The sequence below is a fragment of the Oncorhynchus kisutch genome, unplaced genomic scaffold (assembly GCF_002021735.2).
Source record: "Oncorhynchus kisutch isolate 150728-3 unplaced genomic scaffold, Okis_V2 scaffold3703, whole genome shotgun sequence".
NCBI lineage: Eukaryota > Metazoa > Chordata > Actinopteri > Salmoniformes > Salmonidae > Oncorhynchus > Oncorhynchus kisutch.
The window spans coordinates 226,467-370,645 of record NW_022265648.1 but is presented as its reverse complement, the minus strand read 5'-3'; the positions used below and the strand labels follow the sequence as shown (position 1 = coordinate 370,645).

The 144,179-nt window shown below is 48.4% G+C and overlaps 3 protein-coding genes across 4 annotated transcripts; 2 read left to right on the top strand and 1 right to left on the bottom strand.

Annotated features, from left to right (window-relative positions):
• Nucleotides 1-3,585: 3,585 nt before the first annotated feature.
• On the bottom strand, nt 3,586-28,086 carry LOC116371811 (N-acetylglucosamine-6-sulfatase). 2 transcript variants are annotated; one of them, XM_031820826.1, is made up of 12 exons: nt 27,762-28,086; nt 26,839-26,898; nt 25,222-25,428; nt 17,864-17,929; nt 14,877-14,975; nt 14,488-14,655; nt 10,003-10,085; nt 9,404-9,522; nt 8,203-8,408; nt 7,490-7,711; nt 7,111-7,271; nt 3,586-6,446 (listed from the first exon to the last, which is right to left on the bottom strand). In XM_031820826.1, exons 1-12 carry the CDS (start codon nt 27,921-27,923, stop codon nt 6,377-6,379), a joined length of 1,623 nt encoding a protein of 540 aa, XP_031676686.1. In that variant the 5' UTR covers nt 27,924-28,086; the 3' UTR covers nt 3,586-6,376. The 2 variants fall into 2 exon arrangements, with proteins under 2 accessions (XP_031676686.1, XP_031676687.1); XM_031820827.1 differs by having other exon boundaries at nt 7,490-7,708; nt 27,762-28,084.
• Nucleotides 28,087-32,615: 4,529 nt separating this feature from the next.
• On the top strand, nt 32,616-55,314 carry LOC109885916 (TBC1 domain family member 30-like). Its single transcript, XM_031820832.1, has 4 exons — nt 32,616-33,628; nt 45,571-45,712; nt 46,249-46,494; nt 55,257-55,314. Exons 1-4 carry the CDS (start codon nt 33,112-33,114, stop codon nt 55,312-55,314), a joined length of 963 nt encoding a protein of 320 aa, XP_031676692.1. The 5' UTR covers nt 32,616-33,111.
• LOC109885915 (TBC1 domain family member 30-like) lies at nt 53,663-110,527 on the top strand. Its single transcript, XM_031820831.1, has 13 exons — nt 53,663-55,580; nt 56,974-57,035; nt 57,132-57,197; nt 61,278-61,403; nt 62,151-62,336; nt 63,671-63,839; nt 64,315-64,483; nt 73,077-73,182; nt 90,126-90,229; nt 91,531-91,670; nt 97,046-97,249; nt 106,527-107,851; nt 109,073-110,527. The coding sequence occupies exons 1-13, from the start codon at nt 55,421-55,423 to the stop codon at nt 109,961-109,963; spliced, it is 3,708 nt and encodes a 1,235-aa protein (XP_031676691.1). The 5' UTR covers nt 53,663-55,420; the 3' UTR covers nt 109,964-110,527.
• Nucleotides 110,528-144,179: the final 33,652 nt, after the last annotated feature.

The window sequence follows — 144,179 nt, the reverse complement described above, 5'->3', positions numbered from 1 at the left end:
TTTTAAGTGGGAGAACTTGCACGATTGGTGGCTGACTAAATACTTTTTTGCCCCACTGTATGTGCACAAATAATATAAAGGGCATCAGTGTCTTAACAGCAGGATTTGCCAAGGCAGGATACTCTGAGCGCAGCCCAATCCAGAAATCTGGCAGTGGCTTCTGATTAAATTACATTTTCACAGAACCGCTTGTTGCAATTTCGATGAGGCTCTCTTGTTCAGATATCGGTAAGTGGACTGGAGGCAGGGCATGAAAAGGGATAACGTATCCAGTTGTGTCATCTGTTTCAGGAAATTACCTGGGTAATTGTGCACCCAACTCACTCAGGTGCTTCACTATATCACATTTGACATTGTCCATAAGCTGGAGTTCATTTGCACACAAAAAATCATGCAATGATAGAAAGACCTGTGTGTTGTCCTTGTTAATCCAGACAGAGAAGAGCTCCAACTTCTTAATCATAGCCTCAATTTTGTCCCGCACATTGAGTATAGTTGCGGAGAGTCCCTGTAATCCTAGATTCAGATCATTCAGGTGAGAAAAAACGTCACCCAGCCAGTCGTGTGAGAAACTCATCATCAAGCGATCAGAATGAATGGTCAATCAAGAAAACTTTAAGCTCGTCTCTCAATTTACCAGGAGCTGTGCCAGGCCCTCCACGTCTGTTGACTCATCCAGCTGTAACAGACATATACCAGGAGCTGAGCCAGGCCTGTTGACTCATCCAGCTGTAACAGACATATACCAGGAGCTGAGCCACGTCTGTTGACTCATCCAGCTGTAACAGACATATACCAGGAGCTGTGCCAGGCCTGTTGACTCATCCAGCTGTAACAGACATATACCAGGAGCTGAGCCAGGCCCTCCACGTCTGTTGACTCATCCAGCTGTAACAGACATATACCAGGAGCTGAGCCACGTCTGTTGACTCATCCAGCTGTAACAGACATATACCAGGAGCTGAGCCACGTCTGTTGACTCATCCAGCTGTAACAGACATATACCAGGAGCTGTGCCAGGCCTGTTGACTCATCCAGCTGTAACAGACATATACCAGGAGCTGAGCCAGGCCCTCCACGTCTGTTGACTCATCCAGCTGTAACAGACATATACCAGGAGCTGAGCCACGTCTGTTGACTCATCCAGCTGTAATAGACATATACCAGGAGCTGAGCCACGTCTGTTGACTCATCCAGCTGTACCAGACATATACCAGGAGCTGTCCCAGGCCTGTTGACTCATCCAGCTGTAACAGACATATACCAGGAGCTGAGCCAGGCCTGTTGACTCATCCAGCTGTAACAGACATATACCAGGAGCTGAGCCAGGCCCTCCACGTCTGTTGACTCATCCAGCTGTACCAGACATATACCAGGAGCTGTCCCAGGTCTGTTGACTCATCCAGCTGTAACAGACATATACCAGGAGCTGAGCCAGGCCTGTTGACTCATCCAGCTGTAACAGACATATACCAGGAGCTGAGCCAGGTGTCTGTTGACTCATCCAGCTGTAACAGACATATACCAGGAGCTGAGCCAGGTGTCTGTTGACTCATCCAGCTGTAACAGACATATACCAGGAGCTGAGCCAGGCCTGTTGACTCATCCAGCTGTAACAGACATATACCAGGAGCTGTGCCAGGCCTGTTGACTCATCCAGCTGTAACAGACATATACCAGGAGCTGAGCCAGGCCTGTTGACTCATCCAGCTGTAACAGACATATACCAGGAGCTGTGCCAGGCCTGTTGACTCATCCAGCTGTAACAGACATATACCAGGAGCTGAGCCAGGCCTGTTGACTCATCCAGCTGTAACAGACATATACCAGGAGCTGTGCCAGGCCCTCCACGTCTGTTGACTCATCCAGCTGTAACAGACATATACCAGGAGCTGAGCCACATCTGTTGACTCAACCAGCTGTAACAGACATATACCAGGAGCTGTGCCAGGCCCTCCACGTCTGTTGACTCATCCAGCTGTAACAGACATATACCAGGAGCTGTGCCAGGCCTGTTGACTCATCCAGCTGTAACAGACATATACCAGGAGCTGTGCCAGGCCCACCACGTCTGTTGACTCATCCAGCTGTAACAGACATATACCAGGAGCTGAGCCAGGCCTGTTGACTCATCCAGCTGTAACAGACATATACCAGGAGCTGAGCCAGGCCTGTTGACTCATCCAGCTGTAACAGACATATACCAGGAGCTGTGCCAGGCCTGTTGACTCATCCAGCTGTAACAGACATATACCAGGAGCTGTGCCAGGACCTGTTGACTCATCCAGCTGTAACAGACATATACCAGGAGCTGTGCCAGGCCTGTTGACTCATCCAGCTGTAACAGACATATACCAGGAGCTGTGCCAGGCCTGTTGACTCATCCAGCTGTAACAGACATATACCAGGAGCTGTGCCAGGCCTGTTGACTCATCCAGCTGTAACAGACATATACCAGGAGCTGTGCCAGGCCTGTTGACTCATCCAGCTGTAACAGACATATACCAGGAGCTGAGCCAGGCCTGTTGACTCATCCAGCTGTAACAGACATATACCAGGAGCTGAGCCAGGCCTGTTGACTCATCCAGCTGTAACAGACATATACCAGGAGCTGTGCCAGGCCTGTTGACTCATCCAGCTGTAACAGACATATACCAGGAGCTGAGCCACGTCTGTTGACTCATCCAGCTGTAATGCATATACCAGGAGCTGTGCCAGGTGTCTGTTGACTCATCCAGCTGTAACGCATATAATTCACTGGCTGTTGTGTGAAGCAGTAATTGTTTCAAAACATCTCCTGCCATGTCACTGATGCGTCGGGAAACAGTGTTTGATGGAGCCATTGTCTGTATAGTTTTTTGGGGCCTTTTCCCCCAGCATTGTCCCAGCCAACAGGAAGAATGAAGTCCTCCACAATAGTATGGGACTTGCCTATCCCACCCACTCGGTAGCTCACCATATAAAACGCTTCTAGCTCCTTCTTATTAATGGTATATGTTGCTTTTATACATGTCTTACTACTCAAAAGTCTTTATTTTCACTCAAAAAACTCCTGTGGATTATTTTTCAAATTGACATGTTTTGTTTCTAAATGTCTTTGCAAGAGAGAAGGTTTCCTGTGAGAGAGTAACGGTTAACGTGATTGGATGAGCAACGGTTAACGTGATTGGATGAGCAACGGTTAACGTGATTGGATGTTAATTATTTGACTAGGATACCTGTATGTGACTTTGTTATTACACTGAACACTAGATGATAATTGTATTTTTGGCAGTGAAACGAGGCTGATCAGGCGAGAGAAAAAAAACATTGGAAAATATAAACGGACCGTTTGAAAATGTGAATCACATTTTTACTTGGCGTACCCCCGACAGCACCCCGTACCCCAGTTTGGGAAAACCTGGACGAATCAACCTTGATCTGGCAGTGTTCCTGTTTGAGGTAAGTTAGTGCTGTGCTGGAACAAACCCCTGCACCCCTTCTCTAGGACCAGGGTTAGTGACCACTGGGGTAACATGTTGTACTACGACTGTGGTCAGATCTCTGTTTTCCAACAGTACATTTTAAACACCACGAACCAGGAAGTGATTTCAGAATACCGTTAGTTTATTGGACAAAACAGCCAGAAATGGAAAAACCGCATAACTAAGAACTACTATCGAGAAGAAAATAAATGTGCAAAACCATGGAAAGACATTGACAGATTGGAAAGCGGATCAGAGGCTGGCCAATGGATCAGAGGCTGGCCAATGGATACGGTTGAATTATATGATTGGCAGGTTCGCTGTGTGTGATTAGTCTGACTGTGTAGAGACAATCCAAACAGGTTTTAATGGAAATTAAAGTGGACATTTATTTCTGTAACGTAACTAAATGCACCCTGTAGATAGATATCCATAAGATCAGTTATAATCAACAAGAAACCCTCTGGAATTACAAACACAAAGTTGATGCTGGTTGATGTGCTGCCATGGCAACACATCAGAAGATGTTCAGTTAAAGGCCCTCAGTCTCCCTGACCCCTCCACTGTTTCTGGCCGTACCACCAGACTCCCCCTCCGCTGTTACTGGCCGTACCACTAGACTCCCCCTCCACTGTTACTGTCCGTACCACTAGACTCCCCCTCCGCTGTTACTGTCCGTACCACTAGACTCCCCCTCCACTGTTTCTGTCCGTACCACTAGACTCCCCCTCCACTGTTACTGTCCGTACCACTAGACTCCCCCTCCGCTGTTACTGTCCGTACCACTAGACTCCCCCTCCACTGTTTCTGGCCGTACCACTAGACTCCCCCTCCACTGTTACTGTCCGTACCACTAGACTCCCCCTCCACTGTTACTGTCCGTACCACTAGACTCCCCCTCCACTGTTACTGTCCGTACCACTAGACTCCCCCTCCACTGTTACTGTCCGTACCACTAGACTCCCCCTCCACTGTTTCTGGCCGTACCACTAGACTCCCCCTCCACTGTTTCTGCCCGTACCACTAGACTGATACAGTGATCTCCAACAGTATTGAGACAGAGACCCATTTTGGTTGTTTTGGCTCTGTACTCCAGCACTGTGGATTGGAAATGAGACAGTGACTGAGGTTAAAGTGCAGACTGTCAGATTTAATTTGAGGGTATTTTCATCCATATTGGGTGAACCGTTTAGAAATTACAGCCCTTTTTGACCATAGTCCCCCTATTTTAAGGGACCAACAGTATTGGGACAAATTCACTGGTGTATTAAAGTGGTAAAACACATTGTCCCAGATTCTTAGAACACGATGACGACATCCAGCTGTGACTCTATAAACGTGGATGTCCCAGATTCTTAGAACACGATGACGACATCCAGCTGGGACTCTATAAACGTGGATGTCCCAGATTCTTAGAACACGATGACGACATCCAGCTGGGACTCTAGAAACGTGGATGTCCCAGATTCCTAGAACACGATGACGACCTCCAGCTGGGACTCTATAAACATGGATGCATTGGCTGTTTGTTTTGGTTGTAGATCAGATCATTTTGTGCCCAATACAAATAATGGTCATTTGGAGTCACTTTTACCTTTTTAAATAAGAATAGAACATGTTTCTGAACACTTCTACATTAAAAGTGGATTAATTCAGGATTATCCGTAACCATGGTAGCATCTACATTAATGTAGAAGCGTTCAGAAACATATTCTATTCTTATATACAATAAAAGTGACTCCAAAAGGACCTGTTTCTAGTCCTACTGGGAGAAAGAGGAACAACCAGAATGGTTTCTAGTCCTACTGGGAGAAAGAGGAACAACCAGAATGGTTTCTAGTCCTACTGAGAGAAAGAGGAACAACCAGAATGGTTTCTAGTCCTACTGGGAGAAAGAGGAACAACCAGAATGGTTTCTAGTCCTACTGGGAGAAAGAGGAACAACCAGAATGGTTTCTAGTCCTACTGGGAGAAAGAGGAACAACCAAAATGGTTTCTAGTCCTACTGGGAGAAAGAAGAACAACAGGAATGGTTTCTAGTCCTACTGGGAGAAAGAGGAACAACCAAAATGGTTTCTAGTCCTACTGGGAGAAAGATGAACAACCAAAATGGTTTCTAGTCCTACTGGGAGAAAGAGGAACAACCAAAATGGTTTCTAGTCCTACTGGGAGAAAGAGGAACAACCAAAATGGTTTCTAGTCCTACTGGGAGAAAGAAGAACAACAGGAATGGTTTCTAGTCCTACTGAGAGAAAGAGGAACAAAAGGAATGGTTTCTAGTCCTACTGGGAGAAAGAAGAACAAAAGGAATGGTTTCTAGTCCTACTGGGAGAAAGAAGAACAACAGGAATGGTTTCTAGTCCTACTGGGGGAAAGAGGAACAACAGGAATGGTTTCTAGTCCTACTGGGAGAAAGAAGAACAACAGGAATGGTTTCCAGTCCTACTGGGGGAAAGAGGAACAACAGGAATGGTTTCTAGTCCTACTGAGAGAAAGAGGAACAACAGGAATGGTTTCTAGTCCTACTGAGAGAAAGAGGAACAACAGGAATGGTTTCTAGTCCTACTGAGAGAAAGAGGAACAACAGGTATGGTTTCTAGTCCTACTGTAGCAGGTCAAGACTTGTTCATTATTTGAAAAACAGCTGATTTGAGGTAATTGATTTTCCTCACGTAATTAACAAACACAACATGTAAAATTAAAATCAGTCAAACAGCGTCTTAAAATATCCAATCAATGGGTGATACTGTGTCCAAACACAGGGTAGATGGGGGGTGTTGTGTACAGACTGTTAAAAGTGCTGTGGAGTTTACAGAAGGTCCCCCTCCAACCCCTACAGGGCTGAGGTCTCAGACACTAGGGAACAGCAGCACGGGCTCAGACAGCCCTCCTCTCCTCCTGCTCTTCTCATTTCAGGCCCGTCTCAGCCTGTTGCGCCGGTGGCTCCTGTTACTGAACATCAGGTGAGGGTCAAACGTATATCTGCAGAGAGAAGAACAGAGGGGTGGGTTAGAGCTAGGTGGTCTGTAGAGAGGAGAGGGGTGGGGTAGAGCTGGGTGGTCTGTAGAGAGGAGAGGGTTAGAGCTGGGTGGTCTGTAGAGAGGAGAGGGGTGGGTTAGAGCTAGGTGGTCTGTAGAGAGGAGAGGGGTGGGTTAGAGCTGGGTGGTCTGTAGAGAGGAGAGGGGTGGGTTAGAGCTGGGTGGTCTGGGGAGAGGAGAGGGTTAGAGCTGGGTGGTCTGGGGAGAGGAGAGGGGTGGGGTAGAGCTGGGTGGTCTGGGGAGAGGAGAGGGTTAGAGCTGGGTGGTCTGGTGAGAGGAGAGGGTTAGAGCTGGGTGGTCTGGGGAGAGGAGAGGGTTAGAGCTGGGTGGTCTGGGGAGAGGAGAGGGGTGGGTTAGAGCTAGGTGGTCTGTGGAGAGGAGAGGGGTGGGTTAGAGCTGGGTGGTCTGGGGAGAGGAGAGGGTTAGAGCTGGGTGGTCTGGGGAGAGGAGAGGGTTAGAGCTGGGTGGTCTGGGGAGAGGAGAGGGGTGGGGTGGGTTAGAGCTAGGTGGTCTGTAGAGAGGAGAGGGGTGGGTTAGAGCTAGGTGGTCTGTAGAGAGGAGAGGGGGGGGGGGTAGAGCTGGGTGGTTGGTCAGTGTACCGTGCATACCGTGTATCGTAGACCCCAGGGGTCCTACAGGACTGTCCAGAACAGGACTGGAGCATCATCAGTCTGTGGTTCATCTTCTCCAGGACTTCCTGGTCGATGGTCTTAGCCAGGTTAATGAGCTGGTAGGGGTCAACTGTAATGTTATATACCTCTACAAACACCTGGGGAACACAGAGAGAGAGTTAGTTATTACTAATGACCTGGTAGGGGTCTACTGTAATGTTATACACCTGGGGAACACAGAGAGAGAGTTAGTTATTACTAATGACCTGGTAGGGGTCTACTGTAATGTTATACACCTGGGGAACACAGAGAGAGATATTAGCTGGTGAGACATGTCTACACATCCCTAGTGACTAAACAGTTCTCTCCCTTTTACCTCGTTGTCATCAAACTCGCAGTACTGGAGGTTGGCAGAGGGGGCGACGGTACGAACGCAGGCATACGTGTTGTTGAAGGAGTCCTCACACACACAGTCAGGGAAACATACGGAGACCCCAGGACCCAGCAGGGGGCAGGCGGGATCAGACACATTAGACCCCTCCCCTTCATACTCCACCAGGAAGTCTGTTCTCCACGTAGTGCTGTTCACAGATCCCTCCTGACACAGAGAATACACACACCAGTTAAACACAGATCCCTCCTGACACAGAGAATACACACAACTGCCACCATGTCTGGGCTGCGTTGCGCTAGGCTACATTGTGCTAGGCTACATTGTGCTAGGCTACATTGTGCTAGGCTACTGGGCTGCGTTGCGCTAGGCTACATTGTGCTAGGCTACATTGTGCTAGGCTACTAGGCTGCGTTGTGCTAGGCTACTAGGCTGCGTTGTGCTAGGCTGCGTTGTGCTAGGCTGCGTTGTGCTAGGCTGCGTTGTGCTAGGCTGCGTTGTGCTAGGCTGCGTTGTGCTAGGCTGCGTTGTGCTAGGCTGCGTTGTGCTAGGCTGCGTTGTGCTAGGCTACTAGGCTGCGTTGACGTTGTACTAGGTGTGATATATAGTATAGTGGGTTCTGTATGGGTTCTCACCAGTACAGACAGGTAGGACATGACTTTGTACTAGGTGTTATATATAGTATAGTGGGTTCTCACCAGTACAGACAGGAAGGACATGCCGTCCATGGCAGTCTTGCTGACGTTGTAACCGGCCATGTCCAGGATGGTAGGACCCAGGTCAACGTTCTGGACCGCCAGCCCGGTGGTCTGGTTAGGCTTGATGTTGGGCCCTCGGATCAGCAGAGGAACTCTTATATCAGACTCATACAGCTGCCTCTTATCCAAGGGGAGAGAGAACTGACCTGGGGGGGTGGGGGGAGGAGAGGGGAGGGGGGGGGGGGGTCAGCAGAGTGGTATCCAGGGGGAGAGAGAACTGACCTGGGGGGGTGGGAGGAGGAGGAGAGGGGGGGGGGGGGGTCAGCAGAGTGGTATCCAGGGGGGAGAGAGAGAACTGACCTGGGGGGGTGGGGGGAGGAGAGGGGAGGGGGGGGGGTCAGCAGAGTGGTATCCAGGGGGAGAGAGAACTGACCTGGGGGGGTGGGAGGAGGAGGAGAGGGGGGGGGGGGTCAGCAGAGTGGTATCCAGGGGGAGAGAGAGAACTGACCTGGGGGGGTGGGGGGAGGAGAGGGGAGGGGGGGGGGGGTCAGCAGAGTGGTATCCAGGGGGAGAGAGAGAACTGACCTGGGGGGGTGGGGGGAGGAGAGGGGGGGGGGGGTCAGCAGAGTGGTATCCAGGGGGAGAGAGAACTGACCTGGGGGGTGGGAGGAGGAGAGGGGGGGGGGGGGGGGGTCAGCAGAGTGGTATCCAGGGGGAGAGAGAGAACTGACCTGGGGGGGTGGGGGGAGGAGAGGGGGGGGGGGGGTCAGCAGAGTGGTATCCAGGGGGAGAGAGAACTGACCTGGGGGTGGGAGGAGGAGAGGGGGGGGGGGGGGTCAGCAGAGTGGTATCTATCCTCTTAGGAGGGGTGGAGCTTTACTTTTCTGAAGGCAGTGTGTGTGTTGTTTACCTGAATCAAGTGTGTTGTGTACCTGTGTCAGGTGTGTTGTGTACCTGTGTCAGGTGTGTTGTGTATCTGTGTCAGGTGTGTTGTGTTTTTTAAATATATTTTACCTTTATTTAACTAGGCAAGTCAGTTAAGAACAAATTCTTATTTTCAATGACGGCCTAGGAAGAGTGGGTTAACTGCCTTGTTCAGGGGCAGAACGACAGATTTGTACCTTGTCAGCTCGGGGGTTTGAACTTGCAACCTTCTGGTTACTAGTCCAACGCTCTAACCACTAGGCTACCTGCCGTGTACCTGTGTGGTATCCGTTGTCTGAGGTAAAGATGATGTAAGTGTTGTCCAGTTCCCCTCTGACCTCTAACCTCTTCACCACCTTCTCCACCAAGTCATCCACTGACAGCAGAGTACGCCACCTAGTGGGGTGGAGGGCAAACATTACTCAAAGGATAGGGGGATACATTATAACTCATAAAGGATACATTATAACTCAAAGGATAGGGGGGGGATACATTATAACTCATAAAGGATACATTATAACTCATAAAGGATAGGGGGGGATACATTATAACTCATAAAGGATACATTATAACTCATAAAGGATAGGGGGGGATACATTATAACTCATAAAGGATAGGGGGGATACATTATAACTCATAAAGGATACATTATAACTCATAAAGGATAGGGGGGGATACATTATAACTCATAAAGGATAGGGGGGATACATTATAACTCATAAAGGATAGGGGGGGATACATTATAACTCATAAAGGATAGGGGGGGATACATTATAACTCATAAAGGATAGGGGGGGGGATACATTATAACTCATAAAGGATAGGGGGGCATTGTGAGAGAAGATGGGAGGAGAGAGAAGAGGAGGTACTACTAACCGTTTCCTGTAGGCCTCGTCCAGCAACTCGATAGAGGAGTTGGTCATGGGAGTCTTGGCCTGTCTGATCAGCCAGTGCTTGTCCTGGAGGTCATTATGGGACAGACAGAGCACTAATTAACTGGTAGGTCTCTGCGGTGTGTTGAGAGGTCAGACGTGGCCATCAGACAGTGGGAAAGGAGAGGGGATACCTAGTCTGAAAGCACTGAAATGTGTCTTCAGCATTTAACCCAACCCCTGAGGTGCGGGGGACTGCCTTAATCCACGTCAACGACATCAGCTCCCGTAAAGCATTACTGTTAGGGGTAACTGCCTTGCTCAAGAGAAGAACGTCTCGGGGGTTCGAACCAGAAACCTTTCGGGTTACTGGCCCTACGCTAGGCTACACGTCACCCCTAAAAACGGTAGAGAGGACGAAGAGACGTTCCCCCCTAAAACGGTAGAGATATGGTATGGGTGGTGTGGTATGATTGGTGTGGTGTGGTGTGGTTGGTGTGGTATGGTATGGTATGGTTGCTGTGGTGTGGTGTGGTTGGTGTGGTTGTTGTGGTGTGGTTGTTGTGGTATGGTTTGGTTGTTGTGGTATGGTATGGTGTGGTTGGTGTGTGGTATGGTTGGTGTGGTATGGTTGGTGTGGTGTGGGTGGTGTGGTTTGGTTGTTGTGGTGTGGTATGGTTGTGTGGTATGTGTGGTGTGGTATAGGTGGTGTGGGATGATTGGTGTGGTGTGGTTGGTGTGGTATGGTGTGGTTGCTGTGGTGTGGTTGCTGTGGTATGGTTGGGGTGGGTGTGGTATGGTTGGTGTGGTATGGTATGGTATGGTTGCTGTGGTGTGGTGTGGTTGGTGTGGTTGTTGTGGTGTGGTTGTTGTGGTGTGGTATGGTTGTTGTGGTATGGTTTGGTTGTTGTGGTATGGTATGGTGTGGTTGGTGTGTGGTATGGTTGGTGTGGTGTGGGTGGTGTTGTTTGGTTGTTGTGGTGTGGTATGGTTGTGTGGTATGTGTGGTATGGTATGGTGTGGTTGTTGTGGTATGGTTGGTGTGGTGTGGTTGTTGTGGTATGGTTGGTGTGGTGTGGTTGTTGTGGTATGGTTGGTGTGTGGTATGGTTGGTGTGTGGTGTGGTATGGTGTGGTTGTTGTGTAGTGGTTGTTGTGGTGTGGTATGGTTGGTGTGGTGTGGTGTGGTTGTTGTGGTATGGTATGGTTGGTGTGGTGTGGTTGTTGTGGTATGGTGTGGTTGTTGTGGTATGGTATGGTTGGTGTGGTGTGGTATGGTTGTTGTGGTATGGTATGGTTGGTGTGGTGTGGTTGTTGTGGTATGGTTGTGGTGTGGTATGGTTGTGGTGTGGTATGGTTGTGGTGTGGTATGGTTGTTGTGGTATGGTTGTTGTGGTATGGTATGGTTGGTGGGGTATGGTATGGTTGGTGTGGTGTGGTTGGTGTATGGTATGGTTGGTGTGGTGTGGTTGGTGTATGGTATGGTTGGTGTGGTGTGGTTGGTGTATGGTATGGTTGGTGTGGTGTATGGTATGGTTGGTGTGGTGTGGTGTGGTTGGTGTATGTATGGTTGGTGTGGTTGTTGTGGTGTGGTATGGTTGGTGTGTGGTGTGGTAGGGTTGGTGTGGTATGGTTGGTATGGTTGTTGTGGTATGGTTGTTGTGGTATGGTTGGTGTGGTATGGTATGGTTGGTGTGGTATGGTTGTTGTGGTGTGGTATGGTATGGTTGGTGTGGCATGGTTGTTGTGGTGTGGTATGGTATGGTTGGTGTGGCATGGTTGTTGTGGTGTGGTATGGTTGTTGTGGTGTGGTGTGGTATGGTTGGTGTGGTGTGGTTGTTGTGGTATGGTTGGTGTGGTTGTTGTGGTGTGGTATGGTTATGGTTGTTTGTGGTGTGGTATGGTATGGTTGTTGTGGTATGGTTGGTGTGGTATGGTTGGTATGGTGTGGTTGTTGTGGTATGGTTGGTGTGGTTGTTGTGGTGTGGTATGGTATGGTTGTTGTGGTGTGGTTGGTGTGGTGTGGTGGGGTATGGTTGGTGTGGTGTGGTTGGTGTATGGTATGGTTGGTGTGGTTGTGGTTGGTGTATGGTATGGTTGGTGTAGTGTATGGTATGGTTGGTGTGGTGTGTGTGGTGGTGGTGTATGTATGGTTGGTATGGTTGTTGTGGTATGGTTGTTGTGGTATGGTATGGTTGGTGGGGTATGGTTGGTGTGGTGTGGTTGGTGTATGGTATGGTTGGTGTGGTGTGGTGTGGTATGGTTGTTGTGGTATGGTATGGTTGGTGTGGTGTGGTTGTTGTGGTATGGTTGTGGTATGGTATGGTTGTGGTGTGGTATGGTTGTTGTGGTATGGTTGTGGTATGGTATGGTTGTGGTGTGGTATGGTTGTGGTGTGGTATGGTTGTGGTGTGGTATGGTTGTTGTGGTATGGTATGGTTGGTGGGGTATGGTATGGTTGGTGGGGTATGGTTGGTGTGGTGTGGTTGGTGTATGGTATGGTTGGTGTATGGTATGGTTGGTGTGGTGTATGGTATGTGTGGTGTGGTTGGTGTATGTATGGTTGGTGTGGTTGTTGTGGTGTGGTATGGTTGGTGTGTGGTGTGGTAGGGTTGGTGTGGTATGGTTGGTATGGTTGTTGTGGTATGGTTGTTGTGGTATGGTTGGTGTGGTGTGGTTGGTGTGGTATGGTATGGTTGTTGTGGTATGGTATGGTTGGTGTGGCATGGTTGTTGTGGTGTGGTATGGTTGTTGTGGTGTGGTATGGTTGGTGTGGTGTGGTTGTTGTGGTGTGGTATGGTATGGTTGTTGTGGTGTGGTATGGTATGGTTGTTGTGGTATGGTTGGTGTGGTATGGTTGGTATGGTGTGGTTGTTGTGGTATGGTTGGTGTGGTATGGTATGGTTGGTGTGGTATGGTTGGTGTGGTGTGGTTGGTGTGGTGGTTGTTGTGGTGTGGTGTGGTATGGTTGGTGTGGTTGTTGTGGTATGGTTGGTGTGGTGTGGTTGTTGTGGTATGGTTGGTGTGGTGTGGTTGTTGTGGTATGGTTGGTGTGGTATGGTTGGTGTGGTTGTTGTGGTATGGTTGGTGTGGTTGTGGTTGTTGTGGTATGGTGTGGTTGTTGTGGTATGGTGTGGTTGTTGTGGTGTGGTGTGGTTGGTGTGGTGTGGTTGTTGTGGTATGGTATGGTTGTTGTGGTGTGGTATGGTTGTTGTGGTATGGTTGTTGTGGTGTGGTATGGTTGTGTTGTGTTGTGGTATGGTTGTTTTGGTATGGTTGTTGTGGTGTGGTATGGTTGTTGTGGTATGGTTGTTGTGGTGTGGTATGGTTGTTTTGGTATGGTTGTTGTGGTGTGGTATGGTTGTTTTGGTATGGTTGTTGTGGTGTGGTATGGTTGTTTTGGTATGGTTGTTGTGGTGTGGTGTGGTTGGAATGGGTGGTATGGTGTGGTGTGGTTGGTATGAGTGGTATGGTGTGGTGTGGTTGGTGTGGTGTGGTATGGTGTGGTATGGTTGGTATGGTATGGGGTGGTTGGTTATGGTTGGTGTGGTGTGGTATGGTGTGGTATGGTTGGTGTAGTTGTGGTATGGTAGGGTTGTTGTAGTATGGTTGGTGTGGTGTGGTATGGTGTGGTATGGTGTGGTATGGTTGGTGTTGTATGGTTGTTGTGGTATGGTTGTTGTGGTGTGGTAGGGTTGTTGTGGTATGGTATGGTTGTTGTGGTATGGTATGGTTGTTGTGGTATGGTTGGTATGGTATGGTGTGGTTGTTGTGGTATGGTTGGTATGGTATGGTGTGGTGTGGTTGGTGTAGTATGGTTGGTGTAGTATGGTTGGTGTGGTTGTGGTATGGTATGGTGTTGTATGGTTGGTTGGTGTGGTTGTGGTGTGGTGTGGTGTGGTATGGTTGTGGTATGGTTGGTGTGGTATGGTTGGTATGGTGTGGTTGGAATGGTATGGTATGGTTGGTGTGGTTGGTGTGGTGTGGTATGGTGTGGTTGGTATGGTATTTAATTTTTTAAATTTTACCTTTATTTAACCAGGCAAGTCAGTTAAGAACAAATTCTTATTTTCAATGACGGCCTAGGAACAGTGGGTTAACTGCCTGTTCAGGGGCAGAGCGACAGATTTGTACCTTGTCAGCTCGGGGGTTTGAACTCGCAACCTTCCGGTTACTGGTTGGTGTGGTGCGGTATGGTTGGTATGGTGTGGTTGGTGTGGTATGGTGTGGTATAGTGTAGTTGGTATGGTGTGGTGTGGTATGGTATGGTTAGTGTGGTGTGGTATGGTTAGTGTGGTGTGGTTGGTGTGGTATGGTGTGGTTGTTGTGATATGGTTGTTGTGGTATGTTGTGGTATGGTGTGGTATGGTTGGTGTGGTATGGTTGGTATGGTAGGTGTGGTGTGGTGTGTATGGTTGTTGTGGTATGGTATGTATGGTGTGGTATGGTGTGGTATAGTTGCTGTGGTTGTTTCCATGTTTAGAGCCTACCTTCCCATGGACGTTGAAGTTGGGGTCTCGAGGGGCCTTGAGGTCCTTGAAGCGGTCCTGGTACTGCGGGGCGGGGGTCCAGGGGGCGTGGGGGGCGGGGGTCGAAACCATCATGAAGAACGGACGGTAGTTAGACTTATACTGGAGGAAGTCTAGAGACATGTTGGTCTGGAGAGGACAGAGACAGAGGTAGTTAGACTGGAGGAAGTCTGGAGAGGACAGAGACCGAGGTAGTTAGACTGGAGGAAGTCTAGAGAGGACAGAGACAGAGGTAGTTAGACTGGTGTTGATCCCAGACTGATGCTGTAGTGATCAGACCAGGAGTTAGTGGACAGAGATAGAGGTGGTTAGGTGTGTCCTTCAGTAGGACTACTAGCAGATCTTCTTACCAGTACGTCTGTCAGGTAGTCTTCACTGTAGTTCCCTCCATGCTTCTTAGGCTTCCCATTCACAGACAGTGTGTAGTTGTAGTACCGAGAGTTCCTCTCCTGAATAGAACACAGACAGTGTAGTACCTAGAGTTCCTCTCCTGAATAGAACACAGACAGTGTAGTACCTAGAGTTCCTCTCCTGAATAGAACACAGACAGTGTAGTACCGAGAGTTCCTCTCCTGAATAGAACACAGACAGTGTAGTACCGAGAGTTCCTCTCCTGAATAGAACACAGACAGTGTAGTACCGAGAGTTCCTCTCCTGAATAGAACACAGACAGTGTAGTACCTAGAGTTCCTCTCCTGAATAGAACACAGACAGTGTAGTACCTAGAGTTCCTCTCCTGAATAGAACACAGACAGTGTAGTACCGAGAGTTCCTCTCCTGAATAGAACACAGACAGTGTAGTACCGAGAGTTCCTCTCCTGAATAGAACAGACAGTGTAGTACCTAGAGTTCCTCTCCGGAATAGAACACAGACAGTGTGTAGTTGTAGTACCGAGAGTTCCTCTCCTGAATAGAACACAGACAGTGTAGTACCTAGAGTTCCTCTCCTGAATAGAACACAGACAGTGTAGTACCGAGAGTTCCTCTCCTGAATAGAACACAGACAGTGTAGTACCTAGAGTTCCTCTCCTGAATAGAACACAGACAGTGTAGTACCTAGAGTTCCTCTCCTGAATAGAACACAGACAGTGTAGTACCGAGAGTTCCTCTCCTGAATAGAACAGACAGTGTAGTACCTAGAGTACCTCTCCTGAATAGAACACAGACAGTGTGTAGTTGTAGTACCTAGAGTTCCTCTCCTGAATAGAACACAGACAGTGTGTAGTTGTAGTACCGAGAGTTCCTCTCCTGAATAGAACACAGACAGTGTAGTACCGAGAGTTCCTCTCCTGAATAGAACACAGACAGTGTGTAGTTGTAGTACCGAGAGTTCCTCTCCTGAATAGAACACAGACAGTGTAGTACCGAGAGTTCCTCTCCTGAATAGAACACAGACAGTGTGTAGTTGTAGTACCGAGAGTTCCTCTCCTGAATAGAACACAGACAGTGTAGTACCGAGAGTTCCTCTCCTGAATAGAACAGACAGTGTAGTACCTAGAGTTCCTCTCCTGAATAGAACACAGACAGTGTAGTACCTAGAGTTCCTCTCCTGAATAGAACACAGACAGTGTGTAGTTGTAGTACCGAGAGTTCCTCTCCTGAATAGAACACAGACAGTGTGTAGTTGTAGTACCGAGAGTTCCTCTCCTGAATAGAACACAGACAGTGTAGTACCTAGAGTTCCTCTCCTGAATAGAACACAGACAGTGTAGTACCGAGAGTTCCTCTCCTGAATAGAACACAGACAGTGTAGTACCGAGAGTTCCTCTCCTGAATAGAACACAGACAGTGTAGTACCTAGAGTTCCTCTCCTGAATAGAACACAGACAGTGTAGTACCTAGAGTTCCTCTCCTGAATAGAACACAGACAGTGTGTAGTTGTAGTACCGAGAGTTCCTCTCCTGAATAGAACACAGACAGTGTAGTACCTAGAGTTCCTCTCCTGAATAGAACACAGACAGTGTAGTACCTAGAGTTCCTCTCCTGAATAGAACACAGACAGTGTAGTACCTAGAGTTCCTCTCCTGAATAGAACACAGACAGTGTAGTACCTAGAGTTCCTCTCCTGAATAGAACACAGACAGTGTAGTACCTAGAGTTCCTCTCCTGAATAGAACACAGACAGTGTAGTACCTAGAGTTCCTCTCCTGAATAGAACACAGACAGTGTAGTACCTAGAGTTCCTCTCCTGAATAGAACACAGACAGTGTAGTACCGAGAGTTCCTCTCCTGAATAGAACACAGACAGTGTAGTACCTAGAGTTCCTCTCCTGAATAGAACACAGACAGTGTAGTACCTAGAGTTCCTCTCCTGAATAGAACACAGACAGTGTGTAGTTGTAGTACCGAGAGTTCCTCTCCTGAATAGAACACAGACAGTGTAGTACCTAGAGTTCCTCTCCTGAATAGAACACAGACAGTGTAGTACCTAGAGTTCCTCTCCTGAATAGAACACAGACAGTGTATCTATGTCACTACAGTATTTAAATATTAAATGAATAAGTGAAGGAGAAAGTTGACCGTCGTATCTAGATTCAGTAGACTACAGAGGAGATAGTTGTCTGTCGTGTTTCTAGATTCAGTAGACTAGAGGTGATAAAGTTGTCTGTCGTGTTTCTAGATTCAGTAGACCAGAGGAGATAAAGTTGACCGTCGTATCTAGATTCAGTAGACTACAGAGGAGATAGTTGTCTGTCGTGTTTCTAGATTCAGTAGACTACAGAGGAGATAGTTGTCTGTCGTGTTTCTAGATTCAGTAGACTAGAGGTGATAAAGTTGTCTGTCGTGTTTCTAGATTCAGTAGACTAAGAGGAGATAGTTGTCTGTCGTGTTTCTAGATTCAGTAGACTAAGAGGAGATAGTTGTCTGTCGTGTTTCTAGATTCAGTAGACTAAGAGGAGATAGTTGTCTGTCGTGTTTCTAGATTCAGTAGACTACAGAGGTGATAAAGTTGTCTGTCGTGTTTCTAGATTCAGTAGACTACAGAGGAGATAAAGTTGTCTGTCGTGTTTCTGCCGGAACACTCAACTTTCTCCTGATCCTGACTTTTAGTGACCTCTAACCCCAGTTACCCTTGCAGATATAGTAAACAAGGTATGCCAACAATCTTTGATTGATGTGATTTTCCTTCCCAGAGGAAAAACTAGGCCAGAGCAAGCAGCAGACACAGCACCGTTGATTAATGATTGAGTCAGGAATACTGGCAGAAATACGTCTCTGGGGGTCAAAGTGGACCATTAGATTAGACTCACTAGACTGCTGAGGTGACATGTTGTTCTCACCAGAGTCTAGACTGATGTTGTGACGTTAGTAATATAGTGTATAAATGTAGTCTCACCAGTCCGACCCAGTAGTCCCATCCCAGAGGAACGTGCTCCACTCCTCCTGCATCTGGGTTCCCATACTGAAACAGAGACAGTTTTCATACTGAGACAAAGGCAGTTTCCATACTGAGACAGAGGCAGTTTCCATACTAAACCACATGTATAGCCAGTTTCCATACTGAATCACAGAGACAGTTTCCATACTGAGACAGGGACAGTTTCCATACTAAACCACATGTATAGCCAGTTTCCATACTAAACCACATGTATAGCCAGTTTCCATACTAAACCACATGTATAGCCAGTTTCCATACTAAACCACATGTATAGCCAGTTTCCATACTAAACCACATGTATAGCCAGTTTCCATACTAAACCACATGTATAGCCAGTTTCCATACTGAAAGAGTCAGAGAGCCAGAACGAGAGTCAGTTTCCATACTGAATCACAGAGTCAGAACGAGAGTCAGTTTCCATACTGAAAGAGTCAGAGAGACAGAACGAGAGTCAGTTCAGAGATTCAGAGCCAGACAGGGTGACCTCCTCTACATAGATGCATAGTGTGTGACTCAGTAGTTAGGAACAGACTCAGTGGTAAGGGTTAGGGTTAGAGGGTAAGGGTTAGGGTTAGGAACAGACTCAGTGGTTAGGGACATAGGAACAGACAGGGAGTTAGGAACAGACAGGGAGTTAGGAACAGACAGGGAGTTAGGTGACTAGGAACAGACAGGGAGTTAGGTGACTAGGAACAGACAGGGAGTTAGGTGACTAGGAACAGACAGGGAGTTAGGTGACTAGGAACAGACAGGGAGTTAGGTGACTAGGAACAGACAGGGAGTTAGGTGACTAGGAACAGACAGGGAGTTAGGTGACTAGGAACAGACAGGGAGTTAGGTGACTAGGAACAGACAGGGAGTTAGGTGACTAGGAACAGACAGGGAGTTAGGTGACTAGGAACAGACAGGGAGTTAGGTGACTAGGAACAGACAGGGAGTTAGGTGACTAGGAACAGACAGGGAGTTAGGTGACTAGGAACAGACAGGGAGTTAGGTGACTAGGAACAGACAGAGTTAGGTGACTAGGAACAGACAGAGTTAGGTGACTAGGAACAGACAGAGTTAGGTGACTAGGAACAGACAGAGTTAGGTGACTAGGAACAGACAGAGTTAGGTGACTAGGAACAGACAGGGAGTTAGGTGACTAGGAACAGACAGGGAGTTAGGTGACTAGGAACAGACAGGGAGTTAGGTGACTAGGAACAGACAGGGAGTTAGGTGACTAGGAACAGACAGGGAGTTAGGTGACTAGGAACAGACAGGGAGTTAGGTGACTAGGAACAGACAGGGAGTTAGGTGACTAGGAACAGACAGGGAGTTAGGTGACTAGGAACAGACAGGGAGTTAGGTGACTAGGAACAGACAGGGAGTTAGGTGACTAGGAACAGACAGGGAGTTAGGTGACTAGGAACAGACAGGGAGTTAGGTGACTAGGAACAGACAGAGTTAGGTGACTAGGAACAGACAGAGTTAGGTGACTAGGAACAGACAGAGTTAGGTGACTAGGAACAGACAGAGTTAGGTGACTAGGAACAGACAGAGTTAGGTGACTAGGAACAGACAGGGAGTTAGGTGACTAGGAACAGACAGGGAGTTAGGTGACTAGGAACAGACAGGGAGTTAGGTGACTAGGAACAGACAGGGAGTTAGGTGACTAGGAACAGACAGGGAGTTAGGTGACTAGGAACAGACAGGGAGTTAGGTGACTAGGAACAGACAGGGAGTTAGGTGACTAGGAACAGACAGGGAGTTAGGTGACTAGGAACAGACAGGGAGTTAGGTGACTAGGAACAGACAGGGAGTTAGGTGACTAGGAACAGACAGGGAGTTAGGTGACTAGGAACAGACAGGGAGTTAGGTGACTAGGAACAGACAGGGAGTTAGGTGACTAGGAACAGACAGGGAGTTAGGTGACTAGGAACAGACAGAGTTAGGTGACTAGGAACAGACAGAGTTAGGTGACTAGGAACAGACAGAGTTAGGTGACTAGGAACAGACAGAGTTAGGTGACTAGGAACAGACAGAGTTAGGTGACTAGGAACAGACAGAGTTAGGTGACTAGGAACAGACAGAGTTAGGTGACTAGGAACAGACAGAGTTAGGTGACTAGGAACAGACAGAGTTAGGTGACTAGGAACAGACAGAGTTAGGTGACTAGGAACAGACAGAGTTAGGTGACTAGGAACATATCAGCATCCTTCTACTGTTACCTACATGTTGATGATGCTCTCTAGTGTAACCTACATACATGACAGGACATGATGATGCTCTCTAGTGTAACCTACATACATGACAGGACATGATGATGCTCTCTAGTGTAACCTACATACATGACAGGACATGATGATGCTCTCTAGTGTAACCTACATACATGACAGGACATGATGATGCTGTCTACTGTAACCTACATACATGACAGGACATGATGATGCTCTCTAGTGTAACCTACATACATGACAGGACATGATGATGCTCTCTAGTGTAACCTACATACATGACAGGACATGATGATGCTCTCTAGTGTAACCTACATACATGACAGGACATGATGATGCTCTCTAGTGTAACCTACATACATGACAGGACATGATGATGCTCTCTAGTGTAACCTACATACATGACAGGACATGATGATGCTCTCTAGTGTAACCTACATACATGACAGGACATGATGATGCTGTCTACTGTAACCTACATACATGACAGGACATGATGATGCTCTCTAGTGTAACCTACATACATGACAGGACATGATGATGCTCTCTAGTGTAACCTACATACATGACAGGACATGATGATGCTCTCTAGTGTAACCTACATACATGACAGGACATGATGATGCTCTCTAGTGTAACCTACATACATGACAGGACATGATGATGCTCTCTAGTGTAACCTACATACATGACAGGACATGATGATGCTGTCTACTGTAACCTACATACATACATGACAGGACATGATGATGCTCTCTAGTGTAACCTACATACATGACAGGACATGATGATGCTCTCTAGTGTAACTTACATACATGACAGGACATGATGATGCCGTCTAGTGTAACCTACATACATGACAGGACATGATGATGCTCTCTAGTGTAACTTACATACATGACATGATGATGCTCTCTAGTGTAACCTACATACATGACAGGACATGATGATGCTCTCTAGTGTAACCTACATACATGACAGGACATGATGATGCTGTCTACTGTAACCTACATACATACATGACAGGACATGATGATGCTCTCTAGTGTAACCTACATACATGACAGGACATGATGATGCTCTCTAGTGTAACTTACATACATGACAGGACATGATGATGCTCTCTAGTGTAACTTACATACATGACATGATGATGCCGTCTAGTGTAACCTACATACATGACAGGACATGATGATGCTCTCTAGTGTAACTTACATACATGACATGATGATGCTCTCTAGTGTAACCTACATACATGACATGATGATGCTCTCTAGTGTAACCTACATACAGGACATGATGATGCTCTCTAGTGTAACCTACATACAGGACATGATGATGCTCTCTAGTGTAACCTACATACATGACAGGAGATGTGAAGATGCTGTGTGTGGTATGGTTGTGGCATACTGTAACCTACATACATGACAGGAGATGTGAAGATGCTGTGTGTGGTATGGTTGTGGCATACTGTCATATTGCTGAAGACTTGTCCAAAGTAAATGCTGTTTTGAATTGAATAACCTGGTTGAGGTGTTTCCCAGTGGTAGGGTTAGTGGTAGAGTTAGATAGGTGAGGTATATTTACCTGGTTGAGGTGCTTCCCAGTGTAGAAGGTCTGGTAACCAGCGTAGGGTTAGTGGTAGAGTTAGATAGGTGAGGTATATTTACCTGGTTGAGGTGCTTCCCAGTGTAGAAGGTCTGGTAACCAGCGTAGGGTTAGTGGTAGAGTTAGGTGGTAGAGTTAGGTAGGTGAGGTATATTTACCTGGTTGAGGTGCTTCCCAGTGTAGAAGGTCTGGTAACCAGCGTAGAGTTAGTGGTAGAGTTAGGTGGTAGAGTTAGATAGGTGAGGTATATTTACCTGGTTGAGGTGCTTCCCAGTGTAGAAGGTCTGGTAACCAGCGTAGGGTTAGTGGTAGAGTTAGATAGGTGAGGTATATTTACCTGGTTGAGGTGCTTCCCAGTGTAGAAGGTCTGGTAACCAGCGTAGGGTTAGTGGTAGAGTTAGGTAGGTGAGGTATATTTACCTGGTTGAGGTGCTTCCCAGTGTAGAAGGTCTGGTAACCAGCGTAGGGTTAGTGGTAGAGTTAGATAGGTGAGGTATATTTACCTGGTTGAGGTGCTTCCCAGTGTAGAAGGTCTGGTAACCAGCGTAGGGTTAGTGGTAGAGTTAGGTGGTAGAGTTAGATAGGTGAGGTATATTTACCTGGTTGAGGTGCTTCCCAGTGTAGAAGGTCTGGTAACCAGCGTAGGGTTGGTGGTAGAGTTAGATAGGTGAGGTATATTTACCTGGTTGAGGTGCTTCCCAGTGTAGAAGGTCTGGTAACCAGCGTAGGGTTGGTGGTAGAGTTAGATAGGTGAGGTATATTTACCTGGTTGAGGTGCTTCCCAGTGTAGAAGGTCTGGTAACCAGCGTAGGGTTAGTGGTAGAGTTAGATAGGTGAGGTATATTTACCTGGTTGAGGTGCTTCCCAGTGTAGAAGGTCTGGTAACCAGCGTAGGGTTAGTGGTAGAGTTAGATAGGTGAGGTATATTTACCTGGTTGAGGTGCTTCCCAGTGTAGAAGGTCTGGTAACCAGCGTAGGGTTAGTGGTAGAGTTAGTGGTAGAGTTAGTAGTAGAGTTAGTAGTAGAGTTAGGTGGTAGAGTTGGGTGGTAGAGTTGGGTGGTAGAGTTAGATAGGTGAGGTATATTTACCTGGTTGAGGTGCTTCCCAGTGTAGAAGTTCTGGTAACCAGCGTAGGGTTAGTGGTAGAGTTGGGTGAGGTATATTTACCTGGTTGAGGTGCTTCCCAGTGTAGAAGGTCTGGTAACCAGCGTAGGGTTAGTGGTAGAGTTAGGTGGTAGAGTTAGTGGTAGAGTTAGGTGGTAGAGTTAGGTGGTAGAGTTAGATAGGTGAGGTATATTTACCTGGTTGAGGTGCTTCCCAGTGTAGAAGGTCTGGTAACCAGCGTAGGGTTAGTGGTAGAGTTAGGTGGTAGAGTTAGATAGGTGAGGTATATTTACCTGGTTGAGGTGCTTCCCAGTGTAGAAGGTCTGGTAACCAGCGTAGGGTTAGTGGTAGAGTTGGGTGAGGTATATTTACCTGGTTGAGGTGCTTCCCAGTGTAGAAGGTCTGGTAACCAGCGTAGGGTTAGTGGTAGAGTTAGGTGGTAGAGTTAGTGGTAGAGTTAGTGGTAGAGTTAGTGGTAGAGTTAGGTGGTAGAGTTAGGTGGTAGAGTTAGGTGGTAGAGTTAGATAGGTGAGGTATATTTACCTGGTTGAGGTGTTTCCCAGTGTAGAAGGTCTGGTAACCAGCGTAGGGTTAGTGGTAGAGTTAGGTGGTAGAGTTAGATAGGTGAGGTATATTTACCTGGTTGAGGTGCTTCCCAGTGTAGAAGGTCTGGTAACCAGCGTAGGGTTAGTGGTAGAGTTAGGTAGGTGAGGTATATTTACCTGGTTGAGGTGCTTCCCAGTGTAGAAGGTCTGGTAACCAGCGTAGGGTTAGTGGTAGAGTTAGGTGGTAGAGTTAGGTGGTAGAGTTAGATAGGTGAGGTATATTTACCTGGTTGAGGTGCTTCCCAGTGTAGAAGGTCTGGTAACCAGCGTAGGGTTAGTGGTAGAGTTAGGTGGTAGAGTTAGGTGGTAGAGTTAGGTGGTAGAGTTGGGTGGTAGAGTTGGGTGGTAGAGTTAGGTGGTAGAGTTAGGTGGTAGAGTTAGATAGGTGAGGTATATTTACCTGGTTGAGGTGCTTCCCAGTGTAGAAGGTCTGGTAACCAGCGTAGGGTTAGTGGTAGAGTTAGGTGGTAGAGTTAGGTGGTAGAGTTGGGTGGTAGAGTTGGGTGGTAGAGTTGGGTGGTAGAGTTGGGTGGTAGAGTTGGGTGGTAGAGTTGGGTGGTAGAGTTAGTGGTAGAGTTAGTGGTAGAGTTAGTGGTAGAGTTAGGTGGTAGAGTTGGTGAGGTATATTTACCTGGTTGAGGTGCTTCCCAGTGTAGAAGGTCTGGTAACCAGCGTAGAGTTAGGTGGTAGAGTTAGGTGGTAGAGTTAGGTGGTAGAGTTAGGTGGTAGAGTTAGGTGGTAGAGTTAGGTGGTAGAGTTAGGTGGTAGAGTTAGGTGGTAGAGTTAGGTGGTAGAGTTAGGTGGTAGAGTTAGGTGGTAGAGTTAGGTGGTAGAGTTAGGTGGTAGAGTTAGGTGGTAGAGTTAGGTGGTAGAGTTAGGTGGTAGAGTTGGGTGGTAGAGTTGGGTGGTAGAGTTGGGTGGTAGAGTTAGTGGTAGAGTTAGGTGGTAGAGTTAGATAGGTGAGGTATATTTACCTGGTTGAGGTGCTTCCCAGTGTAGAAGGTCTGGTAACCAGCGTAGAGTTAGGTGGTAGAGTTAGGTGGTAGAGTTGGGTGGTAGAGTTGGGTGGTAGAGTTGGGTGGTAGAGTTGGGTGGTAGAGTTGGGTGGTAGAGTTGGGTGGTAGAGTTGGGTGGTAGAGTTAGGTGGTAGAGTTAGATAGGTGAGGTATATTTACCTGGTTGAGGTGCTTCCCAGCAAAGAAGGTCTGGTAACCAGCGTAGAGTTAGGTGGTAGAGTTGGGTGGTAGAGTTGGGTGAGGTATATTTACCTGGTTCAGGTACTTCCCAGCAAAGAAGGTCTGGTAACCAGCGTAGGGTTAGTGGTAGAGTTAGGTGGTAGAGTTAGTGGTAGAGTTAGTGGTAGAGTTAGTGGTAGAGTTGGGTGGTAGAGTTGGGTGGTAGAGTTGGGTGGTAGAGTTGGGTGGTAGGTGAGGTATATTTACCTGGTTGAGGTGCTTCCCAGCAAAGAAGGTCTGGTAACCAGCGTAGAGTTAGGTGGTAGAGTTGGGTGGTAGAGTTGGGTGGTAGAGTTGGGTGAGGTATATTTACCTGGTTCAGGTACTTCCCAGCAAAGAAGGTCTGGTAACCAGCGTAGGGTTAGTGGTAGAGTTGGGTGGTAGAGTTGGTGAGGTATATTTACCTGGTTGAGGTACTTCCCAGCGAAGAAGGTCTGGTAACCAGCGTAGGGTTAGTGGTAGAGTTAGGTGGTAGAGTTGGGTGGTAGAGTTGGGTGGTAGAGTTGGGTGGTAGAGTTGGGTGGTAGAGATGGTGAGGTATATTTACCTGGTTCAGGTACTTCCCAGCGAAGAAGGTCTGGTAACCCGCGTAGGCCTGTAGTAGAGCAGGAAAGGTCTTGGGCTCCTGAGTCTTCTGCCAGGCCGTGCTGCTGCAGTTCCCCTCCAGAGTGTTGTTGATCACATGGTGGTTATGAGGATACTTTCCTGTTAGGATGCTGGCTCTGCTGGGACAGCACAGTGGGCTGGCTACAAACTGGGGTAAACACAACAACATACTCCCATCAGCATGTCTCCTGGTGCAGTGCAACTACACTCATTCATCTCCCGTCCTGCCCCTGAAACCCTCATCATGCATTCATCTCCTTCCAGAAGGAACCTGCAGGTAAGCATTTGGTTGTACGATGAACAGGATACTCACAGCGTTGGAGACCAACCCTAACCCCTAACAGGATACTCACAGCGTTGGAGACCAACCCTAACCCCTAACTCTGAACAGCATACTCACAGCGTTGGAGACCAACCCTAACCCCTAACAGGATACTCACAGCGTTGGAGACCAACCCCTAACAGGATACTCACAGCGCTGGAGACCAACCCTAACCCCTAACAGGATACTCACAGCGTTGGAGACCAACCCTAACCCCTAACCCTGAACAGGATACTCACAGCGTTGGAGACCAACCCTAACCCCTAACCCTGAACAGGATACTCACAGCGTTGGAGACCAACCCTAACCCCTAACAGGATACTCACAGCGTTGGAGACCAACCCTAACCCCTAACAGGATTCTCACAGCGTTGGAGACCAACCCTAACCCCTAACCCTGAACAGGATACTCACAGCGTTGGAGACCAACCCTAACCCCTAACCCCTAACAGGATACTCACAGCGTTGGAGACCAACCCTAACCCCGAACAGGATACTCACAGCGTTGGAGACCAACCCTAACCCCTAACAGGATACTCACAGCGTTGGAGACCAACCCTAACCCCTAACCCCTAACAGGATACTCACAGCGTTGGAGACCAACCCTAACCCCTAACAGGATACTCACAGCGTTGGAGACCAACCCTAACCCCTAACAGGATACTCACAGCGTTGGAGACCAACCCTAACCCCTAACCCTGAACAGGATACTCACAGCGTTGGAGACCAACCCTAACCCCTAACCCTGAACAGGATACTCACAGCGTTGGAGACCAACCCTAACCCCTAACAGGATACTCACAGCGTTGGAGACCAACCCTAACCCCTAACAGGATACTCACAGCGTTGGAGACCAACCCTAACCCCTAACCCTGAACAGGATACTCACAGCGTTGGAGACCAACCCTAACCCCTAACCCTGAACAGGATACTCACAGCGTTGGAGACCAACCCTAACCCCTAACCCTGAACAGGATACTCACAGCGTTGGAGACCAACCCTAACCCCTAACCCCTAACAGGATACTCACAGCGTTGGAGACCAACCCTAACCCCGAACAGGATACTCACAGCGTTGGAGACCAACCCTAACCCCTAACAGGATACTCACAGCGTTGGAGACCAACCCTAACCCCTAACCCCTAACAGGATACTCACAGCGTTGGAGACCAACCCTAACCCCTAACAGGATACTCACAGCGTTGGAGACCAACCCTAACCCTGAACAGGATACTCACAGCGTTGGTAAAGGTGATCCCTGCTTCACCAATCAGTTTCTTGGTCTTGTTCAGTGGGGTCTGAAGAAACACAAAGCGGGTTTTAGAATGTCCCATCCTGAAACCTCAGCTCACAGACACACCTGTTCCGGTAACTTATTTCACACTGATCTGTCATCAACATCTGGCGGTCCTAAACTTTACAATAATAACATCTGAAAAATGTACCTGGATTACAGCATCAAACAGTATCATAAGACTCTCCTGGCCAGACTTCTAGTATACCTACTGAGCATACTGAACTAGTTCAGACTGGCTGCCAAAGACCTGGACTGTGAGAGCAGGGCCCTGCTAAACAATAAGGTGAGAATAGAACCTACTGAAAACATGTCTGCCTTGGGATTTAGGCTAGTTTAGAGAGGAGGAACTGATCACGGGTTTATGAAGGGCCCAGTCCATCAGCTTTAGCTATTGCTGTAGTCGTGTGTATCAAGACTCTCAGAAGTAGGATTGCTGATCAGGGATCAGGTTCCCCCCGTCCATGTAATATTATCCATTATGGAAGGACATCTAAACTGATCAGGGATCAGCAGGACTCCTGACATTTGACACATCCAGTCATGATATGGATTGTTCTGTAGGCTGGTGAGATCGGGGACATGATTAGGCTAGGCAGGCTTGAGGGGGTAGATAACCTAGCAGGTCATGATCAACTTTTGCAAAACAACACACCCTCAACATAGCTGGGCTATATGTGATGGTTATCTATTTATCTAACTCCGCAGCCTAACCGTTAACTAAAAGGTAAACACTGCGCGCATCAGCCCATAGCAGTTCCAACCTAACGTTAGTTCTTCAAACACACCACCAATATATTAAACTAATGTTGTAAACTGATTTACCATGCCCCCAATATATTAAACTAATGTTGTAAACTGATTTACCATGCCCCCAATAACGACGTCCAGATCATCGGTGAGGATCAAAACAACGTTGGGTCTGTGATACCACTTGGCAACGACACAGCAGCGGTTATTCAACAGCAAGGTGACGCAGATTAAGAGACAATTCAATAACGTTGGCAGATTTAACCGAATCGAGCTCATGTTTCACTGTGAAATTAAAGACGGTGTCTTCTCGCTGCGACTCCTAAATTGATAAAAGCGTGAAACTTAGTTAGGAAAATGCTCCTGTGAGGGGGGTTAGAATGACTCCGTTGTAAAGTACGCACGAATAAGTAAGAGCTTTCGGGTCACGGATTTGTATACACCTTCAGAATAAGAGTCAAATCAAGCGTTATTTATACAGCACATTTCAGACAGAATGCAACGCAGTGGAGTACCATAGTATGAGTCATATTACCCATAAAACCTAGTGGTCAAACAAGGAAATAGTTCCAGTCATTTTTCCATCATTCATTTTTCCCATAAGAGATTTTTAGAAACACGTAAAATAATGTCTGTTTTGATAACAGTGTAAATCTCCAGGACAAGGTGACTTGCGGATGTCGCAGGGTTAAATGCTAAACACGTTTCGGTTGAGTGCATTCAGTTGTTCAACTGGCTAGGTATCCTCTTCCCCTTTCCCTTCTAATTAGCTAGATCATCATATCGATGGTTAGAAAAGCCTTTTACACATTTAAATCAACATTTCGAACAGGATGCTTGACAAAAACTGCTGGGGTTTCAAACAACAATTAACTATGTAAACTATTACAGCCCAGGCTTCAACCATATCTGTCTAAATCAGGGTTGAATATTTTCCCGGTATTTTACAAATGTTCCATCCTGAGAATAAATCACTTTTCTCGCTGGTTAACCCTGTCTTTCCGCCAAAACCGAACACTCAGACATCATTACAGATAGCCAGGGACACACCTCATCACTCAGACATCATTACAGATAGATAGCCAGGGACACACCTCATCACTCAGACATCATTACAGATAGCCAGGGACACACCTCATCACTCAGACATCATTATAGATAGCCAGGGACACACCTCATCACTCAGACATCATTACAGATAGCCAGGGACACACCTCATCACTCAGACATCATTACAGATAGCCAGGGACACACCTCATCACTCAGACAGCATTACAGATAGCCAGGGACACACCTCATCACTCAGACATCATTACAGATAGCCAGGGGCAGTAGGGACGACCAGGGATGTTCTGTTTAGTGAGTCCACCAGATCAGAGGCAGTAGAGACGACCAGGGATGTTCTGTTTAGTGAGTCCACCAGATCAGAGGCAGTAGAGACGACCAGGGATGTTCTGTTTAGTGAGTCCACCAGATCAGAGGCAGTAGAGACGACCAGGGATGTTCTGTTTAGTGAGTCCACCAGATCAGAGGCAGTAGGGACGACCAGGGATATTCTGTTTGGTGAGTCCACCAGATCAGAGGCAGTAGAGACGACCAGGGATGTTCTCTTGATAAGTGTAAAGTAAATAGTAAAGTACAGTACTTAAGTAGTACTTTACACCACTGGTTGGTCTGATGGGAGTCCATGATGTCATTGGGCTCCTCCGTTACTTGACGAACAATAGAGGAGCAATAGAGAACAAAAGCCCCCCCTCCCCCCCCCTCCCCCTCCCTGACACTTGTGCTTGACTGGACTTACCTGGACCACCTTATGAGATGTGCCTTTTAAGTAGAGGAGCAATAGAGAACAAAAGCCCCCCCTCCCCCCCCCTCCCCCTCCCTGACACTTGTGCTTGACGGGACTTACCTGGACCACCTTATGAGATGTGCCTTTTAAGTAGAGGAGCAATAGAGAACAAAAGCCCCCCCTCCCCCTCCCTCCCCCTCCCTGACACTTGTGCTTGACGGGACTTACCTGGACCACCTTATGAGATGTGCCTGTTAAGTAAACCAGGTGTTAAATTAGGTAGAAGGAAGACTGAAGTGCCAATGCTATTGTTAATACTGTCAATGCTCTTGTCAATATGGTAAATGCTATAATATTATTTGTGCTATTAAGGCTATTATCTATTTTCCTTTTTTTTATATTGGTTAACACAATTCTAAGTCTGGTAACATTTCCTAATAAAATGTACCACATTTCGACCATTTGTATTATTTTTTACAATCGTCAGTTCGAGACTATTATTTTGAAGGATAATGGTTAATTTGCTGCACAGTGGTCATGTGCTGCCTGACAACAGAAGCCCCGGTCAGCTGATCTACCATGTGCACCCGCACGACTTGGGGTATGACGTCAATATGAGGAAAACGTTCAATTGAACATGTCAATACAATAAAAATAAACAACAAAAAATAAACATGTCAATATAGTCGGCAGGTTTCATTATCATGTTCCTTCGTTTTTCTCCACACAGATATTATATATGGAATAATCGGGACATATTGTTTAAAAATACTTCTTTGTTTTTAGAATATTGGTTCTGAAATAATATCCTATTGGTGCCAACTGGTAAATGCAGAGGCTCTTTTACTCAGTTATAAGGAATTCTTATCCCTTTACAAGGTCCCTGTAACACCTAAAGATGTTCCCATAGTTTTAGACGCCATTCCCTCAGGTGTTGCTTTATGATTCAGGAACGTGACCCTCAGAGCCTACCTTCTATTGACCTTCTATTGACCTTCTATTGCCCTTCTATTGACCTTCTATTGACTTTCTATTGACCTTCCGTTGACCCTGTTGACTCATCAGTAGGAAAGATTTGTTTTTATTTCGGTCCATTCAACAACAATAGAGCTATAGGAACCTTGTTTCAACAGGATGTTGTATCTATACCTCATGTCATGTTGGTCCATTCAACAACAATAGAGCTATAGGAACCTTGTTTCAACAGGATGTTGTATCTATACCTCATGTCATGTTGGTCCATTCAACAACAATAGAGCTATAGGAACCTTGTTTCAACAGGATGTTGTATCTATACCTCATGTCATGTTGGTCCATTCAACAACAATAGAGCTATAGGAACCTTGTTTCAACAGGATGTTGATTCTATGTCTCATGTCATGTTGGTCCATTCAACAACAATAGAGCTATAGGAACCTTGTTTCAACAGGATGTTGATTCTATGTCATGCCCTATTGGTCCATTCAACAACAATAGAGCTATAGGAACCTTGTTTCAACAGGATGTTGTATCTATACCTCATGTCATGTTGGTCCATTCAACAACAATAGAGCTATAGGAACCTTGTTTCAACAGGATGTTGATTCTATGTCATTCCCTATTGGAACGGTTTTATTGATAATATCTGTTGGGGAAAAGTTTGGATGTTGCTCCACACATACCTACTTATTCACAACATGAAGGAAGTTTCTTTTTAAATTATTTATAAATATTATCCTGCCAACCACTATATGAAGAAGTTTAGGAAAAGCATCAATTCAAGTTGTACCTTTTGTAATGACCACCCAGAAACAGTGTTGCATTGTGTTCATGTAAGGGATCTGGGGCAAGACATCAGTAGATTTATAATTGAACACATGTATGCAGATTTTACACTATTATGGAGAGATGTAGTGCTTGGACTCTTTACCTATGATATAAATAATTTGAAACAATTTTATGTAATTCATTTCATCAATTATTTTGGCAAAATTTCATATTCACAAATGTAAATTTACAAACATCGCATTTACTTACCTTACAAAAATAAATTGAACTATATTCTAAGACAATGGAATACTCTGTTATATGCTAAATGTGTTTATTTCCCTTAAGGGCCTTGTGTAATGTGATATTGTACCCACTAGCCCCGCCCCCAGCCCCGCCCATAGCCCCGCCCATAGCCCCGCCCCCAGTCCCGCCCCCAGTCCCGCCCCTAGACTATGTCCTTTATATATTCTTTATATATACTCGTGTTCCCCCATGTACTTTTTGCATTTAAAAAACATGTTAATGCAAAAATAAATGTTTCATTGGAACTTGTTGATAGGTCTATTTTATAACCTACATTGAGGTATTCCTATAAAATGGACTTTATTTGGACTGCATAGTTCAATATTTTTGTGTCACAAACCACGTTTCCATCTACCTTTTTTTATGCGAGTAAAGTCATACCATATTAAAAAATAACATAATGACAGCTGTGATGAAAACAGGAAGTTTCGGTACAATTGTATACATGTTGACAGATAATTTGTTCGTTCAACATGGTGGAATCGTTTTGTGATGGTAAAATATATTATGTGAGAAATGGCGGTGGAAACGCCTTTATGTTAACATATTGATATAATAACCGTCATACTGTATCAAAGTAAACTTGGAGCGACGCGATGACATGTTGTCTCCCACGACATCATCTCCCACTACGACTCGGGAAACGGTGCGGTTTATCAGGTTACAGGTGAAATGAATTATATGATCAACTTCACCGGGTAGTGAAAGTCATGGTGATGAGCTTGATGCTCTTTTCCGACACATATACTGGGTCTCATTCTGGTGACATGATGATCAATGCTTCACTGCCGATTGACAAATACAAATATTCTCGCTATTGTCCATAACAATCTCATCATGTAGACTAGCCTACCCGCACTGGTGAGGGAAAACGCATCATTTCATAATCCAGAATGTTGAATATTCACATGAAAATCTATCTTCAATTGGATGAAAACATAGCTATAGTAACGGAAATATACAGTTTAAACTGTTGTTTATATCACAGGGCTACAAACGAGGGAGAAAACAGCTTGATATTGTCTTACTGCCATATTTATTACTTCATTGTAACATGAGGACTAGGCTTTAAGAATCCTCTAAATCCTCATCAATAGACGGTTATTATCTGCGCTGTAATTCTACATTGTCACCGTACACCGCTCTGCTGAGATGACCGGTCAGTTCGGCTCCTCTCTGAGTGGTCAGGGGGTGTTGATGTGGAGGAGCGCCGCAGCACTGGGGAACTGTAGCGGTTGCGGCTGAATCAAGTTGGTCAGTGCTTTTCGAAACCCTTGGGACGTCCCTAACCTTAACCCCCTACCTAACCATTTAACCATCAAATTCAATGGGAGGCACGTCCCAAAGATATCGGATAGCATGGACAGAAGATGTTTCCAGTGGGCTGGACTACTCACCCCGGAGGGGCGGCAGATTGCGAACTTTCAGGAAGGAAACTAGTCGCTCCCGGTCACAGCCCTGCCTCCTGAGTAGTGGAATGGAATGCACCCGGAACTCACTTCCTCTTGAAGACGAGTGTTGAATTAAGAAAGTAGTTGCACCTGTTCCCATGAAACGTTCATGTTTGGAGAGATGGCAACTTGACAAGCACAAGAATAACAGTAGCGAACGGGACAGCGTGTTGTAATGTCGTCCCAGGCTGAGAACGTGGCGGAACTTTTAGAAATAGACATATGTGACGGCGACATCTGCTCGGAGGGGGAGAGCGGAGTGTTCATCAACTCAGGTACAGGTGCGTCATTCTTAGACGGCTTCTCGGCGTTTCAGCAGTGGACCGGACCTAGATCTCGTTCCTCTTCAGGCCACAACAACACAGACTTTGTCTCAAAGAGACCGAGAGAAACATCATCCCCGAGTCTGTATCCCCAGAACGGCCTGGGGTCTGGAGCCGGTGATCGTGTGACCCTTGGCGACCTCCAGGGTCAGGATCTCCGAGCCCCCCGCTCCTCCATAGTGGACTGTCTGTTGGTGGAGCTCTATGACACCTACAGCAGCGCTCGGCTCAGTGTTGACAGCCCGGATAGCAGTACCGAGGCGTCCAGCTCTGAGCTGTTCTGCCGCAGTAATACTGGATCCAGCTTCCTCCAGGAACTACAGGAGAAACACACCAGGAGACACCAGATCATCTACCTGTCTCAGAAAGGTGAGAGAGTTTTATTCTATTTGTATACCTTTTTTTATTTAACGAGGAAAGTCAGTTAATAACAAATTCATATTTACAATGACGGCCTCCCGGGGAACGGTGGGTTAACTGGTCTAGGAACGGTGGGTTAACTGGTCTAGGAACGGTGGGTTAACTGGTCTAGGAACGGTGGGTTAACTGGTCTAGGAACGGTGGGTTAACTGGTCTAGGAACGGTGGGTTTACTGGTTTAGGAACGGTGGGTTAACTGGTCTAGGAACGGTGGGTTAACTGGTTTAGGAACGGTGGGTTAACTGGTTTAGGAACGGTGGGTTAACTGGTTTAGGAACGGTGGGTTAACTGGTCTAGGAACGGTGGGTTAACTGGTCTAGGAACGGTGGGTTAACTGGTCTAGGAACGGTGGGTTAACTGGTCTAGGAACGGTGGGTTAACTGGTCTAGGAACGGTGGGTTAACTGGTCTAGGAACGGTGGGTTAACTAGTTTAGGAACGGTGGGTTAACTGGTCTAGGAACGGTGGGTTAACTGGTTTAGGAACGGTGGGTTAACTGGTTTAGGAACGGTGGGTTAACTGGTTTAGGAACGGTGGGTTAACTGGTCTAGGAACGGTGGGTTAACTGGTTTAGGAACGGTGGGTTAACTGGTTTAGGAACGGTGGGTTAACTGGTTTAGGAACGGTGGGTTAACTGGTTTAGGAACGGTGGGTTAACTGGTCTAGGAACGGTGGGTTAACTGGTCTAGGAACGGTGGGTTAACTGGTCTAGGAACGGTGGGTTTACTGGTCTAGGAACGGTGGGTTAACTAACTGGTCTAGGAACGGTGGGTTAACTGGTCTAGGAACGGTGGGTTAACTGGTCTAGGAACGGTGGGTTTACTGGTTTAGGAACGGTGGGTTAACTGGTCTAGGAACGGTGGGTTAACTGGTCTAGGAACGGTGGGTTAACTGGTCTAGGAACGGTGGGTTAACTGGTCTAGGAACGGTGGGTTAACTGGTCTAGGAACGGTGGGTTACTGGTTTAGGAACGGTGGGTTAACTGGTCTAGGAACGGTGGGTTAACTGGTTTAGGAACGGTGGGTTAACTGGTTTAGGAACGGTGGGTTAACTGGTTTAGGAACGGTGGGTTAACTGGTCTAGGAACGGTGGGTTAACTGGTCTAGGAACGGTGGGTTAACTGGTCTAGGAACGGTGGGTTAACTGGTCTAGGAACGGTGGGTTAACTGGTCTAGGAACGGTGGGTTAACTGGTCTAGGAACGGTGGGTTAACTAGTTTAGGAACGGTGGGTTAACTGGTCTAGGAACGGTGGGTTAACTGGTTTAGGAACGGTGGGGTTAACTGGTTTAGGAACGGTGGGTTAACTGGTTTAGGAACGGTGGGTTAACTGGTCTAGGAACGGTGGGTTTACTGGTTTAGGAACGGTGGGTTAACTGGTCTAGGAACGGTGGGTTAACTGGTTTAGGAACGGTGGGTTAACTGGTTTAGGAACGGTGGGTTAACTGGTTTAGGAACGGTGGGTTAACTGGTCTAGGAACGGTGGGTTAACTGGTCTAGGAACGGTGGGTTTACTGGTCTAGGAACGGTGGGTTAACTAACTGGTCTAGGAACGGTGGGTTAACTGGTCTAGGAACGGTGGGTTAACTGGTCTAGGAACGGTGGGTTTACTGGTTTAGGAACGGTGGGTTAACTGGTCTAGGAACGGTGGGTTAACTGGTCTAGGAACGGTGGGTTAACTGGTCTAGGAACGGTGGGTTAACTGGTCTAGGAACGGTGGGTTAACTGGTCTAGGAACGGTGGGTTAACTGGTCTAGGAACGGTGGGTTAACTGGTTTAGGAACGGTGGGTTAACTGGTCTAGGAACAGTGGGTTAACTAACTGGTCTAGGAACGGTGGGTTAACTGGTCTAGGAACGGTGGGTTAACTAACTGGTCTAGGAACGGTGGGTTTACTGGTCTAGGAACGGTGGGTTAACTAACTGGTCTAGGAACGGTGGGTTAACTGGTCTAGGAACGGTGGGTTTACTGGTCTAGGAACGGTGGGTTAACTGGTCTAGGAACGGTGGGTTAACTGGTCTAGGAACGGTGGGTTTACTTGTTTAGGAACGGTGGGTTAACTGGTTTAGGAACGGTGGGTTAACTGGTCTAGGAACGGTGGGTTAACTGGTTTAGGAACGGTGGGTTAACTGGTCTAGGAACGGTGGGTTAACTGGTTTAGGAACGGTGGGTTAACTGGTCTAGGAACAGTGGGTTTACTGGTTTAGGAACGGTGGGTTAACTGGTCTAGGAACGGTGGGTTAACTGGTCTAGGAACGGTGGGTTAACTGGTCTAGGAACGGTGGGTTTACTGGTTTAGGAACGGTGGGTTAACTGGTCTAGGAACGGTGGGTTTACTGGTTTAGGAACGGTGGGTTAACTGGTCTAGGAACAGTGGGTTAACTGGTCTAGGAACGGTGGGTTAACTGCCTTGTTCTGGGGCAGAACGACAGATTTATACCTTGTCAGTGTGGGGATTTTATCGAGCAACCTTTCGGTTACTGACCCAATGTTATAACCACTACCTGCTGCACTATATATATTCGCTCTAGCCACCAGCTCTAGGATACAGTGTGTGTGATGTTATAACCACTACCTGCTGCACTATATATATTCGCTCTAGCCACCAGCTCTAGGATACAGTGTGTGTGATGTTATAACCACTACCTGCTGCACTATATATATTCGCTCTAGCCACCAGCTCTAGGATACAGTGTGTGTGATGTTATAACCACTACCTGCTGCACTATATATATTCGCTCTAGCCACCAGCTCTAGGATACAGTGTGGGGGGGGGGGGGGGGTCCAGCTCTAGGATACAGTGGGGGGGGGGGGGGGGGGGGTCCAGCTCTAGGATACAGTGGAGGGGGGGGGGGGGGGTCCAGCTCTAGGATACAGTGGAGGGGGGGGGGGGGGGGTCCAGCTCTAGGATACAGTGGAGGGGGGGGGGGGGGGGGTCCAGCTCTAGGATACAGTGGGGGGAGTCCAGCTCTAGGGTACAGGGGACGGGGGAGTCCAGCTCTAGGGTCCAGCTCTAGGATACAGTGGGGGGGGGGGGGGGGTCCAGCTCTAGGATACAGTGGGGGGGTCCAGCTCTAGGATACAGTGGGGGGGGGGGGGGGGTCCAGCTCTAGGATACAGTGGAGGGGGGGGGGGTCCAGCTCTAGGATACAGTGGAGGGGGGGGGGGTCCAGCTCTAGGATACAGTGGAGGGGGGGGGGGGTCCAGCTCTAGGATACAGTGGGGGGGTCCAGCTCTAGGGTACAGTGGAGGGGGGGGGTCCAGCTCTAGGATACAGTGGAGGGGGGGGGGGTCCAGCTCTAGGATACAGTGGAGGGGGGGGGGTCCAGCTCTAGGGTACAGTGGAGGGGGGGGGGTCCAGCTCTAGGATACAGTGGGGGGGTCCAGCTCTAGGGTACAGTGGGGGGGTCCAGCTCTAGGATACAGTGGGGGGGTCCAGCTCTAGGATACAGTGGGGGGGTCCAGCTCTAGGATACAGTGTGTGGGGGGGGGGGGGTCCAGCTCTAGGATACAGTGTGTGGGGGGGGGGGGGGGTCCAGCTCTAGGATACAGTGGGGGGGTCCAGCTCTAGGATACAGTGGGGGAGTCCAGCTCTAGGATACAGTGGGGGGGTCCAGCTCTAGGATACAGTGGGGGGGTCCAGCTCTAGGATACAGTGGGGGGGGTCCAGCTCTAGGATACAGTGGGGGGGTCCAGCTCTAGGATACAGTGGGGGGGTCCAGCTCTAGGATACAGTGGGGGGGTCCAGCTCTAGGATACAGTGGGGGGGTCCAGCTCTAGGATACAGTGGGGGGGTCCAGCTCTAGGATACAGTGGGGGGGTCCAGCTCTAGGATACAGTGGGGGGGTCCAGCTCTAGGGTACAGTGGGGGGGTCCAGCTCTAGGATACAGTGGGGGGGTCCAGCTCTAGGATACAGTGTGTGGGGGGGGGGTCCAGCTCTAGGATACAGTGTGTGGGGGGGGGGGGGTCCAGCTCTAGGATACAGTGTGTGGGGGGGGGGGGGGTCCAGCTCTAGGATACAGTGGGGGGGTCCAGCTCTAGGATACAGTGGGGGGGGTCCAGCTCTAGGATACAGTGTGTGGGGGGGGGGGGGTCCAGCTCTAGGATACAGTGTGTGTGGGGGGGGGGGTCCAGCTCTAGGATACAGTGTGTGGGGGGGGGGGTCCAGCTCTAGGATACAGTGTGTGGGGGGGGGGGGTCCAGCTCTAGGATACAGTGGGGGGGGGGGGGGGTCCAGCTCTAGGATACAGTGGGGGGGTCCAGCTCTAGGATACAGTGGGGGGGTCCAGCTCTAGGATACAGTGGGGGGGTCCAGCTCTAGGATACAGTGGGGGGGGGGGGGGGGTCCAGCTCTAGGATACAGTGGGGGGGTCCAGCTCTAGGATACAGTGGGGGGGTCCAGCTCTAGGGTACAGTGGAGGGGGGAGTCCAGCTCTAGGATACAGTGGGGGGTCCAGCTCTAGGGTACAGTGTGTGGGGGGGGGGGGGTCCAGCTCTAGGATACAGTGGGGGGGTCCAGCTCTAGGATACAGTGGGGGGGTCCAGCTCTAGGATACAGTGTGTGGGGGGGGGGGGGTCCAGCTCTAGGATACAGTGGGGGGGTCCAGCTCTAGGATACAGTGGGGGGGTCCAGCTCTAGGATACAGTGGGGGGGTCCAGCTCTAGGGTACAGTGGAGGGGGGAGTCCAGCTCTAGGATACAGTGGGGGGGTCCAGCTCTAGGGTACAGTGTGTGGGGGGGGGGGGGTCCAGCTCTAGGATACAGTGGGGGGGTCCAGCTCTAGGATACAGTGGGGGGGTCCAGCTCTAGGATACAGTGTGTGGGGGGGGGGGGGTCCAGCTCTAGGATACAGTGGGGGGGTCCAGCTCTAGGATACAGTGGGGGGTCCAGCTCTAGGGTACAGTGGAGGGGGGAGTCCAGCTCTAGGATACAGTGGGGGGGTCCAGCTCTAGGATACAGTGTGTGTCGGGGGGGGGGGGGTCCAGCTCTAGGATACAGTGTGTGGGGGGGGGGGGGGGGTCCAGCTCTAGGATACAGTGTGTGGGGGGGGGGGGGGGGGGGTCCAGCTCTAGGATACAGTGGGGGGGTCCAGCTCTAGGATACAGTGGGGGGGTCCAGCTCTAGGGTACAGTGGAGGGGGGAGTCCAGCTCTAGGATACAGTGGGGGGGTCCAGCTCTAGGATACAGTGTGTGTGGGGGGGGGGGGGGGTCCAGCTCTAGGATACAGTGTGTGGGGGGGGGGGGGGGGTCCAGCTCTAGGATACAGTGTGTGGGGGGGGGGGGGGGTCCAGCTCTAGGATACAGTGGGGGGGTCCAGCTCTAGGATACAGTGGGGGGGTCCAGCTCTAGGATACAGTGTGTGGGGGGGGGGGGGGGGTCCAGCTCTAGGATACAGTGGGGGGGGGGAGTCCAGCTCTAGGGTACAGGGGAGGGGGGAGTCCAGCTCTAGGGTACAGTGGAGGGGGGAGTCCAGCTCTAGGGTACAGTGGAGGGGGGAGTCCAGCTCTAGGGTACAGTGGAGGGGGAGTCCAGCTCTAGGGTACAGGGGAGGGGGGAGTCCAGCTCTAGGGTACAGTGGAGGGGGAAGTCCAGCTCTAGGGTACAGTGGAGGGGGAAGTCCAGCTCTAGGGTACAGTGGAGGGGGAGTCCAGCTCTAGGGTACAGTGGAGGGGGAGTCCAGCTCTAGGGTACAGTGGAGGGGGAGTCCAGCTCTAGGGTACAGGGAGGGGGGAGTCCAGCTCTAGGGTACAGTGGAGGGGGAGTCCAGCTCTAGGGTACAGTGGAGGGGGGAGTCCAGCTCTAGGGTACAGGGGAGGGGGGAGTCCAGCTCTAGGGTACAGGGGAGGGGGGAGTCCAGCTCTAGGGTACAGGGGAGGGGGGAGTCCAGCTCTAGGGTACAGTGGAGGGGGAAGTCCAGCTCTAGGATACAGTGGAGGGGGAAGTCAAGCTCTAGGGTACAGTGGAGGGGGGAGTCCAGCTCTAGGGTACAGTGGAGGGGGGAGTCCAGCTCTAGGGTACAGTGGAGGGGGAGTCCAGCTCTAGGGTACAGTGGAGGGGGGAGTCCAGCTCTAGGGTACAGTGGAGGGGGGAGTCCAGCTCTAGGGTACAGTGGAGGGGGGAGTCCAGCTCTAGGGTACAGGGGAGGGGGGAGTCCAGCTCTAGGGTACAGTGGAGGGGGAAGTCCAGCTCTAGGGTACAGTGGAGGGGGAAGTCCAGCTCTAGGGTACAGTGGAGGGGGAGTCCAGCTCTAGGGTACAGTGGAGGGGGAGTCCAGCTCTAGGGTACAGTGGAGGGGGAGTCCAGCTCTAGGGTACAGGGGAGGGGGGAGTCCAGCTCTAGGGTACAGTGGAGGGGGGAGTCCAGCTCTAGGGTACAGTGGAGGGGGGAGTCCAGCTCTAGGGTACAGGGGAGGGGGGAGTCCAGCTCTAGGGTACAGGGGAGGGGGAGTCCAGCTCTAGGGTACAGGGGAGGGGGGAGTCCAGCTCTAGGGTACAGTGGAGGGGGAAGTCCAGCTCTAGGATACAGTGGAGGGGGGAGTCCAGCTCTAGGGTACAGTGGAGGGGGGAGTCCAGCTCTAGGGTACAGTGGAGGGGGGAGTCCAGCTCTAGGGTACAGTGGAGGGGGGAGTCCAGCTCTAGGGTACAGTGGAGGGGGGAGTCCAGCTCTAGGGTACAGTGGAGGGGGGAGTCCAGCTCTAGGGTACAGTGGAGGGGGGAGTCCAGCTCTAGGGTACAGTGGAGGGGGGAGTCCAGCTCTAGGATACAGTGGAGGGGGGAGTCCAGCTCTAGGGTACAGTGGAGGGGGGAGTCCAGCTCTAGGGTACAGTGGAGGGGGGAGTCCAGCTCTAGGATACAGTGGAGGGGGGAGTCCAGCTCTAGGGTACAGTGGGGGGAGTCCAGCTCTAGGGTACAGGGGAGGGGGGAGTCCAGCTCTAGGGTACAGGGGAGGGGGGAGTCCAGCTCTAGGGTACAGTGGAGGGGGAAGTCCAGCTCTAGGATACAGTGGAGGGGGGAGTCCAGCTCTAGGGTACAGTGGAGGGGGGAGTCAAACTCTAGGGTACAGTGGAGGTGGGAGTCCAGCTCTAGGATACAGTGGAGGGGGAGTCCAGCTCTAGGATACAGTGGAGGGGGGAGTCCAGCTCTAGGGTACAGTGGAGGGGGGAGTCCAGCTCTAGGGTACAGTGGAGGGGGGAGTCCAGCTCTAGGGTACAGTGGAGGGGGGAGTCCAGCTCTAGGGTACAGTGGAGGGGGGAGTCCAGCTCTAGGGTACAGTGGAGGGGGGAGTCCAGCTCTAGGGTACAGTGGAGGGGGGAGTCCAGCTCTAGGGTACAGGGGAGGGGGGAGTCCAGCTCTAGGGTACAGGGGAGGGGGGAGTCCAGCTCTAGGGTACAGGGGAGGGGGGAGTCCAGCTCTAGGGTACAGGGGAGGGGGGAGTCCAGCTCTAGGGTACAGTGGAGGGGAGTCCAGCTCTAGGGTACAGTGGGGGGGCCAGCTCTAGGGTACAGTGCGGGGGTCTAATGTACAGTGGGGGGGTCCAGCTCCAGGGTACAGTGTGGGGGGGTCCAGCTCCAGGGTACAGTGGGGAGAGTCCAGCTCTAATATACAGTGGGAGGGGGGGTCCAGCTCTAGGGTACAGTGGAGGGGGGAGTCCAGCTCTAGGGTACAGTGGAGGGGGGAGTCCAGCTCTAGGGTACAGTGGAGGGGGAGTCCAGCTCTAGGGTACAGGGGAGGGGGGGAGTCCAGCTCTAGGGTACAGTGGAGGGGGAAGTCCAGCTCTAGGGTACAGTGGAGGGGGGAGTCCAGCTCTAGGGTACAGGGGAGGGGGGAGTCCAGCTCTAGGGTACAGGGGAGGGGGGAGTCCAGCTCTAGGGTACAGTGGAGGGGGAAGTCCAGCTCTAGGATACAGTGGAGGGGGGAGTCCAGCTCTAGGGTACAGTGGAGGGGGGAGTCCAGCTCTAGGGTACAGTGGAGGGGGGAGTCCAGCTCTAGGGTACAGTGGAGGGGGAAGTCCAGCTCTAGGATACAGTGGAGGGGGGAGTCCAGCTCTAGGGTACAGTGGAGGGGGGAGTCCAGCTCTAGGATACAGTGGAGGGGGGAGTCCAGCTCTAGGGTACAGTGGAGGGGGGAGTCCAGCTCTAGGGTACAGTGGAGGGGGGAGTCCAGCTCTAGGGTACAGGGGAGGGGGGAGTCCAGCTCTAGGGTACAGTGGAGGGGGAAGTCCAGCTCTAGGATACAGTGGAGGGGGGAGTCCAGCTCTAGGGTACAGTGGAGGGGGGAGTCCAGCTCTAGGGTACAGTGGAGGGGGGAGTCCAGCTCTAGGGTACAGTGGAGGGGGGAGTCCATCTCTAGGATACAGTGGAGGGGGGAGTCCAGCTCTAGGGTACAGTGGAGGGGTGAGTCCAGCTCTAGGGTACAGTGGAGGGGGGAGTCCAGCTCTAGGGTACAGTGGAGGGGGGAGTCCAGCTCTAGGGTACAGTGGAGGGGGGAGTCCAGCTCTAGGGTACAGTGGAGGGGGGAGTCCAGCTCTAGGGTACAGGGGAGGGGGGAGTCCAGCTCTAGGGTACAGGGGAGGGGGGAGTCCAGCTCTAGGGGAGGGGGGAGTCCAGCTCTAGGGTACAGTGGAGGGGGAGTCCAGCTCTAGGGTACAGTGGGGGGGCCAGCTCTAGGGTACAGTGCGGGGGTCTAATGTACAGTGGGGGGGTCCAGCTCCAGGGTACAGTGTGGGGGGGTCCAGCTCCAGGGTACAGTGGGGAGAGTCCAGCTCTAATATACAGTGGGAGGGGGGTCCAGCTCTTGGGTACAGTGTGGAGGGGTCCAGCTCTTGGGTACAGTGGGGGGGGTCCAGCTCTTGGGTACAGTGTGGGGGGGTCCAGCTCTTGGGTACAGTGGGGGGAGTCCAGCTCCAGGGTACAGTGGGGAAAGTCCAGCTCTAATATACAGTGGGAGGGGGTCCAGCTCTTGGGTACAGTGTGGGGGGGGGGGTCCAGCTCCAGGGTACAGTGGGGGGAGTCCAGCTCCAGGGTACAGTGGGGAGAGTCCAGCTCTAATATACAGTGGGAGGGGGGTCCAGCTCCAGGGTACAGTGTGGGGGGGTCCAGCTCTTGGGTACAGTGGGGGGAGTCCAGCTCCAGGGTACAGTGGGGGGAGTCCAGCTCCAGGGTACAGTGTGGAGAGTCCAGCTCTAGGGTACAGTGTGGGGGAGTCCAGCTCCAGGGTACAGTGGGGAGAGTCCAGCTCTAATATACAGTGGGAGGGGGGTCCAGCTCTTGGTTACAGTGGGGGGTCTAATGTTCAGTGGGGGGGTCCAGCTCTTGGGTACAGTGTGGGGAGGTCCAGCTCTTGGGTACAGTGTGGGGGGGGGGGGGGGTCCAGCTCCAGGGGACAGTGGGGGGAGTCCAGCTCCAAGGTACAGTGTGGAGAGTCCAGCTCTAATATACAGTGGGGCGGTCTAATGTACAGTGGGGTGGTCCAGCTCTAGGGTACAGTGGGGGTGGTCCAGCGCTAGGGTACAGTGGGGGGGGGGGGGGGGGTCCAGCTCCAGGGTACAGTGGGGGTGGTCCAGCGCTAGGGTACAGTGGGGGGGGGGGGGGTCCAGCTCCAGGGTACAGTGGGGGTTCCAGCTCTAATGTACAGTGGGGGGGTCCAGCTCTAGGGTACAGTGGGGGGGGGGTCCAGCTCCAGGGTACAGTGGGGGGGGGGGGGGGTCCAGCTCCAGGGTACAGTGGGGGGGGGTCCAGCTCTAGGGTACAGTGGGGGGGGGTCCAGCTCTAGGGTACAGTGGGGGGGGTCCAGCTCCAGGGTACAGTGGGGGGGGGGTCCAGCTCTAATGTACAGTGGGGGGGTCCAGCTCTAGGGTACAGTGGGGGGGGTCTAATGTACAGTGGGGGGGTCCAGCTCTAGGGTACAGTGGGGGGGGTCTAATGTACAGTGGGGGGGTCCAGCTCTAGGGTACAGTGGGGGGGTCTAATGTACAGTGTGGGGGGGTCCAGCTCCAGGGTACAGTGTGGGGGGGTCCAGCTCTTGGGTACAGTGGGGGGAGTCCAGCTCCAGGGTACAGTGGGGAAAGTCCAACTCTAATATACAGTGGGAGGGGGGTCCAGCTCTAGGGTACAGTGTGGGGGGGTCCAGCTCTTGGGTACAGTGGAGGGGGGAGTCCAGCTCTAGGGTACAGTGGAGGGGGGAGTCCAGCTCTAGGGTACAGTGGAGGGGGGAGTCCAGCTCTTGGGTACAGTGTGGGGGGGTCCAGCTCTTGGGTACAGTGGGGGGTCTAATGTACAGTGGAGGGAGTCCAGCTCTAATATACAGTGGGAGGGGGGTCCAGCTCTAGGGTACAGTGGGGGGTCTAATGTACAGTGGGGGGGTCCAGCTCCAGGGTACAGTGTGGGGGGGTCCAGCTCTTGGGTACAGTGTGGGGGGGGGAGTCCAGCTCTAATATACAGTGGGAGGGGGGTCCAGGTCTAGGGTACAGTGGGGGTGGTCCAGCTCTAGGGTACGGTGGGGGTCCAGCTCTAGGGTACAGTGGGGGTCCAGCTCTAGGGTACAGTGGGGGTGGGGGGTAGTCCAGCTCTAGGGTACAGTGGGGGTGGGGGGTAGTCCAGCTCTAGGGTACAGTGGGGGTGGGGGTGGTCCAGCTCTAGGGTACGGTGGGGGTGGGGGTCCAGCTCTAGGGTAAAGTGGGGGTCCAGCTCTAGGGTACAGTGGGGGTGGGGGTGGTCCAGCTCTAGGTTACGGTGGGGGTCCAGCTCTAGGTTACGGTGGGGGTGGGGGGGTAGTTGGGCGGAGTTGTAAATGAGAACTTCTTCTCAGCTAGCCTACCTGCTTAAATAAAGGTGAAATATAAATGTCTGTATAAATATATTAGTATTTGCGTTTATAGGCGTTTCCACGGCCATATCTTGCATAATACATTTTACGGACACACAAAGATCCCATGTAATATGAACATGATCTGTAACCATTTTATAAAATTGTACTGAAATGTTGTTAATTTTTTGTATGGTATGGCTTTACTGGCATAAGAACTGTGGCTGGAAACGTGGTCTACTGCGGGCCGTAGAGTCTACTGCGGGCCGTAGAGTCTACTGCGGGCCGTAGAGTCTACTGCGGGCCGTAGAGTCTACTGCGGGCCGTAGAGTCTACTGCGGGCCGTAGAGTCTACTGCGGGCCGTAGGGTCCACTGCGGGCCGTAGAGTCTACTGCGGGCCGTAGAGTCTACTGCGGGCCGTAGAGTCTACTGCGGGCCGTAGAGTCTACTGCGGGCCGTAGGGTCCACTGCGGGCCGTAGAGTCTACTGCGGGCCGTAGAGTCTACTGCGGGCCGTAGAGTCTACTGCGGGCCGTAGAGTCTACTGCGGGCCGTAGAGTCTACTGCGGGCCGTAGAGTCTACTGCGGGCCGTAGAGTCTACTGCGGGCCGTAGAGTCTACTGCGGGCCAATATTACTCTGAATCATAAAATCACATTACAGCTACTATGCCAGTCTGTCACTCACACTTAATGTATTTTGAAGTCTGTTATAAAATGCCGTTTAATGTTTAAAAATGGTTTTATAATGTATATTACTGCCTTATTAGTAGCTGCAGGAACTAATGGGGATCCATAATAAACCCCAGGAAGAGTAGCTGCTGCCGTGACAGGAACTAATGGGGATCCATAATAAACCCCAGGAAGAGTAGCTGCTGCCTTGGCAGGAACTAATGGGGATCCATAATAAACCCCAGGAAGAGTAGCTGCTGCCTTGGCAGGAACTAATGGGGATCCATTATAAATACAAATATACATGACAGCCTGATTATTATTACTACAATGAGCAGCTGATATACAGTATCTATAGTGTTCCAGCTACAGGACCGGTCTCCAGTCAGCCAAGCTGATCTATATATCTATATTGTGTTTCAGCACCAGAAGAGTTGAGCTGTATCATAGGAGAGGTACGCTACAGGACAGGTCTCCAGTCAGCCAAGCTGATCTATATATCTATATTGTGTTTCAGCACCAGAAGAGTTGAGCTGTATCATAGGAGAGGTACGCTACAGGACAGGTCTCCAGTCAGCCAAGCTGCTGCGCCAGCTGAAGAGGAGAGACCGCCTCAGTCACAAACTCCAGAAGAACTATGACATCATCACCGCCTGTCTGCAGGCCGTGTCCCAGAAGAGAAGTAAGGAGACGCGGTGGCTCCCTGTGTAGTGTGGTGCTCCCTATTCCCTGTCTAGTGTGGTGCTCCCTATTCCCTGTCTAGTGTGGTGCTCCCTATTCCCTGTCTAGTGTGGTGCTCCCTATTCCCTGTCTAGTGTGGTGCTCCCTATTCCCTGTCTAGTGTGGTGCTCCCTATTCCCTGTCTAGTGTGGTGCTCCCTATTCCCTGTCTAGTGTGGTGCTCCCTATTCCCTGTCTAGTGTGGTGCTCCCTATTCCCTGTCTAGTGTGGTGCTCCCTATTCCCTGTCTAGTGTGGTGCTCCCTATTCCCTGTCTAGTGTGGTGCTCCCTATTCCCTGTCTAGTGTGGTGCTCCCTATTCCCTGTCTAGTGTGGTGCTACCTATTCCCTGTCTAGTGTGGTGCTCCCTATTCCCTGTCTAGTGTGGTGCTCTCTATTCCCTGTATTGCCCTGACCACACCCTCCAGACGGTGTGCCCAGGGCCTCCAGACGGTGTGCCCAGGGCCTCCAGACGGTGTGCCCAGGGCCTCCAGACGGTGTGCCCAGGGCCTCCAGACGGTGTGCCCAGGGCCTCCAGACGGTGTGCCCAGGGCCTCCAGACGGTGTGCCCAGGGCCTCCAGACGGTGTGCCCAGGGCCTCCAGACGGTGTGCCCAGGGCCTCCAGACGGTGTGCCCAGGGCCTCCACTTTTCCCACATTTTATTGTTACAGCCTGAATTTAAAATGGATTCAATTTAGGTTGTTTTTGCTGCGTACCGGTGTTCCCTATATTTATATCTATATCTATATTTATATCTATATTTATATCTATATTTATATCTATATTTATATCTATATTTATATATATATTTATATCTATATTTATATCTATATTTATATCTATATTTATATCTATATCTATATTTATATTTATATCTATATCTATATTTATATTTATATCTATATCTATATTTATATTTATATCTATTTATATCTATTTATATCTATATTTATATCTATATCTATATTTATATTTATATTTATATCTATATCTATATTTATATTTATATCTATATCTATATTTATATTTATATCTATATCTATATTTATATTTATATCTATTTATATCTATTTATATCTATATTTATATCTATATTTATATCTATATCTATATTTATATCTATATTTATATTTATATCTATATTTATATTTATATCTATATTTATATCTATATTTATATCTATATTTATATTTATATTTATATCTATATTTATATCTATATTTATATTTATATCTATATTTATATTTATATCTATATTTATATCTATATTTATATCTATATTTATATCTATATCTATATTTATATCTATATTTATATCTATATTTATATTTATTTATATCTATATTTATTATATCTATATTTATATCTATATTTATATCTATATTTATATCTATTATATTTATATCTATTTATATCTATATTTATATCTATATTTATATCTATATCTATATTTATATCTATATTTATATCTATATTTATTTATATCTATATTTATATCTATATTTATATCTATATTTATATCTATATCTATATTTATTTATATCTATATTTATTTATATCTATATTTATTTATATCTATATCTATATCTATATTTATATCTATATTTATATCTATATTTATATCTATATTTATTTATATCTATATTTATTTATATCTATATTTATATCTATATTTATATCTATATCTATATTTATTTATATCTATATTTATATCTATATTTATATCTATATTTATATCTATATCTATATTTATTTATATCTATATTTATATCTATATTTATATCTATATTTATATCTATATTTATATCTATATCTATATCTATATTTATATCTATATTTATATCTATATTTATTTATATCTATATCTATATCTATATTTATTTATATCTATATCTATATCTATATTTATATCTATCTTTATATCTATCTTTATATTTATTTATATCTATATTTATATCTATATTTATATCTATATTTATATCTATATTTATATCTATATTTATATCTATATCTATATTTATTTATATCTATATTTATATCTATATTTATATCTATATCTATATTTATTTATATCTATATTTATATCTATATTTATATCTATATCTATATTTATTTATATCTATATTTATATCTATATTTATATCTATATTTATATCTATATTTATATCTATATTTATCTATATCTATATTTATATCTATATTTATCTATATCTATATTTATATCTATATTTATATCTATATTTATATCTATATTTATATCTATATTTATATCTATATTTATATCTATCTTTATATTTATTTATATTTCTATTTATATATTTTTGGGGGGCAATGAGCACATTTGAGGTCTTGGGAGCGGAAACTTGAACATTGAGAAAGTTGTGCAACTTCCGGTGCACGTTCAGTTTTAGACAGTAGCCAATAGGCTGTGCCCTTACAGTTTCAGTAGCCAATAGGCTGTGCCCTTACAGTTTTAGACAGTAGCCAATAGGCTGTGCCCTTACAGTTTTAGACAGTAGCCAATAGGCTGTGCCCTTACAGTTTTAGACAGTAGCCAATAGGCTGTGCCCTTACCGTTTCAGTAGCCAATAGGCTGTGCCCTTACAGTTTCAGTAGCCAATAGGCTGTACCCTTACAGTTTCAGTAGCCAATAGGCTGTACCCTTACAGTTTCAGACAGTAGCCAATAGGCTGTACCCTTACAGTTTCAGTAGCCAATAGGCTGTACCCTTACCGTTTAGACAGTAGCCAATAGGCTGTACCCTTACAGTTTCAGTAGCCAATAGGCTGTACCCTTACAGTTTCAGTAGCCAATAGGCTGTGCCCTTACAGTTTCAGTAGCCAATAGGCTGTACCCTTACAGTTTCAGTAGCCAATAGGCTGTACCCTTACAGTTTCAGTAGCCAATAGGCTGTACCCTTACAGTTTCAGTCAGTAGCCAATAGGCTGTACCCTTACAGTTTTAGACAGTAGCCAATAGGCTGTACCCTTACAGTTTCAGTAGCCAATAGGCTGTACCCTTACAGTTTCAGTAGCCAATAGGCTGTGCCCTTAGTTTTAGACAGTAGCCAATAGGCTATTGTGGCTATTTGAGCATAATGTAGTCCTACCAACAAAACCAACAGAACAAATCCCATAACATTTTCACATGGCAATAGCTTCTGATTTCTATGGCCTACAGTAGTCTATATGTGGTGTTCAGGCCTACAGTAGTCTATATGTGGTGTTCAGGCCTACAGTAGTCTATGTGTGGTGTTCAGGCCTACAGTAGTCTATGTGTGGTGTTCAGGCCTACAGTAGTCTGTGTGGTGTTCAGGCCTACAGTAGTCTGTGTGGTGTTCAGGCCTACAGTAGTCTGTGTGGTGTTCAGGCCTACAGTAGTCTGTGTGGTGTTCAGGCCTACAGTAGTCTGTGTGGTGTTCAGGCCTACAGTAGTCTGTGTGGTGTTCAGGCCTACAGTAGTCTGTGTGGTGTTCAGGCCTACAGTAGTCTGTGTGGTGTTCAGGCCTACAGTAGTCTATGTGTGGTGTTCAGGCCTACAGTAGTCTATATGTGGTGTTCAATTCAGGCCTACATTGAAGGGCTTGACATTAATGATAGATTTGACTTGATCTTTAACACCATGGGTCTGTACATTGTATTGTGTTGTATGATGCAAGAAACCACGTTACAAAATTAAACGTATTGTTATTACCATGCAGTAAAGTAGACCACATTGTGAGCTACCCTTCCGCCTATTGGCTTATTTGCATATTCAAGCCTGTCTCAAAATACAACACTGCCCCTTTAAGACATAAGCTTGTTTACGTCGACTTTTCAGACTGCTTGAAATGTAGCCGACACGTGTTGTGCTTTGGAAACAGTAACTCCCCATTGCTGACCTAATACGTATCTATACTTGGGCTAATAACTCGCTAACTAGCAAAGAATATCGACAATAGTGCACTGGTCTGAATAGCGCATTCACTCGCTGGTGATGGGAAGACCGCTGGTGGACAACCCCCACCAATAGAGTTGCGCTCTGGCTCTGCCTACAATAACATCACAGATTCAATCTAGCGAAGTTACATTTGTTTTGTTTCATTGAAAAGGGCCAGATTTTATTATGTTGATTTGATCACAGAAAAAATGGTTGATCTGCAAACTAATGGAGTGAATTTCCGTCTCTTGCGTCTCTGCGTGCATCATGGCGTTAAACCAGCAGTCCAGGAGGAAGTGCGCAGCCGCATTGTTGCCTACAACAAACAACACGCCACAATGTCAGCGGGATTATGCTTTTTGTAATGTTTACAAATGACTTAATGAAAAGCTTAAATGTCTTGTCATAAGTATTCGATCCCTTTGTTATGAAGAGCCTAAATACTTTCAGGAGTAAACATTTGCTTAACAAGTCACATAATAAGTTGCATGGACAATAATAGTGTTTAACGTGTTTTTTTTAATGACTTCCTCATCTCTGCTTTCCACCAGACACTGGGAGATAAATTCACCTTTCAGTTGGACAATAACCTGTAACAAGCTCAGATCTACACTGGAGTTGCTTACCAATTAGACATTGAATGTTCCTGAGGGGCCTAGTTACCGTTTTGACTTAATTCTGCTTGAAGATCTATAGCAAGACTTGAAAATGGCTGTCTAGCAATGATCAACAATCAACTTAAGTTTGAACATAAAAAAACAAGTTTTCAAATGTTGTATAATTCAGCTTTAGGAAGCTCTTTGAGATTTACCCATAACGACCCACAGCTGTAGAAAGCTCTTTGAGATTTACCCATAACGACCCACAGCTGTAGAAAGCTCTTTGAGATTTACCCATAACGACCCACAGCTGTAGAAAGCTCTTTGAGATTTACCCATAACGACCCACAGCTGTAGAAAGCTCTTTGAGATTTACCCATAACGACCCACAGCTGTAGAAAGCTCTTTGAGATTTACCCATAACGACCCACAGCTGTAGAAAGCTCTTTGAGATTTACCCATAACGACCCACAGCTGTAGAAAGCTCTTTGAGATTTACCCATAACGACCCACAGCTGTAGAAAGCTCTTTGAGATTTACCCATAACGACCCACAGCTGTAGAAAGCTCTTTGAGATTTACCCATAACGACCCACAGCTGTAGAAAGCTCTTTGAGATTTACCCATAACGACCCACAGCTGTAGAAAGCTCTTTGAGATTTACCCATAACGACCCACAGCTGTAGAAAGCTCTTTGAGATTTACCCATAACGACCCACAGCTGTAGAAAGCTCTTTGAGATTTACCCATAACGACCCACAGCTGTAGAAAGCTCTTTGAGATTTACCCATAACGACCCACAGCTGTAGAAAGCTCTTTGAGATTTACCCATAACGACCCACAGCTGTAGAAAGCTCTTTGAGATTTACCCATAACGACCCACAGCTGTAGAGCTGAGATTTACCCATAACGACCCACAGCTGTAGAGCTGAGATTTACCCATAACGGCCCACAGCTGTAGAGCTCTGAGATTTACCCATAACGACCCACAGCTGTAATCGCTGTCAAAGGTGATTATGTAGTGACTCGGGGGAGTGCATACTTATGTAGTGACTCGGGGGAGTGCATACTTATGTAGTGACTCGGGGGAGTGCATACTTATGTAGTGACTCGGGGGAGTGCATACTTATGTAGTGACTCGGGGGAGTGCATACTTATGTAGTGACTCGGGGGAGTGCATACTTATGTAGTGACTCGGGGGAGTGCATACTTATGTAGTGACTCGGGAGTGCATACTTATGTAGTGACTCGGGGGAGTGCATACTTATGTAGTGACTCGGGGGAGTGCATACTTATGTAGTGACTCGGGGGAGTGCATACTTATGTAGTGACTCGGGGGAGTGCATACTTATGTAGTGACTCGGGGGAGTGCATACTTATGTAGTGACTCGGGGGAGTGCATACTTATGTAGTGACTCGGGGGAGTGCATACTTATGTAGTGACTCGGGGGAGTGCATACTTACGGTGCATACTTATGTAGTGACTCGGGGGAGTGCATACTTATGTAGTGACTCGGGGGAGTGCATACTTATGTAGTGACTCGGGGGAGTGCATACTTATGTAGTGACTCGGGGGAGTGCATACTTATGTAGTGACTCGGGGGAGTGCATACTTATGTAGTGACTCGGGGGAGTGCATACTTATGTAGTGACTCGGGGGAGTGCATACTTATGTAGTGACTCGGGGGAGCGCATACTTATGTAGTGACTCGGGGGAGCGCATACTTATGTAGTGACTCGGGGGAGCGCATACTTGTGTAGTGACTCGGGGGAGCGCATACTTGTGTAGTGACTCGGGGGAGTGCATACTTGTGTATTCAGAGATTTGTTTTCATTTTCCAAAAATGTGCTAACATTTCTAAAAACATGTTTTCACTTTGTCATTATGGGGTTTTGTGGGTAAATGGGGGGGATTAATGCTGTAACACAACAAAATGTGGATTAAGTCAAGGGGTATGAATATGTTCTGCTGTCTGTTCTCTGCCTCCACCCAACCCAGTTGACCCCCCCTTCAGTTGGTGATGTCATTGTTTCTGGGAGGATGGATGTTTGCCCCCCCCCCCTTCAGTGTGTGATGTCATTGTCTTCAGGGAGGATGGATGTTTGCCCCCCCCCCCCTTCAATTGGTGATGTCATTGTCTTCAGGGAGGATGGATGTTTGCCCCTCCCCCCCTTCAGTTGGTGATGTCATTGTCTTCAGGGTGGATGGATGTTTGCCCCCCCCCTTCAGTTGGTGATGTCATTGTCTTCAGGGAGGATGGATGTTTGACCCCCCCCCCCTTCAGTGTGTGATGTCATTGTCTTCAGGGAGGATGGATGTTTGCCCCCCCCCTTCAGTGTGTGATGTCATTGTCTACAGGGTGGATGGATGTTTGCTCCCCCCCCCCCCCCCTTCAGTTAGTGATGTCATTGTCTTCAGGGAGGATGGATGTTTGACCCCCCCCCCCCCCCTTCAGTTGGTGATGTCATTGTCTTCAGGGTGGATGGATGTTCTCCCCTCCCCCCCTTCAGTTGGTGATGTCATTGTCTTCAGGGTGGATGGATGTTCTCCCCCCCCCCCCCTTCAGTTGGTGATGTCATTGTCTTCAGGGTGGATGGATGTTCTCCCCCCCCCCCCTTCAGTTGGTGATGTCATTGTCTTCAGGGTGGATGGATGTTCTCCCCTCCCCCCCCTTCAGTTGGTGATGTCATTGTCTTCAGGGTGGATGGATGTTCCCCCCCTTCAGTTGGGGATGTCATTGTCTTCAGGTGGATGGATGTTCTCCCCTCCCCCCCCTTCAGTTGGTGATGTCATTGTCTTCAGGGTGGATGGATGTTCCCCCCCTTCAGTTGGTGATGTCATTGTCTTCAGGTGGATGGATGTTCTCCCCTCCCCCCCCCTTCAGTTGGTGATGTCATTGTCTTCAGGGTGGATGGATGTTCCCCCCCCTTCAGTTGGTGATGTCATTGTCTTCAGGGTGGATGGATGTTCCCCCCCTTCAGTTGGGGATGTCATTGTCTTCAGGGAGGATGGATGTTCCCCCCCTTCAGTTGGTGATGTCATTGTCTTCAGGGTGGATGGATGTTGGCTGTGCAGGTTTGCTCTTATTAACCAGGAAGTGGTATGGGTGTTTCCCCAGAGAGCTGAGTAGACTAGCATGTTCCACATCTCAGCACCATATTATAACCTACCAACACCATTCCTCAATATCCTGCCCAGTGCCCACCCAGACGGTGATCTATGTCTGCTTGGATAGGTTGTTTTCACACAGTACTTTCCAGCAGGGCTCCATGATCTACAGTAGATGTGGAACTGTAGACAGGCAAGTGCAGGATCTGTACATCTGGTTACTCCATTCTTACAGCTCACTTTTCTTAATGTCCTTCTCTGTTTGATCAACATGCAGCATGGCACCTACCATGGAGGTATAGTATGTAGTAACAGGGATCAGCATGGCACCTACCATGGAGGTAAAGTATGTAGTAACAGGGATCAACATGGCACCTACCATGGAGGTAAAGTATGTAGTAACAGGGATCAACATGGCACCTACCATGGAGGTAAAGTATGTAGTAACAGGGATCAACATGGCACCTACCATGGAGGTATAGTGTATGTAACAGGGATCAACATGGCACCTACCATGGAGGTATAGTGTATGTAGTAACAGGGATCAACATGGCACCTACCATGGAGGTAAAGTGTATAGTAACAGGGATCAACATGGCACCTACCATGGAGGTAAAGTGTATGTAGTAACAGGGATCAACATGGCACCTACCATGGAGGTATAGTATGTAGTAACAGGGATCAACATGGCACCTACCATGGAGGTATAGTGTATGTAGTAACAGGGATCAACATGGCACCTACCATGGAGGTATAGTGTATGTAGTAACAGGGATCAACATGGCACCTACCATGGAGGTATAGTATGTAGTAACAGGGATCAACATGGCACCTACCATGGAGGTATAGTATGTAGTAACAGGGATCAACATGGCACCTACCATGGAGGTATAGTATGTAGTAACAGGGATCAACATGGCACCTACCATGGAGGTATAGTGTATGTAGTAACAGGGATCAACATGGCACCTACCATGGAGGTATAGTGTATGTAGTAACAGGGATCAACATGGCACCTACCATGGAGGTATAGTATGTAGTAACAGGGATCAACATGGCACCTACCATGGAGGTATAGTATGTAGTAACAGGGATCAACATGGCACCTACCATGGAGGTATAGTATGTAGTAACAGGGATCAACATGGCACCTACCATGGAGGTATAGTATGTAGTAACAGGGATCAACATGGCACCTACCATGGAGGTATAGTATGTAGTAACAGTGTGTAAAGTGGGAGTTGTCTTCTCACAGGACCAGCAGCATGTTACAGTACCTCTACCTGAAGTCATCTGGCTGAGACATGCCTTGTTATCTAGTGATCTAGCAGCGATGACTGTCTCTCCATTCACAATGGCTCTCTTTTTGGGGTTGTTGCTCTGCCGAGCTTCCCCTCTCCACCCCTCCCTTCACATTACTTCATCACGGCTTTCTTCTCCTCCCGCCACCATACCGCATCCATCCATCCCTCCCTCCCTGTGACGCTGGGTAGGGGTGTATACCCAGGCAGCAGCTCCTGAGACCGCTGCAGAGCCGCATCTCCTCCGTATGGTTAGAGGGACAACTGATCATCGATTAAGACAGATTTATATATTCTAGCAACTCTTGAATCAATGTTTTAAATGCATAATTGCGCGCGATATCCTCCTGGATGGATCGGACATCAAGGCCATTTCCTGTGTGCGCGAGACTGTTGACAGTTATTGGGTTGGACCGGAGACGGAAAGATCAATGTGATTGATCAACCTCCCTGCTCCCTGGAAGACATGGGGCTGTCGTGGAGCAGTTGGGCGACGGGATTCGCGTGGGACGGAGGGAATAACGGACATTTTTAGATTGAAGCAGCGCACAAAGGGGAATAAACATCAATGTAGTCTACCGACAATTACTTTTAGGCTACATGGTGCTTGTTTCGGTTTGATTGGGAAATGAAGCAGGCCCGGTTTAACGCGGGGAGGAGGGCTCGGTCTGGGCCGTGTGTGTTGCGGCAGGGTTCGAGCGGTGTCGGTAACATCATCAGTAACGTCCTGAAGAAAAGGAACGGAATCTCCCGGAGAGCGCCCCGTCTGCTCTGCACGCTCGAGCCAGGTGATCGAACGGAGCCCTTTCAGCTCCGGCCTGATTGATACTCTGTTTGTTTTTGTCTCAGGGGAGGGAGCGCTGTGGTCTTGTCTGTACAGAATAACATGTCACTGCTAGTTGTGGTGGCGTCATGGGGGTTGTTCATTCATTGTGGTTCTGAAATCATGGCGATAGTTTACAAGGCGTTTCATTCATGTGATTCCCCGTCAACCTTGTGTTAGGGCTGATAGGACTGATATAACTAAAGCCCTGTAGTTGAATTCCTTCATGTCGTCTTGTATTGGATGCAGCTGTCCGATGTAGCCTAGCTACATGTAGCCTAGCCCATAGGTCTAGTCATATCTATCTCTAGGAGGAGGGTGTCATGGTCGCTGTAATGTAAACACAGTGTCGGGGGCGACTCTGGTGGCCAGCAGCTGACCAGCTATAGAAGATCTGACCAGATCTCAACATGGAGGAGACAGACAGCGCCCAGAGAGACCCAGGTTGGAGCTATACTCTAAACTGTATAAAAGGTTAGTGTAGGTGGGGAGAGTTAGAGAGACCGGTGTGAGCTGGTAGCATGAAGCCGTGCAGAGCGGGGCAAATGGCGGCTGTGTGGTCGCTGGCTGGCCGCCAGACAGGTTAGGGCTGGAGGAACGGGTTCAGTCTGAATCATTCTCTTTCCCGTTTGTTTCATTTAAGGATGCTCTGATCTGGGTTATAGTTTCGTTACTTCCGTTGTGTGAGTTTCAGAGCGTCAGGTTGTGGTAGTTAAGACCTGTTGTAGTGTAACTCGAGAGCGAAGCCAGAAAGGATTCAGCACCACAGTGGCGGACAGCAACATCTAATAAAACACAACCTGGGGCGAATTCGTCATGCAAACGTTTACCGTTTAAGAACCAAACGGAGGCAAACAGAGCAAAACGATAGTTTTTATTGGACAAATCCAGGTAGATGCCACCCTGTTTTAGTTCTGTTTGCTCCCGTTTTTAAGAAACGTTTTGAAACCGAATTGGCTTAATGAATAGCCCCAGAGAGCCTAGCACCTCACAGCTGTTCGGTGGTGCTGAAAACAGATTAAGAGTAAATCATTGGAAGAACGCAAAGTCATTGTCACTAATATATTTCCACATCGCCATGTTTCAGTACTATGATACATGTGATTTGTTTAGCCCGGGTGCACACGGATAGCAGTGACGTCATTACATGTGATTTGTTTAGCCCGGGTGCACACGGATAGCAGTGACGTCATTAGTAATGGACATGCTTATTTTCCTCCCCGCATGTCACTGTACTTAGACGGATGACATTATGTACCTGATTAGTCAGTAGGCCTCGTTAGAGAGCTTTCCGTGTGTGTGGTGACTGACCGTTCTGCTACTGTGGAGTTCTTCAGTCTGTACATTGTTCTCTGTAGGAGTGGACACCAGGTTAAAGTTCACCATCGAACCTTCTCTGGGCAAGAACGGCTTCCAACAGGTCAGTATGGTCGTGTCCCATCACATCTTTAGCCCCGTTTCAGGTGTCTGGATCTGATCTGTGTGAATCTGATCTGTCTGTTCTCTCTCTCCCCAGTGGTATGATGCTCTGAAGGCTGTGGTCAGACTTCCTACAGGCATCCCTAAAGAGTGGAGGAAGAGGGTACGTCCATAGTAGTGCTACTGATATAACAGATGTGATGGTTCTTCCCATCTCTCTAGTGGTGTTTATTCTGACTGGCCAGCCAGAAGTCCCAGTTGATTGGTGTTTATTCTGACTGGCCAGCCAGCGGTCCCAGTTGATTGGTGTTTATTCTGACTGGCCAGCCAGCGGTCCCAGTTGATTGGTGTTTATTCTGACTGGCCAGCCAGCGGTCCCAGTTGATTGGTGTTTATAATGACTGTCGACAGAAGGAAACACATCAGATGTGCAGGACAAGCAGTATTTTGATGGCTGTAGATTTGTCTGTTACCATGGAAATACCTGTGCATTAGCCAGGTGGTAATGCAGCCATTACAACTAGAGCATGCTAGCTAACTCTCCTGTAGAACACTGTGAGGGCCCACTGGGACAGGCTGAATTTCTTCAGCTTCCTGAGGTTGAAGAGTCGCCGTCATGCCTTCTTCGCTACGGTGTCAGTGTGGTTTGACCATTTCAGCTCCTCTGAGATGGGTACGCAGAGGAACTTGAGGTTTTTGACAGTCTCCACGGCTGCCCGATTGATGAGGATGGGGACATGCCCAGCCTGGTTCCTCCTGAAGTCCACAATCAGCTTCTTTGCTTTGCTGATGTTCAGGGAGAGGTTGTTAACCTGACACCACACTGTCAGACTGCCTACCTCCTCTCTGTAGGTTGTCTGGTCGTTGTTCATGGAGAGGTTGTTTACCTGACACCACACCGTCAGACTGCCTACCTCCTCTCTGTAGGTTGTCTGGTCGTTGTTCATGGAGAGGTTGTTTACCTGACACCACACCGTCGGACTGCCTACCTCCTCTCTGTAGGTTGTCTCGTTGTTCAAGGAGAGGTTGTTTACCTGACACCACACCGTCAGACTGCCTACCTCCTCTCTGTAGGTTGTCTCGTTGGTAATCAGGTCTACTGACTCGTCGTCAGTGAACTTGATGATGGAACTGTGTGAGGCCAGTCGTGTGTGTGTACAGGGAGTACAGAAGGTGCTTGATGTGCTTAAATGTTGTGCTCTGAAGTTCAAGTACTGGAATATCTTGAGAATCTGACATTTTCTCCAGTTGGATGAAATGTACTTGAATTAAAATGAAGAGAACAGAATATTATCAAATGTTAATATGAAAAATGTATTGGTCTTGTGAATTCATTTCCAGGCAGACTAGAGTTTTATTTCCTCACGTGTTTCGCGCTCTGGTTGCCAGGGGAGCTCGCTCATTCTGCCCACACTGCCACTCAGCCAGGTAGGTACAGAACTGACTGACTTGGTTGCTGGCAAACGTCACATCGATAGGCAAATGTAGATTCAATCTTGCCTGGCAGGATATTGATTTTTATGAATGGGTTTTGCCAGACCTGTTAATTAACCAGTTTAGTTAATTATCGTTTACCCATTTATTGCATTGATCAATACTCAGAAGACTTCTTGACCTGAGTTCTAATCGTTGATCAACGCTCAGAAGGCTTCTTGACCTGAGTTCTAATCGTTGATCAACACTCAGAAGGCTTCTTGATCTGAGTTCTAATCGTGCCTACCTCTGAGTGGAATCATGAATGATTCATGCGTGCTCATTATGTTCGACTGCTCCCTCTGAATCATGAATAATATGTGCTAATATATTCCCTTGGATTTACCTTCTTAGCAGCTCGTTCATTCACCACTCTGTCCAACAGGAAACGCCGCCCATGACATACAGTAGGGAGAGAGGTGAAATGGCTTAGTCCAGACCTAGTGGCAGAGAGGTGAAAAGAAATGGCTTAGTCCAGCCCTAAAGTGGCAGAGAGGTGAAAAGAAATGGCTTAGTCCAGCCCTAAAGTGGCAGAGAGGTGAAAAGAAATGGCTTAGTCCAGACCTAAAGTGGCAGAGAGACAGTGGGGATGTTTTAAAACTTCTCTTAACACTATCATATCTATTTTGTGAAGTGCACCAGTCCCTCCTGCAGCAAAGCACCCCCACAACATGATGCTGCCACCCCCACAACATGATGCTGCCACCCCCACAACATGATGCTGCCACCCCCGTGCTTCACGGTTTGGATGGTGTTCTTCGGCTTCCTCCAAACATAATGTTGGTCATTATGGCCAAACGGTTCTATTTTTGTTTCATCAGACCAGAGGACATTTCTCCAAAAAGTACGATCTTTGTCCCCATGTGCCGTTGCAAACCGTAGTCTGGCTTTTTTTATGGAGGTTTTGGAGCAGTGACTTCTAACTTGCTGAGCGGCCTTTCAGGTTATGTCGATATAGGACTCGTTTTACTGTGGATATAGATACTTTTGTACCTGTTTCCTCCAGCATCTTCACAAGGTCCTTTGCTGCTGTTCTGGAATTGATTTGCACTTCTCGCACCAAACTACGTTCATCTCTAGGAGACAGAATGCGTCTCCTTCCTGAGTGGTATGACAGCTGTGTGGTCTCATGGTGTTTATACTTGCATACTATTGTTTGTACAGATGAACGTGGTACCTTCAGGCGTTAGGAAATTGCTCCCAAGGATGAACCAGACTTGTGGAGGTCTACACATTTTTTTCTGAGGTCTTGGCTGATTTCTTTTGATTTTCCCATGATGTCAAGTAAGGATACACTGAGTTTGAAGGTAGGCCTTCAAATACATCCACAGGTACACCTCCAATTGACTCAAATGATGTCAATTAGCCTATCAGAAGCTTCTAAAGACATGACTTAATTTTCTGGAATGTTTCAAGCTGTTTAAAGGCACAGTCAACTTAGTGTATGTAAACTTCTGACCCACTGGAATTGTGATACAGTGAATTACAAGTGAAATTATCTGTCTGGAAACAATAGTTGGAAAAATTACTTGTGTCATGTACAAAGTAGATGTCCTAACCGACTTGCCAAAACTATAGTTTGTTAACAAGACATTTTTGGAGTGTTTGAAAAATGAGTTTTAATGACTCCAACCTCAGTGTATGTGAACTAGTTTTAATGACTCCAACCTCAGTGTATGTAAACTAGTTTTAATGACTCCAACCTGAGTGTATGTAAACTAGTTTTAATGACTCCAACCTAAGTGGATGTAAACTAGTTTTAATGACTCCAACCTCAGTGTATGTAAACTAGTTTTAATGACTCCAACCTCAGTGTATGTGGACTTCCCACTTCAGCTGTACGTTGCCCTCGTTGTCCTCTGCAGTTGTTTTGCTCAAAGCAGAACGAGGGGCTCGTCTGATAGGGCGGCATTGGCGTCCGCGACATGGCTGGCTTTTATTGTAATCCGTGAAAGTTAGGAGCCACAAACGCCTCGTGTCCGACCCGCTCAATTGCTCCTCCACTTTGTCCTATACTTCTGCTTTGCCATCTTGATCAATCTGTGTAGGTCGTATTTGTTCTGTTTAACCAAACTAGTGTCCCTGGTCACCTTGCCCGAAGCACCATCAATCTCCTTCAGAGATGACCCCTGGCTTCTTCACCTGCTGGATCGTCTGAGACCAGCCGAACAACTGATGAAACTGAGGAGTATTTCTGTCTGTAATAAAGCCCCATTGTGGGAACAGAGTAATTCTGATTGGCTGGGCCTGGCTCCCCTGAGGTGGCCCGATGACCTCCCAGGCCCACCCATTGCTGTGCGCCTGCCCACTCATGTGAAATTCATAGATTAGGCCCTAATTTATTTATTTCAGTTGACTGATTTCCTTCTGTGAACTATAACTTGTTGTGTTTTGTATTTTCATGTATATCTACTGTGAGTCTCCTCTGTCAGGACTCTTTACTGTGAGTCTCCTCTGTCAGGACTCTTTACTGTGAGTCTCCTCTGTCAGGACTCTTTACTGTGAGTCTCCTCTGTCAGGACTCTTTGCTGTGAGTCTCCTCTGTCAGGACTCTTTGCTGTGAGTCTCCTCTGTCAGGACTCTTTGCTGTGTGTCTCCTCTGTCAGGACTCTTTACTGTGGGTCTCCTCTGTCAGGACTCTTTACTGTGTGGGTCTCCTCTGTCAGGACTCTTTACTGTGTGGGTCTCCTCTGTCAGGACTCTTTACTGTGTGTCGTCTAAGCACTAGTGTGTACAGTATAACTATATATGAATACTCTGTGTTCTCCAGGTATGGCTGACTCTAGCTGACCAGTACCTCCACAGTATCTCTATCGACTGGGACAAAACTCTGCGCTTCGCTTTCAACGAACGCAGTAACCCTGACGATGACTCACTGGGCATCCAGATTGTTAAGGTAACACCCAGGCTGCTGTTTGTGTAGCAGGATATTTGTACATGGAATGCATCATGGAAAACAACAGCTGTTCCCTCTTTCCCTTGTTCAGAGAGAACCATGAATTAGCAGGACAAGGTCCATACCCCTCTCCTCTCTCTCTCCCTCTTTCTCTCTCCTTCCTTTCTCTCTCTCTCTCTCCCTCTTTCTCTCTCCTTCCTTTCTCTCTCTCTTTCTCTCTCCTTCCTTTCTCTCTCTCTTTCTCTCTCCTTCCTTTCTCTCTCTCTCTTTCTCTCTCCTTCCTTTCTCTCTCTCCCTCTCTCTCTCCCTCGTTCTCTCTCCTTCCTTTCTCTCTCTCTCTTTCTCTCTCCTTCCTTTCTCTCTCTCCCTCTCTCTCTCTTTCTCTCTCCTTCCTTTCTCTCTCTCTCTTTCTCTCTCCTTCCTTTCTCTCTCTCCCTCTCTCTCTTTCTCTCTCCTTCCTTTCTCTCTCTCCCTCTTTCTCTCTCCTTCCTTTCTCTCTCTCTCCCTCCTTCCTTTCTCTCTCTCTCTCCTTCCTTTCTCTCTCTCCTCTCTCTCTCTCTTTCTCCTTCCTTTCTCTCTCTCTTTCTCCTTCCGTTCTCTCTCTCTCTCTCTCCTTCCTTTCTCTCTCTCTCCCTGTAAAACTGTTGTGTTATATCATTAAATGCAGTCCTCTGGTTTGGCTGACTACAGTCTTGTTATTTCATGCGGTCTCCTGGTATGGCTGAATTAAGTCTTGTTGTTCATTAGGACCTACACAGGACAGGTTGTAGTTCATACTCCGGCCAGGAGGGGGAGCAGGACCGGGTGGTGCTGAAGAGGGTACTCCTGGTGTACGCTCGCTGGAATAAGGCTGTAGGATACTGTCAGGGCTTCAACGTACTGGCAGCGCTAATACTGGAGGTTACAGAGGGCAACGAGAGCCACGCACTCAAGGTACACTCCAACACTGCTGTGAAAGGGGATGATTTATTACACTCCAACACTGCTGTGAAAGGGGATGATTTATTACACTCAACACTGCTCTGAAAGGGGATGATTTATTACACTCCAACACTGCTGTGAAAGGGGATGATTTATTACACTTCAACACTGCTCTGAAAGGGGATGATTTATTACACTCCAACACTGCTCTAAAAGGGTATGATTTATTACACTCCAACACTGCTCTGAAAGGGGATGATTTATTACAACAACACTGCTCTGAAAGGGGATGATTTATTACACTCCAACACTGCTCTGAAAGGGGATGATTTATTACACTCCAACACTGCTCTGAAAGGGGATGATTTATTACACTCCAACACTGCTCTGAAAGGGGATGATTTATTACAACAACACTGCTCTGAAAGGGGATGATTTATTACAACAACACTGCTCTGAAAGGGGATGATTTATTACACTCCAACACTGCTCTGAAAGGGGATGATTTATTACACTCCAACACTGCTCTGAATGGGGATGATTTATTACACTCCAACACTGCTGTGAAAGGGGATGATTTATTACACAACAACACTGCTCTGAAAGGGGATGATTTATTACACTCCAACACTGCTGAAAGGGGTTGATTTATTACACTCCAACACTGCTGTGAAAGGGGATGATTTATTACAACAACACTGCTGTGAAAGGGGATGATTTATTACAACAACACTGCTCTGAAAGGGGATGATTTATTACAACAACACTGCTCTGAAAGGGGATGATTTATTACAACAACACTGCTCTGAAAGGGGATGATTTATTACAACAACACTGCTCTGAAAGGGGTTGATTTATTACACTCCAACACTGCTCTAAAAGGGGTTGATTTATTACAACACTGCTCTGAAAGGGGTTGATTTATTACAACACTGCTCTGAAAGGGGTTGATTTATTACACTCCAACACTGCTGTGAAAGGGGATGATTTATTACACAACAACACTGCTCTGAAAGGGGATGATTTATTACACTCCAACACTGCTCTGAAAGGGGATGATTTATTACAACACTGCTCTGAAAGGGGATGATTTATTACAACAACACTGCTCTGAAAGGGGATGATTTATTACACTCCAACACTGCTGTGAAAGGGGATGATTTATTACAACAACACTGCTCTGAAAGGGGATGATTTATTACACTCCAACACTGCTCTAAAAGGGGATGATTTATTACACTCCAACACTGCTCTGAAAGGGGATGATTTATTACAACAACACTGCTCTGAAAGGGGTTTATTTATCTGTTGTACTCATTCTAACTGATCCTCCGTCTCTCCTCCAGGTGATGATCTACCTGATAGACAAGGTGCTACCAGAGAGTTATTTTGCCAACAACCTGCGTTCTCTGTCTGTGGACATGGCTGTGTTTAGAGATCTCCTGAGGATGAAGCTGCCTCATCTCTCACAGCACCTACACCTCCTGCAGAAGACTGCTGATAGAGAGGCTGGAGGTGGGTCTGTCTGTCTCTGTCATACGGACCTCTACAACTCCCCTGACTAACGCCAGAGTGTGATATGGACCAGACTAATGCCAGAGTGTGATATGGACCAGACTAATGCCAGAGTGTGATATGGACCAGACTAATGCCAGAATGTGATATGGACCAGACTAATGCCAGAGTGTGATATGGACCAGACTAATGCCAGAGTGTGATATGGACCAGACTAATGCCAGAGTGTGATATGGACCAGACTAATGCCAGAGTGTGATATGGACCAGACTAATGCCAGAGTGTGATATGGACCAGACTAATGCCAGAGTGTGATATGGACCAGACTAATGCCAGAGTGTGATATGGACCAGACTAATGCCAGAGTGTGATATGGACCAGACTAACGCCAGAGTGTGATATGGACCAGACTAACGCCAGAGTGTGATACGGACCTCTACAACTCCCCTGACTAACGCCAGTCTGTGTCTTCCAGGAAGCTACGAGCCTCCCCTGACCAACGTGTTCACGATGCAGTGGTTTCTGACCATGTTTGCTACGTGCCTGCCCCCCAACACCGTGCTAAAGATCTGGGACTCTGTGTTCTTCGAAGGTTCTGAGGTTCTGCTGAGGGTGGCTCTGGCCATCTGGTCTCACCTGGGGGAGTGAGTACCCTAACCCCTACACACTGTAACCCTAACCCCTACACACTGTATCCCTACACTCTGTAACCCTAACCCCTACACACTGTATCCCTAACCCCTACACACTGTATCCCTAACCCCTACACACTGTATCCCTAACCCCTACACACTGTAACCCTAACCCCTACACACTGTATCCCTACACTCTGTAACCCTAACCCCTAACCCCTACACACTGTATCCGTAACCCCTACACACTGTATCCCTAACCCCTACACACTGTATCCCTAACCCCTACACACTGTACCCCTAACCCCTAACCTCTACACACTGTATAACTAACCCCTAACCTCTACACACTGTACCCCTAACCCCTACACACTGTACCCCTAACCCCTACACACTGTATCCCTAACCTCTACACACTGTATCCCTAACCCCTACACACTGTAACCCTAACCCCTACACACTGTATCCCTACACTCTGTAACCCTAACCCCTAACCCCTACACACTGTATCCGTAACCCCTACACACTGTATCCCTAACCCCTACACACTGTATCCCTAACCCCTACACACTGTACCCCTAACCCCTAACCTCTACACACTGTATAACTAACCCCTAACCCCTACACACTGTACCCCTAACCCCTACACACTGTATCCCTAACCTCTACACACTGTATCCCTAACCTCTACACACTGTATCCCTAACCTCTACACACTGTATCCCTACACACTGTATCCCTAACCCCTACACACTGTACCCATAACCCCTACACACTGTATCCCTAATCCCTACACACTGTATCCCTAACCCCTACACACTGTATCCCTAACCCCTACACACTGTACCCATAACCCCTACACACTGTATCCCTAACCCCTACACACTGTATCCCTAACCCCTACACACTGTACCCATAACCCCTACACACTGTATCCCTAACCCCTACACACTGTATCCCTAACCCCTACACACTGTATCCCTAACCTCTACACACTGTATCCCTAACCTCTACATACTGTATCCCTAAGCTCTACACACTGTATCCCTAACCCCTACACACTGTATCCCTAACCCCTACACACTGTATCCCTAACCCCTACACACTGTATCCCTACACTCTGTAACCCTAACCCCTAACCCCTACACACTGTATCCCTAACCCCTACACACTGTATCCCTAACCCCTAACCCCTACACACTGTACCCCTGACCCCTACACACTGTATCCCTAACCTCTACACACTGTACCCCTAACCCCTACACACTGTAACCCTAACCCCTAACCCCTACACACTGTACCCCTAACCCCTACACACTGTATCCCTAACCCCTACACACTGTATCCCTAACCCCTACACACTGTAACCCTAACCCCTACACACTGTATCCCTAACCACTACATACTGTATCCCTAACCACTACATACTGTATCCCTAACCTCTACACACTGTATCCCTAACCTCTACACACTGTATCCCTAACCTCTACACACTGTATCCCTACACTCTGTAACCCTAACCCCTAACCCCTACACACTGTATCCCTAACTCCTACATACTGTATCCCTAACCCCTACACACTGTATCCCTAACCCCTACATACTGTATCCCTAACCCCTACACAAGGTATCCCGAACCCCTACACACGGTATCCCTAACCCCTACACACTGTATCCCTAACCCCTAACCCCTACACACTGTACTCCTAACCCCTACACACTGTATCCCTAACCCCTAACCCCTACACACTGTATCCCTAACCCCTACACACTGTATCCCTAACCCCTACACACTGTACCCCTAACCCCTACACACTGTATAACTAACCCCTAACCTCTACACACTGTACCCCTAACCCCTACACACTGTATCCCTAACCTCTACACACTGTATCCCTAACCTCTACACACTGTATCCCTAACCCCTACACACTGTATCCCTAACCCCTACACACTGTATCCCTAACCCCTACACACTGTACCCATAACCCCTACACACTGTATCCATAACCCCTACACACTGTATCCATAACCCCTACACACTGTATCCCTAAACCCCTACACACTGTATCCCTAACCCCTACACACTGTATCCCTAACCCCTACACACTGTACCCATAACCCCTACACACTGTATCCCTAACCCCTACACACTGTATCCCTAACCCCTACACACTGTATCCCTAACCTCTACACACTGTATCCCTAACCCCTACACACTGTATCCCTAACCCCTACACACTGTATCCCTAACCCCTACACACTGTATCCCTAACCCCTACACACTGTATCCCTAACCCCTACACACTGTATCCCTAACCCCTACACACTGTATCCCTAACCCCTACACACTGTATCCCTACACTCTGTAACCCTAACCCCTAACCCCTACACACTGTATCCCTACACTCTGTAACCCTAACCCCTAACCCCTACACACTGTATCCCTAACCCCTAACACACTGTATCCCTAACCCTAACCCCTACACACTGTATCCCTAACCTATACACACTGTAACCCTAACCCCTACACACTGTAACCCTAACCCCTACACACTGTACCCCTAACCCCTACACACTGTATCCCTAACCCCTACACACTGTATCCCTAACCCCTACACACTGTATCCCTAACCCCTACACACTGTATCCCTAACCCCTACACACTGTAACCCTAACCACTACATACTGTATCCCTAACCACTACATACTGTATCCCTAACCTCTACACACTGTATCCCTACACTCTGTAACCCTAACCCCTAACCCCTACACACTGTATCCCTAACCCCTACACACTGTATCCCTAACCCCCCTACACACTGTATCCCTAACCCCTACACACTGTATCCCTAACCCCTACACACTGTATCCCTAACCCCTACATACTGTATCCCTAACCCCTACACAAGGTATCCCGAACCCCTACACACGGTATCCCTAACCCCTACACACTGTATCCCTAACCCCTAACCCCTACACACTGTACTCCTAACCCCTACACACTGTATCCCCTAAACCCTAACCCCTACACACTGTAACCCTAACCCCTACACACTGTATCCCTAACCCCTACACACTGTACCCTAACCCCTAACCCCTACACACTGTAACCCTAACCCCTACACACGGTATCCCTAACCCCTACACACTGTATCCCTAACCCCTAACCCCTACACACTGTACCCCTAACCCCTACACACTGTATCCCTAACCCCTACACACTGTAACCCTACCCTACACACTGTACCCCTAACCCCTACACACTTTACCCCTAACCCCTACACACTGTACCCCTAACCCCTACACACTGTACTCCTAACCCCTACACACTGTATCCCTAACCCCTACACACTGTATCCCTAACCCCTACACACTGTATCCCTAACCCCTACACACTGTATCCCTAACCCCTACACACTGTATCCCTAACCCCTACACACTGTATCCCTAACCCCTACACACTGTATCCCTAACCCATACATACTGTATCCCTAACCCCTACACACGGTATCCCTAACCCCTACACACTGTACTCCTAACCCCTACACACTGTATCCCTAACCCCTAACCCCTACACACTGTACTCCTAACCCCTACACACTGTATCCCTAACCCCTAACCCCTACACACTGTACTCCTAACCCCTACACACTGTATCCCTAACCCCTAAACCTACACACTGTATCCCTAACCCCTAACCCTACACACTGTACCCCTAACCCTACACACTGTACCCCTAACCCCTACACACTGTACCCCTAACCCCTACACACTGTATCGCTAACCCCTACACACTGTACCCCTAACCCCTACACACTGTACCCCTAACCCCTACACACTGTATCCCTAACCACTAAACCTACACACTGTATCCCTAACCCCTAACCCTACACACTGTACCCCTAACCCTACACACTGTACCCCTAACCCCTACACACTGTACCCCTAACCCCTAACCCCTACACACTGTATCCCTAACCCCTAACCTCTACACACTGTATCCCTAACCCCTACACACTGTATCCCTAAACCCCTACACACTGTATCCCTAACCCCTACACACTGTATCCCTAACCCCTACACACTGTATCCCTAACCCCTACACACTGTATCCCTAACCCCTACACACTGTAACCCTAACCCCTACACACTGTATCCCTAACCCCTACATACTGTATCCCGAACCCCTACACAAGGTATCCCGAACCCCTACACACGGTATCCCTAACCCCTACACACTGTATCCCTAACCCCTACACACTGTATCCCTAACCCCTACACACTGTAACCCTAACCCCTAACCTCTACACACTGTACCCCTAACCCCTACACACTGTAACCCTAACCCCTAACCCCTACACACTGTACCCCTAACCCCTACACACGTACCCCTAACCCCTACACACTGTACCCCTAACCCCTACACACTGTATCCCTAACCCCTACACACTGTATCCCTAACCCCTACACACACTGTATCCCTAACCCCTACACACTGTATCCCTAACCCCTACACACTGTATCCCTAACCCCTACACAACTGTATCCCTAACCCCTACACACTGTAACCCTAACCCCTACACACTGTATCCCTAACCACTACATACTGTATCCCTAACCACTACATACTGTATCCCTAACCCCTACACACGGTATCCCGAACCCCTACACACGGTATTCCCGAACCCCTACACACGGTATCCCGAACCCCTACACACGGTATCCCTAACCCCTACACACGTATCCCTCACCCCTAAACACGGTATCCCTAACCCCTACACACTGTACCCCTAACCCCTACACACTGTACCCTACCCCTACACACTGTATCCCCTAACCCCTACACACTGTACCCCTAACCCCCTACACACTGTACTCCTAACCCCTACACACTGTATCCCTAACCCCTACAACACTGTATCCCTAACCCCTACACACTGTACCCCTAACCCCTACACACTGTACCCCTAACCCCTACACACTGTACCCCTAACCCCTACACACTGTACCCCTAACCCCTACACACTGTACCCCTAACCCCTACACACTGTATCCCTAACCCCTACACACTGTACCCCTAACCCCTACACACTGTACCCCATAACCCCTACACACTGTACCCCATAACCCCTACACACTGTACCCCTAACCCCTACACACTGTATCCCTAACCCCTACACACTGTATCCCTAACCCCTACACACTGTATCCCTAACCACTACATACTGTACCCCTACACACTGCATCCCTAACCCCTACACACTGCATCCCTAACCCTACACACTGCATCCCTAACCCCTACACACTGTATTCCTAACCCCTACAACACTGTATGCCTAACCCCTACACACTGTATCCCTAACCCCTACACACTGTATCCCTAACCCCCTACACACTGTATCCCTAACCCCTACACACTGTATCCCTAACCCCTACACACTGTATCCCTAACCCCTACACACTGTATCCCTAACCCCTATACACTGTATCCCTAACCCCTACACACTGTATCCCTAACCCCTACACACTGTATCCCTAACCCCTACACACTGTATCCCTAACCCCTACACACTGTATCCCTAACCCCTACACACTGTATCCCTAACCCCTACACACTGTATCCCTACACACTGTACCCCTACACACTGTACCCCTACACACTGTATCCCCTAACCCCTACACACTGTATCCCTAACCCCTACACACTGTATCCCTACACACTGTATCCCTAACCCCTACACACTGTACCCCTAACCCCTACACACTGTACCCCTAACCCCTACACACTGTACCCCTAACCCCTACACACTGTACCCCTAACCCCTACACACTGTATCCCTAACCCCTACACACTGTACTCCTAACCCCTACACACTGTATCCCTAACCCCTACACACTGTATCCCTAACCCCTACACACTGTATCCCTAACCCCTACACAACTGTACTCCTAACCCTACACACTGTATCCCTAACCCCTACACACTGTACTCCTAACCCCTACACACTGTATCCCTAACCCCTACACACTGTATCCCTAACCCCTACACACTGTATCCCTAACCCTACACACTGTATCCCTAACCCCTACACACTGTACCCCTAACCCCTACACACTGTACCCCTAACCCCCTACACACTGTACCCCTAACCCCTACACACTGTACCCCTAACCCCTACACACTGTACCCCTAACCCCTACACACTGTATCCCTAACCCCTACAACACTGTACCCCTAACCCCTACACACTGTACCCCTAACCCCTACACACACTGTACCCCTAACCCCTACACACTGTATCCCTAACCCCTACACACTGTATCCCTAACCCCTACACACTGTATCCCTAACCCCTACACACTGTATCCCTAACCCCTACACACTGTATCCCTAACCCCTACAACACTGTATCCCTAACCCCTACACACTGCATCCCTAACCCCTACACACTGTATCCCTAACCCCTACACACTGTATTCCTAACCCCTACACACTGTATTCCTAACCCCTACACACTGTATCCTAACCCCTACACACTGTATCCCTAACCCCTACACACTGTATCCCTAACCCCTACACACTGTATCCCTAACCCCTACACACTGTATCCCTAACCCCTACACACTGTATCCCTAACCCCTACACACTGTATCCCTAACCCCTACACACTGTATCCCTAACCCCTACACACTGTATCCCTAACCCCTACACACTGTATCCCTAACCCCTACACACTGTATCCCTAACCCCTACACACTGTATCCCTAACCCCTACACACTGTATCCCTAACCCCTACACACTGTATCCCTAACCCCTACACACTGTATCCCTAACCCCTACACACGGTGTATCCCTAACCCCCCTACACACTGTACCCCTAACCCCTACACACTGTACCCCAACCCTACACACTTGTATCCCTAACCCCTAACCCCTACACACTGTATCCCTAACCCCCTAATACACGGTTATCCTAACCTCTACACACTGTACCCCTTCACAATGTACCCTAACCCCTACACACTGTACCCCTAACCCCTACACACTGTACCCCTAACCCCCCTACACACTGTATCCCTAACCCCCTACACACTGTACCCCTAACCCCTACACACTGTACCCCTAACCCCTACACACTGTATCCTAACCCCTACACACTGCCATCCCTAACCCCTACACACTGTATCCCTAACCCCTACACACTGTATCCCTAACCCCTACACACTGTATCCCTAACCCCTACACACGGTATCCCTAACCCCAACCCCTACACACTGTATCCCTAACCCCTACACACTGTATCCCTAACCCCTACACACGGTATCCCTAACCCCTACACACGGTATCCCTAACCCATAACCCCTACACACTGTATCCCTAACCCCTATACACGGTATCCCTAACCTCTACGCACTGTACCCCTTCACACTGTATCCCTAACCCCTACACACTGTACCCCTAACCCCTACACACTGTATCCCTAACCCCTACACACTGTACCCCTAACCCCTACACACTGCATCCCTAACCCCTACACACTGCATCCCTAACCCCTACACACTGCATCCCTAACCCCTACACACTGCATCCCTAACCCCGACACACTGTATCCCTAACCCCTACACACTGCATCCCTAACCCCTACACACTGTATCCCTAACCCCTACACACTGCATCCCTAACCCCTACCTACTGTATCCTAACCCCTATACACTGTATCCCTAACCCCTACACACTGTATCCCTAACCCCTACACACTGTATCCCTACCCCCTACACACTGTATCCCTAACCCCTACACACTGTATCCCCCTAACCCCTACACACTGTATCCCCTAACCCCTACACACTGTATCCCTAACCCCTACACACTGTATCCCTAACCCCTACACACTGTATCCCCCTAACCCCTACACACTGTATCCCCCTAACCCCTACACACTGTATCCCCCTAACCCCTACACACTGTATCCCCCTAACCCCTACACACTGTATCCCCCTAACCCCTACACACTGTATCCCCCTAACCCCTACACACTGTATCCCTAACCCCTACACACTGTATCCCTAACCCCTACACACTGTATCGCTACACACTGTATCGCTACACACGGTATCCCTAACCCCTACACACGGTATCCCTAACCCCTACACACGTTATCCCTAACCCCTAACCCCTTCACATGGTATCCCTAACCCCTACACACGGTATCCCTAACCCCAACACACGGTATCCCTAACCCCTAACCCCTACACACTGTACCCCTTCACACTGTATCCCTAACCCCTACACACTGTACCCCTAACCCCTACACACTGTATCCCTAACCCCTACACACTGTATCCCTAACCCCTACACACTGTATCCCTAACCCCTACACACTGTATCCCTAACCCCTACACACTGTATCCCTAACCCCTACACACTGTATCCCTAACCCCTACACACTGTATCCCTAACCCCTACACACTGTATCCCTAACCCCTACACACTGTATCCCTACACACTGTATCCCTAACCCCTACACACTGTATCCCTACACACTGTATCCCTAACCCCTACACACTGTACCCCTAACCCCTACACACTGTAACCCCCAGGCATATAGAGTACTGTCAGACAGCAGATGAGTTCTACAGCACCATGGGATGGATCACTCAGGAGATGTTGGAGAACAGCCTCATAGACTGTAGCCACCTCATGCAGGTGAGAGATGTTGGAGTGCGGCCTCGTAGACAGTAGCCACCTCACGCGTGTTGGAGAGCGGCCTCGTAGACAGTAGCCACCTCACGCGTGTTGGAGAGCGGCCTCGTAGACTGTAGCCACCTCATGTAGGTGAGAGATGTTGGAAAGCGTCCTCGTAGACTGTAGCCACCTCACGCGGGTTGGAGAGCTCCCTCGTAGACTGTAGCCACCTAACGCGGGTTGGAGAGCTCCCTCGTAGACTGTAGCCACCTAACGCGGGTTGGAGAGCTCCCTCGTAGACTGTAGCCACCTAACGCGGGTTGGAGAGCTCCCTCGTAGACTGTAGCCACCTAACGCGGGTTGGAGAGCTCCCTCGTAGACTGTAGCCACCTAACGCGGCTTGGAGAGCTCCCTCGTAGACTGTAGCCTCCTCACGCGGGTTGGAGAACGGCCTCGTAGACTAGCCACCTCATGCAGGTGAGAGATGTTGGAGAGCGGCCTCGTAGACTGTAGACACCTCACGCGGGTTGGAGAGCGGCCTTGTAGACTGTATCCACCTCACGTGGGTTGGAGAGCGGCCTTGCAGACTGTAGCCACCTAACGCGGGTTGGAGAGCGGCCTCGTAGACTGTAGCCACCTAACGCGGCTTGGAGAGCTCCCTCGTAGACTGTAGCCACCTCATGCGGGTTGGAGAACGGCCTCGTAGACTGTAGATACCTCATGTAGGTGAGAGATGTTGGAGAGCGGCCTCGTAGACTGTAGACACCTCACGCGGGTTGGAGAGCTCCCTCGTAGACTGTATCCACTTAACGCGGCATGGAGAGCTCCCTCGTAGACTGTAGCCACCTAACGCGGGTTGGAGAGCTCCCTCGTAGACTGTAGCCACCTAACGCGGGTTGGAGAGCTCCCTCGTAGACTGTAGCCACCTCATGTAGGTGAGAGATGTTGGAAAGCGTCCTCGTAGACTGTAGCCACCTCACGCGGGTTGGAGAGCTCCCTCGTAGACTGTAGCCACCTAACGCGGGTTGGAGAGCTCCCTCGTAGACTGTAGCCACCTAACGCGGGTTGGAGAGCTCCCTCGTAGACTGTAGCCACCTAACGCGGGTTGGAGAGCTCCCTCGTAGACTGTAGCCACCTAACGCGGGTTGGAGAGCTCCCTCGTAGACTGTAGCCACCTAACGCGGGTTGGAGAGCTCCCTCGTAGACTGTAGCCACCTAACGCGGGTTGGAGAGCTCCCTCGTAGACTGTAGCCACCTAACGCGGGTTGGAGAGCTCCCTCGTAGACTGTAGCCACCTAACGCGGGTTGGAGAGCTCCCTCGTAGACTGTAGCCACCTAACGCGGGTTGGAGAGCTCCCTCGTAGACTGTAGCCACCTAACGCGGGTTGGAGAGCTCCCTCGTAGACTGTAGCCACCTAACGCGGGTTGGAGAGCTCCCTCGTAGACTGTAGCCACCTCATGCGGGTTGGAGAACGGCCTCGTAGACTAGCCACCTCATGTAGGTGAGAGATGTTGGAGAGCGGCCTCGTAGACTGTAGCCACCTCATGCGGGTTGGAGAACGGCCTCGTAGACTGTAGCCACCTCATGTAGGTGAGAGATGTTGGAGAGCGGCCTCGTAGACTGTAGACACCTCACGCGTGTTGGAGAGCTCCCTCGTAGACTGTAGCCACCTAATGCGGGTTGGAGAGCTCCCTCGTAGACTGTAGCCACCTAACGCGGCTTGGAGAGCTCCCTCGTAGACTGTAGCCACCTCATGTAGGTGAGAGATGTTGGAAAGCGGCCTCGTAAACTGTAGCCACCTCACGCGGGTTGGAGAGCTCCCTCGTAGACTAGCCTCCTCACGCGGGTTGGAGAGCTCCCTCGTAGACTGTAGCCTCCTCACGCGGGTTGGAGAGCGGCCTCGTAGACTGTAGCCACCTCATGCGGGTTGGAGAGCGGTCTCGTAGACTGTAGCCACCTCATGTAGGTGGGAGATGTTGGAGAGCGGCCTCGTAGACTGTAGCCACCTAACGCGGGTTGGAGAGCTCCCTCGTAGACTGTAGCCACCTAACACGGGTTGGAGAGCTCCCTCGTAGACTGTAGCCACCTAACGCGGGTTGGAGAGCTCCCTCGTAGACTGTAGCCACCTAACGCGGGTTGGAGAGCTCCCTCGTAGACTGTAGCCACTTAACGCGGCTTGGAGAGCTCCCTCGTAGACTGTAGCCTCCTCACGCGGGTTGGAGAACGGCCTCGTAGACTAGCCACCTCATGCAGGTGAGAGATGTTGGAGAGCGGCCTCGTAGACTGTAGACACCTCACGCGGGTTGGAGAGCGGCCTTGTAGACTGTATCCACCTCACGTGGGTTGGAGAGCGGCCTTGCAGACTGTAGCCACCTAACGCGGGTTGGAGAGCGGCCTCGTAGACTGTAGCCACCTAACGCGGCTTGGAGAGCTCCCTCGTAGACTGTAGCCACCTCATGCGGGTTGGAGAACGGCCTCGTAGACTGTAGATACCTCATGTAGGTGAGAGATGTTGGAGAGCGGCCTCGTAGACTGTAGACACCTCACGCGGGTTGGAGAGCTCCCTCGTAGACTGTATCCACTTAACGCGGCATGGAGAGCTCCCTCGTAGACTGTAGCCACCTAACGCGGGTTGGAGAGCTCCCTCGTAGACTGTAGCCACCTAACGCGGGTTGGAGAGCTCCCTCGTAGACTGTAGCCACCTAACGCGGGTTGGAGAGCTCCCTCGTAGACTGTAGCCACCTAACGCGGGTTGGAGAGCTCCCTCGTAGACTGTAGCCACCTAACGCGGGTTGGAGAGCTCCCTCGTAGACTGTAGCCACCTAACGCGGGTTGGAGAGCTCCCTCGTAGACTGTAGCCACCTAACGCGGGTTGGAGAGCTCCCTCGTAGACTGTAGCCACCTAACGCGGGTTGGAGAGCTCCCTCGTAGACTGTAGCCACCTAACGCGGGTTGGAGAGCGGCCTCGCAGACTGTAGCCACCTAACGCGGGTTGGAGAGCGGCCTCGTAGACTGTAGCCACCTAACGCGGGTTGGAGAGCGGCCTCGTAGACTGTAGCCACCTCACGCGGGTTGGAGAGCGGCCTCGTAGACTGTAGCCACCTCACGCGGGTTGGAGAGCTCCCTCGTAGACTGTAGCCACCTAACGCGGGTTGGAGAGCTCCCTCGTAGACTGTAGCCACCTAACGCGGGTTGGAGAGCTCCCTCGTAGACTGTAGCCACCTAACACGGGTTGGAGAGCTCCCTCGTAGACTGTAGCCACCTAACGCGGGTTGGAGAGCTCCCTCGTAGACTGTAGCCACCTAACGCGGGTTGGAGAGCTCCCTCGTAGACTGTAGCCACCTAACGCGGGTTGGAGAGCGGCCTCGTAGACTGTAGCCACCTCACGTGGGTTGGAGAGCGGCCTCGTAGACTGTAGCCACCTAACGCGGGTTGGAGAGCGGCCTCGTAGACTGTAGCCACCTAACGCGGGTTGGAGAGCGGCCTCGTAGACTGTAGCCACCTAACGCGGGTTGGAGAGCGGCCTCGTAGACTGTAGCCACCTAACGCGGGTTGGAGAGCGGCCTCGTAGACTGTAGCCACCTAACGCGGGTTGGAGAGCGGCCTCGCAGACTGTAGCCACCTAACGCGGGTTGGAGAGCGGCCTCGCAGACTGTAGCCACCTAACGCGGGTTGGAGAGCGGCCTCGTAGACTGTAGCCTCCTCACGCGGGTTGGAGAGCGGCCTCGCAGACTGTAGCCACCTAAGGCGGGTTGGAGAGCGGCCTCGTAGACTGTAGCCTCCTCAAGCGGGTTGGAGAGCGGCCTCGCAGACTGTAGCCACCTAACGCGGGTTGGAGAGCGGCCTCGTAGACTGTAGCCACCTAACGCGGGTTGGAGAGCTCCCTCGTAGACTGTAGCCACCTAACGCGGGTTGGAGAGCTCCCTCGTAGACTGTAGCCACCTAACGCGGGTTGGAGAGCTCCCTCGTAGACTGTAGCCACCTAACGCGGGTTGGAGAGCTCCCTCGTAGACTGTAGCCTCCTCACGCGGGTTGGAGAGCGGCCTCGTAGACTGTATCCACCTAACGCGGGTTGGAGAGCGGCCTCGTAGACTGTAGCCACCTAACGCGGCTTGGAGAGCGGCCTCGTAGACTGTAGCCACCTAACCCGGGTTGGAGAGCTCCCTCGTAGACTGTAGCCACCTAACGCGGGTTGGAGAGCTCCCTCGTAGACTGTAGCCTCCTCACGCGGGTTGGAGAGCTCCCTCGTAGACTGTAGCCACCTAACGCGGGTTGGAGAGCGGCCTCGCAGACTGTAGCCACCTAACGCGGGTTGGAGAACGGCCTCGTAGACTGTAGCCACCTAACGCGGGTTGGAGAGCTCCCTCGTAGACTGTAGCCACCTAACGCGGGTTGGAGAGCTCCCTCGTAGACTGTAGCCACCTAACGCGGGTTGGAGAGCTCCCTCGTAGACTGTAGCCACCTAACGCGGGTTGGAGAGCGGCCTCGTAGACTGTAGCCACCTAACGCGGGTTGGAGAGCGGCCTCGTAGACTGTAGCCACCTAACGCGGGTTGGAGAGCTCCCTCGCAGACTGTAGCCACCTAACGCGGGTTGGAGAGCTCCCTCGTAGACTGTAGCCACCTAACGCGGCTTGGAGAGCTCCCTCGCAGACTGTAGCCACCTAACGCGGGTTGGAGAGCGGCCTCGTAGACTGTAGCCACCTAACGCGGGTTGGAGAGCGGCCTCGTAGACTGTAGCCTCCTAACGCGGGTTGGAGAGCGGCCTCGTAGACTGTAGCCACCTAACGCGGGTTGGAGAGCTCCCTCGTAGACTGTAGCCACCTAACGCGGGTTGGAGAGCGGCCTCGTAGACTGTAGCCACCTAACGCGGGTTGGAGAGCGGCCTCGTAGACTGTAGCCACCTAACGCGGGTTGGAGAGCTCCCTCGTAGACTGTAGCCACCTAACGCGGGTTGGAGAGCTCCCTCGTAGACTGTAGCCACCTAACGCGGGTTGGAGAGCGGCCTCGTAGACTGTAGCCACCTAACGCGGGTTGGAGAGCTCCCTCGTAGACTGTAGCCACCTCATGCGGGTTTGAGAGCTCCCTCGTAGACTGTATCCACCTCACGCGGGTTGGAGAGCGGCCTCGTAGACTGTAGCCACCTAACGCGGGTTGGAGAGCTCCCTCGTAGACTGTAGCCACCTAACGCGGGTTGGAGAGCGGCCTCGTAGACTGTAGCCACCTAACGCGGGTTGGAGAGCGGCCTCGTAGACTGTAGCCACCTAACGCGGGTTGGAGAGCGGCCTCGTAGACTGTAGCCACCTCACGCGGGTTGGAGAGCTCCCTCGTAGACTGTAGCCACCTCATTCAAAAATCTTTGAAAAATGAAAAGCTGAAATAATATCTAATTTACATAAGTATTCACACCCCTGAGTCAATACGTTGTCTTGTTAGACTTCAGTGCAGATTTGGACATGATTGATCATAGCCTGCTGCTGGAAAGACATGTGCTATGGTTTTACACCCCCCCCCCCCCCCCCCGCTATAATGTGGATGAAGAGTTACCTTTCTAACAGAACAGTGGGTGTTATTTAATGGAAGCCTCTCCAACATAATCCAGGTAGAATCAGGCATTCTCCAGGGCAGCTGTTTAGGACCCTTGCTTTTTTCAATGTTTACTAACGACATGCCACTGACTGAGTAAAGCCAGAGTTTCTATGTATGCGAATGACTCATTATACACATCAGCTACTACAGCGACTGAAATGACTGCAACACTCAACAAAGAGCTGCAGTTAGTTTCAGAGTGGGTGGCAAGGAATAAGTTAGCCCTAAATATTTATAAAACTAAAAGCATTGTATTTGGAACAAAACACTCACTAAACCTCAACTAAATCTTGTAATAAATCATTTGGAAATTGAGCAAGTTGAGGTGACTAAACTTCTTGGAGTTACCGTGGATTGTAAACTGTCATGGTCAAAACATGTTGATGCAGTAGTAGCTAAGATGGGGAGAAGTCTGTCCATAAGAAAGCTCTGCTCTACCTTAACAACACTATCAACAAGGCAGGTCCTACAGGCCCTAGTTTCTACCTTCTTAACAACACTATCATCAAGGCAGGTCCTACAGGCCCTAGTTTCTACTTTCTTAACAGCACAATCAACAAGGCAGGTCCTACAGGCCCTAGTTTAGTCACACCTGGACTACTGTTCAGTCGCGTGGTCAGGTGACACAAAAAATGACTTAAAAAATTGCAATTGTCTCAGGACAGCACGGCTGGCCCTTGGATGTACACAGAGCGCTAACATTAATAATATGCATGTCAATCTCTCCTGGCTCAAAGTGGAGGAGAGATTGACTTCATCACTACTTGTATTTATGAGAGGTATTGACATGTTGAAAGCACCGAGCTGTCTGTCTGAACTACTGGCACACAGCTCAGACACCCATGCATACCCCACAAGACATGCCACCAGAAGTCTCTTCACAGTCCCCAAGTCCAGAACAGACTATGGGAGGCGCACAGTACTACATAGAGTCATGACTACATGGAACTCTATTCCACAGTACTACATAGAGCCATGACCACATGGAACTCTATTCCACAGTTCTACATAGAGCCATGACTACATGGAACTCTATTCCACAGTACTACATAGAGCCATGACTACATGGAACTCTATTCCGCAGTACTACATAGAGCCATGACTACATGGAACTCTATTCCGCAGTACTACATAGAGCCATGACTACATGGAACTCTATTCCGCAGTACTACATAGAGCCATGACTACATGGAACTCTATTCCGCAGTACTACATAGAGCCATGACCACATGGAACTCTATTCCACAGGACTACATAGAGCCATGACTACATGGAACTCTATTCCACAGTACTACATAGAGCCATGACTACATGGAACTCTATTCCACAGGACTACATAGAGCCATGACTACATGGAACTCTATTCCACAGTACTACATAGAGCCATGACTACATGGAACTCTATTCCACAGTACTACATAGAGCCATGACTACATGGAACTCTATTCCGCAGTACTACATAGAGCCATGACTACATGGAACTCTATTCCACAGTACTACATAGAGCCATGACTACATGGAACTCTATTCCGCAGTACTACATAGAGCCATGACTACATGGAACTCTATTCCACAGTACTACATAGAGCCATGACTACATGGAACTCTATTCCACAGTACTACATAGAGCCATGACTACATGGAACTCTATTCCGCAGTACTACATAGAGCCATGACTACATGGAACTCTATTCCGCAGTACTACATAGAGCCATGACTACATGGAACTCTATTCCACAGTACTACATAGAGCCATGACTACATGGAACTCTATTCCACATCAGGTAACTGATGCAGCAGTAGAATCAGTTTGAAAAACACCTTATGGAACAGCAGGGACTGTGGAGCAACACAAACATTGGCACAGACACATAACACACACACACACATGCTAGCATACGCACTATACACACACACATGAATTTAGTACTGTAGATATGTGGTAGTGGTGGAGTAGGGGCCTGAGGGCAAACAGTGTCTTGTGAAATCTATGAATGTATTGTAATGTTTTAAAAATTGTATAAACTGCATTAACTTTGCTGGACCCCAGAAGAGTAGCTGCTGCTTTGGCAGGAACTAATGGGGATCCATAATAAACCCCAGGAAGAGTAGCTGCTGCCTTGGCAGGAACTAATGGGGATCCATATTAAACCTCAGGAAGAGTAGCTGCTGCCTTGACAGGAACTAATGGGGATCCATAATAAACCCCAGGAAGAGTAGCTGCTGCCTTGGCAGGAACTAACGGGGATCCATAATAAACCCCAGGAAGAGTAGCTGCTGCTTTGGCAGGAACTAATGGGGATCCATAATAAACCCCAGGAAGAGTAGCTGCTGCTTTGGCAGGAACTAATGGGGATCCATAATAAACCCCAGGAAGAGTAGCTGCTGCTTTGGCAGGAACTAATGGGGATCCATAATAAACCCCAGGAAGAGTAGCTGCTGCTTTGGCAGGAACTAATGGGGATCCATAATAAACCCCAGGAAGAGTAGCTGCTGCTTTGGCAGGAACTAATGGGGATCCATAATAAACCCCAGGAAGAGTAGCTGCTGCCTTGACAGGAACTAATGGGGATCCATAATAAACCCCAGGAAGAGTAGCTGCTGTCTTGACAGGAACTAATGGGGATCCATAATAAACCTCAGGAAGAGTAGCTGCTGTGAACTAATGGGGATCCATAATAAACCTCAGGAAGAGTAGCTGCTGTCTTGACAGGAACTAATGGGGATCCATAATAAACCCCAGGAAGAGTAGCTGCTGTCTTGACAGGAACTAATGGGGATCCATAATAATTTTATTTTACCTTTATTTTACTAGGCAAGTCAGTTAAGAACAAATTCTTATTTTCAATGACGGCCTAGGAACAGTGGGTTAACTGCCTGTTCAAGGGCAGAACGACAGATTTTGTACCTTGTCAGCTCGGGGATTTGAACTTGCAACCTTTCGGTTACTAGTCCAATGCTCTATGTCCAATGCTCTATGTCCAATGCTCTAACCAGTAGGCTACACTGCCGCCCCACTAGGCTAAACCTCAGGAAGAGTAGCTGCTGTCTTGCCAGGAACTAATGGGGATCCATAATAAACCTCAGGAAGAGTAGCTGCTGTCTTGACAGGAACTAATGGGGATCCATAATAAACCTCAGGAAGAGTAGCTGCTGTCTTGACAGGAACTAATGGGGATCCATATTAAACCTCAGGAAGAGTAGCTGCTGTCTTGACAGGAACTAATGGGGATCCATATTAAACCTCAGGAAGAGTAGCTGCTGTCTTGACAGGAACTAATGGGGATCCATATTAAACCCCAGGAAGAGTAGCTGCTGTCTTGACAGGAACTAATGGGGATCCATAATAAACCCCAGGAAGAGTAGCTGCTGTCTTGGCATGAACTAATGGGGATCCATAATAAACCCCAGGAAGAGTAGCTGCTGCTTTGGCAGGAACTAATGGGGATCCATAATAAACCCCAGGAAGAGTAGCTGCTGCTTTGGCAGGAACTAATGGGGATCCATAATAAACCCCAAGAAGAGTAGCTGCTGCTTTGGCAGGAACTAATGGGGATCCATAATAAACCCCAGGAAGAGTAGCTGCTGCTTTGGCAGGAACTAATGGGGATCCATAATTAACCCCAGGAAGAGTAGCTGCTGCTTTGGCAGGAACTAATGGGGATCCATAATAAACCCCAGGAAGAGTAGCTGCTGCCTTGACAGGAACTAATGGGGATCCATAATAAACCCCAGGAAGAGTAGCTGCTGCTTTGGCAGGAACTAATGGGGATCCATAATAAACCCCAGGAAGAGTAGCTGCTGCCTTGGCAGGAACTAATGGGGATCCATAATAAACCCCAGGAAGAGTAGCTGCTGCCTTGGCAGGAACTAATGGGGATCCATAATAAACCCCAGGAAGAGTAGCTGCTGCCTTGGCAGGAACTAATGGGGATCCATAATAAACCCCAAGTAGAGTAGCTGCTGCTTTGACAGGAACTAATGGGGATCCATAATAACCCCCAGGAAGAGTAGCTGCTGCTTTGGCAGGAACTAATGGGGAACTATAATTCAACCACACCTTTTATTTTTTTACCTTAGCTAGGCAAGTCAGTGAAGAACAAATTCTTATTTTCAATGATTGCTTTGGAACAGTTGGCTAACTGCCTTGTTCAGGGGCAGAATGACAGAGTTGTACCTTGTCAGCTCGGGGATTTGATCTTTCAACCTTTCAGTTACTAGTCCAACGCTCTAACCACTAGGCTACCCTGCTGGTTACTAGTCCAACGCTCTAACCACTAGGCTACGCTGCTGGTTACTAGTCCAACACTCTAACCACTAGGCTACGCTGCTGGTTACTAGTCCAACACTCTAACCACTAGGCTACGCTGCTGGTTACTAGTCCAACACTCTAACCACTAGGCTACCCTGCTGGTTACTAGTCCAACACTCTAACCACTAGGCTACGCTGCTGGTTACTAGTCCAACACTCTAACCACTAGGCTACCTGCTGGTTACTAGTCCAACGCTCTAACCACTAGGCTACCCTGCTGGTTACTAGTCCAACGCTCTAACCACTAGGCTACCCTGCTGGTTACTAGTCCAACGCTCTAACCACTAGGCTACCTGCTGGTTACTAGTCCAACGCTCTAACCACTAGGCTACGCTGCTGATTACTAGTCCAACGCTCTAACCACTAGGCTGCCCTGCTGGTTACTAGTCCAACACTCTAACCACTAGGCTACGCTGCTGGTTACTAGTCCAACACTCTAACCACTAGGCTACCTGCTGGTTACTAGTCCAACGCTCTAACCACTAGGCTACCCTGCTGGTTACTAGTCCAACGCTCTAACCACTAGGCTACCCTGCTGGTTACTAGTCCAACGCTCTAACCACTAGGCTACCCTGCTGGTTACTAGTCCAACGCTCTAACCACTAGGCTACCCTGCTGGTTACTAGTCCAACGCTCTAACCACTAGGCTACGCTTCCGCCAAATACAAATACTTGGTAGAAGCACCTTTGGCAGCGTTTACAGCTGTGAGTCTTTCTGAGTGAGATTCTAAGAGCTTTGCACACCTGGATTGTACAATATTTGCACATTATTCTTCAAGCTCTGTCAAGTTGGTTGTTGATCATTGCTAGACAGTAATTTTCATGTCTTGCCATAGATTTTCAAGACAATTTATTTTATTTTATTTTAATCTTTTTATTTTAAGTTAAAACTGTAACTTGGTTGCTCAGGAACATTCACAATGTCTTCTTGGTCAGCAACGCCAGTGTATATCTGGCCTTGTGTTTTTAGGTCATTTTACTTCAGTGGCTTGTTGGAAACAGGATGCATGTTCTTTCCACTTTGTCTTATAGATTACTATTGTGGAGTAACTACAATGTTAATCCATCCTCAGTTTACTATCACAGCCATTAAACTCTAACTGTTTTAAAGTCACCATTGGCCTCGTGGTGAAATCCCTGAGCGATTTCCTTCCTCTTCGGCAACTGAGTTAAGGAAGCCTGTATTGTTGTAGTGACTGGGTGTACTGATACACCATCAATAGTGTAGTAACTACACCATGCTCTAACAGATATTCAATGTCTGCTTTTTATTTGATTTTTTACCCATCTAACAATAGGTGCCCTTTGCGAGGCATTGGAAAACCTCCCTGGTCTTTGTGTTTTGAAATTCTGTGCTTGACTGAGGGACCTGACAGATAATTGTATGTGTGGAAAACAGACATGAGGCAGTCGTTCAGAAATCATGTTGAACACTATTATTGAACACAGAGTCCAGGCAACTTGTGACTTGTTGAGAACATTTTGACTCCTGAACTTATTTAGGCATAACACAGGGGGTGAATACTTATTTACTGAAGACATTTCAGCTTTTATATTTTATATTTTAACGTAATTTGAATAAACATTTCAAAATATATAATTTGTCTGACTTTTTGTGTGTGTAGGCCAGTAACAAAACCTTTATTTCATCCATTGTAAATTCAGTAGTCATCTATCTATTCTGAACGCACTGTGTATCCACTCTAACACAAAGCCTTTATTTCATCCATTGTAAATTCAGTAGTCATCTATCTATTCTGAACGCACTGTGTATCCACTCTAACACAAAACCTTTATTTCATCCATTGTAAATTCAGTAGTCATCTATCTATTCTGAACGCACTGTGTATCCACTCTAACACAAAGCCTTTATTTCATCCATTGTAAATTCAGTAGTCATCTATCTATTCTGAACGCACTGTGTATCCACTCTAACACAAAACCTTTATTTCATCCATTGTAAATTCAGTAGTCATCTATCTATTCTGAACGCACTGTGTATCCACTCTAACACAAAACCTTTATTTCATCCATTGTAAATTCAGTAGTCATCTATCTATTCTGAACGCACTGTGTATCCACTCTAACACAAAGCCTTTATTTCATCCACAAATGTTACATGAGTCATTTAGCAGACTCTCTTATCCAGAGCCACTATAGTAGTGAGTCATTTAGCAGACTCTCTTATCCAGAGCCACTATAGTAGTGAGTCATTTAGCAGACTCTCTTATCCAGAGCCACTATAGTAGTGAGTCATTTAGCAGACTCTCTTATCCAGAGCCACTATAGTAGTGAGTCATTTAGCAGACTCTCTTATCCAGAGCCACTATAGTAGTGAGTCATTTAGCAGACTCTCTTATCCAGAGCCACTATAGTAGTGAGTCATTTAGCAGACTCTCTTATCCAGAGCCACTACAGTAGTGAGTCATTTAGCAGACTCTCTTATCCAGAGCCACTATAGTAGTGAGTCATTTAGCAGACTCTCTTATCCAGAGCCACTATAGTAGTGAGTCATTTAGCAGACTCTCTTATCCAGAGCCACTATAGTAGTGAGTCATTTAGCAGACTCTCTTATCCAGAGCCACTATAGTAGTGAGTCATTTAGCAGACTCTCTTATCCAGAGCCACTATAGTAGTGAGTCATTTAGCAGACTCTCTTATCCAGAGCCACTATAGTAGTGAGTCATTTAGCAGACTCTCTTATCCAGAGCCACTATAGTAGTGAGTCATTTAGCAGACTCTCTTATCCAGAGCCACTACAGTAGTGAGTCATTTAGCAGACTCTCTTATCCAGAGCCACTATAGTAGTGAGTCATTTAGCAGACTCTCTTATCCAGAGCCACTATAGTAGTGAGTCATTTAGCAGACTCTCTTATCCAGAGCCACTATAGTAGTGAGTCATTTAGCAGACTCTCTTATCCAGAGCCACTACAGTAGTGAGTCATTTAGCAGACTCTCTTATCCAGAGCCACTATAGTAGTGAGTCATTTAGCAGACTCTCTTATCCAGAGCCACTATAGTAGTGAGTCATTTAGCAGACTCTCTTATCCAGAGCCACTATAGTAGTGAGTCATTTAGCAGACTCTCTTATCCAGAGCCACTATAGTAGTGAGTCATTTAGCAGACTCTCTTATCCAGAGCCACTATAGTAGTGAGTCATTTAGCAGACTCTCTTATCCAGAGCCACTATAGTAGTGAGTCATTTAGCAGACTCTCTTATCCAGAGCCACTATAGTAGTGAGTCATTTAGCAGACTCTCTTATCCAGAGCCACTATAGTAGTGAGTCATTTAGCAGACTCTCTTATCCAGAGCCACTACAGTAGTGAGTCATTTAGCAGACTCTCTTATCCAGAGCCACTATAGTAGTGAGTCATTTAGCAGACTCTCTTATCCAGAGCCACTATAGTAGTGAGTCATTTAGCAGACTCTAGCTTATCCAGAGCCACTATAGTAGTGAGTCATTTAGCAGACTCTCTTATCCAGAGCCACTATAGTAGTGAGTCATTTAGCAGACTCTCTTATCCAGAGCCACTACAGTAGTGAGTCATTTAGCAGACTCTCTTATCCAGAGCCACTATAGTAGTGAGTCATTTAGCAGACTCTCTTATCCAGAGCCACTATAGTAGTGAGTCATTTAGCAGACTCTCTTATCCAGAGCCACTATAGTAGTGAGTCATTTAGCAGACTCTCTTATCCAGAGCCACTACAGTAGTGAGTCATTTAGCAGACTCTCTTATCCAGAGCCACTATAGTAGTGAGTCATTTAGCAGACTCTCTTATCCAGAGCCACTACAGTAGTGAGTCATTTAGCAGACTCTCTTATCCAGAGCCACTACAGTAGTGAGTCATTTAGCAGACTCTCTTATCCAGAGCCACTATAGTAGTGAGTCATTTAGCAGACTCTCTTATCCAGAGCCACTATAGTAGTGAGTCATTTAGCAGACTCTCTTATCCAGAGCCACTACAGTAGTGAGTCATTTAGCAGACTCTCTTATCCAGAGCCACTATAGTAGTGAGTCATTTAGCAGACTCTCTTATCCAGAGCCACTATAGTAGTGAGTCATTTAGCAGACTCTCTTATCCAGAGCCACTATAGTAGTGAGTCATTTAGCAGACTCTCTTATCCAGAGCCACTATAGTAGTGAGTCATTTAGCAGACTCTCTTATCCAGAGCCACTATAGTAGTGAGTCATTTAGCAGACTCTCTTATCCAGAGCCACTACAGTAGTGAGTCATTTAGCAGACTCTCTTATCCAGAGCCACTACAGTAGTGAGTCATTTAGCAGACTCTCTTATCCAGAGCCACTATAGTAGTGAGTCATTTAGCAGACTCTCTTATCCAGAGCCACTATAGTAGTGAGTCATTTAGCAGACTCTCTTATCCAGAGCCACTATAGTAGTGAGTCATTTAGCAGACTCTCTTATCCAGAGCCACTATAGTAGTGAGTCATTTAGCAGACTCTCTTATCCAGAGCCACTATAGTAGTGAGTCATTTAGCAGACTCTCTTATCCAGAGCCACTATAGTAGTGAGTCATTTAGCAGACTCTCTTATCCAGAGCCACTATAGTAGTGAGTCATTTAGCAGACTCTCTTATCCAGAGCCACTATAGTAGTGAGTCATTTAGCAGACTCTCTTATCCAGAGCCACTATAGTAGTGAGTCATTTAGCAGACTCTCTTATCCAGAGCCACTATAGTAGTGAGTCATTTAGCAGACTCTCTTATCCAGAGCCACTCCAGTAGTGAGTCATTTAGCAGACTCTCTTATCCAGAGCCACTATAGTAGTGAGTCATTTAGCAGACTCTCTTATCCAGAGCCACTATAGTAGTGAGTCATTTAGCAGACTCTCTTATCCAGAGCCACTACAGTAGTGAGTCATTTAGCAGACTCTCTTATCCAGAGCCACTATAGTAGTGAGTCATTTAGCAGACTCTCTTATCCAGAGCCACTATAGTAGTGAGTCATTTAGCAGACTCTCTTATCCAGAGCCACTACAGTAGTGAGTCATTTAGCAGACTCTCTTATCCAGAGCCACTACAGTAGTGAGTCATTTAGCAGACTCTCTTATCCAGAGCCACTATAGTAGTGAGTCATTTAGCAGACTCTCTTATCCAGAGCCACTATAGTAGTGAGTCATTTAGCAGACTCTCTTATCCAGAGCCACTATAGTAGTGAGTCATTTAGCAGACTCTCTTATCCAGAGCCACTATAGTAGTGAGTCATTTAGCAGACTCTCTTATCCAGAGCCACTATAGTAGTGAGTCATTTAGCAGACTCTCTTATCCAGAGCCACTATAGTAGTGAGTCATTTAGCAGACTCTCTTATCCAGAGCCACTATAGTAGTGAGTCATTTAGCAGACTCTCTTATCCAGAGCCACTATAGTAGTGAGTCATTTAGCAGACTCTCTTATCCAGAGCCACTATAGTAGTGAGTCATTTAGCAGACTCTCTTATCCAGAGCCACTATAGTAGTGAGTCATTTAGCAGACTCTCTTATCCAGAGCCACTATAGTAGTGAGTCATTTAGCAGACTCTTATCCAGAGCCACTATAGTAGTGAGTCATTTAGCAGACTCTCTTATCCAGAGCCACTATAGTAGTGAGTCATTTAGCAGACTCTCTTATCCAGAGCCACTATAGTAGTGAGTCATTTAGCAGACTCTCTTATCCAGAGCCACTATAGTAGTGAGTCATTTAGCAGACTCTCTTATCCAGAGCCACTATAGTAGTGAGTCATTTAGCAGACTCTCTTATCCAGAGCCACTACAGTAGTGAGTCATTTAGCAGACTCTCTTATCCAGAGCCACTACAGTAGTGAGTCATTTAGCAGACTCTCTTATCCAGAGCCACTATAGTAGTGAGTCATTTAGCAGACTCTCTTATCCAGAGCCACTATAGTAGTGAGTCATTTAGCAGACTCTCTTATCCAGAGCCACTATAGTAGTGAGTCATTTAGCAGACTCTCTTATCCAGAGCCACTATAGTAGTGAGTCATTTAGCAGACTCTCTTATCCAGAGCCACTATAGTAGTGAGTCATTTAGCAGACTCTCTTATCCAGAGCCACTACAGTAGTGAGTCATTTAGCAGACTCTCTTATCCAGAGCCACTATAGTAGTGAGTCATTTAGCAGACTCTCTTATCCAGAGCCACTATAGTAGTGAGTCATTTAGCAGACTCTCTTATCCAGAGCCACTATAGTAGTGAGTCATTTAGCAGACTCTCTTATCCAGAGCCACTATAGTAGTGAGTCATTTAGCAGACTCTCTTATCCAGAGCCACTACAGTAGTGAGTCATTTAGCAGACTCTCTTATCCAGAGCCACTATAGTAGTGAGTCATTTAGCAGACTCTCTTATCCAGAGCCACTATAGTAGTGAGTCATTTAGCAGACTCTCTTATCCAGAGCCACTATAGTAGTGAGTCATTTAGCAGACTCTCTTATCCAGAGCCACTATAGTAGTGAGTCATTTAGCAGACTCTCTTATCCAGAGCCACTATAGTAGTGAGTCATTTAGCAGACTCTCTTATCCAGAGCCACTATAGTAGTGAGTCATTTAGCAGACTCTCTTATCCAGAGCCACTACAGTAGTGAGTCATTTAGCAGACTCTCTTATCCAGAGCCACTATAGTAGTGAGTCATTTAGCAGACTCTCTTATCCAGAGCCACTATAGTAGTGAGTCATTTAGCAGACTCTCTTATCCAGAGCCACTCCAGTAGTGAGTCATTTAGCAGACTCTTTTCCAGAGAGACTTAGTAGTGAGTCATTTAGCAGACTCTTATCCAGGGAGACTTAGTAGTGAGTCATTTAGCAGACTCTTATCCAGGGAGACTTAGTAGTGAGTCATTTAGCAGACTCTCTGATCCAGAGAGACATTTTCAAATTTGTTGGTACTGGTCCCTCGTGGGAATCGAACCCACAACCCTGCCGCTGCAACTGCCAACTGAGCCACACGGGACCAATCAGAATGCATGGATGTAATATCGGAGGAAAAAGCCCTTTCTCCTCCTCTGTGTTTCCCAGCTGTTTAAGCTGCCACCCTGATCCCTCTTTTCTCTCCAGACGGTGTACTCCATGGCTGTGTTTCCATTCCCTCAGCTGGCTGAACTCCGAGAGAAATACACCTACAACATCACCCCCTTCCCCACCTCCAACCCCAACGGCAGGTTGGTCAATGTCCCTACAGCATCACCCCCTCCCCCACCTCCAACCCCAGGTTGGTCAATGTCCCTACAGCATCACCCCCTTCCCCACCTCCAACCCCAACGGCAGGTTGGTCAATGTCCCTACAGCATCACCCCCTCCCCCACCTCCAACCCCAGGTTGGTCAATGTCCCTACAGCATCAACGCCTTCCCCACCTCCAACCCCAACGGCAGGTTGGTCAATGTCCCTACAGCATCACCCCCTTCCCCACCTCCAACCCCAACGGCAGGTTGGTCAATGTCCCATAATGTGTCTATCAGCTGATATCTACAGGCTGGTAAAGTGATGTTGTATCCCAGAGGAGGTCTCTGGGGCTGGTAAAGTGATGATGTTGTGTCCCAGAGGAGGTCTCTGGGGACGGTAAAGTGATGATGATGATGATGTATCCCAGAGGAGGTCTCTGGGGCTGGTAAAGTGATGATGATGTTGTATCCCAGAGGAGGTCTCTGGGGCTGGTAAAGTGATGATGATGTTGTATCCCAGAGGAGGTCTCTGGGGCTGGTAAAGTGATGATGATGTTGTATCCCAGAGGTGGTCTCTGGGGCTGGTAAAGTGATGATGATGATGTTGTATCCCAGAGGAGGTCTCTGGGGCTGGTAAAGTGATGATGATGATGATGATGATGTATCCCAGAGGAGGTCTCTGGGGCTGGTAAAGTGATGATGATGTTGTATCCCAGAGGAGGTCTCTGGGGCTGGTATAGTGATGATGTTGTATCCCAGAGGAGGTCTCTGGGGCTGGTAAAGTGATGATGATGATGTATCCCAGAGGAGGTCTCTGGGGCTGGTAAAGTGATGATGTTTTATCCCAGAGGAGGTCTCTGGGGCTGGTAAAGTGATGATGTTGTATCCCAGAGGAGGTCTCTGGGGCTGGTAAAGTGATGTTGATGTTGTATCCCAGAGGAGGTCTCTGGGGCTGGTAAAGTGATGATGATGTTGTATCCCAGAGGAGGTCTCTGGGGCTGGTAAAGTGATGATGATGTTGTATCCCAGAGGAGGTCTCTGGGGCTGGTAAAGTGATGATGATGTTGTATCCCAGAGGAGGTCTCTGGGGCTGGTAAAGTGATGATGATGTTGTATCCCAGAGGAGGTCTCTGGGGCTGGTAAAGTGATGATGATGATGATGTTGTATCCCAGAGGAGGTCTCTGGGGCTGGTAAAGTGATGATGTTGTATCCCAGAGGAGGTCTCTGGGGCTGGTAAAGTGATGATGTTGTATCCCAGAGGAGGTCTCTGGGGATGGTAAAGTGATGATGTATTCCAGTGGTGGTCTAGGTGGCTGGGAGGGTGATGAAGACGAGGATGAAGATGAAGATGCAGTGGTGACAGCAGCGTTGGGATGTTTGGGTCCACTGGGGGGGCTGTTAGCTCCAGAACTACAGCGGTACCAGAGACACATTAAAGGTTGGTCTGACCCCTGACCTCTTACCTATTATCATGTACAGGACCCATACGTCAGCATCTTACTGTTAGTCTACACCTGTTGTTTACCAAGAATGTGACAAATAACATGTGATTTAATCCTCATCAAGAGTTAATGTTTGTACCAGTGTCTCTCTACCCCCCCCCCCCCCCACTTGATCCTTCAATCTCTCATTCTCTAAAAGGGTCAAGGCCTTCACACCATTCTTTAGTCTCAACACTGTTAGCACCTTGATGCACTTCTGAGGGAGATTGGAATCAAATCTGTCACTGAACGTGGAATGTTAGTGATTATCTAGTAAGCCAAGTAGACATCCATGAGACTGGACAGAGTAGGTGACCTGTATATACAGAATAAAGACTGGACAGAGTAGATGACCTGTATATACAGAATAAAGACTGGACAGAGTAGATTACCTGTATATACAGAATAAAGACTGGACAGAGTAGATGACCTGTATATACAGAATAAAGACTGGACAGAGTAGGTGACCTGTATATACAGAATAAAGACTGGACAGAGTAGATGACCTGTATATAAGGAATAAAGACTGGACAGAGTAGGTGACCTGTATATGCAGAATAAAGACTGGACAGAGTAGATGACCTGTATATAAGGAATAAAGACTGGACAGAGTAGGTGACCTGTATATGCAGAATAAAGACTGGACAGAGTAGGTGACCTGTATATACAGAATAAAGACTGGACAGAGTAGATGACCTGTATATACAGAATAAAGACTGGACAGAGTAGATGACCTGTATATAAGGAATAAAGACTGGACAGAGTAGATGACCTGTATATAAGGAATAAAGACTGGACAGAGTAGATGACCTGTATATAAGGAATAAAGACTGGACAGAGTAGGTGACCTGTATATGCAGAATAAAGACTGGACAGAGTAGATGACCTGTATATGCAGAATAAAGACTGGACAGAGTAGATGACCTGTATATAAGGAATAAAGACTGGACAGAGTAGATGACCTGTATATAAGGAATAAAGACTGGACAGAGTAGATGACCTGTATATGCAGAATAAAGACTGGACAGAGTAGATGACCTGTATATAAGGAATAAAGACTGGACAGAGTAGATGACCTGTATATGCAGAATAAAGACTGGACAGAGTAGATGACCTGTATATAAGGAATAAAGACTGGACAGAGTAGATGACCTGTATATACAGAATAAAGACTGGACAGAGTAGATGACCTGTATATAAGGAATAAAGACTGGACAGAGTAGATGACCTGTATATGCAGAATAAAGACTGGACAGAGTAGGTGACCTGTATATACAGAATAAAGACTGGACAGAGTAGATGACCTGTATATAAGGAATAAAGACTGGACAGAGTAGATGACCTGTATATACAGAATAAAGACTGGACAGAGTAGATGACCTGTATATAAGGAATAAAGACTGGACAGAGTAGATGACCTGTATATACAGAATAAAGACTGGACAGAGTAGATGACCTGTATATGCAGAATAAAGACTGGACAGAGTAGATGCACTGGGTTTATATAAAATAAAGGCTGGACAGAGTAGATGACCTGTATATACAGAATAAAGACTGGACAGAGTAGATGACCTGTATATACAGAATAAAGACTGGACAGAGTAGATGACCTGTATATACAGAATAAAGACTGGACAGAGTAGATGACCTGTATATAAGGAATAAAGGCTGGACAGAGTAGGTGACCTGTATATAAGGAATAAAGACTGGACAGAGTAGGTGACCTGTATATACAGAATAAAGGCTGGACAGAGTAGGTGACCTGTATATACAGAATAAAGGCTGGACAGAGTAGATCCACTGTGTATATATAAAATAACTGAATACCCTTCAAATTAGTGGGTTTGGCTATTTGAGCCACACCCATCGCTGACAGGTGCATAAAATCGAGCACACAGCCATGCAATCTCCATAGACAAACATTAGCAGTAGAATGGCCTTACTGAAGAGCTCAGTGACTTTCAACTTTGCACCGTCATAGGATGCCACCTTTCCAACGAGTCAGTTCGTCAAATTTCTGTCCTGGTCTATATAGAGAAGATGTGTTGGCGTGTGTGATCATCTGTCTGTATAGATACAACGCTCACTACCGAGTTCCAAACTGCCTCTGAAAGCAACGTCAGCACAAGAACTGTTAGTCGGGAGCTTCATGAATTGGGTTTCCATGGCCGAGCAGCCGCACACAAGCCTAAGATCACCATGCACAATGCCAAGCCTTGGCTAGTGTGGACGCCATTGGACTCTGGAGCAGTGGAATCGCGTTCTCTGGAGTGATGAATCATGGTACAGCATATAATGAAATTCTAGATGATTCTGTGCTTCCAACTTTGTTAACAGTTTGGGGAAGGCCTTTCCCGTTTCAGCATAACAAAGCCCCCGTGCACAAAGCAAGGTCCATACAGAAATGGTTTGTTGAGATTGGTGTGGAAGAACTTTACTGGCCTGCACAGAGCCCTGACCTCAACCCATCAAACAACTTTGGGATGAATCGCCCAACATCAGTGCCCGACCTCACTAATGCTATTGTTGCTGAATGGAAGCAAGTCCCCGCAGCAATGTTCCAACATTGGAAAGCCTTCCCAGAAGAGTGGAGGCTGTTATAGCAGCAATGTTCCTACATCTAGTGGAAAGCCTTCCCAGAAGAGTGGAGGCTGTTATAGCAGCAATGTTCCTACATCTAGTGGAAAGCCTTCCCAGAAGAGTGGAGGCTGTTATAGCAGCAATGTACCAACATCTAGTGGAAAGCCTTCCCAGAAGAGGCTGTTATAACAGCAATGTTCCAACATCTAGTGGAAAGCCTTCCCAGAAGAGTGGAGGCTGTTATAACAGCAATGTTCCAACATCTAGTGGAAAGCCTTCCCAGAAGAATGGAGGAGGCTGTTATAGCAGCAATGTTCCAACCTCTAGTGGAAAGCCTTCCCAGAAGAGTGGAGGCTGTTATAGCAGCAAAGGAGGGACCAACTCCATATTAATGCCCATGACTTTGTAATGAGATGATGGCTGAGCAGGTCTCCACATACTTTTACAGTGCAGTGTATGTAGACCTAGAGTCCTGCTCTCTCCTCCAGCAAGGTCCATTAGTTTCATGTAGTGGTAGACAGGACTCCAGCCAGGTCCCATTAGTTTAATGTAGTGGTAGACAGGACTCCAGCCAGGTCCCATTAGTTTAATGTAGTGGTAGACAGGACTCCAGCCAGGTCCCATTAGTTTAATGTAGTGGTAGACAGGACTCCAGCCAGGTCCCATTAGTTTAATGTAGTGGTAGACAGGACTCCAGCCAGGTCCCATTAGTTTAATGTAGTGGTAGACAGGACTCCAGCCAGGTCCCATTAGTTTAATGTAGTGGTAGACAGGACTCCAGCCAGGTCCCATTAGTTTCATGTAGTGGTAGACAGGACTCCAGCCAGGTCCATTAGTTTAATGTAGTGGTAGACAGGACTCCAGCCAGGTCCATTAGTTTAATGTAGTGGTAGACAGGACTCCAACCAGGTCCCATTAGTTTAATGTAGACAGGACTCCAACCAGGTCCCATTAGTTTAATGTAGTGGTAGACAGGACTCCAGCCAGGTCCATTAGTTTAATGTAGTGGTAGACAGGACTCCAGCCAGGTCCCATTAGTTTAATGTAGTGGTAGACAGGACTCCAGCCAGGTCCCATTAGTTTAATGTAGTGGTAGACAGGACTCCAGCCAGGTCCCATTGGTTTAATGTAGTGGTAGACAGGACTCCAGCCAGGTCCCATTAGTTTAATGTAGTGGTAGACAGGACTCCAGCCAGGTCCCATTAGTTTCATGTAGTGGTAGACAGGACTCCAGCCAGGTCCATTAGTTTAATGTAGTGGTAGACAGGACTCCAGCCAGGTCCATTAGTTTAATGTAGTGGTAGACAGGACTCCAGCCAGGTCCCATTTAGTTTAATGTAGTGGTAGACAGGACTCCAGCCAGGTCCCATTGGTTTAATGTAGTGGTAGACAGGACTCCAGCCAGGTCCCATTAGTTTAATGTAGTGGTAGACAGGACTCCAGCCAGGTCCCATTGGTTTAATGTAGTGGTAGACAGGACTCCAGCCAGGTCCATTAGTTTAATGTAGACAGGACTCCAGCCAGGTCCCATTAGTTTAATGTAGTGGTAGACAGGACTCCAGCCAGGTCCCATTAGTTTAATGTAGTGGTAGACAGGACTCCAGCCAGGTCCCATTAGTTTAATGTAGTGGTAGACAGGACTCCAGCCAGGTCCCATTAGTTTAATGTAGACAGGACTCCAGCCAGGTCCCATTAGTTTAATGTAGTGGTAGACAGGACTCCAGCCAGGTCCCATTAGTTTAATGTAGTGGTAGACAGGACTCCAGCCAGGTCCCATTAGTTTAATGTAGTGGTAGACAGGACTCCAGCCAGGTCCATTAGTTTCATGTAGTGGTAGACAGGACTCCAGCCAGGTCCCATTAGTTTAATGTAGTGGTAGACAGGACTCCAGCCAGGTCCCATTAGTTTAATGTAGACAGGACTCCAGCCAGGTCCCATTAGTTTAATGTAGACAGGACTCCAGCCAGGTCCCATTAGTTTAATGTAGTGGTAGACAGGACTCCAGCCAGGTCCCATTAGTTTAATGTAGTGGTAGACAGGACTCCAGCCAGGTCCCATTAGTTTAATGTAGACAGGACTCCAGCCAGGTCCCATTAGTTTAATGTAGACAGGACTCCAGCCAGGTCCCATTAGTTTAATGTAGACAGGACTCCAGCCAGGTCCCATTAGTTTAATGTAGACAGGACTCCAGCCAGGTCCCATTAGTTTAATGTAGACAGGACTCCAGCCAGGTCCCATTAGTTTAATTTAGACAGGACTCCAGCCAGGTCCCATTAGTTTAATGTAGACAGGACTCCAGCCAGGTCCCATTAGTTTAATGTAGACAGAAATCCAGCCAGGTCCCATTAGTTTAATGTAGACAGGACTCCAGCCAGGTCCCATTCGTTTAATGTAGACAGGACTCCAGCCAGGTCCCATTAGTTTAATGTAGACAGGACTCCAGCCAGGTCCCATTAGTTTAATGTAGACAGGACTCCAGCCAGGTCCCATTAGTTTAATGTAGACAGGACTCCAGCCAGGTCCCATTAGTTTAATGTAGACAGGACTCCAGCCAGGTCCCATTAGTTTAATGTAGACAGGACTCCAGCCAGGTCCCATTAGTTTAATGTAGTGGTAGACGGGGTTATCTGGGAAGGTGTCATGTCAGCTGCTGTTGATGTCAGACCTGAAAACACAGGAACAGCTGTGTCTCTCTACATGGTGTCAACACTGAGGTAATTTCCGAGGTGATAATTGAATCTCTCCTCTCCAGACCAGCGTGGGGGGGAGCAGGGCGGTAACATGGCAGACCTGAGTCCCGGGGCGGTGGATGGTGGCGGCAGAGCGGAGCATCAAGCGGCCATCAACAGCATGCTGCAGGAGAGGATGAGTACTGACATCAGCGCTCTGAAGAAACAATACTCACGTATCAAGAGACATCAGCAACAACAGGCCAGGCAGCTGTACATACACACAGGTAACACACTGTCAACTCTACACACACACTGTCAACTCTACACAACAACAGGCCAGGCAGCTGTACACACACAGAGGTAACACACTGTCAACTCTACACAACAACAGGCCAGGCGGCTGTACATACACACAGGTAACACACTGTCAACTCTACACACACACTGTCAACTCTACACACACACACACTGTCAACTCTACACACACACACACACACACACACACACACACACACACACACACACACACACAGGTAACACACTGTCAACTCTACACACACACACACACACACAGGTAACACACTGTCAACTCTACACAACAACAGGCCAGGCAGCTGTACACACACACAGGTAACACACTGTCAACTCTACACACACACACTGTCAACTCTACACAACAACAGGCCAGGCAGATGTACACACACACAGGTAACACACTGTCAACTCTACACAACAACAGGCCAGGCAGCTGTACACACACACAGGTAACACACTGTCAACTCTACACACACACACTGTCAACTCTACACAACAACAGGCCAGGCAGATGTACACACACACAGGTAACACACTGTCAACTCTACACAACAACAGGCCAGGCAGCTGTACACACACACAGGTAACACACTGTCAACTCTACACACACACACTGTCAACTCTACACAACAACAGGCCAGGCAGATGTACACACACACAGGTAACACACTGTCAACTCTACACAACAACAGGCCAGGCAGCAGTACATACACACAGGTAACACACTGTCAACTCTACACAACAACAGGCCAGGCAGCAGTACATACACACAGGTAACACACTGTCAACTCTATACACACACACACACACACACACAGGTAACACTCTGTCAACTCTACACACACACAGGTAACACACTGTCAACTCTATACACACACACACACACACACACAGGTAACACTCTGTCAACTCTACACACACACAGGTAACACACTGTCAACTCTATACACACACACACACACACACACACACAGGTAACACTCTGTCAACTCTACACACACACAGGTAACACACTGTCAACTCTATACACACACACACACACACACACAGGTAACACTCTGTCAACTCTACACACACACAGGTAACACACTGTCAACTCTATACACACACACACACACACACACACAGGTAACACTCTGTCAACTCTACACACACACAGGTAACACACTGTCAACTCTATACACACACACACACACACACACACACACACAGGTAACACTCTGTCAACTCTACACACACACAGGTAACACACTGTCAACTCTATACACACACACACACACACACACAGGTAACACTCTGTCAACTCTACACACACACAGGTAACACACTGTCAACTCTATACACACACACACACACACACACAGGTAACACTCTGTCAACTCTACACACACACAGGTAACACACTGTCAACTCTACACACACACACACACACACACACACAGGTAACACTCTGTCAACTCTACACACACACAGGTAACACACTGTCAACTCTACACACACACACACACACACACACACGTATATTGATCCGTATACCACGGGTATTACAAAGCATTTATTTATACTGTTATAATTATGTTGGTAACCAGCAACACATCTGTATACATCTATACAGACAGACGGACAGATGGTCACACCAACACATCTGTATACATCTATACAGACAGATGGTCACACCAACACATCTGTATACATCTATACAGACAGATGGTCACACCAACACATCTGTATACATCTATACAGACAGATGGTCACACCAACACATCTGTATACATCTATACGGACAGATGGTCACACCAACACATCTGTATACATCTATACAGACAGATGGTCACACCAACACATCTGTATACATCTATACGGACAGATGGTCACACCAACACATCTGTATACATCTATACAGACAGATGGTCACACCAACACATCTGTATACATCTATACAGACAGATGGTCACACCAACACATCTGTATACATCTATACAGACAGATGGTCACACCAACACATCTGTATACATCTATACGGACAGATGGTCACACCAACACATCTGTATACATCTATACAGACAGATGGTCACACCAACACATCTGTATACATCTATACAGACAGATGGTCACACCAACACATCTGTATACATCTATACGGACAGATGGTCACACCAACACATCTGTATACATCTATACAGACAGATGGTCACACCAACACATCTGTATACATCTATACGGACAGATGGTCACACCAACACATCTGTATACATCTATACGGACAGATGGTCACACCAACACATCTGTATACATCTATACGGACAGATGGTCACACCAACACATCTGTATACATCTATACGGACAGATGGTCACACCAACACATCTGTATACATCTATACGGACAGATGGTCACACCAACACATCTGTATACATCTATACAGACAGATGGTCACACCAACACATCTGTATACATCTCTACGGACAGATGGTCACACCAACACATCTGTATACATCTCTACGGACAGATGGTCACACCAACACATCTGTATACATCTATACGGACAGATGGTCACACCAACACATCTGTATACATCTATACGGACAGATGGTCACACCAACACATCTGTATACATCTATACGGACAGATGGTCACACCAACACATCTGTATACATCTATACAGACAGATGGTCACACCAACACATCTGTATACATCTATACAGACAGATGGTCACACCAACACATCTGTATACATCTATACGGACAGATGGTCACACCAACACATCTGTATACATCTATACAGACAGATGGTCACACCAACACATCTGTATACATCTATACAGACAGATGGTCACACCAACACATCTGTATACATCTATACAGACAGATGGTCACACCAACACATCTGTATACATCTATACGGACAGATGGTCACACCAACACATCTGTATACATCTATACAGACAGATGGTCACACCAACACATCTGTATACATCTATACAGACAGATGGTCACACCAACACATCTGTATACATCTATACAGACAGATGGTCACACCAACACATCTGTATACATCTATACAGACAGATGGTCACACCAACACATCTGTATACATCTATACAGACAGATGGTCACACCAACACATCTGTATACATCTATACGGACAGATGGTCACACCAACACATCTGTATACATCTATACAGACAGATGGTCACACCAACACATCTGTATACATCTATACAGACAGATGGTCACACCAACACATCTGTATACATCTATACGGACAGATGGTCACACCAACACATCTGTATACATCTATACAGACAGATGGTCACACCAACACATCTGTATACATCTATACAGACAGATGGTCACACCAACACATCTGTATACATCTATACGGACAGATGGTCACACCAACACATCTGTATACATCTATACGGACAGATGGTCACACCAACACATCTGTATACATCTATACAGACAGATGGTCACACCAACACATCTGTATACATCTATACAGACAGATGGTCACACCAACACATCTGTATACATCTATACGGACAGATGGTCACACCAACACATCTGTATACATCTATACGGACAGATGGTCACACCAACACATCTGTATACATCTATACAGACAGATGGTCACACCAACACATCTGTATACATCTATACAGACAGATGGTCACACCAACACATCTGTATACATCTATACAGACAGATGGTCACACCAACACATCTGTATACATCTATACAGACAGATGGTCACACCAACACATCTGTATACATCTATACGGACAGATGGTCACACCAACACATCTGTATACATCTATACGGACAGATGGTCACACCAACACATCTGTATACATCTATACGGACAGATGGTCACACCAACACATCTGTATACATCTATACGGACAGATGGTCACACCAACACATCTGTATACATCTATACAGACAGATGGTCACACCAACACATCTGTATACATCTATACAGACAGATGGTCACACCAACACATCTGTATACATCTATACAGACAGATGGTCACACCAAACACATCTGTATACATCTATACGGACAGATGGTCACACCAACACATCTGTATACATCTATACGGACAGATGGTCACACCAACACATCTGTATACATCTATACAGACAGATGGTCACACCAACACATCTGTATACATCTATACGGACAGATGGTCACACCAACACATCTGTATACATCTATACGGACAGATGGTCACACCAACACATCTGTATACATCTATACGGACAGATGGTCACACCAACACATCTGTATACATCTATACGGACAGATGGTCACACCAACACATCTGTATACATCTATACAGACAGATGGTCACACCAACACATCTGTATACATCTATACAGACAGATGGTCACACCAACACATCTGTATACATCTATACGGACAGATGGTCACACCAACACATCTGTATACATCTATACGGACAGATGGTCACACCAACACATCTGTATACATCTATACGGACAGATGGTCACACCAACACATCTGTATACATCTATACGGACAGATGGTCACACCAACACATCTGTATACATCTATACGGACAGATGGTCACACCAACACATCTGTATACATCTATACAGACAGATGGTCACACCAACACATCTGTATACATCTATACAGACAGATGGTCACACCAACACATCTGTATACATCTATACAGACAGATGGTCACACCAACACATCTGTATACATCTATACAGACAGATGGTCACACCAACACATCTGTATACATCTATACGGACAGATGGTCACACCAACACATCTGTATACATCTATACAGACAGATGGTCACACCAACACATCTGTATACATCTATACAGACAGATGGTCACACCAACACATCTGTATACATCTATACGGACAGATGGTCACACCAACACATCTGTATACATCTATACGGACAGATGGTCACACCAACACATCTGTATACATCTATACAGACAGATGGTCACACCAACACATCTGTATACATCTATACAGACAGATGGTCACACCAACACATCTGTATACATCTATACAGACAGATGGTCACACCAACACATCTGTATACATCTATACAGACAGATGGTCACACCAACACATCTGTATACATCTATACAGACAGATGGTCACACCAACACATCTGTATACATCTATACAGACAGATGGTCACACCAACACATCTGTATACATCTATACAGACAGATGGTCACACCAACACATCTGTATACATCTATACAGACAGATGGTCACACCAACACATCTGTATACATCTATACGGACAGATGGTCACACCAACACATCTGTATACATCTATACGGACAGATGGTCACACCAACACATCTGTATACATCTATACGGACAGATGGTCACACCAACACATCTGTATACATCTATACGGACAGATGGTCACACCAACACATCTGTATACATCTATACGGACAGATGGTCACACCAACACATCTGTATACATCTATACAGACAGATGGTCACACCAACACATCTGTATACATCTATACGGACAGATGGTCACACCAACACATCTGTATACATCTATACGGACAGATGGTCACACCAACACATCTGTATACATCTATACGGACAGATGGTCACACCAACACATCTGTATACATCTATACGGACAGATGGTCACACCAACACATCTGTATACATCTATACGGACAGATGGTCACACCAACACATCTGTATACATCTATACGGACAGATGGTCACACCAACACATCTGTATACATCTATACAGACAGATGGTCACACCAACACATCTGTATACATCTATACAGACAGATGGTCACACCAACACATCTGTATACATCTATACGGACAGATGGTCACACCAACACATCTGTATACATCTATACGGACAGATGGTCACACCAACACATCTGTATACATCTATACGGACAGATGGTCACACCAACACATCTGTATACATCTATACGGACAGATGGTCACACCAACACATCTGTATACATCTATACAGACAGATGGTCACACCAACACATCTGTATACATCTATACAGACAGATGGTCACACCAACACATCTGTATACATCTATACGGACAGATGGTCACACCAACACATCTGTATACATCTATACGGACAGATGGTCACACCAACACATCTGTATACATCTATACGGACAGATGGTCACACCAACACATCTGTATACATCTATACAGACAGATGGTCACACCAACACATCTGTATACATCTATACAGACAGATGGTCACACCAACACATCTGTATACATCTATACAGACAGATGGTCACACCAACACATCTGTATACATCTATACAGGACAGATGGTCACACCAACACATCTGTATACATCTATACGGACAGATGGTCACACCAACACATCTGTATACATCTATACGGACAGATGGTCACACCAACACATCTGTATACATCTATACGGACAGATGGTCACACCAACACATCTGTATACATCTATACGGACAGATGGTCACACCAACACATCTGTATACATCTATACGGACAGATGGTCACACCAACACATCTGTATACATCTATACGGACAGATGGTCACACCAACACATCTGTATACATCTATACGGACAGATGGTCACACCAACACATCTGTATACATCTATACGGACAGATGGTCACACCAACACATCTGTATACATCTATACGGACAGATGGTCACACCAACACATCTGTATACATCTATACGGACAGATGGTCACACCAACACATCTGTATACATCTATACGGACAGATGGTCACACCAACACATCTGTATACATCTATACGGACAGATGGTCACACCAACACATCTGTATACATCTATACGGACAGATGGTCACACCAACACATCTGTATACATCTATACGGACAGATGGTCACACCAACACATCTGTATACATCTATACGGACAGATGGTCACACCAACACATCTGTATACATCTATACGGACAGATGGTCACACCAACACATCTGTATACATCTATACAGACAGATGGTCACACCAACACATCTGTATACATCTATACAGACAGATGGTCACACCAACACATCTGTATACATCTATACGGACAGATGGTCACACCAACACATCTGTATACATCTATACGGACAGATGGTCACACCAACACATCTGTATACATCTATACGGACAGATGGTCACACCAACACATCTGTATACATCTATACAGACAGATGGTCACACCAACACATCTGTATACATCTATACGGACAGATGGTCACACCAACACATCTGTATACATCTATACGGACAGATGGTCACACCAACACATCTGTATACATCTATACGGACAGATGGTCACACCAACACATCTGTATACATCTATACGGACAGATGGTCACACCAACACATCTGTATACATCTATACGGACAGATGGTCACACCAACACATCTGTATACATCTATACGGACAGATGGTCACACCAACACATCTGTATACATCTATACGGACAGATGGTCACACCAACACATCTGTATACATCTATACGGACAGATGGTCACACCAACACATCTGTATACATCTATACGGACAGATGGTCACACCAACACATCTGTATACATCTATACGGACAGATGGTCACACCAACACATCTGTATACATCTATACGGACAGATGGTCACACCAACACATCTGTATACATCTATACGGACAGATGGTCACACCAACACATCTGTATACATCTATACGGACAGATGGTCACACCAACACATCTGTATACATCTATACGGACAGATGGTCACACCAACACATCTGTATACATCTATACGGACAGATGGTCACACCAACACATCTGTATACATCTATACAGACAGATGTGGTGGTGTCTATAGATGGATAGATTGAGGAGGTGTTTGTGACCGTCTCTCTGTCAGGAAGCAGCAGGCTCTGGAACGGAGGGGGGTTTCTGGGCTGCTGTTAGCTGGTCTGGGGTTAGGATCTGCTGTTAGCTGGTCTGGGGTCAGGATCTGCTGTTAGCTGGTCTGGGGTCAGGATCTGCTGTTAGCTGGTCTGGGGTCAGGATCTGCTGTTAGCTGGTCTGGGGTCAGGATCTGCTGTTAGCTGGTCTGGGGTCAGGATCTGCTGTTAGCTGGTCTGGGGTCAGGATCTGCTGTTAGCTGGTCTGGGGTCAGGATCTGCTGTTAGCTGGTCTGGGGTCAGGATCTGCTGTTAGCTGGTCTGGGGTCAGGATCTGCTGTTAGCTGGTCTGGGGTCAGGATCTGCTGTTAGCTGGTCTGGGGTCAGGATCTGCTGTTAGCTGGTCTGGGGTCAGGATCTGCTGTTAGCTGGTCTGGGGTCAGGATCTGCTGTTAGCTGGTCTGGGGTCAGGATCTGCTGTTAGCTGGTCTGGGGTCAGGATCTGCTGTTAGCTGGTCTGGGGTCAGGATCTGCTGTCAGCTGGTCTGGGGTCAGGATCTGCTGTCAGCTGGTCTGGGGTCAGGATCTGCTGTCAGCTGGTCTGGGGTCAGGATCTGCTGTCAGCTGGTCTGGGGTCAGGATCTGCTGTCAGCTGGTCTGGGGTCAGGATCTGCTGTCAGCTGGTCTGGGGTCAGGATCTGCTGGTCTGGGGTCAGGATCTGCTGGTCTGGGGTCAGGATCTGCTGGTCTGGGGTTAGGATCTGTAGTTGGCTGGTCTGGGGTTGGATGGTGTTGGCCTGGGGTTGGATGGTGTTGGCCTGGGGTTGGATGGTGCTGGCCTGGGTTGGATGGTGCTGGCCTGGGTTGGATGGTGCTGGCCTGGGTTGGATGGTGCTGGCTCTTATCTGTGACTGACAGAAGAGTGTCAGTCTGTCTTTCCTGTTGGCTCCCCATCTGAACACGGCATCACTTAATAGCGATCTACTACTTGTGTAACAGACTTCCATTGGATTTGGCTCCCGAGCTTCTATTCCCCAAACTATTTTTCTAACTCCCAGATGTGTCTGTCTTCAGTAATCAGGACTCAAAGCTCCTTATAACCCAAAGCAGTATTTTATGTAACTCTGTAAGCTTCTTCATCTTGTTCCCATGATAAATGTAAGCTCTGTGCTGAGGTCTGAGGTTGAGCCAGAGCCAGATTGTTGTCTTAATGCTAGATGTTTCTTATTGCTGCATGTGGAATCCTCTTTATATTCACGTCATGCTATGGTGTTATTATTGTCCTGCTGCTGCAGTAGGCAGACAACATTGACCTGTGTGTGTTCTCTCTGTAGATAGATGTCCAGCCACCAGCGTGTTAGCATCTCAGCTACATCCTTCTCCTGTCGTCAACCACCTGTTGCTAGGCAGGAAGCCCAGGAACAGCCTGAAACACCCTCCCTCCAGCCTGCGAGGTGTCCCCCTGCCTCAGGCACAGTCCAGCCCTGCCACCCCTGGCCCCGCCCCTAACCCCACCCCTAGCGGGGAGAGGGGGAGGAACAGACTGGGAGCTCAGGCTGAAGACTGTCAGAGCAGGGTGGGGTCCCCCTGGCGTGCCCACGTACGTGCCCACCGCAGGAACATATCCCGGGCACGGGTACAGCTAGGGTATGGAGACATGGAGGATAGACACCCTCATCAGGCGGAGGAGGACAGACACCCTCATCAGGCGGAGGAGGACAGACACCCTCATCAGGCGGAGGAGGACAGACACCCTCATCAGGCGGAGGAGGACAGACACCCTCATCAGGCGGAGGAGGACAGACACCCTCATCAGGCGGAGGAGGACAGACACCCTCATCAGGCGGAGGAGAGAGATGGAGTGGGTGAGGGAAAGGCTGATGATGAGGGTAGTCACCTCCCTGTGTCTCCTGCCCAGGCCTCCAGTAAGGAGGTGCCAGCTGTGGTGGAAGAGGAGGAGCACCTGTTGTCTCTAGAGCTGGACTCTGGATCAGAACTAAACCAGACCCCACCTCCACTACCCTCCTCTCCTAGAGAGACTGACCCAGACACACTACCCTCCTCTCCTAGAGAGACTGACCCAGACACACTACCCTCCTCTCCTAGAGAGACTGACCCAGACACACTACCCTGCTCTCCTAGAGAGACTGACCCAGACACACTACCCTCCTCTCCTAGAGAGACTGACCCAGACACACTACCCTCCTCTCCTAGAGAGACTGACCCAGACACACTACCCTCCTCTCCTAGAGGGACTGACCCAGACACACTACCCTCCTCTCCCACCATCCCAGAGCTGCCTGTCCTGCCTCCTCTTCCTCGACCACCCTCATCACACCACCACCACCATCAACAGTCTGACCCTTTAATCTCCTCTCAGAACATCTACTGTATGAGACTCTCTCCTGGTAGCCCTGTTACCCTCACTAACCCCCCTCCCCCTGTTACCCTCACTAACCCCCCTCCCCCTGTTACTCTCACTAACCCCCCTCCCCCTGTTACCCTCACTAACCCCCCTCCCCCTGTTACCCTCACTAACCCCCCACCCCCTGTTACCCTCCCTAACCCTCCTCCTCCTGTTACCCTCACTAACCCCCCTCCCTCTGTTACCCTCTCTAACCCCCCTCCTCCTGTTACCCTCTCTAACCCCCCTACTCCTGTTACCCTCTCTAACCCCCCTACTCCTGTTACCCTCTCTAACCCCCCTCCTCCTACTCCCCTCTCTAACCCCCCTCCTCCTGGTACCCTCACTAACCCCCCTCCTCCCCTCTCTATCCCTCCTCCCCTCTCTATCCCTCCTCCCCTTACTAACCCCCCTACTCCTGTTAACCTCTCTAACCCTCCTCCTCCCCTCTCTAACCCCCCTACTACCCTCACTAACCCTCCTCCTGGTACCCTCTCTAACCCCCCTACTACCCTCACTAACCCTCCTCCTGTTACCCTCACTAACCCTCCTCCCCCTACTCCCCTCTCTAACCCCCCTCCTCCCCTCACTAAGCCTCCTCCTGGTACCCTCTCTAACCCCCCTACTCCCCTCTCTAACCCCCCTACTCCTCCCCTCTCTAACCCCCCTACTACCCTCACTAACCCTCCTCCTGGTACCCTCACTAACCCTCCTCCTGGTACCCTCTCTAACCCCCCTACTCCCCTCTCTAACCCCCCTACTCCTGTTACCCTCTCCAACCCCCCTCCTACACTCTCTAACCCCCCTACTACCCTCACTAAGCCTCCTCCTGGTACACTCTCTAACCCCCCTACTCCCCTCTCTAACCCCCCTACTCCTGTTACCCCCCCTCCTCCCCTCTCTAACCCCCCTACTCCCCTCTCTAACCCCCCTACTACCCTCACTAACCCTCCTCCTGGTACCCTCACTAACCCTCCCCCTGTTACCCTCACTAACCCCCCACCCCCTGTTACCCTCCCTAACCCTCCTCCTCCTGTTACCCTCACTAACCCCCCTCCCTCTGTTACCCTCTCTAACCCCCCTCCTCCTGTTACCCTCTCTAACCCCCCTACTCCTGTTACCCTCTCTAACCCCCCTACTCCTGTTACCCTCTCTAACCCCCCTCCTCCTACTCCCCTCTCTAACCCCCCTCCTCCTGGTACCCTCACTAACCCCCCTCCTCCCCTCTCTATCCCTCCTCCCCTCTCTATCCCTCCTCCCCTTACTAACCCCCCTACTCCTGTTAACCTCTCTAACCCTCCTCCTCCCCTCTCTAACCCCCCTCCTCCCCTCTCTAACCCCCCTACTACCCTCACTAACCCTCCTCCTGGTACCCTCTCTAACCCCCCTACTACCCTCACTAACCCTCCTCCTGTTACCCTCACTAACCCTCCTCCCCCTACTCCCCTCTCTAACCCCCCTCCTCCCCTCACTAAGCCTCCTCCTGGTACCCTCTCTAACCCCCCTACTCCCCTCTCTAACCCCCCTACTCCTGTTACCCCCCCTCCTCCCCTCTCTAACCCCCCTACTACCCTCACTAACCCTCCTCCTGGTACCCTCACTAACCCTCCTCCTGGTACCCTCTCTAACCCCCCTACTCCCCTCTCTAACCCCCCTACTCCTGTTACCCTCTCCAACCCCCCTCCTACACTCTCTAACCCCCCTACTACCCTCACTAAGCCTCCTCCTGGTACACTCTCTAACCCCCCTACTCCCCTCTCTAACCCCCCTACTCCTGTTACCCCCCCTCCTCCCCTCTCTAACCCCCCTACTCCCCTCTCTAACCCCCCTACTACCCTCACTAACCCTCCTCCTGGTACCCTCACTAACCCTCCTCCTGGTACCCTCTCTAACCCCCCTACTCCCCTCTCTAACCCCCCTACTCCTGTTACCCTCTCCAACCCCCCTCCTACCCTCTCTAACCCCCCTCCTACCCTCACTAACCCCCCTACTCCCGTCTCTAACCCCCCTACTCCTGTTACCCTCACTAACCCCCCTACTCCCGTCTTTAACCCCCCTACTCCCCTCTCTAACCCCCATACTCCTGGTACACCGCTATCCCCCTCCCTCCCTCTCTTCTGCCCCCCCACGCCCCAGGACCAACCCGGGGCCACCCCCCAGCAGGTGTTCTCTCCCTCCCTCCCTCTCTCCTGCCCCTCCACCCCCCAGCAGGTGTTCTCTCCCTTCCCGAGTGTGAAACAGCACAGGAGGTCAGCTGCAGCCCGTAACCTGGGTCTCTACGGTCCCACAGCCAGAACCCCCACAGTTCACTTCCCTCAGCTCAGCCTGAACCGTCCCTCCTCCACTCTCTCCACCAGGAAGCGCTAGAGGCCACGCTTCACTGACTGACTGGCTCTGGAAAATATACAGCCAGATTCTCTCTGATGGTCTGGATCTGTGGCATTGGGACAGGGGACTGTACCTGAGAGGAACAGGCAGGGACAGTATCAGCTATGGTCTGATCCACTGCTGTAGTTAGGCCCTTAACTCTTCACAGTGTAGGCCACTCCCCTCTCAACCACTGGGAGAGGAAGAGCTGCTATGAAACCCACTATGTTGTAGTCATCTCCCTGCAGGAAGCTGTAAACTGGGTCTGTCTGGCTGAATGTCATCATGGGACATCTCTGTCCACTCACCTTCTCTTCCAGGTCAAGTTCTCTTCACCATAACACAATGTTGAACCCTTAAAGCTCCTTCCTCCTCTCAGCTGATTTCTGTTTCCACTTCCTGTCTGCCTGTTACTTCCTGTCAATGTCTCTCCACAGTAAGACTCCATACTGAAAGATCCATAGACCATATCATGCCATTGATCTGATTGTATTGTTGGTAAATGAACCCCCACCATCCTGGTGTCAGAGGTCACTGCACTCCTAATAAAGAAGGTGAAAGGATGCTGTCGGCTGTTTCATTTTATCTTGGTAAGAGCTCCATTCAATGTTCTGAGACGATAACACAGACCTTCCATGCTACAGGTTGACCGTCTCGCCCGGTTTCAGAGCTTTAGCGAGCTTGAAATGTACAAGTACTTTCCCATTGAGCAGATATATGCAGCGTCTCCACTAACGTTGCCTTTACACTTCAGTAACACTGTAGCTCTGAACTCAGGGTTATAACACTGTAGCTCTGAACTCAGGGTTATAACACTGTAGCTCTGAACTCAGGGTTATAACACTGTAGCTCTGAACTCAGGGTTATAACACTGTAGCTCTGAACTCAGGGTTATAACACTGTAGCTCTGAACTCAGGGTTATAACACTGTAGCTCTGAACTCAGGGTTATAACACTGTAGCTCTGAACTCAGGGTTATAACACTGTAGCTCTGATCTCAGACCATATAACACTGTAGCTCTGAACTCAGACCATATAACACTGTAGCTCTGAACTCAGGGTTATAACACTGTAGCTCTGAACTCAGGGTTATAACACTGTAGCTCTGAACTCAGGGTTATAACACTGTAGCTCTGAACTCAGACCATATAACACTGTAGCTCTGAACTCAGACCATATAACACTGTAGCTCTGAACTCAGACCATATAACACTGTAGCTCTGAACTCCGACCATATAACACTGTAGCTCTGAACTCAGGGTTATAACACTGTAGCTCTGAACTCAGGGTTATAACACTGTAGCTCTGAACTCAGGGTTATAACACTGTAGCTCTGAACTCAGACCATATAACACTGTAGCTCTGAACTCAGACCATATAACACTGTAGCTCTGAACTCAGACCATATAACACTGTAGCTCTGAACTCCGACCATATAACACTGTAGCTCTGAACTCAGGGTTATAACACTGTAGCTCTGAACTCAGGGTTATAACACTGTAGCTCTGAACTCAGGGTTATAACACTGTAGCTCTGAACTCAGACCATATAACACTGTAGCTCTGAACTCAGACCATATAACACTGTAGCTCTGAACTCAGACCATATAACACTGTAGCTCTGAACTCAGACCATATAACACTGTAGCTCTGAACTCAGGCCGTACGGATTGAATCGAGCCCTCCGTCTCCTTGAGATATCTATTTTTCCAGAGTGCATCATGTGCCTCAACCTGGGCGACTATAAAAAGGTTCAGGCCAAAAGGAAGGTACAGATTTACCAGTGATTGGATAGGTGTAAGGCTCTGTGATTACCTCCGAGAAGGTAGGATGCCAGGGTGGTCTAGGGGGAGCCAGGGTGGTCTAGGGAGGAACCAGGGTGGTCTAGGAGGGAGCCAGGGTGGTATGGGAGGAACCAGGGTGGTCTAGGAGGGAGCCAGGGTGGTCTAGGGAGGAACCAGGGTGGTCTGGGAGGGAGCCAGGGTGGTCTAGGGAGGGAGCCAGGGTGGTCTAGGGAGGGAGCCAGGGCTGTGTAGGGGGGAGCCAGGGTGGTCTAGGGGGGAGCCAGGGTGGTCTAGGGGGGGAGCCAGGGTGGTCTAGGGAGGGAGCCAGGGCTGTGTACGGGGGAGCCAGGGTGGTCTAGGGAGGGAGCCAGGGTGGTGTAGGGAGGGAGCCAGGGTGGTGTAGGGAGAGAGCCAGGGTGGTCTAGGAGGGAGCCAGGGTGGTCTAGGGAGGAACCAGGGTGGTCTAGGAGGGAGCCAGGGTGGTCTAGGGGGGAACCAGGGTGGTCTAGGGAGGGAGCCAGGGTGGTCTAGGGAGGGAGCCAGGGTGGTCTAGGGAGGGAGCCAGGGCTGTCTAGGGGGGAACCAGGGTGGTCTAGGGAGGGAGCCAGGGTGGTGTAGGGAGAGAGCCAGGGTGGTGTAGGGAGGGAGCCAGGGTGGTCTAGGGAGGGAGCCAGATGGGGACAGGAGAAACATTAGCAAGAGGAACTTCACAGGGTAAAGAGTGTGTGCCAGTGTGTGTAGCATTTCATAAACTAAAGGAATGTCCCATCTAGATGATGAGGGAAAGTCATTAAGAACATGGAAAGTCATTAAGCTCTTCTGTCCACATACTGGTTATTTTGGATATTACTGCTGTCCTCCTCATGGTTATAATGGGTATTACTGCTGTACTCTACATGGTTAACATGGATATTACTGCTGTCCTCCTCATGGTTATCATGAATATTACTACTGTACTCTACATGGTTAACATGGATATTACTGATGTCCTCCTCATGGTTATAATGGGTATTACTGCTGTACTCTACATGGTTATGAGTATTACTGCTGTCCTCTACATGGTTATAATGGGTATTACTGCTGTACTCTACATGGTTATAATGGGTATTACTGCTGTACTCTACATGGTTATAATGGGTATTACTGCTGTACTCTACATGGTTATAATGGGTATTACTGCTGTACTCTACATGGTTAAAATGGATATTACTGCTGTACTCTACATGGTTATAATGGGTATTACTGCTGTACTCTTCATGGTTATTATGGATATTACTGCTGTCCTCCTCATGGTTATAATGGGTATTACTGCTGTACTCTACATGGCTATAATGGGTATTACTGCTGTACTCTACATGGTTATTATAGTTATCACTGCCGCCCGTCTAGCATCACTACTCTGGACGGTTCTGAATATGTGGACAACTACAAATACCTAGGTGTCTGGTTTAACTGTAAACTCTCCTTCGAGACTCATGTTAAGCATCTCCAATCCAAAATTAAATCTAGAATCGGCTTCCTAATTTGAAACAAAGCATCCTTCACTCATGCTGCCAAACATACCCTCGTAAAACTGACTACTCCCTAGAAAGGCCAGAACCTAGGAAGAAACCTAGAGAGGAACCAGGCTATGAGGAGTGGCCAGTCCTCTTCTGGCTGTGCCAGGTGGACATTATAACAGAACATGGCCAAGATGTTCAAATGTTCATAGATGACCAGCAGGGTCAAATAATAATAATCTCAGTGGTTGTAGAGGGTGCAACAGGGTCAGCACCTTGAGTAAATGTCATTTGGCATTTCATAGCTGAGCATTGATAGTATCTCTACCGCTCCTGCTGTCTCTAGAGAGTTGAAAACAGCAGGTCTGGGACAAGGTAGCACGTTCGGTAAACAGGTCAGTATTCCATAGCCGCAGGCAGAACAGTTGAAACTGGAGCAGCAGCACGGCCAGGTGGACTGGGGACAACAAGAAGTCATCATGCCAGGTAGTCCTGAGGAATGGTCCTAGGGCTCAGGTCCTCCGAGAGAAAGAAAGACAGAGAGAATTAGAGAGAGCATACTTAGATTCACACAGGACACCGGATAAGACAGGAGAAATACTCCAGATATAACAGACTGACCCTAGCCCCCCGACACATAAACTACTGCAGCATAAATACTGGAGGCTGAGACAGGAGGGGTCAGGAGACACTGTGGCCCCATCCAACGATACCCCCGGACAGGGCCAGGCAGGATATGACCCCACCCACTTTGCCAAAGCACAGCCCCCACACCACTTGAGGGATATCTTCAACCACCAACTTACCATCCTGAGACAAGGCCGAGTATAGCCCACGAAGATCTCCGCCTCGACACAAACCCAAGGGGGGTGCCAACCCAGACAGGAAGATCACGTCAGTGACTCAACCCACTCAAATGACACACCCCTCCTAGGGACGGCATGGAAGAGCACCAGTAAGCCAGTGACTCAGCCCCTGTAATAGGGTTAGAGGCAGAGAATTCCAGTGGAGAGAGGGGAACCAGCAAGGGTGGTTCGTTGCTCTAGTGCCTTTCCGTTCACCTTCACACTCCTGGGCCAGACTAAACTCAATCATATGACCCACTGAAGAGATGAGTCTTCAATAAAGACTTAAAGGTTGAGACTGAGTCTGCGTCTCTGACATGGGTAGGCAGACCATTCCATAAAAATGGAGCTCTATAGACGATAGACCTGCCTCCAGCTGTTTGCTTAGAAATTCTAGGGACAATTAGGAGGCCTGCGTCTTGTGACCGTAGCGTACGTGTAGGTATGTACAGCAGGACCAAATCAGAGAGATAGATAGGAGCCAGCCCATGTAATGCTTTGTAGGTTAGCAGTAAAACCTTTAAATCAGCCCTTGCCTTAACAGGAAGCCAGTGTAGGGAGGCTAGGGAGACCCTGTATACAGCCTCACATTTCCGGAGGACGTCATTTCCGGTCACAACTTGCAGACTTGTTTTCGAGTTGCTGTGCGTTTTGTTGCCAACCTATTTTGCTACCTGACAACTTTACGGTTTTTACTTTTAATTACCGTTTATATATATATATATATATTTTTTTTTCCTCAACTTTTTCACTCCGGACGCTTTATCTGGACACGATTCCTCAGGACCTCCAACAGCCGAAGCTAAGTAGTAACATTAACATGATGCCTTCTAATTGCAGTCGCTGTACTCGCCTTACGGCTTATGACGAGGATAGCTGTGCTGCAAGCCCAGCTTCAGACGCAATCGTTAAGGCAAGGGTAATTTCAGTGTAGGAAAGGATGAAACAGCGTCTGTGCCACCAGTAAGTACAGATAGTTGTATAAATCCCCTGGCACAGACCCCGCAGCCGGACAACTTTCTCACGGTTTCTGGAAGGAAATGCTGTAGGAACGCTCAACCGGTGTCGCTCATTCAGCCGACAGAAACTTTCAACCTGTTTTCCCCATTAAGCAGCGAGTCGGAGTCAGAGGCCGAGTCTTCTCTGGTCTCTACTCCTCTCGTTACGGGGTCTGAGACGCCAAAGCTTCCCACCATTAGCTCTGACAAATTGAAAACTCTAGTCATTGGCGACTCCATTACCCGCAGTATTAGACTTAAAACGAATCATCCAGCGATCATACACTGTTTACCGGGGGGCAGGGCTACCGACGTTAAGGCTAATCTGAAGATGGTGCTGGCTAAAGCTAAAACTGCAGAGTGTAGAGAGTATAGAGATATTGTTATCCACGTCGGCACCAACGATGTTAGGATGAAACAGTCAGAGATCACCAAGCGCAACATAGCTTCTGCGTGTAAATCAGCTAGAAAGATGTGTCGGCATCGAGTAATTGTCTCTGGCCCCCTCCCAGTTATAGGGAGTGATGAGCTCTACAGCAGAGTCTCACAACTCAATCGCTGGTTGAAAACTGTTTTCTGCCCCTCCCAAAAGATAGAATTTGTAGATAATTGGCCCTCTTTCTGGGACTCACCCACAAACAGGACCAAGCCTGACCTGCTGAGGAGTGACGGACTCCATCCTAGCTGGAGGGGTGCTCTCATCTTATCTACCAACATAGACAGGGCTCTAACTCCTCTAGCTCCACAATGAAATAGGGTGCAGGCCAGGCAGCAGGCTGTTAGCCAGCCTGCCAGCATAGCGGAGTCTGCCACTAGCATAGTCAGTGTAGTCAGCTCAGCTATCACCATTGAGACCGTGTCTGTGCCTCGACCTGGGTTGGGCAAAACTAAACATGGCGGTGTTCGCCTTAGCAATCTCACTAGGATAAAGACCACCTCCATTCCTGTCAGTATTGAAAGAGATCATGATACCTCACATCTCAAAATAGGGCTACTTAATGTTAGATCCCTTACTTCAAAGGAAATTATAGTCAATGAACTAATCACTGATCATAATCTTGATGTGATTGGCCAGACTGAAACATGGCTTAAGCCTGATGAATTTACTGTGTTAAATGAGGCCTCACCTCCTGGCTACACTAGTGACCATATCCCACGTGCATCCCGCAAAGGCGGAGGTGTTAGCAAATTTAAATTTACCCAAAAAAAAATGACGTTTTCGTCTTTTGAGCTTCTAGTCATGAAATCTAGACATGTTGGACAAAACCCACTGAGTCGACGATGGCTCCCAAAGCCTTTTGGAGTGGGTCTGAGGACTTTTCTATGTGAATTTTAAACTCACCAAAAATTAGAATATTATCTGCTATGACTACAAGGTCCAATAGGAATTCAGGGAACTCAGTGAGGAATGCTGTATATGGCCCAGGAGGCCTGTAAACAGTAGCTATAAAAAGTGATTGAGTAGCTGCATAGATTTCATGACTAGAAGCTCTTTTTTTTTGTAAATTGAAATTTGCTATCATAAATGTTAGCAACACCTCCACCTTTGTGGGATGCGTGGGGGGTATGGTCACTAGTGTAACCAGGAGGTGAGGCCTCATTTAACACATCAAATTCATCAGGCTTAAGCCATGTTTCAGTCAGGCCAATCACATCAAGATTACAATCTCTTTCAATAATGGCAGGAATGGAGGAGGTCTTTATCCTGGTGAGATTGCTAAAGCGAACACCTCCATGTTTAGTTTTGCCCAACCCAGGTCGAGGCACGGACATGGTCTCAATGAGGATTGCTGAGCTGACTACTGTACACTGACTGTGCTAGTGGCAGACTCCACTAAGCTGGCAGGCTGGCTAACAGCCTGCTGCCTGGCCTGCACCCTATCTCATTGTGGAGCTAGAGGAGTTAGAGCCCTGTCTATGTTGGTAGATAAGATGAGAGCACCCCTCCAGCTAGGATGGAGCCCGGCACTCCTCAAGCAAGTCAGGCTTGGTCCTGTTTGTGGGTGAGTCCCAGAAAGAGGGCCAATTATCTACAAATTCTAACTTTTGGGAGGGGTAGAAAACAGTTTTCCATCAGCGATTGAGTTGTGAGACTGCTGTAGAGCTCACCACTCCCTATAACTGGGAGGGGGCCAGAGACAATTACTCGATGCCGACACATCTTTCTAGCTGATTTACACGCTGAAGCTATGTTGCGCTTGGTGACCTCTGACTGTTTCATCCTAACATTGTTGGTGCCGATGAGGATAACATCTCAATACTCTCTACACTCGCCAGTTTTAGCTTTAGCCAGCACCACCTTCAGATTAGCCTTAACGTCGGTGGCCCTGCCCCCTGGTAAAGTGTATGATCGCTGGATGATTCGTTTTAAGTCTAATATTGAGAGTAATGGAGTCTCCAATGACTAGGGTTTTCAATTTGTCAGAGCTAGTGGTGGGAAGCTTCGAGGTCTAAGACCCCGTAATGGGAGGAGGAGAGACCAGAGAAGGCTCGGCATCTCAGACCACGTAATGGGAGGAGGAGAGACCAGAGAAGGCTCGGCATCTCAGACCCCGTAATGGGAGGAGGAGAGACCAGGCAAGGCTCGGCATCTCAGACCCCGTAATGGGAGGAGGAGAGACCAGAGAAGGCTCGGCATCTCAGACCCCGTAATGGGAGGAGGAGAGACCAGAGAAGGCTCGGCATCTCAGACCCCGTAATGGGAGGAGGAGAGACCAGAGAATGCTCGGCATCTCAGACCCCGTAATGGGAGGAGGAGAGACCAGAGAAGGCTCGGCATCTCAGACCCCGTAATGGGAGGAGGAGAGACCAGAGAAGGCTCGGCATCTCAGACCCCGTAACGGGAGGAGGAGAGACCAGAGAAGGCTCGGCATCTCAGACCCCGTAATGGGAGGAGTAGAGACCAGAGAAGGCTCGGCCTCTGACACCGTAATGGGAGGAGTAGAGACCAGAGAAGGCTCGGCATCTCAGACCCCGTAATGGGAGAAGTAGAGACCAGAGAAGGCTCGGCCTCTGACACCGTAATGGGAGGAGTAGAGACCAGAGAAGGCTCGGCATCTCAGACCCCGTAATGGGAGGAGGAGAGACCAGAGAAGGCTCGGCCTCTGACACCGACCCGTTGCTTAATGAGGAGAACCGGTTGAAAGTTTCTGTCTGCTGAATGAGCAACACCGGTTGATTCCTACAGCATTTCCCTCCAGAAACCATGAGAAAGTTGTCCGGCTGCGAGAAGATTTCTACAACTATCTGTACTTACTGGTGGCACAGACGCTGTTTCATCCTTTCCTACACTGAAATTACCCTTGCCTAACGATTGCATCTGAAGCTGGGCTTGTAGCACAGCTATCCTCGCCATAAGGCGATCGTTCTCCTGTATATTATGAGAACAGCGACTGCAATTAGAAGGCATCATGTTAATGTTACTACTTAGCTTCGGCTGTTGGAGGTCCTGATGAACCATGTCCAGATAAAGTGTCCGGAGTGAAAAAGTTGAATGAAAAGTTGAGCGAGTGGAAAAAATTTAAATATAAAACGGTAATTATAAAGTAAAAACCGTAAAGTTGGCAGTTAGCAGAGTAATGTTAGCAACAAACCTCACAGCAGCACGTAAACATGGGTAGAACTACCTCCACCCTGTCTGGACTGATGGGTAGAGCTACTACCACCCTGTCTGACTGATGGGTAGAACTACTACCACCCTGTCTGACTGATGGGTAGAACTACCTCCACCCTGTCTGACTGATGGGTAGAACTACTACCACCCTGTCTGACTGATGGGTAGAACTACCTCCACCCTGTCTGACTGATGGGTAGAACTACTACCACCCTGTCTGACTGATGGGTAGAACTACTACCACCCTGTCTGACTGATGGGTAGAACTACTACCACCCTGTCTGACTGATGGGTAGAACTACCTCCACCCTGTCTGACTGATGGGTAGAACTACCTCCACCCTGTCTGACTGATGGGTAGAACTACTACCACCCTGTCTGATTGATGGGTAGAACTACTACCACCCTGTCTGACTGATGGGTAGAACTACAACCACCCTGTCTGACTGATGGGTAGAACTACCAACACCCTGTCTGACTGATGGGTAGAACTACCTCCACCCTGTCTGACTGATGGGTAGAACTACCACCACCCTGTCTGACTGATGGGTAGAACTACCTCCACCCTGTCTGACTGATGGGTAGAACTACTACCACCCTGTCTGACTGATGGGTAGAACTACTACCACCCTGTCTGACTGATGGGTAGAACTACTACCACCCTGTCTGACTGATGGGTAGAACTACTTCCACCCTGTCTGACTGATGGGTAGAACTACTACCACCCTGTCTGACTGATGGGTAGAACTACTACCACCCTGTCTGACTGATGGGTAGAATTACTACCACCCTGTCTGACTGATGGGTAGAACTACTACCACCCTGTCTGACTGATGGGTAGAACTACCTCCACCCTGCCTGACTGATGGGTATAACTACTACCACCCTGTCTGACTGATGGGTAGAACTACTACCACCTGGTCTTACTGATGGGTAGAACTACTACCACCCTGTCTGACTGATGGGTAGAACTACTACCACCTGGTCTTACTGATGGGTAGAACTACTACCACCCTGTCTGACTGATGGGTAGGAGTACTACCACCCTGTCTGACTGATGGGTACGACTACTACCACCCTGTCTGACTGATGGGTAGAACTACTACCACCCTGTCTGACTGATGGGTAGAACTACTACCACCCTGTCTGACTGATGGGTAGAACTACTCCCACCCTATCTGACTGATGGTTAGAACTACTACCACCCTGTCTGACTGATGGGTAGAACTACTACCACCCTGTCTGACTGATGGGTAGAACTACCTCCACCCTGTTTTACTGATGGGTAGAACTACTACCACCCTGTCTGACTGATGGGTAGAACTACCTTCACCCTGTCTGACTGATGGGTAGAACTACTACCACCCTGTCTGACTGATGGGTAGAACTACTACCACTCTGTCTGACTGATGGGTAGAACTACCTCCACCCTGTCTGACTGATGGGTAGAACTACTACCACCCTGTCTGACTGATGGGTAGAACTACTACCACCCTGTCTGACTGATGGGTAGAACTACCTCCACCCTGTCTGACTGATGGGTAGAACTACTTCCACCCTGTCCTCTTTCTGAGGACCTCTTCATCTCACTAACCTTGCCAGTCTGTCTGTTCTGTTCTGGAGGATTCTTTACTGAGATCTAATTAAACCATTAATCTGTTTCTAATCTGACGCACACAGCTCGAGACAGCTCCTAGCCAGTCACACACAGCCCGAGACAGCTCCTAGCCAGTCACACACAGCCCGAGACAGCTCCTAGCCAGTCGCACACAGCCCGAGACAGCTCCTAGCCAGTCACACACAGCCGTAGATAGCTCCTAGCCAGTCCCGCACAGCTCTAGATAGCTCCTAGCCAGTCACACACAGCCGTAGATAGCTCCTAGCCAGTCACACACAGCCGTAGATAGCTCCTAGCCAGTCACACACAGATCGAGACAGCTCCTAGCCAGTCCCGCACAGCCCTAGATAGCTCCTAGCCAGTCCCGCACAGCCCTAGATAGCTCCTAGCCAGTCCCGCACAGCCCTAGATAGCTCCTAGCCAGTCACACACAGCCATAGATAGCTCCTAGCCAGTCACACACAGCCATAGATAGCTCCTAGCCAGTCCCGCACAGCTCTAGATAGCTCCTAGCCAGTCCCGCACAGCTCTAGATAGCTCCTAGCCAGTCACACACAGCCATAGATAGCTCCTAGCCAGTCACACACAGCCATAGATAGCTCCTAGCCAGTCCCGCACAGCTCTAGACAGCTCCTAGCCAGTCACACACAGCTCGAGACAGCTCCTAGCCAGTCCCACAGAGCTCCTAGCCAGTCCCACACAGCCCTACAGAGCTCCTAGCCAGTCCCACACAGCCCTACAGAGCCCCTAGCCAGTCACACACAGCCCTACAGAGACCCTAGCCAGTCACACACAGCCCTACAGAGCTTGTAGCCAGTCACACACAGCCCTACAGAGCTCATAGCCAGTCCCACACAGCCCTACAGAGCTCCTAGCCAGTCACACACAGCCCTACAGAGCCCCTAGCCAGTCACACACAGCTCTACAGAGCTCCTAGCCAGTCACACACAGCTCGAGACAGCTCCTAGCCAGTCCCACAGAGCTCCTAGCCAGTCCCACACAGCCCTACAGAGCTCCTAGCCAGTCCCACACAGCCCTACAGAGCCCCTAGCCAGTCACACACAGCCCTACAGAGACCCTAGCCAGTCACACACAGCCCTACAGAGCTCGTAGCCAGTCACACACAGCCCTACAGAGCTCATAGCCAGTCCCACACAGCCCTACAGAGCTCCTAGCCAGTCACACACAGCCCTACAGAGCTCCTAGCCAGTCACACACAGCGCTACAGAGCTCCTAGCCAGTCAGACTCCCAGAGACAGCTTCTAGCTAGTCACACAAACACACACACCCTTACATATTCCCACAACCCTGAGTGGCCCCTAGCCAGTTCCATCCAGTAAATATCCCGTAAAGACCTGACTCTGGAGAGGAGATGGTAACAGAGAGGCATCAGGAGTCTCATGGGAGAGCTGTCTCCAGCTGTTTCTCAAACATTTAACAAGACTCCTAGACACTCTCACATAAAGAGACATAGTGGCACTGAGGGATGCAGATATCTACAGGGAAGAGAGACTACACCCAGACCAGACATACGTTACTGTGTTCTACTCTACTGGCTCCATGCATTACTGTGTTCTACACTACTGTCTCCGTACATTGCTGTGTTCTACACTACTGGCTCCATGCATTACTGTGTTCTACACTACTGTCTCCGTACATTACTGTGTTCTACACTACTGGCTCCATGCATTACTGTGTTCTACACTACTGTCTCTGTACATTACTGTGTTCTACACTACGGTCTCCATACATTACTGTGTTCTACACTACTGTCTCCATACATTACTGTGTTCTACACTACTGTCTCCATACATTCCTGTGTTCTACACTACTATCTCCATGCATTACTGTGTTCTACACTACTGTCTCCATACATTACTGTGTTCTACACTACTGTCTCCATACATTACTGTGTTCTACACTACTGTCTCCATACATTACTGTGTTCTACACTACTGTCTCCATACATTGCTGTGTTCTACACTACTGTCTCTGTACATCACTGTGTTCTACTCTACTGTCTACCATACATTACTGTGTTCTACACTACTGTCTCCATACATTACTGTGTTCTACACTACTGTCTCCATACATTCCTGTGTTCTACACTACTGTCTCCATACATTACTGTGTTCTACACTACTGTCTCCATACATTACTGTGTTCTACACTACTGTCTCCACACATTACTGTGTTCTACACTACTGTCTCCGTACATTACTGTGTTCTGCACTACTGTCTCCATACATTACTGTGTTCTACACTACTGTCTCCATACATTACTGTGTTCTACACTACTGTCTCCACACATTACTGTGTTCTACACTACTGTCTCTGTACATTACTGCGTTCTGCACTACTGTCTCCATACATTACTGTGTTCTACACTACCATATATAGATCCCTATGGGCCCTGCTTAAAAGTTGTGCACTACTAAGGGAATAGGGTGCCATTTTGAGGTGGGGTGAAAGTGAGGAGGAAGGGACTGGTGTCCCCTCAGAGCATCTTGTGGTGTTTTACATCAGTGTTCCTCAGTGTGCGTACCACCACCAGTCTATCAGGGGAAGCTGGTGGACAATGGAAGAATTGTTATAGAGGGGCTGGATGTGTATTGGGGCTGGTCCCAAAAGGCAAACTATTCTCTATGTAGTGCACTACTTTTGACCATCGCCCATAGGGAATAGGATGCTATTTGTAGCAGGGGCTGGCTGCTGGCGGGACGGAGAGTGATGACATCACAGCTCTTATAACAGACCAGGTTAACCCCAACTCTAACCCTAACGGACCACATGGACCCAATTAACACTACAGCCTCTCTGTCTGGACCAGGAGAAACAACCCTAACAGACCACATGGACCCAATTAACACTACAGCCTCTCTGTCTGGACCAGGAGAAACAACCCTAACAGACCACATGGACCCAATTAACACTACAGCCTCTCTGTCTGGACCAGGAGAAACAACCCTAATAGACCACATGGACCCAATTAACACTACAGCCTCTCTGTCTGGACCAGGAGAAACAACCCTAACAGACCACATGGACCCAATTAACACATCACAGCCTTTTACCTGCAGACTGTCATCACAGCCTTTTACCTGCAGACTGTCATCACAGCCTTTTATCTGCAGACTGTCATCACAGCCTTTTACCTGCAGACTGTCATCACAGCCTTTTATCTGCAGACTGTCATCACAGCCTTTTATCTGCAGACTGTCATCACAGCCTTTTACCTGCAGACTGTCATCACAGCCTTTTATCTGCAGACTGTCATCACAGCCTTTTACCTGCAGACTGTCATCACAGCCTTTTATCTGCAGACTGTCATCATGTCATCACAGCCTTTTACCTGCAGACTGTCATCATGTCATCACAGCCTTTTACCTGCAGACTGTCATCATGTCATCACAGCCTTTTACCTGCAGACTGTCATCACAGCCTTTTACCTACAGACTGTCATCACAGCCTTTTACCTACAGACTGTCATCATGTCATCACAGCCTTTTACCTGCAGACTGTCATCACAGTCTTTTACCTACAGACTGTCATCATGTCATCACAGCCTTTTATCTACAGACTGTCATCACAGCCTTTTATCTGCAGACTGTCATCACAGCCTTTTACCTGCAGACTGTCATCACAGCCTTTTATCTGCAGACTGTCATCATGTCATCACAGCCTTTTACCTGCAGACTGTCATCATGTCATCACAGCCTTTTACCTGCAGACTGTCATCATGTCATCACAGCCTTTTACCTGCAGACTGTCATCACAGTCTTTTACCTACAGACTGTCATCATGTCATCACAGCCTTTTATCTACAGACTGTCATCACAGCCTTTTACCTGCAGACTGTCATCACAGCCTTTTATCTGCAGACTGTCATCATGTCATCACAGCCTTTTACCTGCAGACTGTCATCATGTCATCACAGCCTTTTACCTGCAGACTGTCATCATGTCATCACAGCCTTTTACCTGCAGACTGTCATCACAGTCTTTTACCTACAGACTGTCATCATGTCATCACAGCCTTTTACCTACAGACTGTCATCATGTCATCACAGCCTTTTACCTGCAGACTGTCATCACAGCCTTTTATCTGCAGACTGTCATCACAGCCTTTTATCTGCAGACTGTCATCATGTCATCACAGCCTTTTACCTGCAGACTGTCATCATGTCATCACAGCCTTTTACCTGCAGACTGTCATCATGTCATCACAGCCTTTTACCTGCAGACTGTCATCACAGTCTTTTACCTACAGACTGTCATCATGTCATCACAGCCTTTTATCTACAGACTGTCATCACAGCCTTTTACCTGCAGACTGTCATCACAGCCTTTTATCTGCAGACTGTCATCATGTCATCACAGCCTTTTACCTGCAGACTGTCATCACAGTCTTTTACCTACAGACTGTCATCATGTCATCACAGCCTTTTACCTACAGACTGTCATCATGTCATCACAGCCTTTTACCTGCAGACTGTCATCACAGCCTTTTACCTGCAGACTGTCATCACAGCCTTTTACCTGCAGACTGTCATCATGTCATCACAGCCTTTTACCTGCAGACTGTCATCACAGTCTTTTACCTACAGACTGTCATCATGTCATCACAGCCTTTTATCTACAGACTGTCATCACAGCCTTTTACCTGCAGACTGTCATCACAGCCTTTTATCTGCAGACTGTCATCATGTCATCACAGCCTTTTACCTGCAGACTGTCATCATGTCATCACAGCCTTTTACCTGCAGACTGTCATCATGTCATCACAGCCTTTTACCTGCAGACTGTCATCACAGTCTTTTACCTACAGACTGTCATCATGTCATCACAGCCTTTTACCTACAGACTGTCATCATGTCATCACAGCCTTTTATCTGCAGACTGTCATCACAGCCTTTTACCTGCAGACTGTCATCACAGCCTTTTATCTGCAGACTGTCATCATGTCATCACAGCCTTTTACCTGCAGACTGTCATCATGTCATCACAGCCTTTTACCTGCAGACTGTCATCATGTCATCACAGCCTTTTACCTGCAGACTGTCATCACAGTCTTTTACCTACAGACTGTCATCATGTCATCACAGCCTTTTATCTACAGACTGTCATCACAGCCTTTTACCTGCAGACTGTCATCACAGCCTTTTATCTGCAGACTGTCATCATGTCATCACAGCCTTTTACCTGCAGACTGTCATCACAGTCTTTTACCTACAGACTGTCATCATGTCATCACAGCCTTTTACCTACAGACTGTCATCATGTCATCACAGCCTTTTACCTGCAGACTGTCATCACAGCCTTTTACCTGCAGACTGTCATCACAGCCTTTTACCTGCAGACTGTCATCATGTCATCACAGCCTTTTACCTGCAGACTGTCATCACAGTCTTTTACCTACAGACTGTCATCATGTCATCACAGCCTTTTATCTACAGACTGTCATCACAGCCTTTTACCTGCAGACTGTCATCACAGCCTTTTATCTGCAGACTGTCATCATGTCATCACAGCCTTTTACCTGCAGACTGTCATCATGTCATCACAGCCTTTTACCTGCAGACTGTCATCATGTCATCACAGCCTTTTACCTGCAGACTGTCATCACAGTCTTTTACCTACAGACTGTCATCATGTCATCACAGCCTTTTACCTACAGACTGTCATCATGTCATCACAGCCTTTTACCTGCAGACTGTCATCACAGCCTTTTACCTGCAGACTGTCATCACAGCCTTTTACCTGCAGACTGTCATCACAGCCTTTTACCTGCAGACTGTCATCACAGCCTTTTATCTACAGACTGTCATCACATCCTGTTATCTGTTGTTGGAGATTGCCAAGCCTTCCATAGGCCTACAAGGTACAAATACAAACCATAAAAGTTCCCGTCATGTCATGCTTTGTTTATTGGTTGTGTGGTGCATTGGCACAGAAACCTGTTGCTGGGGAAATTCTATGCATATATTTCATTATAAATATGGCATCAATGTTGGAAATCAGATTTTTCCCCTAGCTGATCATTGATCATAGTGTAATGAAACAAGCAGGAAGTGGGACTTCGTCTGTGGTGGTCGGCGAACCCTCAACCTTCAAAATTCAGCCTGTTTGAGGTTCTCGCCACAATCCAGGCCCCCTTCGTAAGAGACAGACAGTGGCCAATTTGTGAGGAAGATCAGAAACTGCCTGAGTTCAGGCCCCCTCTGTGGGAGGCTGAGAGTGGCCAATTTGTGAGGAAGATCAGAAACTGCCTGAGTTCAGGCCCCCTCTGTGGGAGGTCAAAAGTGGCCAATTTGTGAGGAAGATCAGAGTCTGGGAAGCACTGAAGCATTGTGCTTTTTATGAGTCAATGAAGGAAAAATGGGAGTTAAACAGGTGTGGCCTATAAAAAAGACTTGTTTGTTCTTTTGTTTGCGAGGTTAGACCTACCAGGTTATTTTTCATTGCCTGTAGCCTAAATGTGTGAAATGCTATTATACATTTGTTTGGCTGGCTCTCGAGAACCAGTCTGCTACAATTAGATTTGGCCTACATACAATTCACTATAGGTACTCAGAAACAATCTGTTTTTCATCATGAACTTCCCATATTCCCCCAGTAGCCAGGTACAAGAGGAGAGAAAAGGACCAGGCTGCATCTTTTAGTCAAAGGTTAAAGGTTAAATCAACAGTGAATTTCACTAGACTGTAATCATGTTTCCCCAGTGGGACAGCAGGGTTCCATAGGCCTGTTAAACCAGGCTACATCTTTTAGTCAAAGGTTAAAGGTTAAATCAACAGTGAATTTCACTAGACTGTAATCATGTTTCCCCAGTGGTACAGCAGGGCTCCATAGGCCTGTTAAACCAGGCTACATCTTTTAGTCAAAGGTTAAAGGTTAAATCAACAGTGAATTTCACTAGACTGTAATCATGTTTCCCCAGTGGGACAGCAGGGTTCCATAGGCCTGTTAAACCAGGCTACATCTTTTAGTCAAAGGTTAAAGGTTAAATCAACAGTGAATTTCACTAGACTGTAATCATGTTTCCCCAGTGGGACAGCAGGGCTCCATAGGCCTGTTAAACCAGGCTACATCTTTTAGTCAAAGGTTAAAGGTTAAATCAACAGTGAATTTCACTAGACTGTAATCATGTTTCCCCAGTGGGACAGCAGGGCTCCATAGGCCTGTTAAACCAGACTACATCAACAGAATAGTATGGTCACTATGGGAGAACATTATTACATTGTAATAAATACAACATGCAACCATTAGATTAATGAGTATATTTCTCCATTTGATATAATCATGTCTGATTATTTTCCCCTGTATTATATGCTTTTAAATAGCGCTTCAGGATTGAACAGGGAAGCCCAAAAATAACTTGCAATTGGTAGATTCTCTGGAAAATATTAAACCCTAGTTGGGTTTAGAGACATTAGTGTCTAGGAGACAGGGAGCGGGACTGAGGTTGGGTCTATAGACTAGTGTCTATAGGGGAGACAGGGAGCGGGACTGAGGTTGGGTCTATAGACTAGTGTCTATAGGGGAGACAGGGAGCGGGACTGAGGTTGGGTCTATAGACTAGTGTCTATAGGGGAGACAGGAAGCAGGACTGAGGTTGGGTCTATAGACTAGTGTCTATAGGGGAGACAGGGAGCGGGACTGAGGTTGGGTCTATAGACTAGTGTCTATAGGGGAGACAGGGAGCGGGACTGAGGTTGGGTCTATAGACTAGTGTCTATAGGGGAGACAGGGAGCGGGACTGAGGTTGGGTCTATAGACTAGTGTCTATAGGGGAGACAGGGAGCGGGACTGAGGTTGGGTCTATAGACTAGTGTCTATAGGGGAGACAGGGAGCGGGACTGAGGTTGGGTCTATAGACTAGTGTCTATAGGGGAGACAGGGAGCGGGACTGAGGTTGGGTCTATAGACTAGTGTCTATAGGGGAGACAGGGAGCGGGACTGAGGTTGGGTCTATAGACTAGTGTCTATAGGGGAGACAGGGAGCGGGACTGAGGTTGGGTCTATAGACTAGTGTCTATAGGGGAGACAGGGAGCGGACTGAGGTTGGGTCTATAGACTAGTGTCTATAGGGGAGACAGGGAGTGGGACTGAGGTTGGGTCTATAGACTAGTGTCTATAGGGGAGACAGGGAGCGGGACTGAGGTTGGGTCTATAGACTAGTGTCTATAGGGGAGACAGGGAGCGGCACTGAGGTTGGGTCTATAGACTAGTGTCTATAGGGGAGACAGGGAGCGGGACTGAGGTTGGGTCTATAGACTAGTGTCTATAGGGGAGACAGGGAGCGGGACTGAGGTTGGGTCTATAGACTAGTGTCTATAGGGGAGACAGGGAGCGGGACTGAGGTTGAGTCTATAGACTAGTATCTATAGGGGAGACAGGGAGCGGGACTGAGGTTGGGTCTATAGACTAGTGTCTATAGGGGAGACAGGAAGCGGGACTGAGGTTGGGTCTATAGACTAGTGTCTATAGGGGAGACAGGGAGCGGGACTGAGGTTGGGTCTATAGACTAGTGTCTATAGGGGAGACAGGGAGCGGGACTGAGGTTGGGTCTATAGACTAGTGTCTATAGGGGAGACAGGGAGCGGGACTGAGGTTGGGTCTATAGACTAGTGTCTATAGGGGAGACAGGGAGCGGGACTGAGGTTGGGTCTATAGACTAGTGTCTATAGGGGAGACAGGGAGCGGGACTGAGGTTGGGTCTATAGACTAGTGTCTATAGGGGAGACAGGGAGCGGGACTGAGGTTGGGTCTATAGACTAGTGTCTATAGGGGAGACAGGGAGCAGGACTGAGGTTGGGTCTATAGACTAGTGTCTATAGGGGAGACAGGGAGCGGGACTGAGGTTGGGTCTATAGACTAGTGTCTATAGGGGAGACAGGGAGCGGGACTGAGGTTGGGTCTATAGACTAGTGTCTAGAAGGAGACAGGGAGCGGGACTGAGGTTGGGTCTATAGACTAGTGTCTAGAAGGAGACAGGGAGCGGGACTGAGGTTGGGTCTATAGACTAGTGTCTAGAAGGAGACAGGGAGCGGGACTGAGGTTGGGTCTATAGACTAGTGTCTATAGGGGAGACAGGGAGCGGGACTGAGGTTGGGTCTATAGACTAGTGTCTATAGGGGAGACAGGGAGTGGGACTGAGGTTGGGTCTATAGACTAGTGTCTATAGGGGAGACAGGGAGCGGGACTGAGGTTGGGTCTATAGACTAGTGTCTATAGGGGAGACAGGGAGCGGGACTGAGGTTGGGTCTATAGACTAGTGTCTATAGGGGAGACAGGGAGCGGGACTGAGGTTGGGTCTATAGACTAGTGTCTAGTCGGAGACAGGGAGCGGGACTGAGGTTGGGTCTATAGACTAGTGTCTAGAAGGAGACAGGGAGCGGGACTGAGGTTGGGTCTATAGACTAGTGTCTAGAAGGAGACAGGGAGCGGGACTGAGGTTGGGTCTATAGACTAGTGTCTAGAAGGAGACAGGGAGCGGGACTGAGGTTGGGTCTATAGACTAGTGTCTAGAAGGAGACAGGGAGTGGGACTGAGGTTGGGTCTATAGACTAGTGTCTATAGGGGAGACAGGGAGCGGGACTGAGGTTGGGTCTATAGACTAGTGTCTATAGGGGAGACAGGGAGCGGGACTGAGGTTGGGTCTATAGACTAGTGTCTATAGGGGAGACAGGGAGCGGGACTGAGGTTGGGTCTATAGACTAGTGTCTATAGGGGAGACAGGGAGCGGGACTGAGGTTGGGTCTATAGACTAGTGTCTATAGGGGAGACAGGGAGCGGGACTGAGGTTGGGTCTATAGACTAGTGTCTATAGGGGAGACAGGGAGCGGGACTGAGGTTGGGTCTATAGACTAGTGTCTATAGGGGAGACAGGGAGCGGGACTGAGGTTGGGTCTATAGACTAGTGTCTATAGGGGAGACAGGGAGCGGGACTGAGGTTGGGTCTATAGACTAGTGTCTAGAAGGAGACAGGGAGCGGGACTGAGGTTGGGTCTATAGACTAGTGTCTATAGGGGAGACAGGGAGCGGGACTGAGGTTGGGTCTATAGACTAGTGTCTATAGGGGAGACAGGGAGCGGGACTGAGGTTGGGTCTATAGACTAGTGTCTATAGGGGAGACAGGGAGCGGGACTGAGGTTGGGTCTATAGACTAGTGTCTATAGGGGAGACAGGAAGCAGGACTGAGGTTGGGTCTATAGACTAGTGTCTATAGGGGAGACAGGGAGCGGGACTGAGGTTGGGTCTATAGACTAGTGCCTAGAAGGAGACAGGAAGCAGGACTGAGGTTGGGTCTATAGACTAGTGTCTAGAAGGAGACAGGGAGCGGGACTGAGGTTGGGTCTATAGACTAGTGTCTATAGGGGAGACAGGGAGCGGGACTGAGGTTGGGTCTATAGACTAGTGTCTATAGGGGAGACAGGAAGCAGGACTGAGGTTGGGTCTATAGACTAGTGCCTAGAAGGAGACAGGAAGCAGGACTGAGGTTGGGTCTATAGACTAGTGTCTAGAAGGAGACAGGGAGCGGGACTGAGGTTGGGTCTATAGACTAGTGTCTATAGGGGAGACAGGGAGCGGGACTGAGGTTGGGTCTATAGACTAGTGTCTATAGGGGAGACAGGGAGCGGGACTGAGGTTGGGTCTATAGACTAGTGTCTAGAAGGAGACAGGGAGCGGGACTGAGGTTGGGTCTATAGACTAGTGTCTATAGGGGAGACAGGGAGCGGGACTGAGGTTGGGTCTATAGACTAGTATATATTAGAGGTAGGGAGAGGGGCTGGGGGTTTCTACAGACTATAGTATATATTAGAGGCATGGAGAGGGGCTGAGGGTTTCTGCAGACTGTAGTGTCTAGTCGTAGACAGGGAGGTAGAGGGGCTGAGGGTTTCTGCAGACTGTAGTGTCTAGTAAGGGACAGGGAGAGGGGCTGAGGGTTTCTGCAGACTGTAGTGTCTAGTAAAGGACAGGGAGAGGGGCTGAGGGCTTCTACAGACTGTAGTGTCTAGTAAGGGACAGGGAGAGGGGCTGAGGGTTTCTACAGACTATAGTATATATTAGAGGCAGGGAGAGGGGCTGAGGGTTTCTACAGACTATAGTGTATATTAGAGAGAGGGAGAGGGGCTGGGGGTTTCTAGACTATAGTATATATTAGAGGCAGGGAGAGGGGCTGGGGGTTTCTAGACAATAGTATATATTAGAGGCAGGGAGAGGGGCTGGGGGTTTCTACAGACTATAGTATATATTAGAGGCAGGGAGAGGGGCTGGGGGTTTCTACAGACTATAGTATATATTAGAGGCAGGGAGAGGGGCTGGGGGTTTCTACAGACTATAGTATATATTAGAGGCAGGGAGAGGGGCTGAGGGTTTCTAGACTATAGTATATATTAGAGGCAGGGAGAGGGGCTGGGGGTTTCTAGACTATAGTATATATTAGAGGCAGGGAGAGGGGCTGGGGGTTTCTAGACTATATTATATATTAGAGGCAGGGAGAGGGGCTGGGGGTTTCTACAGACTATATTATATATTAGAGGCAGGGAGAGGGGCTGGGGGTTTCTAGACTATGGTATATATTAGAGGCAGGGAGAGGGGCTGAGGGTTTCTAGACTATAGTATATATTAGAGGCATGGAGAGGGGCTGGGGGTTTCTACAGACTATAGTATATATTAGAGGCAGGGAGAGGGGCTGGGGGTTTCTAGACTATAGTATATATTAGAGGCAGGGAGAGGGGCTGGGGGTTTCTAGACTAGTATATATTAGAGGCAGGGAGAGGGGCTGGGGGTTTCTAGACTATAGTATATATTAGAGGCAGGGAGAGGGGCTGGGGGTTTCTAGACTATAGTATATATTAGAGGCAGGGAGAGGGGCTGAGGGTTTCTACAGACTATAGTATATATTAGAGGAAGGGAGAGGGGCTGGTGGTTTCTACAGACTATAGTATATATTAGAGGCAGGGAGAGGGGCTGGGGGTTTCTACAGACTATAGTATATATTAGAGGCAGGGAGAGGGGCTGGGGGTTTCTACAGACTATAGTATATATTAGAGGCAGGGAGAGGGACTGGGGGTTTCTAGACTATAGTATATATTAGAGGCAGGGAGAGGGGCTGAGGGTTTCTAGACTATAGTATATATTAGAGGCATGGAGAGGGGCTGGGGGTTTCTACAGACTATAGTATATATTAGAGGCAGGGAGAGGGGCTGGGGGTTTCTAGACTATAGTATATATTAGAGGCAGGGAGAGGGGCTGAGGGTTTCTAGACTATAGTATATATTAGAGGCATGGAGAGGGGCTGGGGGTTTCTACAGACTATAGTATATATTAGAGGCAGGGAGAGGGGCTGGGGGTTTCTAGACTATAGTATATATTAGAGGCAGGGAGAGGGGCTGGGGGTTTCTAGACTATAGTATATATTAGAGGCAGGGAGAGGGGCTGAGGGTTTCTAGACTATAGTATATATTAGAGGCAGGGAGAGGGGCTGGGGGTTTCTAGACTATAGTATATATTAGAGGCATGGAGAGGGGCTTTGGGGTTTCTAGACTATAGTATATATTAGAGGCAGGGAGAGGGGCTGAGGGTTTCTACAGACTATAGTATATATTAGAGGCAGGGAGAGGGGCTGGTGGTTTCTACAGACTATAGTATATATTAGAGGCAGGGAGAGGGGCTGGGGGTTTCTACAGACTATAGTATATATTAGAGGCAGGGAGAGGGACTGGGGGTTTCTAGACTATAGTATATATTAGAGGCAGGGAGAGGGGCTGAGGGTTTCTAGACTATAGTATATATTAGAGGCATGGAGAGGGGCTGGGGGTTTCTACAGACTATAGTATATATTAGAGGCAGGGAGAGGGGCTGGGGGTTTCTAGACTATAGTATATATTAGAGGCAGGGAGAGGGGCTGAGGGTTTCTAGACTATAGTATATATTAGAGGCATGGAGAGGGGCTGGGGGTTTCTACAGACTATAGTATATATTAGAGGCAGGGAGAGGGGCTGGGGGTTTCTAGACTATAGTATATATTAGAGGCAGGGAGAGGGGCTGGGGGTTTCTAGACTATAGTATATATTAGAGGCAGGGAGAGGGGCTGGGGGTTTCTAGACTATATATTAGAGGCAGGGAGAGGGGCTGGGGGTTTCTACAGACTATAGTATATATTAGAGGCAGGGAGAGGGGCTGAGGGTTTCTAGACTATATATTAGAGGCAGTGAGAGGGGCTGAGGGTTTCTGTAGTATATATTAGAGGCAGGGATAGGGGCTGGGGGTTTCTAGACTATATATTAGAGGCAGGGAGAGGGGCTGGGGGTTTCTAGACTAGTTGTTGAAGCCAAACCCAGGAATTCATTATGTTCTATTAAAACTGTTTCCAGCGTTAGACAGAGATAATCTTGCTGTTGCACGGAGAGAGAGTCAACAGAAACCACTCTTGGATTCAATTTACACTTCATTGTGAACAAAACAAACTATTTTCAAAAAACACAAAATGCTTCCTTGGGAGAGAAGAAAAACCTGGAAATGATCTGAACATTTCACATCAAGGCAGGGATCCTAGGGCTCCTCGTCTGATTGGTTCGGTTGTTTGACAGCTGTATTGGCTCAGGGCCAGATGTCTTTGTTTCAGTTGAGTAATCACACACATAGTTGAACCTCGTCCAGCTTCTCTCTGGTTCTCTCTCTTCTCCCCCTCGTTTCTACATTCTGTGACCATAATGAACCACATCAGCCCTGTTTTCTCCATCAGCTCTGTCGTTCCCAAGAAAATACATTTTCCACTAGTAAGCTATATAGCTACTACATCAGATAAGGATAATACAGTAAGGTAGGCCTACGGCCCAAATGGCACCTTATTCCCTTTATAGTGCACAGGCTCTGGTCAAAAGTAGTGCACTACATAGGGAATAGAGGACCATTTAGGACAGTCTAAATTAGGACTGGAAGGAAAACAACAAACTGACGTGAGAAACAGAACGAGGATAGCCTGGTCCCAGGTCTGAAACAGAACGAGGATAGCCCGGTCCCAGGTCTGAAACAGAACGATGATAGCCCGGTCCCAGGTCTGAAACAGAACGAGGATAGCCTGGTCCCAGGTCTGAAACAGAACGAGGATAGCCTGGTCCCAGGTCTGAAACAGAACGAGGATAGCCCGGTCACAGGTCTGAAACAGAACGAGGATAGCCTGGTCCCAGGTCTGAAACAGAACGAGGATAGCCTGGTCCCAGGTCTGTAACAGAACGAGGATAGCCCGGTCACAGGTCTGAAACAGAACGAGGATAGCCTGGTCCCAGGTCTGAAACAGAACGAGGATAGCCCGGTCACAGGTCTGAAACAGAACGAGGATAGCCTGGTCCCAGGTCTGAAACAGAACGAGGATAGCCTGGTCCCAGGTCTGAAACAGAACGAGGAAAGCCTGGTCCCAGGTCTGTAACAGAACGAGGATAGCCTGGTCCCAGGTCTGAAACAGAACGAGGATAGCCTGGTCCCAGGTCTGAAACAGAACGAGGATAGCCCGGTCCCAGGTCTGAAACAGAACGAGGATTGCCCGGTCCCAGACCTGTTTGTGCTCTAACTCAATTGCTGTCAGTGTAAAACTAGAACCCAGACTAGAACTAGGAGGCCTTGGTTCAGAGATTGTGACCCTCAGATAGAGAGGCAGGAAGTCGTTACAGAACTGTTGGGTTAACATCACGATTCGTAACCAACGAGTGGGATTGAACAGCAGACATGTGAACACACACACCCTCTCTGATCAGAGCGTGTTTAACCGCTCCGTCTCTTCGGAGAGGAAGGCAGGAAGTGTTCCCTGTGTGATGTCACGCTGGGATTACGGCCCACCACCACCTCTCTGATAGATGATCTCTACATTAGGACATACAGATAAACCCTAACCCAACGGGTTACACGCATCATATACACTACAGTCCTCTCCTCCATCTCACACCCCCCTTATCATATCTCTCTGCTCAGGGCCAGTCCTGCTGTGTGGGTGAGAGGGGGAGATAATCCCTGCATACGTGCAGGACTGCAGAGAGAGAAAGTGAAGGGGTGAGGGAATTGGAGAGAGAGAGGGAGAATTATAGCGTAAGGGAGGGGGGGGGGAACTGAGTAAATTGGAGAGAGAGAGGGAGAATTATAGCGTAAGGGAGGGGGGGGGGGGGGGAACTGAGGGAATTGGAGAGAGAGAGGGAGAATTATAGCGTAAGGGAGGGGGGGGGGGGAACTGAGGGAATTGGAGAGAGAGAGGGAGAATTATAGCGTAAGGGAGGGGGGGGGGAACTGAGTGAATTGGAGAGAGAGAGGGAGAATTATAGCGTAAGGGAGGGGGGGGGGAACTGAGTGAATTGGGAGAGAGAGAGGGAGAATTATAGCGTAAGGGAGGGGGGGGGGGGGGGGGGAACTGAGTGAATTGGAGAGAGAGAGGGAGAATTATAGCGTAGGGGTGGGGAACTGAGTGAATTGGAGAGAGAGAGAGAATTATAGCGTAAGGGAGGGGGGGGGGACTGAGTGAATCAAAGAGAGAGAGGGAGAATTATAGCGTAAGGGAGGGGGGGGAACTGAGTGAATTGGAGAGAGAGAGGGAGAATTATAGCGTAAGGGGGGGGGGGGGGGGGGACTGAGTGAATCAAAGAGAAAGAGGGAGAATTATAGCGTAGGGGGGGGGACTGAGTGAATTGGAGAGAGAACGAAAGAGTGAATGAGAGAGGTAGAGAGATGGTGAATGAGCAGAGAGAAAAGTAGAGCAGGATAGTGTGATTTATGTTTCAGATTATTTCCTGTGGATTACAGAGTGATGCGTAGAGAAGCCGTCCCCAAGAGGAAGTCTCCAATTATGGAGATTTTCATTGTAGAGACACACCCAGCTCAGGAGTGTGTGTGTGTGTGTGTGTGTGGGGGTTTTAAAGGGAGTGTACCTTGGTGCTCTGAACACAGCGTGGGTGGATGTCAGTACAGAAAGACCTCTACCTCTAAATCCCCTGCATCCATCCATCCATCTGACTGACAGGCTGGGATGGTGCTGTACCCTGACAGACTGGGATGGTGCTGTACCCTGACAGGCTGGGATGGTGCTGTGCCCTGACAGACTGACAGGCTGGGATGGTGCTGTACCCTGACAGACTGGGATGGTGCTGTACCCTGACAGACTGGGATGGTGCTGTACCCTGACTGACTGACAGGCTGGGATGGTGCTGTACCCTGACAGGCTGGGATGGTGCTGTACCCTGACAGGCTGGGATGGTGCTGTACCCTGACAGACTGACAGGCTGGGATGGTGCTGTACCCTGACAGACTGACAGGCTGGGATGGTGCTGTACCCAGACTGACTGACAGGCTGGGATGGTGCTGTACCCTGACAGACTGGGATGGTGCTGTACCCTGACAGACTGACAGGCTGGGATGGTGCTGTACCCTGACTGACTGACAGGCTGGGATGGTGCTGTACCATGACAGGCTGGGATGGTGCTGTACCCTGACAGGCTGGGACTGACTGACAGACTGGGATGGTGCTGTTACCCTGACAGGCTGGGATGGTGCTGTACTCTGACTGACTGACAGGATGGAATGGTGCTGTATCCTGACAGGCTGGGATGGTGCTGTACCCTGACAGACTGACTGACTGGGATGGTGCTGTACCCTGACAGGCTGGGATTTTGCTGTACCCTCACAGACTGGGATGGCGCTGTACCCTGACAGTCTGGAATGGTGCTGGACACTGACAGGCTGGGATGGTGCTGTACCCTGACAGACTGGGATGGTGCTGTACCCTGACAGGCTGGGATGGTGCTGTACCCTGACAGGCTGGGATGGTGCTGTACCCTGACTGACTGGGATGGTGCTGTACCCTGACTGACTGGGATGGTGCTGTACCCTGACAGGCAGGGATGGTGCTGTACCCTGACTGACTGACCAGGCTGGGATGTTTCTGTACCCTGACTGACTGAGAGAGATAGAGCCCTCCGAAGAAGCAGAGATGTAGAAGGAGGCAGACAATTAAAAAACAAATCACCTTCTGCCCCATTCCTCCAGTCACATCACCTTCTGCCCCCACTCTCCACCTACAACATCTCTGCCCCCACTCTCCCCCTACAACATCTCTGCCCCCACTCTCCCCCCTACAACTCTCTGCCCCACTCTCCCCCTACAACATCTCTGCCCCACTCTCCCCCCTACAACATCTCTGGCCCCCACTCTCCCCCTACACCATCTCTTCCCCCACTCTCCCCCCTACAACATCTCTGCCCCCACTCTCCCCCCTACAACATCTCTGCCCCCACTCTCCCCTACAACATCTCTGCCCCCACTCTCCCCCTACAACATCTCTGCCCCCAACTCTCCCCCTACACCATCTCTTCCCCCACTCCTCCCCCCTATACCATCTTTGCCCCCACTCTCCCCACTACACCATCTCTTCCCCACTCTCCCCCCTACACCATCTCTGCCCCCACTCTCCCCCCTACACCATCTCTTCCCCCACTCTCCCCCTACACCATCTCTGCCCCCACTCTCCCCCCTACACCATCTCTGCCCCCACTCTACCCCCTACACCATCTCTGCCCCCCACTCTCCCCCTACAACATCTCTGCCCCCACTCTCCCCCTACAACATCTCTTCCCCCACTCTCCCCCCTACACCATCTCTGCCCCCACTCTACCCCCTACACCATCTCTGCCCCCACTCTCCCCCTACAACATCTCTGCCCCCCACTCTCCCCCTACAACATCTCTTCCCCCACTCTCCCCCCAGTCAACATGACCCAGGTGTTTTATGGAGTCAGTCAACATGACCCAGGTGTTTATGGAGTCAGTCAACACTGAACATGACCCAGGTGTTTTATGGAGCCAGTCAACACTGAACATGACCCAGGTGTTTTATGGAGTCAGTCAACATGACCCAGGTGTTTTATGGAGTCAGTCAACATGGCCCAGGTGTTTTATGGAGTCAGTCAACATGACCCAGGTGTTTTATGGAGTCAGTCAACATGACCCAGGTGTTTATGGAGTCAGTCAACATGACCCAGGTGATTTATGGAGTCAGTCAACATGACCCAGGTGTTTTATGGAGTCAGTCAACACTGAACATGACCCAGGTGTTTTATGGAGCCAGTCAACATGACCCAGGGGTTTTATGGAGCCAGTCAACACTGAACATGACCCAGGTGTTTTATGGAGCCAGTCAACATGACCCAGGTGTTTTATGGAGCCAGTCAACACTGAACATGACCCAGGTGTTTTATGGAGCCAGTCAACACTGAACATGACCCAGGTGTTTATGGAGCCAGTCAACACTGAACATAACCCAGGTGTTTTATGGAGTCAGTCAACACTGAACATGACCCAGGTGTTTTATGGAGCCAGTCAACACTGAACATGACCCAGGTGTTTTATGGAGCCAGTCAACACTGAACATGACCAAGGTGTTTTATGGAGTCAGTTAACACTGAACATGACCCAGGTGTTTTATGGTGGTCAGTCAACATGACCCAGGTGTTTTATGGAGCCAGTCAACACTGAACATGACCCAGGTGTTTTATGGAGCCAGTCAACACTGAACATGACCCAGGTGTTTTATGGAGCCAGTCAACACTGAACATGACCCAGGTGTTTTATGGAGTCAGTCAACATGACCCAGGTGTTTTATGGAGTCAGTCAATATGACCCAGGTGTTTATGGAGTCAGTCAACATGACCCAGGTGTTTTATGGAGTCAGTCAACACTGAACATGACCCAGGTGTTTTATGGAGTCAGTCAACATGACCCAGGTGTTTTATGGAGTCAGTCAACATGACCCAGGTGTTTTATGGAGTCAGTCAACACTGAACATGACCCAGGTGTTTTATGGAGTCAGTCAACATGACCCAGGTGTTTTATGGAGTCAGTCAACATGACCCAGGTGTTTATGGAGTCAGTCAACACTGAACATGACCCAGGTGTTTTATGGAGTCAGTCAACATGACCCAGGTGTTTTATGGAGCCAGTCAACATGACCCAGGGGTTTTATGGAGCCAGTCAACACTGAACATGACCCAGATGTTTTATGGAGTCAGTCAACATGACCCAGGTGTTTTATGGAGTCAGTCAACATGACCCAGGTGTTTTATGGAGTCAGTCAACATGACCCAGGTGTTTTATGGAGTCAGTCAACATGACCCAGGTGTTTTATGGAGTCAGTCAACATGACCCAGGTGTTTTATGGAGTCAGTCAACATGACCCAGGTGTTTTATGGAGTCAGTCAACATGACCCAGGTGTTTTATGGAGCCAGTCAACACTGAACATGACCCAGGTGTTTTATGGAGTCAGTCAACACTGAACATGACCCAGGTGTTTTATGGAGTCAGTCAACACTGAACATTGCCCAGGTGTTTATGGAGTCAGTCAACACTGAACATGACCCAGGTGTTTTATGGAGTCAGTCAACACTGAACATGACCCAGATGTTTTATGGAGCCAGTCAAAATGCCCCAGGTGTTTTATGGAGTCAGTCAACACTGAACATGACCCAGGTGTTTTATGGAGTCAGTCAACACTGAACATGACCCAGGTGTTTTATGGAGCCAGTCAACATGACCGAGGTGTTTTATGGAGTCAGTCAACACTGAACATGACCCAGGTGTTTTATGGAGCCAGTCAACATGACCCAGGTGTTTTATGGAGCCAGTCAACACTGAACATGACCCAGGTGTTTTATGGAGCCAGTCAACATGACCCAGGTGTTTTATGGAGCCAGTCAACATGACGCAGGTGTTTTATGGAATCAGTCAACACTGAACATGACCCAGGTGTTTTATGGAGCCAGTCAACACTGAACATGACCCAGGTGTTTATGGAGTCAGTCAACATGACCCAGGTGTTTTATGGAGTCAGTCAACACTGAACATGACCCAGGTGTTTTATGGAGTCAGTCAACATGACCCAGGTGTTTTATGGAGTCAGTCAACATGACCCAGGTGTTTTATGGAGTCAGTCAACACTGAACATGACCCAGGTGTTTTATGGAGCCAGTCAACATGACCCAGGTGTTTTATGGAGCCAGTCAACACTGAACATGACCCAGGTGTTTTATGGAGCCAGTCAACATGACCCAGGTGTTTTATGGAGCCAGTCAACATGACGCAGGTGTTTTATGGAATCAGTCAACACTGAACATGACCCAGGTGTTTATGGAGTCAGTCAACACTGAACATAACCCAGGTGTTTTATGGAGTCAGTCAACACTGAACATAACCCATGTGTTTTATGGAGTCAGTCAACACTGAACATGACCCAGGTGTTTTATGGAGCCAGTCAACACTGAACATGACCCAGGTGTTTTATGTAGTCAGTCAACACTGAACATGACTGAGGTGTTTTATGGAGTCAGTCAACACTGAACATGACCCAGGTGTTTTATGGAGCCAGTCAACATGACCCAGGTGTTTTATGGAGCCAGTCAACACTGAACATGACCCAGGTGTTTTATGTAGTCAGTCAACACTGAACATGACTGAGGTGTTTTATGGAGTCAGTCAACACTGAACATGACCCAGGTGTTTTATGGAGCCAGTCAACATGACCCAGGTGTTTATGGATCCAGTCAACACTGAACATGACCCAGGGGTTTTATGGAGTCGGTCAACACTGAACATGACCCAGGTGTTTTATGGAGCCAGTCAACACTGAACATGACCCAGGTGTTTTATGGAGTCAGTCAACACTGAACATGACCCAGGTGTTTTATGGAGCCAGTCAACACTGAACATGACCCAGGTGTTTTATGGAGTCAGTCAACATGACCCAGGTGTTTTATGGAGTCAGTCAACATGACCCAGGTGTTTATGGAGCCAGTCAACACTCAACATGACCCAGATGTTTTATGGAGTCAGTCAACATGACCCAGGTGTTTATGGAGTCAGTCAACACTGAACATGACCCAGGTGTTTTATGGAGCCAGTCAACACTGAACATGACCCAGGTGTTTTATGGAGTCAGTCAACATGACCCAGGTGTTTATGGAGCCAGTCAACATGACCCAGGTGTTTTATGGAGCCAGTCAACACTGAACATGACCCAGGTGTTTATGGAGCCAGTCAAGACTGAACATGACCCAGGTGTTTATGGAGTCAGTCAACACTGAACATGACCCAGGTGTTTTATGGAGCCAGTCAACACTGAACATGACCCAGGTGTTTTATGGAGTCAGTCAACATGACCCAGGTGTTTTATGGAGTCAGTCAACATGACCCAGGTGTTTATGGAGTCAGTCAACACTGAACATGACCCAGGTGTTTTATGGAGTCAGTCAACATGACCCAGGTGTTTATGGAGTCAGTCAACACTGAACATGACCCAGGTGTTTTATGGAGTCAGTCAACATGACCCAGGTGTTTATGGAGCCAGTCAACACTGAACATGACCCAGGGGTTTTATGGAGTCGGTCAACACTGAACATGACCCAGGTGTTTTATGGAGCCAGTCAACACTGAACATGACCCAGGTGTTTTATGGAGTCAGTCAACATGACCCAGGTGTTTTATGGAGTCAGTCAACACTGAACATGACCCAGGTGTTTTATGGAGTCAGTCAACATGACCCAGGTGTTTTATGGAGTCAGTCAACATGACCCAGGTGTTTATGGAGCCAGTCAACACTCAACATGACCCAGGTGTTTTATGGAGTCAGTCAACATGACCCAGGTGTTTATGGAGTCAGTCAACACTGAACATGACCCAGGTGTTTTATGGAGTCAGTCAACATGACCCAGGTGTTTATGGAGTCAGTCAACACTGAACATGACCCAGGTGTTTATGGAGACAGTCAACATGACCCAGGTGTTTTATGGAGCCAGTCAACACTGAACATGACCCAGGTGTTTTATGGAGCCAGTCAAGACTGAACATGACCCAGGTGTTTATGGAGTCAGTCAACACTGAACATGACCCAGGGGTTTTATGGAGTCAGTCAACACTGAACATGACCCAGGTGTTTTATGGAGCCAGTGAACACTGAACATGACCCAGGTGTTTTATGGAGTCAGTCAACATGACCCAGGTGTTTTATGGAGTCAGTCAACATGACCCAGGTGTTTATGGAGCCAGTCAACACTGAACATGACCCAGGTGTTTTATGGAGTCAGTCAACATGACCCAGGTGTTTATGGAGCCAGTCAACACTGAACATGACCCAGGGGTTTTATGGAGTCGGTCAACACTGAACATGACCCAGGTGTTTTATGGAGCCAGTCAACACTGAACATGACCCAGGTGTTTTATGGAGTCAGTCAACACTGAACATGACCCAGGTGTTTTATGGAGCCAGTCAACACTGAACATGACCCAGGTGTTTTATGGAGTCAGTCAACATGACCCAGCTGTTTTATGGAGTCAGTCAACACTGAACATGACCCAGGTGTTTTATGGAGCCAGTCAACACTGAACATGACCCAGGTGTTTTATGGAGCCAGTCAACACTGAACATGACCCAGGTGTTTTATGGAGTCAGTCAACACTGAACATGACCCAGGTGTTTTATGGAGCCAGTCAACACTGAACATGACCCAGGTGTTTTATGGAGCCAGTCAACATGACCCAGGTGTTTTATGGAGCCAGTCTATACTCCTGGGAGGTTAGTTATGAGGTCAGAATTCACTTTACACTGATAAACTCTTTCTATATGTAACATAGTGCTCTATATACTGGGAGGGAGGGAGGGAGAGAGGGAGAGAGAGAGACAATCATGTCTTTAGAGGAGGACAATAGTCTGTTCACCTGGTCTAGTTTGCTGACCTTAGCAGAGATCTGAAGATCTCTCTCTCTCTCTCTGTCTCTGTCTCTGTTGCCCCACTCCTCAGTAGTCTTAATGTACTGTAGTAAGTGATACAGGGTGTGGGTAGGGGCTCGGAAGGGGGGGAGCTCCTGAGGTTACCCAGCCTCTTGTTCTGAAGCAGGGCCATAGCAGAGAGGAGGAAGCTTACCCCTGGGAACTGGAAGAGAGTGAAACTGAGACAGTGTGAAAAGGGAGAGGGGGGAAGAGGAGGAAGAGGGGGAAGGAGAGAGAGGAGGAAGAGGGGGAAGAGGGGAAGAAGTGGTTGGGCTCCTCCATATCGGCTCTGCATTCTGTTGTTTTATCTTCAGGTGTTCCCAAACTGGGGAACACGCAATGCCGTCGGGGGTATGCCAAATAAAAATGTGATTCACATAAAAATAAAACACCAAGCTACTGTCCCCCTTACCAGGAAAACACCAAGCTACTGCCCCCCTTACCCAGGAAAACACCAAGCTACTGCCCCCCTTACCCAGGAAAACACCAAGCTACTGCCCCCCTTACCCAGGAAAACACCAAGCTACTGCCCCCCTTACCCAGGAAAACACCAAGCTACTGCCCCCCTTACCCAGGAAAACACCAAGCTACTGCCCCCCTTACCCAGGAAAACACCAAACTACTGTCCCCTTACCTGGGAAAACACCAAGCTACTGACCCCTTACCCAGGAAAACACCAAGCTACTGTCCCCTTACCCAGGAAAACACCAAACTACTGTCTCCTTACCTGGGAAAACACCAAGCTACTGTCCCCTTACCCAGGAAAACACCAAGCTACTGACCCCTTACCTGGGAAAACACCAAACTACTGTCCCCTTACCTGGGAAAACACCAAGCTACTGACCCCTTACCCAGGAAAGCACCAAGCTACTGTCCCCTTACCCAGGAAAACACCAAGCTACTGACCCCTTACCTGGGAAAGCACCAAGCTACTGTCCCCTTACCCAGGAAAGCACCAAGCTACTGTCCCCTTACCCAGGAAAACACCAAACTACTGTCCCCTTACCCAGGAAAACACCAAGCTACTGTCCCCTTACCCAGGAAAACACCAAGCTACTGTC

Bases quoted from the DNA above. Each gene is read 5' to 3' on its own strand.
- LOC116371811 (XM_031820826.1), bottom strand. From the start codon at position 27,923: ATGAGCTCGATTCGGTTAAATCTGCCAACGTTATTGAATTGTCTCTTA. The intron at 14,976-17,863 runs GTGAGACTACAT...TGTTCTATTCAG, and splicing joins GGGACTACTGGGTCGGACTG to GAGAGGAACTCTCGGTACTA. The intron at 8,409-9,403 runs GTACACGGCAGG...CCACCCCCCCAG, and splicing joins AGACAACGGATACCACACAG to GTCAGTTCTCTCTCCCCTTG.
- LOC109885916 (XM_031820832.1), top strand. From the start codon at position 33,112: ATGTCGTCCCAGGCTGAGAACGTGGCGGAACTTTTAGAAATAGACATA. The intron at 33,629-45,570 runs GTGAGAGAGTTT...ATTGTGTTTCAG, and splicing joins CATCTACCTGTCTCAGAAAG to CACCAGAAGAGTTGAGCTGT. The intron at 45,713-46,248 runs GTCTCCAGTCAG...TTCCCTGTCTAG, and splicing joins AGAGGTACGCTACAGGACAG to TGTGGTGCTCTCTATTCCCT.
- LOC109885915 (XM_031820831.1), top strand. From the start codon at position 55,421: ATGAAGCAGGCCCGGTTTAACGCGGGGAGGAGGGCTCGGTCTGGGCCG. The intron at 55,581-56,973 runs GTGATCGAACGG...TGTTCTCTGTAG, and splicing joins GCTCTGCACGCTCGAGCCAG to GAGTGGACACCAGGTTAAAG. The intron at 62,337-63,670 runs GTACACTCCAAC...TCTCTCCTCCAG, and splicing joins ACGAGAGCCACGCACTCAAG to GTGATGATCTACCTGATAGA.